General features: G+C 44.4%; 4 protein-coding genes across 6 annotated transcripts; 2 read left to right on the top strand and 2 right to left on the bottom strand.

Moving 5' to 3' along the window:
• The first annotated feature begins 48,231 nt into the window (after positions 1-48,231).
• Positions 48,232-52,758, top strand: spry2 (sprouty RTK signaling antagonist 2). Its single transcript, XM_076095065.1, has 2 exons — positions 48,232-48,673; positions 50,657-52,758. The coding sequence occupies exon 2, from the start codon at positions 50,705-50,707 to the stop codon at positions 51,764-51,766; it is 1,062 nt and encodes a 353-aa protein (XP_075951180.1). The 5' UTR covers positions 48,232-48,673; positions 50,657-50,704; the 3' UTR covers positions 51,767-52,758.
• A 17,572-nt stretch (positions 52,759-70,330) lies between these two features.
• Positions 70,331-76,729, bottom strand: ndfip2 (Nedd4 family interacting protein 2). The gene is made up of 8 exons (XM_076094308.1): positions 76,520-76,729; positions 73,613-73,832; positions 73,214-73,344; positions 72,983-73,070; positions 72,677-72,801; positions 72,517-72,583; positions 72,322-72,428; positions 70,331-72,247 (listed from the first exon to the last, which is right to left on the bottom strand). The coding sequence occupies exons 1-7, from the start codon at positions 76,544-76,546 to the stop codon at positions 72,325-72,327; spliced, it is 762 nt and encodes a 253-aa protein (XP_075950423.1). The 5' UTR covers positions 76,547-76,729; the 3' UTR covers positions 70,331-72,247; positions 72,322-72,324.
• A 13,348-nt stretch (positions 76,730-90,077) lies between these two features.
• On the bottom strand, positions 90,078-138,531 carry LOC142953019 (gamma-aminobutyric acid receptor subunit beta-3-like). Of its 3 annotated transcripts, XM_076095081.1 has the most exons (11): positions 138,380-138,531; positions 120,770-120,817; positions 119,277-119,368; positions 119,048-119,115; positions 107,649-107,869; positions 104,563-104,645; positions 103,149-103,286; positions 97,708-97,860; positions 92,903-93,150; positions 92,441-92,509; positions 90,078-90,881 (listed from the first exon to the last, which is right to left on the bottom strand). In XM_076095081.1, the coding sequence occupies exons 1-11, from the start codon at positions 138,529-138,531 to the stop codon at positions 90,510-90,512; spliced, it is 1,644 nt and encodes a 547-aa protein (XP_075951196.1). In that variant the 3' UTR covers positions 90,078-90,509. The 3 variants fall into 3 exon arrangements, with proteins under 3 accessions (XP_075951196.1, XP_075951197.1, XP_075951198.1); XM_076095082.1 differs by lacking the exons at positions 120,770-120,817; positions 138,380-138,531 and adding an exon at positions 119,487-119,566; XM_076095083.1 differs by lacking the exons at positions 92,441-92,509; positions 120,770-120,817; positions 138,380-138,531 and adding an exon at positions 119,487-119,566.
• LOC142953020 (gamma-aminobutyric acid receptor subunit alpha-5-like) lies at positions 126,373-141,352 on the top strand. Its single transcript, XM_076095084.1, has 7 exons — positions 126,373-126,390; positions 127,765-127,985; positions 132,154-132,236; positions 136,132-136,275; positions 139,903-140,055; positions 140,290-140,510; positions 140,934-141,352. The coding sequence occupies exons 1-7, from the start codon at positions 126,388-126,390 to the stop codon at positions 141,228-141,230; spliced, it is 1,122 nt and encodes a 373-aa protein (XP_075951199.1). The 5' UTR covers positions 126,373-126,387; the 3' UTR covers positions 141,231-141,352.
• The last annotated feature ends 2,827 nt before the right edge of the window (positions 141,353-144,179 follow it).

The raw sequence follows: 144,179 nt of genomic DNA, 5'->3' as shown, positions 1-144,179 counted from the left end.
TGGCTTATTTACAGATTCATTAGGTTTCAGATTGTATTCCAATTAGATTTTAGCTGTCTACATCTGTGGAAATATCATGTTCTAATTTGTTCGTGAACTTTTCTTTCTATAACAAAGATCTGTCGTTCCCTTTGCTCTAATTTAGTTGTGTTGAGTAAAACCTTCTTGTCTCTGTGTGTGCAGACAGACATTTACTTATGTTGCATGAAAGGTACAGTGAATTATTCTAATGTCTCTGACTGGTGCTAAACCAAAAAATGCATTTGTCATCGTCTAAAACTGCAAATTAACCAATTTCCACGATGTAAATATGAAAGGCAATTCTAATCTTCGGTTTCATACTTCCTACCATACCATAACAATAACAATTCATCTGATAAGAGAATTTCATGAAGTGATGTTCATGCAGGCTAAAGTGTGAGAGGATCCCCGACATGAAAACAACCCCTGCACTATACCGAGTGATCTAACGCCATCAGACTGTTAACAGTTGTCTCCCCGTCTCTGCGGTGGACGGACACGGCCGCAGTCCCGCCTTTTGAAGACTGCTTGTAGAAACTAATTAGAGCGAACACAGATCTCATTCGCCGTGGCAAGGGGTCGACCACTTTGCATGACTGATCGGATTTTCCGGCCTGTTGGAAATTCTCGCCGCACACAGACGAATCTTACTGCGCGCGGTTTGTTTTCAGTTCGCGGCGTCGGTGCTGTCACATTAGGGCAAAACCTTTTGGGGATTCAAACAGCAAACAGCCCCTGAAACCACTTATTCTTTTGTTTGTGGAGCATTTCCTCTCAAAGTTAAAATACTTTGACATATAGATTCAAATCAGCAGCGGTAAAAGCGGCTTTTCGTGCTCGCACATTGCCTGCGAGCATGCTGGACACTACATGTTTTGTTCTTTCTCAGGCTGAGTTCAATGAAAAATATGCATGACTGCTGACAAGTCCCCATGTGTGGGTTCTGCTTCGCACCGTTTTCACCATGGAAACTGCAGATGGTTGGAATTAGAATGACAATGGTTGGTATTAAAAAATCCAAGTGGTCCTTTTTGTTGTTGCAGTTAGAGAGGCATGACGGTGGTGCTTGCTCCTGCGGAAACCCCAAACGCACCATTTGACTCAGTGCCCTGCTTATTGTTTTTTTTTGCTATCCCTTAGTAGCAGTCCATTACTGCTTCAGGAGCAGCAGCAGCAGAGGCTGTTAACATTTCAAACAGTACGTTTGTGATTAAAATGTCACCCGGTCAAACCTGGTTTGGAAAATCCAGCTGAGGGTTAGCAACGGAGACACACTGTGCTCTCGCTCAACGGTTACTGTCAAGGTCTGGCCAACAGTACAAGACTGTGGCACTACTACGGGAGGTAGATTCAAGTCCGTCTAGTTGTAACACACTCTTCCCACGCAACTGCTCCCACCAGGTTTTTTTTTCTCTCACTCTACATTCAGGCGAACACTACGAGAATCATAGACGTGTGTGATTCGGTTCGGGTCAGGCACAATCGAAGCTTTTTTGTCTCCATTGAAAGTGTTCCTACAAAGGATGATTAGGGAGAGACGGACACAATCACACATCATCATCATCATGCTGAAATAACTCGCCAACACTTCCACAGCCTCCAAATGACTGTCATTATTTAGTGTATGCAGGGTGTTAATAGAATGGGTATGTCTGAGGGAAGACCACACAAGGTCAGGTAACAACTTCGAAATATATTAGACTTCTTTTTTTATTAAGGTTCAGACTGAATGTGACATTCACAGCATTATTATAGCAGAAAACACCTATTTGCTTTGCAAAGGTTGAGCGGAGTAAGTCTACCTGAGCAGAGGATGAAGTCACTCTGCCTCTGTGTGTGTTTGTAATGCCAGTACATGTTTGATCTTACTCATTAAATATAAAAAAGAAATCAACTTTAAACTGAAGTTTTTCCCACTTTCAAATCATGTCTGTGCATCAAAAGACCTATTCTGTCAAAGTTGGTCTCAGTTTTCCCCAACCTGGACATGCTCTTCCATTACATCTGAGGTATAAATACTGTGTGAGTTGACACGTGGGCCAAACAGCTTGAGAAGAAGAAGAAAAAGCGACAGACCTTGACATTCTGCATGGAGCTTTTGCAATGTGATCTTTCACCTTGTCAAACTTGACGCTCTGGGTTTTTGTCTTTACAGACGAATACCACATCCAGAGCTTTCCTTTATTCCTCTTGTTTCAGAGAGTATACAGTAGACCTCTCCACACAGTAGTTGTATTGAATGAAAACCTCTGACCAGCCCGACTCAGTCCTCTTGTAACACTTTTTCCAGTGTCGTATGTAGTGCTGTAGTGGGAGAAAACATGAGCATGAAACTGTACTGGTAGAAAAGTGCAAGTTGTTAAGGCCTTTACTCACTGTTTTCTCTTTTTGTTTTTGTGCAAATGTATTGTGACCTTTTATTGAACAAGTGTTGCAACTGTTACAAATACACATCACTGCCAGTACAACACGAAAATGCAAAAACTTGCCTCTGAATACATTTTTGTATCGTTTATTTGTCTCGCCCCCATTGTGTAAAGGCCTTAATTCTTGGAAGTACTAATTCTGGAACTTGAGACTTTGAAAAAAGGCAATTCTAGGTACTCTCAATGTGGCATATTCATTTATTTATTTGCTTACATGTTTATTTGAAATTCTTGTTTTTTTTCAGTCAATCTTTTGGTACTAGGGTACATCAAGTGAGAGGTAGTCATTTTCAGTCTCCGCCCCCCCGCTGGCCATTAGAAAGAATGAACGTATAAGACACTTAGGCATTGGCTTTACTTTTCAGAACCGGTTGGATCCAGATATCCGAATGTATTCATGTTTGAAAGCTGTTAACATAATTTTATTTATTATATAAGAGGTGTATTTGTAGTTGTAGTGTCTCCTGTGGCTGTGAAGTGTTTCAGTGGTAAAGCAGGTAAATGTGCACCTCACCGCTGAGCACCCACTTTAAAAGGATTTAAGCACCCGGTGCTATCTTGAAACCTCAAGGTTGTGCCACATACCCTGACAGGGCCACATACTGGTTCTTTACACAACATGACCCACTGTGCTGCCGCTGCATAATACATCTCCTCCTTGACACCAAACGGGAGAGACACCATTGCTGCTTACATCATCTTACGACCGGAGAAAGACAGGTCTTTGAAGCTCCACTGCGCGTTAACTCCACAGAGTGTCGGGAGCATTGTGACCTGACATTGCCTGTGGAAAAAAAGAAAGAAGGTATAGGACTTTAAATGCACAGCAGCCCTCGGCAGGCCAGACTGTTTGTTTAAAGATACATTTGCAGCTGGGATGGCGGGAGAGCGAAAAAAAAATAGTTTATCCCAAACACATTGTTGTACGCTTTGACAGGTGAATAATGACGCTTTGTTATCCGGACGAAGCCAACAAAGGCCCCTGTTTTCTACCAATCTGACGATTTAGTGTCCTTGCCATGTAGCACGAAGAGTGCAGTTACAAAATCAGGCCCGCTCTCATTTCATCGACTGCTGTCGCTGGGGAGCAAACAGGAGCATGCTAAAATGTGCTATGGTTTTGTTTAAAAGTCTAGTGCATCACACTAATTTGTCTAAAATACTTCTGAAAGGTATAACGAGTTATGACTTAAGTGTTTCATGGATTAGATTCCATTATTTGTATTCAAATGTCATCTCTCTCCAATCTGCCACTGACTGCCACGTTAACAGCGTCTGTGGTCTCCGTCTCAGTGAAATGGTTGACCAAACTTGACGGCAATTATGTGTCCATTTGACAAAAAAAAACATTCAATCAAATGTGTTATTGATTCGTGGTCGGCCTTAAATTAAGAGCATGGATCAAAAAAAGTTTTCTTCCAGCGCTTCAAACTACAATCATGCCACCCTGTCAGTGCTCTTATAGAGAGAAAAGGCAGCGATCAAGGTTGAAATGTGAGAGAACATGTAATTAAACTGGAATTGAATCGTGTGATATTCGGCAATACAAGCTCTCTCTAAATGACAGAACAAAAAGAAAAAAAAGAGACTGCGTTGTCATTAAGGCCTCCATGTGTCTGCTCCCTTTGTGGCGGAGCAATACCATTCTCAACACAACAAAACGATGGCTGCAAATCAAACGTTCACACTTTCTATAAATGGATGCTCACAGAGAAGTGTGTCTTAAGGTGTATTTACAGTGTCAAGGAATGTATTTTTTTGTCAATCAAGGGCAAAAACATGTATTTTATTTTGTCAATCAGTTTTGTTTGTTGTTGTTAATTAGGTTTGAAAACTTAATTCGTAAAAAATCATCTGACAGAACGTTTAATTGGCCAATACAGCGCGTTAACTTAGGTTTTTGCTCGACGACGTCTGAGTATCTTTTTAAAAATGTCTTTGCCAATACCAATAGCAGTTTTCTATATAAGAAAACTGAATTAAACGTTTCAAGGTGACATTTAGCATCCAAATTCACCAATCTTGAAATGCAAGTAAGTGTTGTTTGATGTGGTATAGTTGACTGGCAAAAAAAGCCTGCAAACTAATTCTTTTTATTTTTACTGACTTTATTTAAGCAGTATAGTCTCTTGAGGATGAAACTGAGCCCTGAGCAACAGAGAGCCCATTAAATTGCCGTATATCTCATTGTGAAGCAACATATAGTTGCAGACTCATTGGATGTGACTTTAAGTCAGGGTTTAGAGTGATAATAGACTTGATGCGCGCCTCGTGCCCTTTTCCACTGCCACGGCATAATGGTAAACTTTCTTCTAGACTCGCTCAGTCCGGTTTGTCCCGCAGTCGGAACGTTCCTCCTGACTCTCCAAAACGATAAATTCGACAAGTGAGAACAACGCTGCTAATTTGAACAGATTTCCTGTCCGCTGTGCTGGAACTGAGTGGTGCTTGGCATGTGTGCTTCAAATGCAGGGGATTCAATAGCAGTCAGGCAACAAAGCGAGTGGCCGACAGACCCACTATTAGCTTTTAACACACACACACACACACACACACACACAGAAATCAATTACCTGCTGTTGCCTGAAACAAAGCTTGAGTAAGCAGAAGTGTAAAAATGTAAAGGTAATTAGCAAAAAGGCGTTAAGTCGATCTGGGACCGGGTGAGAGTGTTTGTGTGTGCATTGGTGCGTATTTGTGTGAGTACATTAGCTCTGTCAAACCGCAGCCAAGGGTGCCATTGTCTCTTACATTTGCTGCCCCCACCAAATGTTATTGCCTGCCCCCAGCATCTATAGGCTACAGCAGGATAACCAACAACGGAGCAGAAACTTTCTATCTACATTACATGGCCAGAAGTATGTGGAGCCCCAAAAAAAAGGTTCTGGACACCTTAAAGTCACGCTTGCGTTTTAAAGCAATGCAGGCAATGCAGCCTGCGGAGGCTTCCGCTCATCCATTTCAGCCCGAGCCCCCCATGGGTTGTGACATTTCTCCGTTCTCTCCTGAAATGGATGGTATAGCGCAAAAAATTTGGCAAAAATAATGAATAATATTGTTTTTGACGAGCCTTTGTCAACCTATTATGGCAAATGGAGTCCAGAAACTAGACTTCGACATAGTTAACCAGTTAATTCATGAAAGTTAAGTAAAGATTATGTGAGGGAATAAGAATTACATACCATAATATGTTGGATTTATGAAAGAGTTACAGTTGCTTGTTTGATTACGTCACATCATACTTTTTTTAATTTTAGGATTTTGTTTGTGTTCATTGAAATATACATTGTGTGGGTTGAGGGAAGAAATAGAGGAAGTCTGCGTAAGATGGAGATCTATCTATCTAAATCTCCATACTACAGATATTACTATATACAGTGGGTACGGAAAGTATTCAGACCCCTTTAAATTTTTCACTCTTTGTTTCATTGCAGCCATTTGCTAGCTCAAAAGGGTGCTTCGACTCAATACTGAGCAAAGGGTCTGAATACTTATGACCATGTGATATTTCAGTTTTTCTTTTTTAATAAATTTGCAGAAATTTCTACATTTCTGTTTTTTTTCTGTCAAGATGGGGTGCTGAGTGTACATTAATGAGAAATAAAATGAACTTTTTTGGATTTTAGCAAATGGCTGCAATGAAACAAAGAGTGAAAAATGTAAAGGGGTCTGAATACTTTCCGTACCCACTGTATATATATATGCACCTTGTTGTCTGTTTGTCTGCCAGTCTATCTCTCTCAGTCTTTAACTCTCGCTCACAACGCTCAAGGTGAGTTCAGCCCTTCACAGCCCAGTGGGCTGGTAACATTTCCTATCCATTAGGATGGCTGCTATGCACACACACACACACACACACACACACTTTCACAAAGGCAGAGAAGAAAAGGGAAGGCGAGGCAACCGCCAGGCGAAATATAGGCCGGCCAGCCAAGGTTTTCCGGTACACGGGTCTCATCCCGCCACACGTCACCCTCAATTGTAGTTAAGGCTGCCGTGATCAGAGGCTCCCCGACACTCCGCTGTTGCTTCGGCACCGGAAGGCGAAGGAGGGGTAGAAAGCAAGAGGTTGGGCGGAGGAGGAGAGGAGTGACGGAGGCGACAAGAAGGCAGCGTGTGAATCGGGAAGGAGGCGGGAAAGTGTGTGCGTGGTGCGTGGGGGGGGTTGAGTTGAATATACGGAAGAAAGAGGGAAGGTGAAAAGAGTGGCGGAGGAGTGTGTGTGTGTGAGAGAGAGGGAGAGGGAGGAGGGGTGTGTTTGACAGAGCCGAGATATGTTGAAAGGAACATCAGCGCTGGTGCCCCATCCGCTGTTATTTCTGCTCCACTCTCCTGTCATTAGCCAGCATCACTGCTGTGGTAATTATCCTCACAACGTGTGTGTGTGTGTGTGTGTGTGTGTGTGTGTGTGTGTGTGTGTGTGTGTAAATTAATTAGGAGTGAGAAAATGAGGGATGAAGAGGGGGGGGAAGAGTGCTCATTCTCCTCATCAAGCACTGACAAAATACAGAACACACACAATCGCAGCCCCTCTGGAGCTGCTGTTTGTGTTCAATTCAATCAAGCTGCTAATTATCTGATGTGTCCGTTTACGGCATGTTTCCAAATGTATGTGAGCGTGTGTGTGTGCGCGCGTTTCTCTACAGCTCCCCCGTGCCTCATGCTGGACTCAGTCACGCAATCATATGTGTGAATAGGTGCGTTTCTATCTTTGTATAAGACTTTTTTTTGTGGGGGTGGGTGTGTGTGCGCTACAGAACCATTCAAGTAGCCTCCCTCAGTCCGCACTCATTCCTATTACTCTCTCTGCATGTTACTCCTGTCCTTTCCTCGGTTTTTTACTTCTCTCACTCTGCGATAACGGTGTGTGTGTGTGTGTGTGTGTTTGTGAGTGTGTCCCAATCATTGTATGTGTGTGTGTAGGTAATGCTAGACTAAGCCGAGCAGTTTTGTTGCCCCACTGTGGTCCAGTGATTCACCTTTTCTCCTCCAGGTTTCCACCTGGTCACTGGAGCGATGCGCTGATACGACCTGACACCTGTCTGCTTGGATGGCCAGCATCAGGCCTCACACACACACACACACACACACACACACACACACCTACACATGCATCAAGATTCACGCTAGAGCCCTCATTTGCACACACACACACACGAAGGTGCATTCATGCTCTTGCACACTCGGTAGATAAATGTATACACATAAAGACATATGCAACAAAGGGATGACACACACATTCCTTTGCTTCCAGTCTCATGCATAAATCTCACAACACACACACACACAATCCTGACATTATTGCGCTCACAGTGCCTCGAAAGCTGACAAAACCCCCCTGTGTTCTTTAAAAGAGCCTCACCGTGATGTACCGTAAATATGTCAGAGTTTATCTGGTGCTGTTTTCATAAGGCAACAAGGCACAGCGATTCACAGCCAGCCAACTGCATTGGTGCAACGCAGCTCTGTGCGCCTCAGAGACGTATGTGGATCGTGTTTGCGTTGATGTATCTGCAGAGGCAGAGTGAGGAGTCGTCTTGCTCGTTTTATTGGCTTCTAAATGCTTTGGAGTTTTGATTGATAAATATTCAAAATGCCCAAGTCTTCATGAAAAGATATTACTACCTCCGTCTGCTATGAAATACACTGACGAGCAGGTGAATGTGTGATTCCATATTTAAATTCAGCATTGTTAATGTTGTTAATCAATGTTCACTGCGGTCATCATATCACTTTAGCATGCTAAAATGTGCTGATTAGCACTATGCGCAAAGTACAGCTGAGGCTGATTGGCCGTCATTAGTTTTTACATCTTTGGTCGTAAACAAAAGTTAATAAAAAAAATGTAATATTTACCTAATGATGGTGCTCGATGAAAAGTCAACGATTTGTCCTGTGGGGATCATAAATGTCTGTCCTGAATTTCACAGCAATCCATCCGATAAATGTTGATAGTAAAATCTGGACCAAATGAGTGGGCGAAGCAGAGCCTCATCGCCAGCATGGCTAAAACAGAAATTGTCATTAAAATGCCTCCTGCGACCTTATTAGCGCGCGTCTTTGACTAAGAGTTCATACAGTGGGGAGAATGGGCAAGATGCAAGCATGTGAGCAATAAAAGCAAATGCAGCGTGCGTAACTCTACTCATCTTTTTTTTTTTAATTTCACGGCATTCTCCTCTCGAGCTGGCATTATCATCATCACTGGGGACAATAGCAGCGAGTGCAATCACAAGCGGGAGAGGAGCCATTGTTGAGGTACTTTAAATAGGACTGTCAAAGTGAATCGGTTGGCATTAGACAATTCCGACATGTAGGCCAGTGTCAATATGACTGTGTTCTCGGCTTTCATCACTTTCTCTGTCAGATAAATTGCGGTATTATTTTTAAAAAAGCAGGATGAAATCTAGAAAAAAGCCAACGTATTTTATATAAAAAAAAAGGGAGACAGAAATGATTTGTTGTGTGATCCACTGTCTGTCTGTCATTCACAGAAGCGCCTCTTCAAAGCATGTGGGCGTATGGGAACGTATCGAATGACAGGCGGCACTACGCATTTAAAAACGGCATTATTACAGCCTGTGTGCACGTGCGTTTTGTGTCAACAATCCATATGTAAAATCGACATAATGTTGTGACGGAGTTTAAGTAAATCATCAAAGATTCCTGTGAATTGTTACTATTTACAGCAAGTGCTGTTTCTTTGGCAAAGCTGAGATGACACCCTTTTTCATGAGTTACTCTTGTCTTCTGTCTCGATCTCCAGGTGATGATTTAGTTCACTTTTACACTGATCTGTAGGCTTTATCGTTATCTTTTTAACCGGTTTTCACTGCTGAATCAGTTTTGACATCCTGGATTTATTCTTCTGATGCGTTTTGTCGACCCTGCAGTCTGCTGCTCTCGTCTTTCCAAAAAGTACATCGTATATTTCTTCAGGGATGCGCAGTTAGTGACGGTGGGGCCTCCATGGTAGCTCTGACAGCTTGATGGAGTAGCAGCGGGGGGCGGGGCTTAGCGAAGGGTCAATTATGTGATTAGCATGAAAACGTAGTGTAACGTTCGCACAGGTAGAGAAAAGTTCAGTTGTGTTCGGTATCAGTGGCTGCGTCTTTCCGCCTGTGCCCATCCTCCATGTATTAACACATTATTTCCTTTATTTGGGTTTGAGTTAAAACAGTTGAACAGTTTGTCTGCATCCATCCCCCATGAATTCTTCTCTCTCACATTTCCTCAATTGCCACGTGACGACTCCAGTTTTCTGATTCAGAGATCTGGCAGCGGTTTCAGTGCTTTGTGTCAGTGCAGAGCACACAAGACATCCAATGTTGTGAAAAGACTTGCTCATTTGTGGTCTGGTTGTCTGCGTGTAGCCGTAAGCAAAGCGGCCCATGGAAGCGTAACCGCTCGCAAACCATCCTGCCACCAGCGCTGGTGACAAATTCTAGCGATAATGTGGTTAATGTGCAAATACACCATGAGTCAACACAGGGCGGGATGCAGGCAACAGTGCAGCAAGTTTGCCTCCTAAAATGAATAGCTCTTTTCTTCCTCAACTAGGTTTTTGCCTTCTATTCTTGCTCTGCTTGCTTCAATATGTCCAGATTGCCACACCGGGGGCCAAAAAAACACTTTATTTCACCAGCTCCTACGTATGTAACAACTGTAGATATACTACTTTTAACAACATGGGCTCCATGGCAACAGTGTACTAATGATGCGCTGTCGCTCCATCCCCCGATTCACATTGTTTGCTCCCTTTCAGCCTGAGGGAGTGTGAGGCATGATTGAAACACAAGCGCCGGGCTACAAAGTTTATATCTGGATGTCTTTTTTTTTAAACCTTTTTTTTATTCACTAAATAAGCTGAGAAAGTATTGTGAGTTCAAGATAAGGCTGAGGAACACCACATTGCACCAGTGTATTGAGGCCATCAAACGCTTTTCTGTCTGTGGAGGAGGAGGCCGCCTAATGACTGGAACCCCTCAGCTTTCATCCTGAAGACAGTCCAGCTCCCTCTCTAAGATAACAGGCCCTTAAGCCTCTCTCTGAGGCTGCGGCCACTCAGGTGTCAAGAGGTGGACCGGCCATCTGGATTTGCAGTTGACCTGTCCACACGGCCGAGTCCTGCCACATCCCCTCAACACATCCCAAGGTGTTTGGAAGTGCTGATATAGTCTTGATAGGTGCCTCGATGCAGGTGTGTGTCAGCGAGGGGGGTCACAAGTTCTTCACATCTAATGAGTCGACCTTTCTCACCCTTCCCTGCCATCTTTACTTTGATTCTTTCTAACTTCCACGCTGAGCTGACGGCTACGGGCTGATTTTGGAGTGCTAATGGCGGATAAGTTGACCTAACGGAGGACCTAAAACGTGGAGGACCTGCAGACCAGAAAAGGAAGAGTGAGATTGGAAAATGAATTGTCCTTTGTGGGCAAATGTCACAAATGAAATTGTGTGCGTTGCACTGGAACCGACAGAGCAATGTGCATGTTGCACGTCAACATGTAACATGTGTAAGTGCACATGACCGATGTAAGTTGAGATTGTGTGACATCATCAGTTTGCTTAATGATGGAAACATTACAAAGCTTTAGTCTAAATTACATAACATCTTCTAATATATGCGGTTTCCTGTAATTTCATAAAATGTGCATGAAATGAGCCATTTCATTTAATGAGCTATATATGGAAAAACAAAAACATTTTATAAACATCCTTGTTTTCTTTCTCCGCCTACAGTTTTAAAGCTGCAAGACGATTAATATGTTAAATTCATAGATGGTTGATCTTTCTCATTAGCAATGAATAAAATTGTATTTTTTAGTAAGTAAATCCCAATTGACATCCAAGGTATTTATATCTCAGCCATTCTATACCACACAAACTCCTTTGATATTTCATAATGGCCATTCTTGTACGCTCATTAACAGCAGGAGCTAACTATGATAAAGAGTAAGTTCATGAGCTGAGCTCCATATTGTACGTCTGTGGATGACCATTCACCTCATTGTATCTATATCATTTATGATTGCTTTATTGCCTCCATTACCCTCCATTAAATATGCCAATATTCTAATATGAAGTCCCACAAAAATAAATCAATGTGCACATTAATTAATCGCACATGTTTTCTCCCAGAAATGCTTCTCTAGTGTGTAGCATCCACACTTACCAACTGGTGACTGGCTGCCAGTCGCCGTTGACTGATCCCACTCATTAAGCATTTCACTGGGACACGCAGCAATGGATTGCCGTGGCTGCTGCCAGGGCTGATCAGAGGCATGAAGGAGGAGGTTCGGGAATTTGAATGCCAACAGCCAACAATATTTTTTCTCTTAAGTTCCAAATGGCTGAATAATATTCTCTCTTACATTCTCTACCCAACACCAAATGTACCACCAACTTTTTTTTATTCTTTTGGCAGCTATTAAGAATATAAAAAGACAAATTCATTCATGGTCACCTGCTTCAGATTGAAATAGTTCTGCTGCTCAGTTGTATGAAAGGTAAACCAGTGGTTTTCACTGACCCTGGCGCCTGCTCGTGGCGGCACACGCATGCCTCGTGTTTAAACATGCACCAGCCCTTAGACCGCCATCAGGCGCTCATAATTGTTACATCCCCCAAATCCTAACTCAATCCATCCCTGATAGCAATCCAACACCAATCTTGTGCCAGATCTGCAGAAGGTTGCAGTTCCCCTTCTCCATTCCACTGGCCTCCGTGGCGCCAAGCGAGATCAATCGAGCCCCGCTGAGGCATTTTGAGAGGAAGCGAAGTTGTGTTTGACCCTGTAGGTTTTGCTGCCAGACGATGATAGTAAGCAGAGCAGACAGCTTCAGCCTGCCTCCACTCTCCAGAGGACCAACCTGGACTAGACCAGACAGCCAGGGGAATAGAGATGAGCAGTGGGATGACGACTGTAGGCGAGTCTGTGTGTGTGCAGATATGTACATGAGTGCACTCTCAGGTGAGAGGATGCGCTTGTATTTGCATGTGTGCATGTGTTTTGTTGGGGAAAGTGGCTGTTGTGTGTGTGTGTGTGTGAGTGGAGTGATGCAGGGGAGGATGTGCCTCTGAGACATGGAGAGAGTAGTTGAGAGTGTAGTTGTGTGTGTGTGTGTGTTGCAGGTGGAGTGGTTGTAAATGTATTTTGAAGTCATGCCACCATAGGTTACTGCCAGTGAAGTGATCGCGTAGGAATTTAATATTCAACACTTCATATGGGGAAGTGGAATATTAAGGTTGAAGTAAATTTGCCAACAAAACCAAATCCCTCAGTTGTTTGTGTTTGACAGCGTCTCAAGAGTGTGATTGATTTGCTCAATAAATGGATTTCACAGATTACAGGTTCTGAAGCCAGGCTCCACTTCTGTCAGATTGCCATTACCTCTTTTGCCACGTTTACTTATTTTTTTCATTTTTTTTTGTATTTCAGGCAAATAGACTTATCTGTGGTACAACAGCTACCAAACAAACAAAGTCAATAACTGCAAACCTTTTTGAAATGAAGTGTGCCCAAGGACCACATATCTGTCACAGTGTCCCTCCACATGTCTCCTGTCACAGCTGTGATTGGTGTGATCGATGTATTGATTCCCAAAAATCAGGGATGGAAAATACTACTTACACACGCGAAACAAGTACTTTTATGTTCAATACTGTCTGTACATTTCACTAATAATACCACCTCTGTACTTTAAGTTTATATATCCAGGCAAATCCCTCCCAATGCGACACCCCTGCATTAATAAATAAGCATTTAACCTGTTTTTCTGTCTGTCTTGCTGGAACGTTCTGTACATCTCCACACACATAATCAATACGCTTCTCTCTCACAGCGTAAGTGCAAATGACACAACATGCTGCCTCTTTTCTAATAGGCAAATAAACGACACCACACGGGCAGGTGGAAACTGCCATCCAGAACAAACAGAGCATTGATTTACAGTCATTGTTTCTGTACGCAACCCCCGTATGCTGGGGGAGGGGGGGTCTCCATGGGTTTACATTATTGAACAGCAGTAATTGGCAGTGGTATTGTGCAATCTGTCGCATTCATCTCCAGTGAGCTGCTCTCATAATCTCAGCAGTCACCGTTGTGAGACAATAAGTGAGATATGGGTTAAATCTCACACGCAGGTGACACAATATTGTGACGGGATTGATGAAATTAATTAAGGAACATATGGCTCGGTGTCATGTCTGGTGTTTCTCACCGCCGATCCCCGGTTCTTTTGATTCCTAAAATGAAAGAAAATGTCCCCTTCCTGTCACACGGCAGCGATGACATTAGCTGTTTATAGGCACGGGGCCCATAAAACCAGCTGCACCAGGGGCCCCTATGTAGTGCACTTTAAAGGAGAGAGGCTGTAAAGAGTTGCCATCCAATGAGATACCCCACCGCTTTAAGAAAATACTGCCATCTACTCCTTACAACATGATCGCTGACATGAAAGCTGAGCTGGTTGTGGTGCCATTGACTGTTTCCTGTGTGAGCGATTACAAGCTCTGACTGTGGCCAACGTCACAGTGCAAATTAGCATTATTAACACAATTTGATTCCAAATAAAAGGAGCAAGCAAATGCGTACATGTACACCTGGCTCCACAACATGCAGTCAACAGATGGGTACACTGCAGGCCAGTTATGGGGAAGGGGAAAATGCTAATGAGCGTTCAGCGTAGGGCACAATCACCGAAAAACAGGGGGAGTGGACTCATATTTTTGGACAGAGTGCGGTCCAAGGTGACGCCGATGCCCAGAAGCGGGGCAGCAGTAAGCGGGACTCAGCAATGTTTGAGTCTCGCTTGTCGCGGCCAGCTGCTGGCTGAACCGCCGCTCTCCTCCGCCATCACCCAAACTGCAGGCTTACATGTGCAAATGTTGAAAATGTCCACTTTGTAGCCTTTTTCCCTTTGAGGGCCAGTTACACAACCAAATGCCATAACATGATCTTCATCCCAGACTTGCAATCTGGTGATAATTTCCACCGCCAGTTTACTGGCACTCCTTTTTCGAAGAGGGTAAAGCAAGGACACGGTGAACCGTACCGGGGGGGGCAAAAGGGAAGGAAAAGTTGAGACCCATGCAATTCCATGCAAATAAGCTAATACCAATTTGCAAAGCGTCATTCCGCATTTAGAATTGTTGTGGGCGGAGTGGTGAGGTCGCACTGTTCTGATCCAACAGAAGAGTGAAATAACATTTTTAAAAGCCAGGACATGAAGCAGAAGTATGAAGGTGCGTCCTCAAGCCTCCAGCACACGTGTCCCTGAGAGCCAAAAGAGAAATATGCACTCAGCATGTCGCCCACAGTTGCTTTCGGGGAAAATGGCCAACCAAATGGCATATTTAACAGCCTCCATTTGCTGTGACATGTTTTAGTCACAGACTCTTTTCTTTCTTTTTTTTCCGCAGCCCTCTCTTCCTCCCCGAGGTCACCTCTGTATTGGAGCCCTTTTCTCTCTTGCATTAATGGAATGGGATTGACGTAGAGTGTCATATTTAGCTTCTCTAAAAGTGTGGTGGATTTTTTTAGAGGGGGGAGGGGGGGGAGCTGACCTTTTAAATGCGCGAATATACTTGCCACATGGATATTAAAACGTGTGTGTGTGTGTGTGTGTGTGTGCATGTGCGAAAAGCCAAAGGATGTTTCAGTTATGCTTCCACTATCATGCCCTGATTTTGGCTTTTGATCGTGTGTCATTTACATATTTTCTGGTTCATTTTTTTTAACAAAAACTTTACCCTACCACGGTCATATAAATGCGTTACCTTTTATAATATCATTCACCTTCAATCTATGTGGATTTGCCATTTTGGAAAAGCTAAAAAGCAGCACCTGAGAACCAATTTAAAGCACAGAATTGATACAAATGAATGCACTTCTTAAGATTATACTGCATCACGACTGCATATATGAGATGACGACGACGATGATGATGTTACATCTGCAAAGTGCAATCCCTGTGGATATAATGCGTTTAGCAGAATTAACTCTCGTGATGATGATGTGCCATGTGGGGCCTCTTGCAATGTAGGAAATTGTACATTCAGGAGGGAGCAGTAAGTCATGACCTCAGATGATTTAGGGCGGGCGTATCAGCTCAGCAGTGCGGTTTCAGGTTGGACTGGCAGTGTTATGGCAGGCTGATAACGCTGCTGGATCAGAATCTCTCGCTCTGCTTGAGGATGCTGGTGCTCTCTGTGTTAATTAGGCCTCCCTCCCTCTCTCTGACAGCAGCATACAGCAGCTAGCTCTGTAAATCTGAAAACAACTCTGACCCCCCCTGCCATTCCCACACATCACTCTCTTCCTCTCTGTTTTCTTCTCTACAATAGATCATGTTGCTTTATTACAGATACTCCCAAACCCAGGGTACTTTTACTCCAGGAGCTACCTCTGCAGTATCCAGTGGGGGACGTGGACAAATCGTCAGCTAAAAACATTTGAACACTTTGGTCAGCTAACCGTTAGCTAAAATGGTGGAAATAGTGTGCTGGTGTTTTCTGAAATAGAAAGATATTAGAACGGACATTTACATTCAAATCAACATAGGATGGCGGCGGCCATTTTTAAGTGTACTGTCGCCATTGCAAAGAACCGTGTCCATTGAAGCGGGTAATTCTATATTGTGTTTCCATATCGCTTTAAAGTCATGAAGCCATCTAGTCCTCGCTGCACGCTGCTGACCATCGCTGTCTTTTCCTATCTTCTCTCACATCCAACTGTTATTGATAACTTGGGAGCACTTTCACCTTTTCTTTACATCTCCCCTCCTGATCGTGACTGAAGCCAGATTCAATTGAGGAAATCCGTAAGAGATCATAGGTTTCACTTGGATTTACGTCCGTCAGTCTCTTTCACCCGGAGCGTAAAGGCTCCCTTAGGATACTCAGAGGATTTAGCACCTTGGTTTTCATTTCCTGCCTTCTTGGCTGCTTCTTACCTTGAAAAAGAGATAGTCTTCCCCGCCACGGGTTGAATAAGTGGCTTAACTGACTTCTAACTCACACCCTTTCATTTTTTGGTCTCCAACTTTCCCTGCCCGAGCTTTCTCTCCGTCAGCAGAAAGTGATGCGGGTATCAAATTGCAGAGCAATAACATTCTGAACAGCACTTTGGTCAGACACATATTAGAAAATCAGGAGAGGAGGACCCTCCAAAGACCTTTAGAAGTTTAAAGAAAATGTACAGTACTCTTAAATACAGGCTCACAGAGGCTCATACTCTACATGCACAGACTGCACATGTGCTCGTTAATGCGCATAATAGAGACAAAACTAATTAGATGAATAAACGGATCAATATTAATAAAAATTCCGCTCTCTTTGCAAGTAGACCCCACCAAGACCCCTGACTGGCGGCCTTTGAATTATAGATGCCTGAGTGACGGACCGATCACGGGAGATTGATGTCCGTCACCAGGATATGATCCCAAAGTTCCTCTCTGTGATTACTAAAAGTGCGGGTTAAACATACGGATGCCGCTGACTACATCGCGGTCGTAAATGTACGCACACACAGAGGCACCCACGCGTACTCGTGTCAACAGCATGTCTCCGTGACTCCTTGAACCGCACGAGGTAGTCACCGTTGTGGTGGAGAATAACGATTGACTGGATGGAGCCTGATCTGCGTCAGACAGAGTCGGTTACTCTGAACTGTGCTGCAGGCAATTACTTTGTTTTAGAGGGAAAGAAGGAGGGAGGGAGAGGATGGAGAGACCGGAGGAAGAGGGATTGGCCCGGTTGGGGGGAGGGCTGCTGTGAGTTCACAGTGACACCTGGTGGTAAACGTCAGTGCCAGAATCCTATTCACTAAAGGAAATAGAAGATTATGTTTTCAGTCTCACTTACTGTACTCACTTGTTCTACATATCATTCTGCATCCCAGTAGTGGTTAATAGGGTTCAATAGTTACCGTTAATACCCCACATGTTCTGCACATGTGTTTATGTCCGTACCCTTGAGGACTGTCCATTGATTATATCGATTCCTAACCTCTAACCCCATAACCTCAAAGGTGCTGCGTGTGGCGTCTCTCTAGCAGTCTCTCACTGTCAGATTAATTACATCCTACCAATTAACTTGTGAGGACTGCATTTCTACATTGCTATGTGATGAAAGCAATTAAAGGTTTCTTACAGGCTAATAAGTGCTTTGAAAGAGTTTGTAGGGAAACAACCTTCTTTGTGTCACAACGCTGTGTAGCAGGTCAGTGCGTTGGCTTACACACTGTGTTCTTAACGAGCTTTTTGACGTTAGCGACCGCTAACTAACTAAAAGACAGATGTGAAGAGAAATTGCCATCACATGTTATTTTCAGCTGAACCTCAAACGGCAACTGTAACAAAAGAGAGAAAGTAAATTAAAGGCCGCTTCGTGATTGAAGGATGGTGCAATGTGTTGAAACGCTGTCACCTCACTATTGGCTCATACAGGTTATGTTTCATACTTTCCTTTGTTGAATGTGGTTTCTACGCTCTGATATAATTGCAAACTGCATTACTTACTTCATATATGTCTGGGCTGGTGAAATGGAAGTGAAGGTTGGCAAACATCTGTTATGTTGAATAAATGATCCCTCCAGACCAGCAGACCTTAAAACAAACTACTTCTTTCAGACTGTAAGACAGAACACAAGATGAATTGTCTGCTGTGCATTAGTGATGCTGCCGTCTCCTCTAGGTTCTATCTGTGCTGCTCTCAGACCTTAAACCTATGTTTTTAATCTTTAATGAACTGCCTTAGAGTTGATGCAGACATATAGCGTATTTAATCCCTAGTCCTGCCCAATACAAGCGCAGGTTCGTGCTGCTGGCCATCCAGCGGTTCCCCTGGAGGTGTTGGGGGTCCATGTTAAAGGGCACACACACACACACACACACAGGTTGTAAGAGAGGTGCATTACTCATTAACTTCCCCTGCCTGGATTTGCCCAAATAGTCGGCCTGAGGATTTAAAGTTGCAGTCCACAAACCGGCATCTTGTACCTAAAATAATTCAGAAGAACAGGCTTGCCTGATGCATTTTCTCAGACGTTTACTGCGTTCAACGCTGGACACGCCACTTTCAGAACAAACATTCGCAGAATGCATTCAATTACTAAATCACCTTTGTCTGGTTGCCAAGCAACATTAGTGCAAGAACCGCTGCTTCCACTTCCTTCCAGTCTCTCTGGTGATTTGTCTTGTGTTGTTTATGTACATTAGTCTGAGAGAAAAGGGGGGGGGGGGGCGGCATGAGAGAATGGATTTACAATGGGACAGGCACAATGGTAAAGACACAAACACAGCTCTGCCGCAATGCATGCAGCCGCCCACGTAACAGCACACACACAAACACTTTTTTGATTTCCGATTTGTGTTGTTGTTGTTTTGCTGCTTCCACTGCTTGTTAATTACGTCCACGGTGTCCTTGGCTTCGCTGTCAAGCGCTCTGTGAATGTTCCTCATGAATAAATTCTACATTGTCTCCCTTTTGATCTGTTGTCCAGCTGTGAGTGTGCGTGTGCGTGTGCAGGATAGCTGCAAGCACATTTACAAAACATCCAAAAACCATATTGATGCATGTCTGCACAATAAATCCTGTACTTTTTGTGCAGGTATTGCACTTGAGGCTTCTGTAACGCGTAGGCGGCTGGAGACAGGCACGCTCTGTCATCCTCAGCTTCATCCGTCACAGCAGGACAGCCGACAAACACGCGCGTACAGATGCCCGTCCAAAGGTTAACGAGCACACTGCGCTATGTGTGTTTTGCTCTAAGTGGCGTCGTGGTGTGATGTATGTGTCGCTCCGTATGCCGGCCTCCATCGCGTTTTCTTCTCGCTCGGAGTGGTAAACGAGTCAATCGCTGTTATCTGGGACACATGGGAATTTGTCTTTCCTTTCAGACGTGGAGTAACTTTATTCGCCAAGAAGGAAATAAATGGGCCGGGGATTTGTCTCGGGGACACTGATGCAGCAACATCTCGACAGATAAGATTACAGTGACAGTTTGTGTTGTTACACATGGTAGCAAGCTGTCCCAAACACGGTCTTGAGACAGCTTGGGAGTGTGTTGTGTTTATTTAAACTCTGCGTTGTCTTGATCTCAGGTCCTTTTGGAACTTTTTCCTGTCCATCTTGCAATTTCTAAGATGTGTTTGTTCTCAATAGCATAACATAACTCTGGAAACCGGAGGAAACAGCTTGCCTATAGATTTAGTGTGTCAATAAGTGAGCTTCGTGCTAAGCTAATCTAACAATATATGTAGTGTGGGATAAGAAGTGGAGGTTATATTGGGGCTCACCACTCCTTATTCAATTTCTTCTTATTGCTGAAATTTGAAAAAAATCTGTGCACGACACCCTTCATCTTCTGCGTCCACTTTTGTCTTTGTCTGTAAAAAATGATTGCCCACGAGGTCGGATACATTATACAGTACAAACCCCATTGAAAAGTTCCATTAGAAGAAGGTTATAGCCAAGCCGAAGATTCTCTCACAGCACAATTATTAGAGATGGGAGCAAATGTCAAAGCCCTCATTAAGTCCCTTTGGTGCCAGTATGTCCAGTGAATAAATCCAAATGACCTCCATTCTAAGTAGGAGGGCACTGATGTCATCCCCTCTATGGCAGCACTTAACCTATGCATTGCCATAAAATCTGCTTGAGGTCATCAAGCGTGAAGTGCATTTCCACCGACCCGGTGACGAGAGAACTCGACGGTACAGAAAGCTGCAGTTGTGTACCTTCCATCATTGATAACATAAGTGAGCTCAGTCGTTTACCTCCAACCTGAAGGAATTCTTTGAATTTGTGCCTCGGAAACAATCCCAGATAACCTAGCTGAAACTATCAGTGGTTGTGTTGCATTGTGGAAAAGGATTTATGTATGCCGTCATCTGTGCACTGTCACTGTCTGTGTGTGTGTGTGTGTCCTCCAACGCCTACACAGAGATGTTCTTAAGCAAGGCAGTGAACAAAAGGAACCGTTCCCAGCGTGCTGGCAAAAAGTATAAGCTCAAAAATATACTGCTGCATTTTTTTCTTTTCACCAACAGATGACTGCACAGCTGAACTCTGCTCAGAGCGTGATGCTGTTTTCCAAGCTACATTTTGACAATTCCACCACTAAGTCCCTCTCTGCCTCGAACAGCTGGAACCCTTCCAATTTAGTTTTGTGTGTGGGGGGGGGGGGGGGGGGTTTGTGTCACTACACTGAGTTATGTATGAGGCATGTGAATTGAGATTTGGAACATAAGATTTGCTGAGTTCTTCAGTTTTTAATAACTGTTGCATGGTTTATCACAGAATTCTGTGCAGACATTCATTGTCCCCAGATGCTGAATCCTACTGACTTTGATGATTCCCTGACTTTTCATCTAGCGCCACCATGAGTTTGACATTATTTGTATTTTAGTCAATGTGTCTCAGCATCTATTGAATGGCTTGCTATGAAATATGGTACAGCCATTCATGGTACCCAGAAGATTGCTCTTAAAGACTTTAGGGATCCCCTGACTTCTAATCTCGTGCCACCAGCAGGCTAAAACTTCAACTGGTCCCGTGAAATATCTCTACATCAGTATGGATTGGTCCAGAATTTTGTACAGAAAGTCGTGGTTCCCAGATGATGAATCCTGCTGACTTTGGTGATGCCCCTCTGTCAACCCATGTGTTTGACATTTGTGGTTTCGAATGAAATGTCTTGACAACTACTGGACGGACTGCAATGCATTTAGCTGCAGGCTTTCATGTCTCCCACAGGGGAAATTGTAATTACTGTGGAGATCCTTTAACTTTCCATCAAGCTCCATCAGGTTACAGCCTCCGCTGTACTCTGTTTTTAGTGCTAATTAGCAAATATTAGCATGCTGACAAGATTACAAGGTTCATGCGTTTGTCATTTTACAACACTTGAATGCACAATGAAGCGCCTTCACGCTACACTCACATAGAACACATATACAAGTATTTAAATTAGATTAAGATGCAATCAAATGTGCAGATGATGAATGTGAACATGGTTAACATTATATTGGTTCAACATCAGAATTAATCACCACCTGAAACAACACGCAGCCCCCTGCATTGAATCCCCACTGAGTCTTGTTCCCGTGTCAAACATAACACAGCAGTGTCATCGTCATGAGGAAAATGAATCCTCTTAATCTTTAACACAATAAAACCTGTTTAACTTGCTATTATCCACAGATGCACACGTTGGAAACATCATAGTGGGTAGTCACTACACGACACCATGCAATGTGCCTGAGCAAGACTTCAGTTTACCCACAATATCTTCATGTTTTCGTGGTTTCCCCAGACACCAACAACAATACCACCCCCGCAGTGATACTTCTGTCCTTACGTAACTTTCCCACGGGATGCGGAGGATGACGCTTCCCGCTCGTCAGGTCCCGCCCTATGCCACATCCCCCAGGAGCCACCCGGTTAAGACGGAGTGGAGGGAAGTCTAATATTAGTTCAAGTGCGACTTCTTCTCATGTCACTTCAAACTTGCAAATAGCAGAATGAAATCATGCTTCATCTCGACTCGTTGTTGCAAAAGAAGCACACTCTGCCGGCAGGTTTTGATCTCGTGGACGGTTTCTAGTTCCGCATAGGTTCGGAATTGCAGAGGCTAAAGTGAACCGCTTGGGAATACCTGCTTTTGCAAAGCGATCAATATAGGTAGGCCTTGCTTTTTCCAGAAAGACAGTGGTAGAAGAGAGAGTCGTGATTGTTGTATTAGACTAGGCCTCTAATTTCACTATGTTTTGCTTGGTGGATTAAATATTCTAATATAGTTTGTTTTTTTAAGCCATCCTGAAGGAGTTGCTCAAGGAGAAAGAGAGAGTATGGGAAGATAGCAAGGAAGGGAGGGTGAGAGGGGAGAGATGTTTCAAAAATGAATTCCTTGGGTTTATTCAACTCCTATCACTCCATCCTATCTGGGCTTATACCTGGGCTTCAGAAAGAAAGAGGAGTGAGTGAGAGGAGGCAGACAAAGGACGGGGATAAGGACGGGATCAGATGGAGGTGAGGCGGGAGGGAGGGCAGCGGGCGGCTGAATTGGGGGAAGCTTATCGGCGTGACGCACACCTGGGCCGCCGTCTTCCACCGTCTCCTATTTTTCGAGACGAAAGCGCTTATAGGCCGACGGCTGTGCAGAGGTCAGCGGTCCGGTCTCACTCACCCACATCCGTGGTATCATCCGAACCCCGCCTCTCGTTCTCGACGCTCCTCAGGTTCACGAGCTGTTTTTTTCCTCTCGTATCCACCCGAGCAGAAAATCAAATGCCTGTACAGCAGATGTTATAATTTCATCGCTGTCTGGTTTTGGAAATGAAGGAGCCCTAGTTTAAAGAAATCACACCACAAAACACAACATTCAATTTTCCTCTCATTTAGTGGGCCGTGAAGTGATCTGCGCCGAGTGTTTCACATCGCAGAGGCGATTCCGCCTTGACAGTTGATTCTATGGCAGTTTTTAGGACATGGAGGAGATAGTTTGTCATATATTATTGCATGTTTAGACTCATTAATAAAAGTGAAGTGTTGTCTCAAGCCGTGAAACATTTCCCGACCATTATTTAGGGTGGTTTTAGATGCAGGGTGTTCTAAGGATTCAGCCACTCTAACCCACAACAGTGAAATGTGGAGCGTTAAGAGGCGCAGCATCGCATCTGAAGACTGAACACATGCTTCCCGTGCCCCCTGGCTCCTACTAGTTACTGCAGCTTCCCATGATCAAAGACCACAATGTGGATGGAGGGAATGGACAGATGGGCGTGAGCTTGAATTAAGAACACAATTAGAACATTTCTTTTTTGGGTTGCTGGATGCATGAGGGAATATTTTTAGCTGCTACTGGAGCAGGAATATGAAGTGAAATGATTAATATTCAAACCACTGCTCTGGCAAAGTATAGTCACTGCAAGGGGATGGGGGGGGGGGGGGGGCTGCACATGTATAGATGTACAGCTGAGAGGTGCTAATCTTGCTAAAGGGTTTCATGACAGTGGCTAGATGTGTTGATAAATGGATCGTAAACGGATGCAGCCTCAAGGAGCTGCAAGCGTTGCCAATCCTGTTCCCGTTGTAATCACGCAAAATATCCACGTCAGATCAGAAATGAAAGAACCGCCTTTAGACGTTTACCCGCCACAGCAAAGGAGGGCTTTCAGCATAACAACAACAACAACATGTGCTTTATCGCCACTGCACTGAAACCCTCGCGGGATGCTGGGCGACAGAGATGCATTGTGCGACCGCTTGTTTTCTGCAATATGAATAGAAACTGTCCCACATAGGAAGGGTTACGGAGGTGGGCTCTATTGTATCCTGCTGAGAGAGAAAGCATCCAGTCTCAGTGGACGGGCTGCTGTTTGATTCTACCACATAACATCGACTTAGCGGATGGGACAATAGAAAAATAAAAGTGTCAAGAAAGCTTGTACGGTGCCAGCCAGAGACTTGCCAATCAATGACCCCCCTTTTGCCCTTAAAAAAGCAATTATGGGAGTTTGATGTACCTTGGTAACTAATTTCTCCACCTTATAGGCACTGAACGTCCTGGGGAGGGAGGGTGCTGGCACAATCGTGCCGCTGTACAATGAGACGGAAAGGAGAGAGAACTCATCGGGGACGAGAAACCAGGGGCCTGGACATACTGAGCATTAATATTTCATATCAGCCTCCATTTGTTTTTTTCTCAAATGTAATAGACGTCAGGGACACGAGAGCCAAGCAGAAGGAGAAAGCGGAGGGGGGTGGCGGCACATGCATGTACGTCTCCTGTGGCGCACCATCGCTTCTCCATTTAAGTGAAATAAGAAGTGAGACTCTCTAATGGCCCCTCTTATCAAGCTGAACTATTGAAATTGCATTCTGAATAACATGCACCTTATTTTCAAGGTTGTTATCTATTGTATGGGGGAAGATGTTACCTCTGCACTCCCACAGGCACAGGTTATTAAGCAAGGCAGGAGCATTAGCCGAGTGAATGCAGCAGCCTGTCAATAGCATCACTGAGACATGCTAATCGACTCCACATTATCACAGTGTGAGGTGAAGAGACAGTCAGGGACGGAAAGTGGTGCGGCCTCCAACTCGTCCACTCTTTTTTTTTTTGTTATCATTTCAAAAAGGTGTTTTTAAAAGACTGATAATGGGAAACAAGTTGGCCTGGGGGTCAACGATTGGACCTTGAGTGCTGGTGAGTGGGAGCATTACGCGTCGGCACAAATGCATTTGGTATCTCAACCAGACCTGAATCCTTTACAATACAATCACAAATCCAACCTACTTCCCAGAACTGTGCACTCATATTCGACCGAAAGCATCTGCTGGAAATTCAACAACAACAACAACTTAAGAGATGGCGATATGAGTCTATTTGTGTTCGGCTCGTTTGTTCTGCCTCCAACTCAAAAAGATGAGTTATTTCACGTTTAAAGCGAGAAACTTTTCCTAAACAGCGTACGAAAAATTGCTAAATGCTAAACAACTAAACTAAAAATTGAATTCAAATTAAATTCCGTGTTCCGTTCCGTATTCTTTTCAGTGTTCCGTTCCGTGTTGCATTTCGTGTTCCGAATTCCGTATTCTGTTCCGTGTTCCGTATTCTGTTCCGTTCCCTGTTTCGATCCGTATTCTGTTCCGTGTTCCGTTTCCCGTTTCGAATTCCGCATTCTGTTCCATGTGCTGTACCGCGTTCCGTTCCGTATTCTGTTCCCCGGGCGCCTGTCATTGGCAGCCCACTGCTCCCTATATACAGGGATGGGTCAAATGCAGAGACAAATTTCCCCTTCCGGGATCAATATAGTATAATAAATTAAATTAAATTACTGCATTTAGCTACAATGCTAAGCTATTAGCTCAAGTTTCAAAGAGCAATTATGGAAGTAAACCAATTCTGTAGTGTCAGTTATGCAGCAATAATCCTATAAAGTTTGATGTAATAGCAAAACCTCTGAGTGTGTTGAATTGAGCAATTGTTCATTATATTCCATAAGAATTTTTAATGTTCTAAAGAGCTTCTTTTTTTTTTTTTAGAGAACATTAAAACTTGAGCTAAAGAAATCTTCATCTTAAAATGTCCATAACGGACATAAATCCAATATATATTTGTTCTGAAAGGAAATGTTCTGTGGGAACATTTGAATTAAATCAGAACTGTATCAGACACCGACCAACCGTGTGGTTTCCGCTCCTCCTTAATCCCAATCTAACCCCCGGTCAATACCCCGAATAAGTTTTCTCACACAGCTACGGCCAGCTGCTATTGTAATGAGCCGGATTCCCACAGAAACGTTGGTTCACTTTGGGTCCACGCTGAAGAGGGAACAACAAATGAAAGAATCTCTCATTTACATGAGGCCCAGACCAGGTGTATGAAGGGATGGATCTCATTAGATGGTTAAGATGTTAAGCTTTTGGCCTAATGGAAATCTTAATTATCACTAATAGCCCCAAAGGAGGCTGTGACAAGCAGAATTACCAAGCAGCCGCAGAAATGTGTATACGGACAAAACACGGGCTTTTTGTTGTGGCCTCTAGAGGGTGAACAGGGGTCCACTGGTCCCCCAGTTCAGGGTGCACACATCCCGGCAATGATTTAGAATTTCTCTCCCCCAGGGCCATTCAAGTTGATTTTATTTGTCCTTGACTCGCCTCATAATTGTGCGTCCTTATGAATTCTATTCAGGAAATGTGTTGAATAATTGGACATGGCATAAAGCAAACAATATCAGAAGGAAACGAAGGGAGAGGAAGTGCTGGGCCAAAAACAGAAAGATGAAGAGGCCGGCTTCAGTTCTTAGCAACACGATTAAAAGGTTTAGAAGCAGACACATCTTCCTGACGAAAAGAGTTCCCCTCCAACAACTTTTGTCCACGCTTTCTTTTACATAAATGTCTAGGTAGATGTACAAAATGTCGCAATCACCACAGAAACAACCTTAATTATAGCAACATAGCTCTGCCAATCGTGTACACATGTTTTGGGAGAACTGTGCCACCGATTCTGTTTTCCTCTGGGAATCAAATGGCTAAATAAATAGAGCTGGCACCTGTCAATCATCTGAGGTAATCTTGAAGCGGCTTTAAAAAGGGTCGCGACTTCCTCCGCTTGAGTCTAATGCGTGATTCAAAAACGCCAGCGGCGTGAAACCTGGGCGGGGGTGGTGGGGGGGTGTATGATGAACTAAGAGAGAAATGACGCCGTTCAGTCAAAGGGTTTTCAGCTTTTAGAATCTGTCAGTAAGCCAGGATTTGGATAAAAATGATGGTGAAGTCATGCAGACAATGTTCTCCTCATTAAACCTCTACAAGGTCAAATAGGACTTAACAAACCAGACGGAGAGACGGGGGTAGTATTGTGTTCATGTAAATGCAAAAGAGAGGCCGTGGGTTTATACAGTCAGTAGATTATTTTTCTCTTTCTGTTCAGAAGACGGATGCCTTTACAGCAGCTGCAGTCTGCTCCTCTTATCTCCGTGACCTTCGTGAGCTGTGAAGTCTCGGAACAACTTTCTGTACCAACGCTGTGTCTGCTAATGCAGTGGCAGCACAATCCTGAGAATTTCTCCATTTACACGAAATATTTGTGACAAAAAAAAAAAAAAAGTTGCACTTTAGGAAAAGGCCCCACACTTAAGCTTATCAGCTTCATCGGCAGCTTTACCGCTATACTGTCACTTTACTGAGCCACAGTTGAGCTCAGTTACGCAGCAGTGAAATCCAGCGCTTTTTGTGTGCAAAAGGTGGAGCATCTGTCCTTATACCTCTGTCCTCCTCAACCGAAGACGATCGCCTCCGTTTCTTCGGGACGAGACTGTTGTTGGGGCCGTTGCCCTGCTAATAGAACTTCTATTGCTTCTGGGAAGGGGAATCGTGTTCGTTGGCACAAACAGGGAAACGGGCTGTTTGTGGAAATAAATGAAGCTGATTAGACCGCAGAGAAAAACGAGAGGACGGGGACAAGAGGGGGGGGGAGAGGAGTGAAGTAGCGAGAGATAACCATATCATAACTGAGCGAGGGGGAAGAAACCGAAACGGGGGAGACAAATAAATGGCAAGAGAACTAATGCAGCATAAAAAGCCAATTTCCTAAACCTCTGAGGACCCCCTCCTGGGTGGAAACAATTACTGCGGACGGGGAGACAGTTATGATTAAACAAGCGAGCGCCTTGACAGTGGAGATAAAGTTTGGAGAGGACGGGCTGACGGAGAGTCGTGTTTGCTGCAGAATACCAGAGCTAATTCGCCGCCTGCAGTGAGAGCAGCAACATGGCAAACCACGGTTCAGAGTCGGATGCATCGAAACACGTCCACGCAGAAGTCAAGGCTGAACTTTACATGACTTTCTCTCCCATCATGGATCACGCCGATTGCCAGTTTCTCAAAGAAATACAAATTTATTTGAAAGGCGGCACGGAATATCTTACACAAAACTGATTTCAAGAGTAGGATGAGTCTTCAAATGAAATTACAGCGGATGGTTTTTCAGAGTGGCCGAGCTGAAAAGATGCATCTTCATCATCAGATTAGACACCAAGGGACAGACAGAACAGAGTGGCTGAAATCGTCACTTGAATTAATGAATTAAAAGTGAATAAACCGCTGCGAGACGGAGAGGGAAATGACCGACAACAACGACAGCATCTGGTGAAAGCCGAGGATTGTCAAATATATAATGTTTGGCCGCGTCGCTTCACTCTTTGAAAAACACGGCTGTGAAATTGGTGCGCTTCTCCGAGGGAAATCATGAGCAGATAATGATTGCCACAAAACTGTTTTTCAGATGTGGACGGGTTCTATTTCCACAAGAATTAGTCATGCGCTGATTTAGTTCCGCCAATTCTGAGAGGACAGTGACCGAAGTCCACCTTTTCCATCACCGCGATGAATAATAATAATAACTAGAAAATGCATTTCCTGCTGAAAATGCGTTGGAATGCTGAAAGCTGAAATGAATCTCAAAAACATTGCTGAAAATAGATATCCAATGTTAAAAAAATTGCAAAAAGCTTAATAATTCAAAAAGTTGAAAGATTACAAATATGAAGTCATATGTAGCTGAAAGTATGAGAAGAAGGCTTTGAAAGTTGAAGAAGTTTAACAGGATTTGAAGATTTTCTCCATAGAGATCCCATTCAAAAGAAAATTGCAAATAGCTTAATATTTCAAAGAATTTAATGATTACAAATATGAAAATTCATATCACCCCTCTCCTGAAAGAGCTGAACATTTTGATATTCGAATGGTTTCTGTGGCTTAAAAAATGTCAGCAGTAGTGATATTTGTAGAAGTAGTACTAGAAGTTGTAGTTGTAGTAGAAGTATTATTAGTAGTAGAAGTATTAGTAGCATTATAATAAGTAGTAGCAGTAGTGATATTTGTAATAGTAGTCGTAGAAGTTGTAGTTGTAGTAGAAGTATCATTAGTAGTAGAAGTATTAGTATTTAGAAGAAGTAGTAGAAGTAGTAGTAGTAATAGCTGTAGTAGTGGTCGTAGTATATAATATAACAGTAGTAGTAGTAGTAATAGTAATGGCAGTATTTGAAAAAGTCTAATTTTGAGCTTAATGTTTACATACAGTTAATCCATGGGGCTTTTATTTTGAAAGGGTGGGGCTGGGTGGGGGGGAGAGGAGACATAATCATAATGTTTGACACATAAACAGAGGTTATTAAATGACAGGCTTCATCACAAGCATTTCAGTTATATTTCACTCTGTGGGGCTTTTATTTTGAAATGGGGTGTGGGGGGGAGAAGGGGAGAGGAGATGGACTCATATTGTTAGATTAACACAAACAGGTTATTAAATGACAGGCTTCATCACAAGCATTTCAGTTAGAATTCATTCTGTGGGGCTTTTATTTTGAAATGGGGTGTGGGGGGGGGGAGATAAGGGGAGAGGAGATGGACTCATAATGTTAGATAAACATAAACAGGTTATTAAATGTCAGGCTTCATCATAAGCATTTCAGTTAGAATTCATTCTGTGGGGCTTTTATTTTAAAATGGGGTGTGTGTGTGTGGGGGGGGATCCTCTAAAGATCTCTAAGAACCTGAATGACTGTATGAGAGAGAGACACAGAGAGAGAGAGAGAGAGAGAGAGAGAGGAGTGCGTGTGTATGTGTCTGTGAGTCTGTGTGTTTATCAACATCACTAATGAGCTTAATCAGAAACACCTGTGTCCTTGCAGCCTTTTCATGGAGATTAAACAGGGAAACACCTCTCAAACAAATCCTCAAAACTCCCATAACCGTAGCTCCTATTGCTCCGATATTAATAAATGAGAGGAAGGATGAGTTGAAGAACAGATCCTGTAAAAATTGTGTCTGTAGTGTAAAAAATGTGGCTGAACTGGCGATTTAGAAATGGGGTACCGTGTTCTGTGGAAGATGTTTTTGAAGCAAAATTTAACATTGGTCTCTATGGAGCAGAAAGTTGGTTTTCCTCTCAATTACAGGCTTCTGTGTCAAATGTGTAAATCTGTGGGATTCCACAGTCATTTGTCTACGACAAGGACAAGATTAGCTACTTCTACATCCAGAAATGATGCATGAAGAGTGAAGATTGTGGACACAGTGGCAAAAGACAAATGTTTTTTTCACAAGAATCTCAAGCTGCTCTTCACTCTAGCGGTGACATCACGCACTCTAAACTGCGCAATACACACCCATTATAAAAGCAGAAAAGGAGTGAAAAAATCATAAAAGTTAAACTGCTGCAGTTCAAAAAGTATAAAAGATATCAAAAAGCTGAATAAGGTTTTCTCAACATTTTAAAGTTGAAATGGTGTCTGTAGCTGAAAGTATGAGGAAGTAGAAGGATTTGAAAGTTGAAGAGGATTTGAACATTTTCTCCATAGAAACCCATTCAAAAAAAAAAATGCAAAAAGCTTAATAATTCATAAAGTTTAAAGGTTATGAATATGAAAAGTCATAGCACACATGAGCTGAAAGAGCTGAACATTTTGATATTTGAACGGTTTCTGTAGCTTAAAAAATGTGGAAGGAGATAGATAGCAAAATACGTACGGAAGAAATAGTTGAATAAAGAGAAACAGGATAACAATAGTTGGAATGCTTAACAGCATTCCAACAATAAAGAGAAACAGGATAACAATAGTTGGAATGCTTAACAGCATTCCAACAATTAGGGCTGGGGCGACACTACGGCCAAGTGCGTCAGTAAAAATACAGATTCTTCAGTTCAGGTGAAGGGTCGGTTCTGTCCCCATTAGGCTGAAGAGCCCAAACACACTCAAACACCCACTTTTTTAAGGTGTCAATAACACACACTGGCAAAACTGTGCTAAACCACCCTACACACACCAAGATGGCTGATCTCTCGAGGTCATCGGCTAAGGAACCAGTTGGTGTTAGAATGCAATAAATTGCAATTTTTGTGCCAACAACTTTTGTAGGAGAGGATCAAATAATTGTAAAATCAGCATAGGTCAAAAGACCATGGGTTAAAAACTCAGCAAAGCTAAGGGTTAAGTGCAATAAAAGAGCTCCTGACGTTTCGCCACTCTGTGGCTTCTTCAGAGGAATAATGAGGGGAAACTGACAAGACACACACAATATATAAGACAACCCAGGGGAGGGAGTTTAAAAGAGAGCTCCTGATTCGCTGAACACACCTGGACATAATCACCACATCATCACACCTGCATGTTATTTTCTCCAATTAGAAGGAGAGCAATGCGGACTAATGATTTTCCCTTTAAGGATCTAAGCCGCCAATCTCAGATCAAACAAATGTTTCCAGAGGTTGCAAAAAATACCTCTTAATAAGGAAAAGGGGGGTTGTACTGTTAGGGTTTACATAATATATATATATCAGTCAATCATATGTCACTCTTTATTTGTATAGTACTTTACATACAAACATGTGTAGTGCTTGACACAATAAGATATATTAAGGCTATAGAATGTGTATAAATATGACAAGTTGTACATTCTTGTCACATTATGTCACGCTGTGAATTGATTTTAAATGAAGTGTACTAGTTGTCATGAACACTGTTTTGCTCATATGAAAGCGATCATAAAATACAAAACAATGAGCAGCTGTGTCACACATCCTGTGTAAATGGCGTTGCTTTAAAATACAACTCTCGGGCGAGGATGTCCTATTCCTTAAATGTCTGTTGCCTTGACTCCTATCTCCTCACAGCAGTAAGCTCCCCTGGCATATACCACTGCAGGGACATCGACTACAAGTTTTAATCATTTAATACTTCTTTTGACGCCAAAACGTTTTCAAAATGAACTATATACTTTTTGTTTGTTACAATGGAAGAACATCAGTTCTTCCATTGTCATCAGCTCAAACCTTTTGAGCAGCTGTGTATTCATATTAAACATGAATCAGAAAGGTTTTTAATATTTATTTTGGGTAAATTCATTTAACAAAATACTCTATGGAATAAGCGATAAGTTAGTAATTACATTAAGTAATCAAAAAAAGTAACTGTTAGATTAATCAATTAAGAAATAGGGGCAACCCTAATAATAATAATACCTGTTTTGGATGTCTGAACACTGCAATCAGTTCATATTCAGTTCATAAATGGAAATGAATACGGAAGAAAATGATCCAGCATCTTAGAAATGTACTTTTAGATTTAACAGCATTTTTTAAGTAGGGTAATTTCTTAATTTGTATTTATTCAAGAGGTTACTCATATTGTGCGTGTTTCAGTTCCCTCTCACCATGATGAATCCCGCTATCAGTATCCAGCAGGCTGCCTGTCCTTCAGTTGTACATTAAGCATGAAGTGCCATATGCCAAGTGATGCATTGGCTTTGCACATGTTGTGCAATACAAGTCATTTTCCTTCTAAGATTGTGTTTCTAACAACTTCTTCAGCTGTGTTTGTTGCACTCTGCCTGGCTCTAGAACAGAGACCAGAACCCGGCCTGTTCCCAGGCCTTTAAGACCCGAACCTATTGGCAGACAACACCGGTAATAACAGACAATTCTGCGAAAGGGGACACTGGACGAATGTTAATCCAGTATTTATGCCTCAGTTTTGCTCTCCACTACCTGATGGAACCACCTGGCCACAAAGTTAGCGGTTAGCTGGTGAGCACTTAGCAGCTAAAGAGCTGCTAAGTGCTCACCAGCTAACCGCTAACTTTGTCCGTCAGAGCTTTGGTGCTGAGCAGGTAGTGTGCAGTGGAGCTTCTTCTGCTGGAAACAGCTGCTGGAAGCAACCCTGGGAGGTGGGACTAGACCAGTAAAGCAAACATTGTAGTCGCAGGTTAAACGATGCTAAAACCCTCCGTAGAGCCGTGTGTGCTGCAGAATGTTGGGTTTGTTACTTGCAACCCTGAAAATAAGTAGTTATCCCTTATTGATAAAATCAAAAGTTAAGATCAGCTTCAAGATTCAACTGAAGCAAGCAATTAAACATTTACTGAACCTTGTGCATTCCAAAGAGTTCTTTAATTTACCTCTAAAACAAAAACTGAGCAAAGAACATTGCCGTGTACCATACTTGTCACACATTATGAGGTCTATGATCCTGTATTTTGAGGACAATAATAATCAACATCACATTTAGCCTTGAGCACGGTGTAGACACCAGTTGCTATGATACACATCCCTTTTCCTTCCTTCTATCACTGGGGGTCTCCCTCTTTCTCCCCCCCCCCCCCCCCCCCCCCCCCCCCCTGTTTACAGACAGAAAATTACGAGATAAGTGTGGAGGAGGGTTCCAAAGTGAGCAGATGCTGGCATTTCAGCTCTGTAAATGGCAGTTTATGAGGAACAACAGAGGGCATGGAGAGAGAGATGGGGGGGGGGGGGGGGGGGGGGGGGGGGGGGCTTGGAAACCGTTTCTGGAGCAGGCTCGCAGCTTTTGGCTCTGATTATCGCTCAAAAATCAAAAGATTCAGTGGAAGGAGCACGCCGCTGTCACTGAAATCTCCGCCTCGCGCTCCTTATACAGCACAGCTTTTCTCTCTCCGCCACGTCATTTGGCCCCCAACCACCACCACCACCTTCCTCCCCTTCCCTCCCTCATCCAACGACGACAGGCAGCCAAACTTCACACGACCTGCTGCAAAGTGGGTCAATAACAAACCGAGGCGAGAGAGAGAGAGGGGAGCGAGCTCGTCGCTGCTCTAGTTTTTGGAGAGGCGGATAATAAGACGTAACAAAGGGGTTATCCATCACATGTGGTTTGTTTTAATTTGCCGCCCGCTCTCTGATGCCGTGTGTGTGGGAGTGTGTGTGTGTGTGTGTGTGTGTGTGTGTGGGTGGACACGACAGGGTTCGACTGCTCTTCAGCTCCGGCAGCACGCCGTGGCTCCCTCTGCTGTCGGTCGAGGCCGATTATACAGGAATTCTGTGCCCTCCTCGAGGCCGTAGCGGTGGCGTTAACGGGCACCAAGAAGTCTAGTTTCAGATGGGGGACACAGTGAACTTCAGCCAGAAGGAAAAATAAAGTGAAAGCTCTGTAAATGCGTGTACGAGCCTCGTTTCTCCCACAGGTAGCTTATAAATGGATGTAGAGACGCCCTTCAACGCCCGTATATCTATCTATATCTCATTAGACCTTTAGATGAGAAGGAGCGCAACGTTCTCCAACGTTCTCCGCCCGACCACAGCGCACGGCTGTGTCCATTTATAGCACCCGCGCCGCTAATTCATAACGTGTATCTGTTAACCACCATTGTCATCATTACTAAAGGTCGGAAGGATGATTTATGGTTCATTTGTAGAGCTCGTATTGAAACAGCCGACACGCTTTGTGAAGCCAATTTAGGATATAAATGAAAAGATCTTGAACAAATGTAAACAAAAAGAGTGAGAAAATGTTTTCACAAAGGTTGCATCTCTTCCCATATATTTAATCACTTCCTTATCATATCATGGCATATCTAAACTTTCTATATACTTAATTATAGCAAATGTATTAATAACCCCTAAAAAATGTGCAGACAAGGGTTTTTTTAAAGATATTTTTGGCATTTCTGTTTGTTGATAGAGATAGTTTTGATGGCATGCAGCAAAGGGCCCGGGCCCCTGCGGTAAGGACTCCCTCATACACACGGGGCCCGCATGCTCTAACAGGTGAGCTACCGGTGGTGCTCCAGTGAAAGGGTTCTTTCAGCCCCGAGTAGTGCCTGCAGCCCTTCTTTCGGGCTGCACGCACACCCAACAAACCTCCACCGAGAAGCTCCAGCAGCCCATATGTTGCCAGGCTGAACCTGGGGCGAAAAGCACATAATGCACTCGCTGCTGCTTGTCAAAAGAGTCGCTCTTTTTTGAGTTAATTAATGAATCCTGTGTGCCGTCACTTTATTACAACATCTAGTGATCCTTGTTCCATTTTATAGTTTGTTGCAGCAGAGGTTGTTCTCTGGCCCCTGTCTGCTGCTGCAAGTCCTGTGACACACACATCTCCCATTAAATGATTCAATGTCAGCAATCTTTTCATTTTTACTCGGCTACATTTCGAAGACTGGCTTTCTTCTCCTCCCTGTGCAAAGCCAGAAGCCAGTGCTGCATTTATGCAACGCCTGCAGCTGCAATGCCGAGTGCAGTAGAACAGCTCAATCGGTTTTTGTGATGTTCATTTCGACACAAAGGGTTTAAAAATGAGAACCAAAAAAAGGTGAAACCTGAATGAGAACAAGGGACAATGGAATGCAAAAATAAAAATAAAACGCCGACGCAGTTTAATGAACTTGTTGAGCCAAATAGTTGTAATTGTGCAAGTGAAGAGGTCGTGTGGGAGTCTGTTTATGTTTGCTGTTGTCTGCCTGGACTCTCAATGCTCAACTATCGCAGAACAAATGTCGTAGTGCACAGAAGCTTTTGACTTTAAGTCCTGCTTCGGTGACTCACTGTGAGCATTGTTGCTGCTTTCAAAGCATAGATTTAATCGGACAAACTATTCTTTTTATTGTTATTCTTTCATGAAGAACTTGCCTCAAGGTGGGAGTGTCGACGAAGGCTCCGGGGGACCAGACTCCCGCGACCTTTGGCTCCAATCAGCCTCTCGCGCCGCGCGGATGGCAGGTGCTCATCTGGCGTCTGCGTCCAGCTGTTGGAACTTCTCAGTCTTCTGGAATAAAAGCCACACAATCTTGATTTTGAAATTTCTTATTTCCGGTCACTTCCTCCACCTTGCTGTCTGCAGAAATCAGAACTCACAAAGCAACGTGGGATGTCACCTCGAGTGTGACGAGCTGTCACAACAAGGAGGATTTTCGCCCGCTGCTGCTGTGACTGCTCGTGCGAGGTGTTACTTTTAATCATGCCAAGTGATTTCTTTTTTTTTGGCTCCCTCATTTTGCCACAAAACTCACGGATTGGAAATGTTTCATGGCGTTTTGGATTTCAAGAGGATTTTTGTTTTTGCCAACTTTATAAACGTTAATCTCCAGCTGCTATAACTCCTGAGCGGTCTGAAAACTCTCCCTAAATCTGCTAGAAAACCATACAAAAGCCTTAAATCCTGCATCATCATCCTCAAAGTTAGACTTTTAAAGAATTTCAAGTAATCCACTACATCCGTGGTTGCTGTGACAATTCGCCAAACTGTAAACAAATGTAGGGGTAACACTTTATTTTAAGTCCCAGTATTCAGCACTTATGAGCACTATCTAATATACATACTTGAATACATCATTTAAGACAGCATAATGTAGTGTTCAAGGAAATCTGCTCATTGATGTATTGTATTTGCCAGCAATGACAAATGCGAGGCTATATTGTAGCGTTATAAAGCATAATAGTGCTTATGAATGGCTTTGATTCATTTCATGGCTGCACTTTTATTTCCCGAATTTTGGGCAACTAATTACTGCGCTCTAACTGTATTTATATCTTTTTATATTTGCATCAGATTGGGTTCTATTTTCATTTTTATAGTTTTTAAATGTTGTTTTAGTGTCTTTATTTGCCTCAAAGCGCTTTGAATAGCCTCTGTGCTCGAAAGGTGCAAAAACAACCAAAAAAAAAAAAAATCAAAAACAGGCTCAAGCAGACCGACCCACTCCATGGCAACATAATATGTTGTGTTAACATCACCCAAAGCGTGTTTGGAACGCTGCTGGACAAATCTCAAAATACATCCATCGCATAATAAATAAGATACAAAGAAAAGGAGTGACGTAAACAGCCTGAAAAGTTTGTTTTATACCATCAGCACATTGTCGGAGAGAAGTGTTCCAGTCAACAAAGTTCTGACATGGCACTGTGCTCTATCTGTGCACTGGAAATCTATCTATATATATATATATATATATATTCCTCCGGGCTGTTTCTGCTCTGTATTCAAAGGGTTAAAGCCAGCATACAGATATAATCAAAACCAACGTGTACATGACACAGTAACAGCTCAGTCTGCTTCTGTTACATTGTTAATCCACAGCCAGGGGGGTCTTGTCTCGGGCCCGGCTGACTTTGGACTCCGCAGCCGAGCTCCGCTGCTCTCAAGTCCGCTCACGTTGGGGCCCGACAGCAGCACCGCTATTGGCCCCGCGGGCACATCGGGTATGGCCGAGGCGTCACCGGCTTCCTGAAGACATTACGGTCCTTTCTGCCGCTCAGACGGCCCGCTATAGACCCTTTTGTGCCGCGAAGAAAGAGAATGGGGACGGATTGAAAAGCGGCGAGGAAGAGGAGGGAAAGAGTGACACATTGACGGAGGAAGAAGCCAACTGGTGCTCGCATAATTCTCAGTGATGGACATATAGTCTGAGCCAAAGAGCTTTTCTTTGAGGAAGGCGGGGGGGGGGGGGGGGATTCATATGCGCTGGGCGTCTCAAGCCTTATTCACACCAGGAACAGAAAATCACATCTTTACCCTCGTATGACCCAGAACTAATAGATTTCTGAGACAGAGAATAGATGCGATCCGAGGGTGCATTAGGCTAAAAATCAACTTGTCTTTTCCTGTGCACATCCTCAATAAGCTCTTGCTCCCGCCGTGACCTAAACATCCTATTTCAGTGCCACAACAGCTTTGGCAACAACTTCATCTTTTTCTAAACGCAGACGTATTTGGACTCAACGAAAACGCAGCACTCCAGAGCCGACGGCTCGTGATTTAAGCCTCGAATCGTGACCGCTCTCAAAGTACACTCGCCGCCGGTGCGCCCCTTTTTGCGCCCCGTTTGAAAGCGAACGCTGATATTTATGGTCGTAAACTCCTGCATTTCAATCGATGAGGCCGTGATGTATTTGAGGCTCCGAGTCAGCTTGGAGGAGCGATGCCGCTCGCTCGCCGTCGGCCCGTCCGGCCAAAGTCCCGGACGTGTTGGCTCCGAGCTGCTGGACGTTCCCCTCCACCTCATCCATCACCAGTGTGGTTGGAACACGGACTCAACCCGATTTTACACTGAGAACAAACATAACACATTTCCCTGTTTCTCTTTTTTCGCTATCGTCCCATTAACTTCATGCCGAGCTCAATATAGAATCTTCTGTTCTGCATCAAAATGCTTATTACCTCAGGTACTGAGGCCATTTCTCGGCCTCAACAAAGTACGGCTTCATCCTAATTTCCCATTCTCATGCAATAATGCTTATTTAAAAGTGTTTGTTTTATTCCTATTTCATAATTAGCTGCTAAAGCCAATGTTGGTATTAAATCACAGCACATAGAGACATTATTGATAATTTGCCTGAGTGAATTGGCAGCATAAGCTGGTTGGGGACTTTGTTTACAACGCTGTACAGTAAGAAAGTTTTGTATTTGGCCTCGTTTCAATCTGGAATATGAGCGTGTGGCTGTGGCTCAGTAATGGGATATCTCACTTTGGCTGAACATGATTGTTTTTTTTTACCGTTTTTATGTTTCACTTTTAAACATGTTAGTCTACCTAAAGGCAGCGTGAGCATAGATGTGTCCAGTCCATGTGTGAAGGAACCTTTAACAAATCATATTTCCAATATTCAGATGGTTTTCCATGTGTGCCAAATTTCGGGCCCTTTTTGTTCTGGAACAGAACCTTGTCTGTCAGAGTCAGCGCCTCAAAGTCACACATCACCTCTTTGCCAATGCTAAGCTAACTTAGTTTGCTACGGCGTCAGACTGGCTCCATTCCTTGGTATTATCCCACTTACAAAAACAATATATTGACATGTTACTTGTTGGCTTTCTTGTGGAGTGTTAGATGAGAAGATCGGTTCTGTCATGTCTGTACGCTAAATGTGAAGCTAGCCTAGCTTAGCGCAAAGACCGGAAACAATGGGAATAACAGCTATGCTAGACGTCTGATGCTGATGTTTAACAGGTATAATTTGACCATGCATCACCAACTTAGCATCGTATTGGAGAATGCTAACATTTGCTAACTAGCCCTGAACACAAAGCACAATTGCAGCTTATAGGACTGCCAGCGGTTTCTGACCAAATTGCAACAAATCTAAAGCATTGGACAGATAACTGCATGGCAGTCCACCCCATAGTTCACTGAAAAGTGAACAGATTACAGTGACTTTGATTGAATAATAATTCCCACCTCGTCTCGAGCAGATGTAAGGAATGCTTGATTTGATACGAGCTCAGCAAAGTGAAACAAATAAGTAAAGCTTTAACGGTATAGAGAACTCAGAGCTTGTAATCGGTTTCACAGCAGTAATATAACACTTTGAGTGTGAACATGGGCAATCGGAGAACTTGTATGTCATGCTGGTGCTACAGCTGTGGTGTTAATGACACAAAAGCCCCGGACCAGCTTAGAAAAGGGTGCTAACGAGAAGGTGGCATGAGAACAGCACCTCGTCCCCAGCAGGTTTGAGCAGATGATTATTTACAAAGCCGTGACTCACTCGGCTCCCCAGGCTGTTACCCGAAATACACTACTGGTTACAATTACAATTGAGGCGCTCTGCATGTGTGTTCATGAACAGTTTTAGTTGTCCTTTATTGAATTCAAACCAGCGGTTGTTGGCTGCTTTGTCTCGATGCTTTTGGCTGCTTTGACATCGCAGACTTTTCTTTACATGCTGCTTATGCGTTTATTCTCCATAGATTGCAGTGTTGAGGGTAGAATTTCTCGGTAATACATAGAGCTCACGATAACTTAATTAGAGTTACAACATAGTCAAATCCCTGAATTACAGTTACGTATCGTCAGTGCTGGAAGAATGTCATTCCAACAATCTAAAAACGCATAATTACGAATAAAAGATCGACATTCAAAGGAAATCTGAGGGCTGATTGATGGTTAACGTAAGATAAAGAAGAATTGTTTTTCTCTAGTTTTTGCTTTTGTGTGAACTATTTGATCATTTTAACTTTCCTGGCGTCAAACCAAGCAGAAGTCTTAAGGAGCATAAAATGGAAATACTCAAGTAAAGTACAGTTGATTAAATGTACTACTTTCCACTTTGTCGTGCAACACAGTCTCAATTCACATAAATCATGTCTTCCAATCTTTTCAGTATCATTGTGTCACATTCATTATTACATTTTATTGTATTAAAAGAATAAAAACAAAGCAACATGCAGAAGCCCTTGAATAATGCCTCAGATGGAGGGAAACAAAGAGAAGACATCTATCTTTGGTTTGGGTATATTCAGAGATGTACCCAGCCCGGCACAGCGAGCTACTAGAGGCTCGGCTCTTTGATACTTTGTCTAAGGTCGAGTAAACAAACGTTTATTTGAAGAGCATAATTCTCAGCCCGTGCATTATACACACACACTCAGACTTGGGGAATGACAGTGAAAGGATGCAGTTCTGCGAGCAGCACCTGGTGGAGGGATTATTCTGATTCCGCGTCCGTGCGTCTCCACTTCCTCCAGACATTTCTTTTCCCCCCCGAGCATTGATCCAAACGGCTCAGCGCCGCCGCCGAGGTGTCCGTGGCTCTGCCCGAGGGAAAATATCTATTATCCCCCCCCCCCCCCCCCCCGCTTGTTTTTCTTGCCTGGCGGAGGAATAACCACTCAACGATTCAGGGCTTTCACCTCTACTCTGATAAAGGTTATCTTGGCAATTTAGCGCCGGCGATATCGCATTATGGAGAGAGTTATGAGGCGGAAATCAAATTGTGCTCCCTCTGACTCCGAGGAGAGGGAGGATGAAAGGTATGCGGCACTGCACAGCGATGATGTGGTAGAAATTGCACTGCGTTTGCTCACGCCAGGATGTGTGAGAGTGCACAGGGGGTTTTTGGCGGCGGGTGCGTCCATTTGCACGTCTACTCTGCAATACAGTCTCCCAGGAATATTAAAAGCTGCAATTTCACTACAGCAGAAAGTACTTTTTACAAAAAATTGCTTCATCCCACTGCAGGCTCATGCCCACTGGGTAGCTTCAGCCAAGCTTCTTGATGGCCATTTTGAATCCTGCTAAGTTGCTATATGCCAAGTGTTGTGGCAGCCAGAGAGCTAGTTAGTTAGTTCTTTATTTAAGATGCATAAAGCCACATGTGATGGTTTTTAAACTCTGAGGGGGAGGACGAAGACGGCGTCAGCTGCAGTTTGCATCACAAATTCAGTTCCACTTCCACTGTCTTATCATTCTCTCCAATGTCCACTGTGGAGAAACACCCACAGACCCTCTTGGAACTCATAGAAACAAACGCACTCCTTACAACCCCAGAGCTTCAGTTTTCTCCAGTATCAAAGTGAACTAGTGGTGATTTCCTTAACATCCATGGGCACAGTACAAACAGGAAGTGCTAATGACTAGTTTGGCATATTGTTAATGGTCCCAAAATGCCAAATATAGAATATAAGATGACAGGGCTCAAGTACAAGCCCACAGCTTCAGCTGACCCCATGTTTACATCCCCCAAAGCCCCAAAATGATGGAATATGTGGATCCAATATTAAAAGCATAATTATCCAACAAATCAAAGTAAATGATGCTAATTACAAATCCATTAATATTACCTTTTTTGTTATTTTTGACAGTACTGAGGCCCATCAGCATGGTTCTTATATTCCAGAAACATCCACTTACTCAATTTACTATTCGCCATTTTGGTGAAGTATTTGCTTCCTCTCTGGAGTGTTTGGGTACGCGTTCCTGTAACGGCAGTATGAAAGTCCACACAGCACAGATAGTACATGTAAAGCTGATCTTAGTGTGCAGAGTGACGGCTCCTTCCTTCCCGTGTAAAAAGATCAGGAAATTAGAGAAACACATTACTATCAGGGCAGCCGTGGGAAACCTACAAAGCGCACCATCGCATCACACCTCCCGTATTTGTCAGATGCATTATCACATTATTATACTCACAGTTTACCCAACTCCCCGGAGAGCGAAGAAAATATGCTGTAGCGAGGCTCATCCTGCCAAAAAGGTTGCCATGACAATGAGATTTCACTCTTTTTTTCTCCCTAGTTTCAGTTTATTCAACTGTACTTCTTCATCATGTGCAATTATTGAAATATCACCGTTGTAACAGTTTGCCTGAGGATAGCATTTCAGCTGCTGCTGTTTATAAAACAGAATTATACCGTAAGAGGGCAACCTTTTGCACCTGCGAGGTGGTCGTCGGAAGCTCGGTGTCCCACAGCAAATTGGTTATGAAAATATATTTTCAGCAAAGCTGGGGGACATTTTTTCATATCATGGTGAGCTGGCACAGTCCGAAAGCACTGCGAGGAAATCATGTAACAGAGAAGTAGGACAAAACTGGTTCCGCTGTCTCAAACACATTCAGGTCAAAGCAGCAGAGGCGGAGGCAGCCTGACTGGATCCGACGTTTCCCATAATGACATGATGACATCGTCAAGGTTGTGTTCACACAGGAAGTAAAGCACTTTTTCCTCTTGCATCATTGCCGCAGATTTGAGCGCTCTCCCCAAACAGCCACTGTGCTGGCATGGACGTTCGCCGTCAGCTAGCCAGCAGCAGCGGACACTCGGAGCATGTGTGTGTTAGTGTGCTCAACACCGACACAACAGCTCTACGTCATAATGAAATCGCTCTGAAGGTCCAAAAACACATGGCTACTGCTAATTGGTGCTTCCCACTGGTGGGTTTTAGCCACGCGAGCAGCTTTGTGTATAGTGCTAATTAGCTCATGTTAGCATGCTAAAATGCTAAACTAAGATGGTGACCAATGGTAAACATTATACCTGCCAAACATCCACATTTTTCGTAGCAATAATGTGGCGTGTTGAACGCAATATGCCTTTTGTGCAATTTTAAGACCAATGCTTCTTTTCCTGCTGTTGAACACAATAGTCTTGGCAACATAAACCCCTGACAGTCAAGCACCAATATACATATTTCATATTTGTGAAAAGCCGATAACCCCATGCGAGCAGTGAATCAACGTCTCTATTCTCGCTGACACCACGCTGGCACACACCCTCCCTGCTAATGCTAATCTGTGACGTTTCTTAGAGCGTGGAAGCCTCTTTTCAATTTGGAATACATATTTATGTACCCAAGCTTTTCCTAAAAGATGATATTGTGAAAAAGAAAACAGATTTCAGTAAAAGAACTTAAGCTAACGTCTCATCCACAACTGCTAATTGTAGTTTTCACTGCAGAGGCTAATACATTCAGTTTTCTCTGGTTTCCACTGTGGTTATTGCTGCTGTATTATGTAACGGTGTTTGCATGGAATGCATGGAAATCAATGTTATTGCTAATCATTGACATACCCCACACTGTGGTAGTTCCTCCTGCCGTTTAAGATATAGAAAATAACTGTTTCCATAAAACACCAGTGGTATTAAGTCAACAAACTTTAAAATGAATGAATATTTGCCAGTTATGATTAGGACTGATATTGGTTCAAATGTTTACCTCGATGAAAGTAGAAAATATGGTTTATATATAATTTCTTGGCAGTTTTTCTTTTTTTGACGCACATCAAAGCAATTTTTTAAAGGTATCCAAAAAGTCCCATCAGTAAGATGGCTTTGTGTGTGCCGTGCATCATAATAATAATCTTAACTCTATGACCACAATCCTCTCTCTGTAGCATGGATTCTTTCTCACTATATACTACAGGACCCAAATGTCACGTCCCACATCCCCAATCATTTCCATACTATCACTAACATGAGGACGGGGTGTTATTGGGTAGAAGTCATTTAATATACTTAATAGACTTGACTTTTAATTTTCCAGCAGACGAATAAATTTGGTTTGTTAGAAATCAATACTGAGACAATATTGGAATGTACTGAAGCCAAATGAAATCCTTTGCCCAGATCGAAGGACCTTTTCTTATTTCTAATTCCGAGTATCAAATGCACCATACTAAATCACTTGTCACGCCGGACATTCGTGTGCTGCCCAGCCAAGTCAATAGCCAGGTTCTCACCCACCCGGACAAAAGCGTGGCTAGCCGAGCCCCACTCAGTACCCACATCACGACTCGTAGCGCCAACAGCAGCTATTCTGTGATTCCCTTTTCCTCTTCTCCAATCCTGCCCCGACCGAGCACCCTACAAGCATCCACTGAGACGCCTCGGCATTGCCTTTTGTGCGCCGCATGTATTCTCTGCATTGTAATGGAAAGGAGAGGGAGCGGAGAAGTCAACAACAGAGTTGGTATTCAAAGCTGTGAGCTCCGTAGGGTCACGCTATTCATATTGGCACACAGAGTGAAATACAGAAGGGTATACAATTGGATATGAGGAGTGATGCCTGTGTGCAGGACTGGGAGCTTTATTGATTATGTGCTCAAAGTTACAAGAGGTGTTCGTTCGATCAATTTAATAGCACGTCCTAAGATCCATTTCTGCTGATTTTAGTTCTGACATGTGAAGTGATAACAAAAACCAAGAGGTGTTATTGAGGTCATTGCCCCCGAGTCAGCTACAATATGATCTGAGCCAGTCAGATATTGTTCTGTGTCTGGTGGGCAATAGTCTTCCTAAAATCCTCCAGTCAGCTCTTACTTTGAACTCTAGCTCTACCAGCCAATCAGTAGCCAAATACATCTTCTACTAAGGCCCCAGTCAAACCACAACACTTGTATTAAAAGAAGTAAAGTCATTTAAAAATGTCCCTTGTCTCTGTTTTCCTATCCTGTTCATAATCTCACGACCACGAGGATCGTTCCAGTATCACAAGTTACAGGTTACGTTTTTAAAAAAGCCCTTCAAAAGCTCTTTCCTTTGGGGATGTTTGCACTCCACAACCCCAGCCCATGTTACCCAAGATAGGTAACACTTCTCATCCGAAAAGCTTCTACTGTTACACTAAACGTGATACCAAACAGGGTTGTGTCAGAGTGAAATGTCTTGATATTTCCTTATCATACCAATAATACTAAGTAGCTGCACACTGCAATGCTGTTTCTTTATTTCCATGTCAATTAGGAGGGTCATCAGCTGGTGAGGAGGCTGAGTTTTTACTTGGGGCATGTTGGCTTGCTGTGCATGCTGAGCATGTGTGTAAATATTAAAGGGGACGTATCACGATTAACACTTTTTCAGGAGCATGTAAACATGTTCTCATAGAAAGTATGAGCCTGAAGATTAACATGATTTAAGTGCATATAAATGCCATTTTACAGCATTGTTTTAAAAACAGAAATATTAAAAAGTCTGCCAGCAACAGACTTGTCGATCCATAAAGGTATATATTGTTGCACCTGTACTGTGTTGGACACAGTTCTGAATGGCTGTCGTAGAACAGTGTGACACCTGGCAGCTGTAATGGCCCTATCATCAGACTGCAGGATCATACCACAGCAATACAGCAGCTTGAGCTCCGTCTCAGCGTGCGTGAGTGTGTGTGTGTGTGTGTGTGTGTGTGTGTGTTTGATGGACTTTGAGACTCTGTCCTTTTACAAAGCTATTTCAAACAGTTTGCAGTGTCTGCTTGACACAGTTCATCTCCCGCAGCAGCAGGGGTTTTAGGTTTCATTTCAATTTTCTCCTCTTCTTTTTCCCCCCCATGAGCACGGCACTCTGCCCGGCTCAGCGGGAGGGAGGTTCACTGTTCAGGTGTTCTGGAGAAGAACAGAAAATGCCATTGCTGGTGGCGCGGGACCCCAAAAAAAACTTTGTGGAATCGCTGTAACGCAGCCGTCATTAAATATTCAATTTCCAGACCCTCGCTGGCGCCGCAGCAAATGGACATTTATCATGGTTGATTCAGCGGGCGAGTCTACGTGACGGATGAACACAGGCATGCCAGCTAAATTTAATTAAGCGGGTTTTTATTGTCAAGGTGGAACAACAAATCTTCTGGGGACGAGATAGGTGACATAATGTAATTCTCTGTCACCGAGCTATTCATTTAACGCTACAAATATGTTAATCTTTTCTATTGCTGGAGTACAGTAAGCACACTTTATAGCATATTTATCTGGTGAAAAGGTGTCTGGTAAAGGTGTCTTAATTCAATGGTCATGAAGTATTTATAACGTTGGTGGGGCTGGAGTACAGCAAATAGTGTTAGTGTGAAGGAAACAGTTCTTACTATATATATTATATAGTATGTACCCTGAGACGAAAGGGGGATGATGTTAGTTCCTCTGTGAAAAACGAGCCCGCTGTTGCATAATCAGCAAGGTGAACAAGTTGCCCTTATAGGGGCCGTGTTGGTCCTTCACTGAATCCTGTACAGCTCGTAACTTCAGCTCAGGATGGAGTTTAAAAAAAACAAACTACAAATTATTTAGGCTGAAAATGTCTCCTGCTGTGCAGAAATCCAGATTTAATTGAATTTGGCAAAAAAAAAAAAAAAAAAAGGTGAAAGATTTCACAGACATTGGTAACTATATTCTGGTCATATGCTGGTATTTTGCTAGAAATGTCTCATCAATTTGAACAAGATGTGTCTAAGAAGGAAGGGCATCAGAAGTGTTTCAGTCTCAAACGCGGGTAAAATGTCTGCATAAATATGATCATTACTTCAGTCCGTTGCTTCATTGTTCCATGACTTTCAAGCTGCTTTCCCGTTGCATGTTCAATCTGCAACCATGCAACATTTGCATGATATTTATGATCAAAAACAAAACGCTTTAAAGGTAAACCAACAGCAGCCAGCGAGGGGAAGCAAAGGAAGATACATTGTTTCAAGAAGGAGGGAAGTCTTGAAAGCTTCCTGACCAGGATCCAAGTTAATTAGCCAAGTCATGCTCTGAGTTTATTAAAGTGACTCACAATTTCATAATTACTCTGTCTGGATTTGATCAGACGCTCTGTTACTAAAACAGTGGGACTGGTGGAGAGAGATGTCTGAGCTCCTTGTTTCCATTGAAGGTCTGCTCTTTTTGTCCCTGCGTCAGACTAACTCAACACAGGCTAATTGGTCTTTTTGTTATTTCCTAAGAAAAGGTCTCTATTTCATAGCTGTGCTTCATAGCTGGGTAACGTGGAGCCTGACTTTTAAGGTGTGTGCTAGTGTGCTCTGTTGAAAAGTCAAGTCACACACACACACAGAGTACACTGACTTGAATTGAATATCAAACTCACTGATTCCCTATTTTTCTTATGTTCGTTCTTCAACTTTCGGACTCTCAACATGTTAAGGTTTCACATTCCCTATGTTTTTACGCATGCACATCCATGCACGTCACTGCATCTTAGCAGAAGAACAGACACTCAGACCATCTTTATTCAGGATTGTTAGAAAACTCTCCACATGATTGTCAAAGACATTTTAAACAGATCTGATGTATTATTTTTGGCTTGATTCTGAAGCGGTAAATCCAGCCTCTATTCATTGCACTCTGCAGTACCAGGGGGAATCCACAAGGGGGTGCTGCTACACTATTATTCCCAACAGCTGAGAGGAAACCTAATATAATGGCTTGCTAATTAGCTGTATCAGTTGCCATGGATTGCTTTTAATTAACCTTGGACCCATAGCAGCCTGGCAAAGAGCCTCAAATGGTTGAAAATCAGCAAAGTGTCCAGAGATGTCCAGTAAAATTAACATCCTGCAATATGCATATGAGAGGACAGCTCTTAAAGTACTTATTTGTATAACTCTATCTGGCTTAAAGTACTTCTGAAACAAGTTTATTTTGTCGTATATGGGTAAAACAAAAATGTAACTCTCTAATTCCAACGAAACGCTGTGATTATAGTGTTGGAAAGTTTAAAATAGCATACACTTATTGTAACAATGTACTTTGAGTACAATTTAACATTACATTGTACTTATACTTCATTACATTTCGAAGTGAAATTGTGGGAAAGGATACACTGCATCTTAAAAGTATGGAAACATTATCAGCAAAAAGGTACACTAATTATGCAATATGACCCCTTTCAAAGTTATCTACAATATATTATACTATTGGATTATTATTTTTACAGATTAACTTTAACTAAGCATTTTAATGGAGAAGCACTGGTAAGTACTTTATACTGTTAGGTAGTTTGATATATGAAAAAACATATTTTATGTTTGTATATTTAGCATATGAAGTATTAATCCATAACTAAAGTAAAGTTAAAGTACCTCAACTTTGTACTCCCCACTATGGTAGATTTATTTCTTAGAAAACTTACAGTATTATTGTATTAGTACTTTAATTATTTGATAATACTTAATACTCTATATAGGCCTACGTGTCATTTCAAAAGTCGATGTAATATTGTAGATTATTATAATGTGAAACTTTGAACTACTGTAACCAACTCATTTCAGGTCGGTGATGTGTGAAGTGCTGCTTCATCAACGGGTCACCAGCGATGAGAACCGGTGGGACTTGAGGAGGGCAGCCCTCATATTTCCTCAGCCGTTGAGCAGCACTGTTCGGCCCCTGGGGTATAATTGATAAGACAGGGTGTGAATGGCTGCTCTCGCGCAGCCAATGGCTGAGCACCGGATGCGAGATATCCGCTGCAACAACAAGCGCTCTGTTCCCCCTTCAGTTTGACGCCATTTACAGCCCAAATCTCGACCTCCTCTCCGGAAAGAGAAAAAAAAAAAACATTCACACACGAGAAAAAAAAAAGTACTCTCAAACCCTCAGAGCCTTGCGGATAAAACACACCGAATGTGTTGCTCCTTTCTCTCTGTTTCCCTTCTTCTTCTGCAGGAAAAGTGGAGTGAAGCGAAGTTTACACTCCGGCGGTGATTGTTTGAAGTTTTTCGCCTGTTTTAACGCCTCGTGCTCTTGCGCCAAACATGGGATTTACGTCTTAGCGCTGCCTTTCATGAAAATGCGCCCCGGCTGGAAACTGTCTGAATGGATTTTACCCACGGCTCTCCAGACTTGAGTTGTTCATGTGTGGAATAAACTCTCCCGCAAATTGGATTTATTTCACCTAAACGGGGGCTAAAGTGTCGAAAGCACGGTAAGTCCTTCCTTTATACACAAACTGTGAAACAATACGCATGTCTCAACTGAAGCTGTCATTAACATGCTAAAAATAAAAGTTTTTGACCTAGTTTTTTGCTAGCATTTGTAGCCTCTGTCCTCCTTTAGATTACTATGTGCGTTAACGTTACTTATGGCCTAATGTTGTGCTTTTAACGGAAAGGGCTGGCGGGTTTTTCATTTATTTTCATGCATCTTAAATGAGCTCGTGGCTTTCCCGAGGCTGAGTTTAATGTCTTATGCTGGTGTTAGCTTTACTGGGAAATAGTCGTGTCCAAGTGTGCACATGCGTTTGCTCATATGTGCATTCATGCAGCCCTGTCCTTCCCTCCCATGCAAACAGCATGTACTGTTCTTGCGATATGAATCCGCTGCACACACTGTCTGGCTTATCAGATGTGCATCATAAACAGTATGATTCACTGGGTTTCTAAATTTAACCCAACGCACTGATCCTTGTCATCAATTGTGTCTTTCATAGTCCTAACCTGTCATTTTTAAGAGCAGAAGCCACCAGTTTGCGCCAGTTTACTTCCCACCCCACCCCACCCACTGTGACCAACAAGGCTCGCACACAGGGCCCCTGTAAGTGGATGAGGGGCCCCCACGTCCCACCCACTAACAGGTTAAAATTTGAGTGTGCCTGCAAGCCCTTCATTTGGAGCAAAAGGGCTCATAAATCCTAAAGAACCCTCGTGCGTGCTCACAGGGAGCAGCGCTTCACTCCCACCACCCTTGAAGGCATCACTCACACTTTACATGGACTCTTTCATGCCCCCCCCCCCAAACGCTTTTTGTTTTAACTTGTCCCTCATCTTCTTTTGAAGAGTGTCACAATGTGAAACGCATTAGAAAGGGGAAGGTTGCTGCAGGCCGTCTGTCATGCAACAAACAAAAGCCCTTCCTGTATTGTCATTGAAAGGGGGGGGGGGACCTCACAACCCTGAAGATGCCATTTGAAAGCTAATTAGCACAAGGAAGGAGAATTAAGGCCACCACTGTCAGTTTCTTTACTTTGGTGTGATATGTTGGTGAAAACAAGACTGTGCATTTGAATATGTTAGCATATTGACCTGTCACTCTGCATATGTCTAATACTTACTCTCCCCATGCAATGAAGGGGTGAGATTATAACTGATCTGGGGACTGTGCTTACTGCTTGGCCCATATCAGTCTTCAGAAAAGAACCCCTTTGATCGTCAACGTACACAACCTCTGAGAATGGAGATATAGATACAATAATGTCGACAATTGTAAACGCACATTTGCTACCGTTTGACACTTTGTAATTGCATTTGAAGTATAAGCACATGATAATTCAGATGTCATGTTTGGTCTGAATGTTATTTGCTTTTGGGACCGTTGGTCAATTCACTGTCAGGTCTGACAAAGAGAAGCATCATTGCCGCTCTTATCAGTTTATATTCTTGATTAAAGAAGAAATCGTTGTAGTTCATGGTCGATGTCTTAAGCTACAGGAGTTCCCCGCGGATAAACCCTCTGTCGATCGACTCGTTGGTCATTTTCTCTGAATGTTCATCAGTCAATTCTCTCCGAGCTGATTTACTTTCCTCGGTTAGGTCAGTTATTGTTGTGTTGTGGGTGTGGGGAAACAGGAAGTTTGCCCAAAGCACTGGCGGCGAAGGATCTAAATTCGGTAAAATAAATCAGTTGGTAATCATGACGCCTGGGTCTGCAACTTGAATCGGCTTTTAGTGAACAAACGCTTTGAATCTCAATGCTTTTTTTTGATAGAATCCACAGACATAACTGTAGTTCCATAGACCCGCTCTGACATCAACCATGTAATCCAAAACCTCCATCTCTCTCCCCGACACTGTCGTTTGTGCGTTAGGCCTTATTTCCATAGTGGTGCTCGTACAGATATCGGTTATTATTTGCATGGCATCATTTGCATGGTTTGCCACGGATGGATATAAACTGTCTGTTTCTGTTGCAGGACTTCAGATGTGTCCCATGCCAGCCAGAGTGACCCTTCAGTCCCGAGATGGATTCCACAAGTCAGAACGACAGCGACGGGGGAGGAGGACGCCACGGGCGCTCGCCGCCATCGGCCGGCTCGCCGGTCACGCTGCATGACGAAGGGCGACCGCAACCACGGCCTGCGCTCAACTTAGACGGTCCGCCAGATCCCAGGTTGACCAACAGGCAGCTGGCCCATACTCCAGCGGTGCTATCTCTGGATCAGATCAGGATAAATGGGAGTAGTAATGAGTACACAGAAGGGCCCACAGTCGCCCAAAGGTCTCCAGCTGCTCCACATAGGCAGCAGAAGAGTGACTTGGATTCGTCACCGGTTTCAAGGACCAGCGGGCAGCACGAGACTCCCGAAGAGCGGCCTAATAATCTCCGTAACCTGAATTTATTGACTCAATATGGAAACACAAACACTTCCATCTCCTCCAGGGAGGGCGCGCTGCGGTCATCCAGCCCAGAGGACTCCCAGAGCAGCATCAGGACCAGCGCGGGGAGCACTTCTTCAGGCCAGAGGCTCCTCAGCAGCCCGGCCGGTAGCAACCAGATAATCACAACCCAGCCGAAACGCGCAGAGCTAAATTCAGAAGAGCTGAAGCCCCTGAACCGCGAGTACAGGACCGTGTTGCCCGTGCACGGCAGCGCAGGCTCTATAAATCCAGGCATACACACCAGCAAGTGCGAGGACTGCGGTCGATGCCGCTGCCCAGAGTGCAGTCGCCCGCGGGTGCTCCCCTCCTGCTGGACATGCAGCCGCCGGTGCGTGTGCTCGGTGCAGAGCGCGGTGGAGTACGGCACGTGCGTCTGCTGCGTCAAGGGGCTCTTCTACCACTGCTCCAGCGACGACGAGGACACGTGCGCCGACAAGCCCTTCTCCTGCACGCAGTCGCACTGCTGCATCCGCTGGGCCACCATATCGCTCCTCGCCCTGCTCTTCCCCTGTCTCCTGTGCTACCTCCCGGCTAAAGGATGCGTCGCCGTGTGCCAGTGCTGCTATGACAGAGTCACGCGACCCGGCTGCCGGTGCAGGAGCACGGACCCGATGCACTGTGAGGATGTTGGCAAGCCGACGTAGACGAGGCGGCGGCGTGCGTGTTGAAACGCAGAAGGACAGGAAGACTTCACCTTGACTGAACTGCTAGACGGCCCTGTAGTTGTGTAGTTGAAGGGTTTGATTAGAGAGCTAATGATGCTTGAGTTTTTGTGTTTTCCACGTAGATCCTCACACCTGACAGATCTGGGCAGCGACACGGTCACGGTTTGCCTTCAGTTGTCAACTTTTCAAGGCTGGTTGACAAAAATATGACTACAAAAGGAGGTGCAGTCACTCGCCCTAGCGTTATGAGTCTCAGTTGAAAAGGTAAACCAAAATAAGCACTTCACGTGATAAAAGGTATGAAGACACATTCAATACTGGTTTGTCCTGAAAAGTCATTTCTTCACTCAAGTGCCCAGATGTTGTGTTGTTGCTACGAGAGTCCAAATGGATAGCCTTTTTTTTTTAACATTTAATACAACTTATATGCTAAGAACAGACTCCTATTACTAACTGTATGTAAAGTAGTCAATGCAAAGGGTATGTACATTAGAAAATGAGTTTGACAGATGTTTTATTTTTGTACATATAATAATACTTCAACTGTGAAAAGTTTTCTGCCATACCAGAGGCACCTTGATAAATCCACGTCTATGAATCAGTCGACTTCAGTCACACGATGTTTGTACATTCACTGGAGTGTATATCAATCATTTAATGTCATTTACAAAGGAAAGATCTTATCCCTTCTACTTGTAAATTGTACAGTGACCATATATGAGAAATCTATTTTCTAATTCCAACATTGCTTAGTGTAAAGTTAAAAAAAATATATATTTATTTGAAGGTTTATTATTTTATAATGAAAAATATTTATTTTGAGAAAGCATTGTTCGTGTGTCGCCTCCTTGTCTGTAGTCGCTGCAGGTTTGTGAGGTGACCTGTAGGAGTGTCACAGCTGGATGAATAGTTCACAATGAATTAGAAAACAAATATATTAACGTTTGAAATTAAACAACCTTGAAGTCTGACGGAGTATTTCTTCCTGTTTTTCTTTCCTCATTGTCTTGTGTTCTCTCTAAAACGTGCTCAAGTCATATCTATATAATATGGTAGATATGACGTAGACGTATCCATGATGTGTTCTGACACCACCATCCGTGTGTGTCGCCACACTTTTTCCAGATGGTTTAAGCCAGACGTAAGCAGAGTTTTTCGACTTTGTTTTTAATTGACCCGCTGCACGAACATCTCGCGCAGAGCTATCATCAAGCCCGCTCTGCAACACAATCGCTCCGCCGTGCTCACGGAGATCAAACGAGGACGCATTACTGCTCACCTTGGGCCCTCCTTAAGAAACAGGCTCTGGTAGAGCCATGTGTGCAAAAATCCCTTTTGTTAATGATTCAGATTTGCGTTTCTTTTTTGTCTTATAAATCCAGCACCTCACCTATTTCATTTTTGCAAATATGCATTCACGTAAGCCTGCTCGCTGGCTTCTAGTTCATTTCATACACGTTCCTCCGTACCCTGCAGATACTAGGCCCTTTTGTTGTTGTTTTTTTATCAAAGGTTTGTTCAGAAATTCCTTGGTCTTGAATGTCCCTACAGGCGAAACATAAGCCTGAAACATAAGCCCCTGACACTTGTTGACAGCATACGGACGTGTTTGCAGCACGGTATGCATTCAGAGCCGTGATTGACGCGCCGAGGCCCAGCCTGCGCTCACTTGTTTGTTATTCAAACAAGTGAGCGGGGGGGGGGGGTGCTTTGCATAATTATCAACTTTCACCTATTTTTGCAGCGTCGTTGGAGGACGTGGAAACATAACGGGCGGAATCCCATTAAAGACAGAAAGGGGAGAGTTGATCATGTTTTAGTTTTTATTTAAGGCCTCCTCTCTCCCTCCATTGTCTCAGCCTGTGAATGAAGAGGGAAGGGGCGGGGGGGGGGGGTTGTTAGGAAGAGGGACCCCAAAGGGTTAAAAGCATCACTTTGAATGACAAAGACCTAACAGTTTACCCCCGTATTCAGCCCGGCATGCATTCATCCTGTTTTCAATAGTCGGGGGGGGTCATTTTGGCTCCCCAGCGCTCCTCTCAGCTACCTGCTCCTACTTGGTATTCCCATAGGGAGATGGTTGTCTTGTTGGGGTTTTTGGGGGGGGGGGGGGATCAGTTGGATGTTTTGAAGAAAAATGAGCTGTTAGAACATGCGGCATATTTTCAAAAAGACATTTTCTTCACACATTTCATCCGGAGCAGCGGTTTCCTCTTTGGTCTCTTTTCTTCAAGTCTGCATCACAGCAGGGGACAAAGTGCTCAGTGGCAAGAAGAAGTCCATACGGCCTCTCGGAGGACTTCCTCGGGTCATTTCAGTTCCTCTGTGCTTGTTTTGGATCCGAGACCGTTTATTGGCAACATTCTGTGCATCTCTCTCAGGAAAAGTGTAACTTTACATCCGAAAGAGAAAAAGGGCACCTTGGACTGATCTTAAATCAGGAATAGCTTTTATAATCTACGCGAAATAGAATGCGTGCACAGACTTATTCCACTAATAAACAGATGAGAATTAGTGCAGGAAAGGACACAAACAAGATACATGGAGAGAGATTGTTTACCCGCCCCGGCAGTGATTTGGCAGCAGAGAGTAGCAGCAGGAGGAGAGGGGGGGGAAAGGCCCCAGAACGGCCCTCTTTGTTAGTTTTAGCCGGTGTGGCCCCCGCGGCTCACGGCGGCTGTGGGGCAGAGCGGCCCATTCACCCTGCTCACCAAGGCAGATCGCAGCACAAGAAGACAGGAAGGAAGCGGGGCTATTCTTCTTCATGGACGCATTGTCTGTCTGTCTGACGGCCAGGCTTGGGCAATCAAACAGCACTGAAGGAGGGGGCAGAGCAGAGAGGAAATGCAGGGCGGTGAGGGAGATGTGTGCCACCCTGTGAAAGCATCACAACTGTTAGAAATATCCAGATTATAAAGGAAAGAAATGCGCAGCATGTAATTAGACACACTCGTCGTAATGCTTGTACCCCGTTGCCTGATTTAAGCCTCATGTACCGCTTGGTAGTTAAAGTTAATGATTCATAATTTACGTGTTCATAAATGCAAAACTTCACAACTCATAATGTACTAAAATACAATAAAAGTCTTGTAAATTCTCGACTATACTAGTGCTTGAAAAGTACTATAAATGTAGTGACTTTAAAGTCAAGCAAAGTATATCAATATTTATACCCTTTCTGTTTTTGTATTATATTTGTATATTATTTAGTTAAAGAAGAAATAAAGTTTTTTCTTCTTTTTCATCAGTGTTGTAATGGGAGCGTCGTTCTTTAGTGCAGACACACACAGTTTTGAAAAATGGCAAAATTTGCACACTAGCTGCATAAAAGTTACTTTCTCCACTTATGTGCAAGTGACTCCTAATGTAAAATACAGTAAGTTCACTTCCAGCACTGAAAAGTGTTTTATTGTCATTGATGTCAAAGACCGAGATGAGAGTGGATTCATGGTTCCACACTGTACACTTGCTTTACACTTCTTCTTCTTTCATATAGAACAATCATCAAAGTGAATGTTCTTTCTTCTTTGGTGGTAAATCATCTTCCGGGAAAGTGCATGGACTTTGCCACGGTGGCTTATCATGTCTGAGAGTGACACAGCCTTCATCACTAACTGGAGAGGATGCATTCAGTGATTTGAGAGAGAGAGAGAGAGAGAGAGAGAGAGAGAGAGAGAGAGAGAGAGAGAGAGAGAGAGAGAGCGAGAGCGAGAGCGAGAGCGAGAGCGAGAGCGAGAGCGAGAGCGAGAGCGAGAGCGAGAGAGAGAGAGAGAGAGAGAGAGCGAGAGCGAGAGCGAGAGCGAGAGCGAGAGCGAGAGAGAGAGAGAGAGAGAGAGAGAGAGAGAATGTTTCATCTCAAGCTTTTCCAATCGCTCGTATTGGTCGCAGAAGAGTCAGTAGAGCACATCAACACGGTGGTGAAGAGAACAAAACCACCACACTCTTCTCTACCGGTGAAGAACGATTTCTCAGAAGCTGAACCTTTCTTTCTGGTTTTCCGACGTGGGCGGTGAGAGATGCGCACACCTAGAGCTCGAAGCTGAAGCGCGCACCCCCCCCCCCCCCCCACCACCACCACCACCACCTTACTGTGGTTTTACTTTCCACTAACTGTGTCCTCTGCTACTCTCACTATCAATTAAGTCAAATTTAAAAAAAAAAAATTTTTTAAACACCAGTTTTATTCCAGATTATGGTAAAAGTGACAACCGACACTGCTGCGCAGACCTTAAGTGTCAAATCCCAAGCGCTTAAACGTTCTGTTATAATATAACTTTTGCCCTTTTTTGCAGTTTCGTATTCACTTCTTTATAGAAACAAGTTCACCTCTGCAGCTTGAGGAGAAGCGCGCAGCTTCGCGAGATGAATTACGGGGCCTGCAGTTAAAACATATGGTATGCAACCCCCCCCCCCCAGTTCAGTCTCAGCGACAGCCCAACTACTGTTATGCCTTAAAGGAGGAAGATTACGGCCGCCAGGAAGGCGAAGAGAGCAAACACAGGGAGCAGGAGAGACACCACAGAGTATATCCGTCATATAAGTTTAGTGAGGGTGAAGAGATGGAGGGTGTGTGTGCGTGTGTGTGCGTGTGTCATAAAAGGCTGCAGATAAGCCTTTGCACATGTTAAAAACTTCTAAAAAGTGGCCCTGTGGGCTAATGTTCATATATATGAATGTGTGTTCCTGCACACGTGTGTGTGTGTGTGTGTGTGTGTGTGTGTGTGTGTGTGTGTGTGTGTGTGTGTGTCGGCATAATGGGGTCCCTCGCCCAGACAATAAAGCCCGACTGGAGGCCTAAGTCTAATAGCAGCACTTAACTCCAATCCACCACAGGAAGTTGGCTCATCTGCACGCGTACACACACACACACACACACACGCGCGCACAGAGTCGGTCCGCCGCTGACAGCCAGTGGATATTTGTTGGCGACACCGTGGCTGCAAGGCTCTTTGCAGCTTAGCGGCCAATTGTTGTTCCCCCAGATACACACACACACACACACACACACACACTCTAAGAGCTTAGAGCTTCAGTTGTTATCCTGAAAGGCAATCCTGATCCCTCCGCTACACAGTAGGACCGACGCACATAAAAAGAGGAATTAGTGCGGTCTGACAGCTCACTATACCACATTGCATTTAGTGTGTGTGTGTGCGTGTGTCATGGTGGCAATAATGTGCGCGTGTGTGTGTGTGTTGTCGTGCACATGTGTGTAATCACCGTCAGACTGTGAATTATAAGAGTTAAAGTTCTATGACGAGAATAGAGGCTGTTGAGCTCACATAGCTTCAGCCAGTTCAGTCGATACGGCTAAAAACAAATCAATTAACCGTGAAAAGGTTGAGAGCTGGTGGTTAAATAATATATATTATAGCTTTAGCTACCGTTTACCGTTCTGTCGATACATTATTTTTACACACGCATGGCACTCACTAACATGCAACAGGCAAATATATTTCCATATTTGAGTATTTCTTGTCTTTTTCCGGCCACATTTGCAAGACCAGCTTCCCCTTTTTTCCCAGGTGCCCTGTTCACCTCGGTGACATCATGTAAACCTCCACCTGAATGGTGTCATTGAGAACCCGGATGGAGTTATTCAAATGATAGCACGAGGAAGGAGGGCGAGGACATTTGGAAGTCAAATCTACGCTGACGTAACTGGGAGCTGTGGTCTAGCAGACTACACACTCTGCTCTGAAGAAAAGGGAAGACGTCAAAGTGCTCACTGACCATGGTGTCAGCGAGCAGAGAAGGAATCACAGGGCTGATATTGCGATATACGTCTCCATTGTCGTCCTTCCAAGGGGGAGGGAGTGCGATGGCGTGGAACAAAGCTGCGGAAGAAGAAGATACGATCAACTCGTGTGCCATTCGGCTCCATTAAAAAGCGATTCGCCCTTTCTATCGCTCAAACGTAATGATGCGTCGGGTGTGTCGCGGAGGTTCACAGGCTGTGACTAAGACGGGCTGCACTCATCCGCGATGTGACGTTAAGTGTGAAACACTGAAACACAGCTGAGACCTCCAGGCATGTGTTCGTATTTAATCGTGTTTTGCCTTTAGTGTATTCTGAGAAAGGCGCGTAATTTCCTTTTTTCTTTGGATGGTTTCGTTTTGACAGCAGAAGCTGGTCGCCGCTTTTAGATTTAGTACACAATGATACGCTGCTCGCATTCTGGCCGGGATATTACCTGCTAGTCATGTCCCCATATTTTCAAAGAGTTATAAAAGTGGTCATTTGCTCCCAATGGAGCCAACTGGTCCCTGTGGTACAAACGGCATGGTTAGCATTGTGCATTCTATCCAGATGTTGGCAGCCTGCTGGTTAAATCTGAGCTCATCCAGTGTTGGATCAGCTTTACAATCAGTGAAGGTGAACTGTGGCTTCATGCTATTGCTTTTGACAACTCCAAATGACTCATTATTTACACGAGTTAACCACAGAATGCGTGCATGCACTTTGCACAGGAAATGGAGAAATGCTTGACTGAGAGACGACCCAAACACCTCTGCCCTGTTTGAAACCCACTGGTTGTTGTTTTCCGAGTATTTGCACTGATGTTCTCTTTTTTTTTAATTATTATATGAAAGCTGATTATGTTATTAAAAAAAAGGGGAAAGTATGTGCTGGTGTGCTTCTAGCGTCAAATCCAAGGCCAACCTTTTGCATTCCCCGTGCTCTCTCTGTTGCAGGAAATTGATCTCTTGAGTCTGTCAGGCAGCTATGAGAGGACCGCCAGCCCCGGGGGTCTTGTTACCATTCACAGGTGCGGCACGCTGACAAGCCCACGACGACAGCCCGGCCGAGCCACGGTGTGTGTGTGTGTGTGTGTGTGTCTATACCGTGAACATGAGAGCGCTTGTATGTGCGTTTCCCCGGCCCGAAGACAGAAATTTGTCAATGGCTGCAGAGATTGTGGCATACCTGGGATTCCTCTAGATTCCACACATTCAGTGACATGACAGAGGGGCATATATATATATACGAGAGGGCCGGAGCCATCCACTCTGAAACGGGCACAGGTGCAATATTTCACAAGATAAAGGCTCCTCTGTTTGCCTTTACAGCCATGATACATGGAGAATATTTAGAGGCAGCGGGGGAAGGGAGCTTTGGGCTTACTTAGGAGGTAGCCTACTTTTCTCATAGACTTCTACACAACCTACATTTTCAGAACCTTGTCAGTAGTTGACGGGGCATCTCCTCAAAGCCGGTCCTCAGATGTCACTCAACCTATGTCATGGGAAACATCCACCCAGTGGCTTGAAGCTCAGATGCCATTTACACTAATATGGCCGCATAAAGCGTTTTATCCTCTTTTGAGAAATGGAAAAATAGCTGCAGTGTAGTTATAACTGCAGTAAAGTGGGGAGATGTTACATTTTAGTTTGACTTTAATGTGTAATAGGTATTGGAAATGTGGACCAAATGTTCCATAATGAGTCTCTTGTAATGCTGAAGTGCATCTTGTCCTGGTAAAGTCAGTAAGTACGTGCTTACAGAACCTTACCGTGCGTTCCATCTCTGATTCGCCGGAGGCCACGAGACAGAGATTGCCTCATTGCAGGGACCCCAAAGTTAGAGAAAACATGCCGCACACTTAACATGTCATTTCACTGTGAGGCGTCTTAAGAAGGAGCGCTGCAGCTGGCCCCGAGCCAAAAACAGCAGAATTCCTTCTGCTCGGAATGCCTGCTTGATTAATATAGAAAACAGAGTCTCCCTTGAGCCCTTTTGGTGTAGAAGTGTGGCACTTTCCTGCTAGTTAAGTTGCCCATCAAAAATAACGAGGCACCTCTGCCAGGACTTGACCATTAACGAGCAAACTCGTGACTTACTATGATCCACTTTTAGATCGATTTGTCAATATTGGAGTGCCTCGATTGGGCGAAAGAGAGATGTATCAGAGGTTGCCTCGGATAAGTTCAGGAGCTGGTCTCCCTGGGATGCCTCGACCACTCGCTCTAAATCGACGGCGTGTCAAAGCAAAAGTCAAAATCAATGCTGAAGTCTCCAAGGTCTCTTGAACACACCGCCATTAACATTGATTTTCTTTGACACCAACGCTGGATGAATAACATACATGGGAGGGCTTGCCCCTTAGGAATTTTTGTGTTCGCAGGTGACTGTGCATGCATGTGTTGTGTTTGTGTGTGTGTGTGTGTGTGTGTGTGTTTGCCCAAAGAGGAAGTTCCTGTGGTGAGACGGCCCTAAGCTGAACACACACACACACACACACACACCGCTGGAAAAGCTCTGGAAAACAACTTCCTGTGGTCACCTGCGCTCAATGACCCTGAAGAAAGAGACCCTTACAAACCCAAACTCACTGTCTCTCCCCCTCTCTCTCTCTCTCTCTCTCTCTCTCTCTCACATACACACACACTGTACGACCCAGCCATGGTTGTAGCCGGGGCTTGGCTGTGACACACAGGGAGAGGAGGATGAATGGGGCCCTCAGAGAAGCCTTCAGTGTGTCGGGGCGAGAGAGGGAGGGAGACGCTGCAAAAAAAAAAAGATTCAACCCAGCAGTCCTTTAAATCTCGTTGACATCTTCAAACAAGCATTTATTTTTCACTTACTTCTTCTGCAAAAAGAAATATACATCTCTTGAGTTTGGTGATAGCCTCACCCCCGCTACAAGAGACAATGGAGGTAATTCATGAAACACAACAGTAACTGCATTCCATTGACTGAAATCTGCATGAAGTTACGACACGCGGCCGATCGCCGAGTCAGATTACATACATTTCCCTTTTTCGGCACCGGGCGCAGCCAATGAAATCATCACGCCTACTTGAGTTTTGCTTATTTTAGAGCTGTTGGGTGGACTATTAGGTGTCCGCGCATGTGGGCAGGTTCAGTGGCTGCATTCAAAGACGGAGAGCCAAAGCGGTCGTGTGATGAATTCTGCATTTCATAAGAGCAGGAGTCGGGACGTTTTCACATTCCTGGAGAAAATAATGCGCCCTTGTCGGCTTCAGACTTTGTTTTGTTTGCTTTAATCAGCTCAAACTGTAGTTGGCCAGCTTTTATATTTTATATCGGTTGTCCCCTACTTTGTCTGATTGTATTTAACACTACCGCTGACATTAAGGTGGATATTGTTTTTATTTTGTTTTATTTGAAAGTTCAGTTTGGTCAAGTTTGCATTCATTCTGCTATAACTTGGGGTTGCAGAGGCTGTGTCAACCCTTTATCCATTACTCCTCGAGCCAACCATTTCTACTGCTACATGCTAATTAATGGCGCGGTGGCAGCTGCTCCAACTTCCTCGATGTGAGATGTACCGAGCGGTATGGCGTCATATTGGGACGATCCATTTATTAAACGTCAGCATTACACACATTTGAAATGTCCCTCCTTCGCACCAATACTGTACGTGTCTGGATTTTATGATAATTATCTTAGAAACATATCTTTCCACGGGCCCCTTTACTGCGGTTGTGTATCCTGTGTATCCGTCACTCTACGGTCCTAACGTGTGACGAGCTGATTTTGACCGTTCTCTTTTCAGTCGGTCTCTGTGAAGAACAGCTGTCTGAAAAGATCTCAGTCCCGTCTGTCGTTTCATGCTTCCGAATGAACACCAAGCGAATATTTGAGTGACATTTTGGCTTTGCAAGTTAAGATTTGTAATTGTTGGCATAACCAGCGACAAACATATTTTGGCATGACCCTCGAAACATCATGTGTATATCGGCCTTCAGCCAAAGAATAAGTTCGTCGCCTATTCTTTACAGCCAGAGAAATTCTCTCTGTGATATTTGTGTTGGCCTCCTCAGAATCCCCTCTGTGCAAAAGAGGAAGTTACTTATCAAGAATCTGGTCTACCTGTGCCAAGCTAAGCTTCATGTTACACACACCCAATATGTGTGTGTGTGTGTGTGTGTGTGTGTGTGTGTGTGTGTTTTCCATGTGTTTCTTGGAAAGAGGCGGACTACAGCTCCTTCATGTTTAGCCTCAAACAGACACACACACACACACACACACACACACACACACACACAGACACTCTCCCATCACAAACAGACTGCAGCTCTTTGAGGCCGCGGAGCGAGAGCAGCAAATGATCGCCGTAAAGTTTGCTGTTGCTATCGACAAAGCAGCCTCTGTTCTTCATTTTGTGCCCCCCCACCCCCACCACAGACGCCTTCCTCCCCCTCCTCCTCCCACACATTTCATGCCTTCTCCCTCCTATATCCCCTCTCTCGCCTCTCTTTTTTGTCTCTCTGTTAACCCCCCATGCTCCATCCTCTCTCTCTCTCTCTTCATTCAGCTCGCTTCTCCTCATCTCCTCCCACTCCTCGCATTTCGGATGTAGGGCAGGAAAAAGGAAACAGCGCCAATCTCTGTTTGTCAGGGGGAGAGCAGGGGGCTGAGACTGCGGCAAAGGGACCATTTTGATGCATGTGTGTGTGTGAGTGTGTGTGTGTGTGTGTGTGAGTGTGGGCAAAGAGAAGCTGTGTGCAGGTGATGCAGCCAGGGTTTCCATAGGTCCGTCCTTTCAAACATTAGTAAAACAAAACGATAATGAACCGTCGGGTCTTCTGTGACGTGGTGGCGCGTCTCTCTAACTTTTGCCTGTAAATGATCCCAGCGTATTGAGTTAATGTCACAGCGCCGCAGCAGCGGAGTTTGCCGCAGAATTTGTCTTTGTGATGTGGAGCATGAATAGTAAATGTCAGCCTTTGACGTCACGCCCTCAGAATCCAAGAGAAAGGGGTTGCTTTTGTCCAGAAATGGACTGTAACCAAATGAAGGAAAGAGAAGTCACTACTTGTGATTTTAAAGCCAACAGCATGATTTAACTGATTGACGTGGACCGTTACTTTCTCAAATAGCCCAGTACCAAACATCATGCAGACAAAATAAGCAAAGCTATCTGGGATTTCGCACCAGAAGAGCCAGGTACTGGTAGGTGGAGACCAAACCAGAGCTAAAAGGAGAGCGGCTATTGGACTTACAACATTTAGATGACAGAAGAGATCTTTCTGAAAAATAATTGAATACTGGCTTGTAATCCGGGACTGCCTGTGATGACATTTGGCTCGGCGCAGAAGTAAAACTATATCATTTCTTTGGCCAAAATAAACGTGGCAGTGAAAGAGACGAGGACAGAGGGGGAAGTCATCTGGCTGGATGCATTAACTGATGGATCCGGGGGGGAAACAGGGGATGAGCAGGGGGGAGATTGTAGGTCAGAATGTAAAGTTGGAATTAATTAGGGCCCATCGCGGGGCAAATGAATGGCTCATTGTTGCCACGGACAGACAAGCGAGGAGGAACAATCCGGGCTTTGTGCTCCGAGTTCACCTCTCCGCCCCCCTCCTTCTCACCGAGTGTATGCATAGATGATAAAGGTTTAGCATGCACATAGAGGAGAACATCGTGAAAACAAGAAACGCTACTAATCTTAGAAAGTAGCAGGAAGTAGACTTTGTTTATTCTAACCCTGCATGATAAAAACACTATTTTCTAAACTTAAGTTGAGCAAGCAGAGCCTCATCTACAAAAAGCACTTGTACAACACATTTGATTGATCTTTACACCCTGAAGGACGCACATTGATAACATGCGTTATTTGTCAAGTTCTATGAGGGCTCTGTTTGAACTCAGCAGAGGGTGGAATGGGACAGGCAGGTGGCTCTTATCTCTGGCAGACCACAGCATGGGGGGGGGGGACACTCGCTGCATTGTATTCTCTCTCTCACACACACACACACACTCTCATGAACACACTCGAGCGCAGGCCGGCTGGCTCGTACCAACCATCTGCTGCGGAGGACAGGAGCCTTCCACTCGTCCGTGGTGATGTACGGTGTCTGGCTGCTACTTGCCACCTCACCCGGCAGTCACAAGTTCAACACTTCATCATATCGAGCCAGAAGTGGGTCAAACTCCAGCTTTGCTTTGAGGGGTTTGAGGGCATCGCTAAGAACTACTAGAGTTTGCCTTTCATGGTGGAAATGACCTTGAGTCAATATTATAACCCGGTCTTGTGATGATTTGAAGCACTTTTTTTTTCTGATTACCGGTTTCTGAGAGCAGTTCAATGGAATGTTGGTCCAAGGATATAAGAGGATTCATGAGCATGAACCCGAAAGACTTTGGTTGACATTTGTGGTTCTCCACAAGTATTGATAGATTGTCATGAAAATAGATCCGGACATTCATGGTCCCCTCAGGATGAATCATAATGAATTTGATGATCCCTGAACGTTTTCTGTCTTCATCAGGTCAAATCGTTACGACCAACCGCCGCTACACTAATGATATTCCCATCAGCTGCAGCTGTACTTTGGCTTTTGTTGCTTAGCAAATGTTGACATGCTCAACTGTGGTGGGTAAACATTCTACCTGCTAAACATAGACCCTTGTTGCACTTCCTGCGCAGCTGTCACGTCAAGAGGAAATGCTAATCTTAGCATTATCATCCTAACAAATCTGAAAGATTTACCACTTTGCTGACTCTACTGCAACCAGGTGCAGATTTATTTTGTCCTGGCCTTAAACGATTGGCCCTATTGACTCCGGTCCCGCGTTCAAGCGGATCGGAGAGGATTTAAGTGCTGTTTATTAACGGGGATCCATGCATCAGAGGGGCTGTCAGCCAACCTCTCCTCCCCATTGCCATCTTGATAAGTGGAAAATTGGGCCTGGAAATGGAGCAGGAGAAGGTTTACGCAGTCTCTCCGCCCTGCATAATTGCAGCCTCGAAACTGGCCGTAATTAATCTTTGAGAAAACTTGTCAAATTATTAATAGGGCCCTTAAGTGATGGCGCCTGAAAGGAGGCCACTGTTCGGGCAAGGAGGAGAGGGAGCGGGAGCTTTTTTTTTCAGAGGGGGCTGTTTGCTGTGAAAATACGAGGTCGCCGCTCTCCAGGAGTTCCACGACTCCACGTGTCAAGGCTCTCCACACATGACGGAGTTAAAGGGAGCGCGGGTCCCTCTGGAAACCAGAGAGCTCGGACTCGAAACTCGAAAATGTCATCGGGTATAAAGTGAGCGGCTCTGTGGAGGCTAACTGGAAGGTTCTTGTCAGCGCACCGAGCGGCCTATAGTCAACCGGAGACGCTCATGTTCGGATATACGTGAGGTTTCTTAACATCTCTGTTTTCCAGCACATAGGCCGCACTCTTTACCCTCGCTGCCCCCCCCACCCCGCTCCTGGTGAACACAACAACCATTGTTTTCACCAACTGACCACCTCACACCATCCACACACTTTTGCATCTCTACGCGTGCGAGACGGATAACTCTATTCACCTATACATCCGTCCAGTATCGTGTACATTATTCCAGGGATTTATTTTAGTTCTAACACGAAAATGAACCGCCACAGTTAGTATACTGCTCGCCTTTTATGAGTAGAGTTGATTACGTGAGTGTAAATCTGCTGCAGCTCTGATTATACTCTGTAGTCAATTTCATATCACTCTCTATTGTCAGCATGGAAACTAATTACATGCTTGAGCACAGTTCTGCTTTCATGGAGGAACAAAACGAGAGCAAAGCACTCAATGAGGGCAACGACTGCACGCTGGAAATAAGAAAGCAAGATGAAGTTCTATGCGATGCCGAATGTCATTATCCTTATTGTCAATTCCTCAGGCGTAAAACTCCAGAAGGTTCAGTGAATACTGAGAGCAGCAAATTGCATTTGTTTTTTAGTGAGCAAAAAAATGAACAATTGGTGGAGCTCTTTTTATTTGTCTATGAAGTCATTTTGGCCCTCGCTAAATAGCCGGTGTTAGTTTCTGTCTTCAGCACAAGTTCCTCGCTGCCGCTTGGGAACGAGACACAACCTGGACGTTCACTTACGCAACTTGTTTCTGCGTCATGTGACCGCTGCAGGGGTTAATGAGCGGCCGCGTCGTTGGGGATATTATTCCTCAACCGGCAGACCAGGTGGCATCCGCGGGAGAATGTCAATATTTGCTGACGTTGAGCTCGTAACAGTGTGTGTAGTATAAGTGTTCCAGAAAAGGCAGTGCTGCGTGCGAACAAGGGATAAATGGTGCAGAAGTCAAACTTCCAGCAAAGAGATGTTGAGATTGGGTGTTGGATATTCGTGAATGTCACCTGTTTGTCCTTCGTTAGCAATATTAGCGGTAAAAAAAGTTGTTTTAGGTGGACATACTTTCACAATTCCTCCCTACAAAACTGTACACACACCTCAACAGACCTCGATCACGTTCTCTGAAGACGTGAACAAAGGTGCCGTATTCAAGATTGGCTCTCAACATGGTGGCAGCTAACGGTGCTTTCAGTGCTAACGGTGCTTTCAGTGCTAACGGTGCATATGTCATTCTCTGCTCGGTTAGACATTACTCCAGTATATCTTTGCATAGCAAATCTTTTTGGACATATATTTAACATACGACAAGAGCTAAATGAACAAGTAACAGTGACGCACAAACTTGAACTTGTAACTTCTTTCACTGTGTCTTTAGAGACATGGATCTAGTTCTTGTTTTAGTGACTTTTTGAGTCTGTTTTAGAACTGAACGGGTGTGGTTTGCCTCACAGGGTTATGCAAAAGAGTTTAGACAATCCTCGTAAGGAAGTGAAGTAAACTTGCCGATGCAGGACGAACCCACCCACGGGGAATTACCCCACACATTCATGATACAATGTTTGGCTTGCGACTTTAGAGAGGTTCACATCCCATTGAGAAATCCCTCGTTCTTTTAAAGCGATAACCTTCAGGCCACTTTGGAGCTCTCACATTTGTGGGAAATTAATACAACCTGTGGCCTTTTGAAATGTCACAGTCCCACGTTTGACTTTCGACAACAGACAGGTATGTGTCCTGGAAGCCACTCCGAGCCCATTCTTCCTGTATATGTATGAAAGGAGCCCCGAGGCCCTGCTGTTTGCAGTGGCTCCTGAATGAAGGAGGCGTGTGTGCACATGCCAAAGCCAAAAAAAAAAAAAAAGGAAGCGAAACACACAGCCATTCTGTTCTTCCGCAACGCCGCACTTCGTGCCCACTTGAGAAGCAGCGCTGCCTTGTGCCAGAGAGATTACATATTTCCTCACCTCGGGCCACGGGGGTTAAGAAGCCTCGCTCTGGTGTGGGCGACTGCTGCTGCGAGTGGATGGAGGAAATGATTTGAAATCATTTTCAATACGTGAAATCAAGGAAACAATCAGCAGGAACTTTAAAGGAACAGTTCAACATGCTGGGCTTTCTTGCCGAGATCAGAGTGTTTGTATCAGACATGAAGCTGGAGCCTGGAGTCTCTGTTGGACCATAATCACTTTTATGACATCTGCAGCTCAAACACACGAGCATCTGCACATGGAAAGAGTCATTACATTCGATCGGATCACTACACTGTCTATATTTAAATGTGGTTAATTTCCATCCTGATCTTATCGTACGTGTGATTGGGTGGTTATCACACAACAAACATATTCTTTTCCAGGAAGTCGTTGGACGTGGCCCGCTGGTCGTAAAACCCCAACTTGTCCGTTTGTACATTTTGATATGTGTACGGATTAAACATACAAGATATGACGTGTTAATTAGTCAAATTTAGAGAGTGCTAGTAACTTTTTTTTATACTTTGGAGAGCCTGCTGGCTGTTTCCTCCTGTTTCCAAGCGATGCTAAGCTAAGCTAACGGTGCTATTTAAGGCACAGACATGAGAGTGGCCTCAATCTCCTCATCCAACTCTACTGCAAGAAAGAGACATGTTTGTAACAAATTGTCGGACCAAATGTGTCACTTTAAAGCGGTTTGATTGATCACTGGTGTGTCGTCTATTCTGATACTATTCTATCGAGCATGCATGCTTTTATTTTTTGTGGCTAAGGCGAGCCGTCGTCTATCAATAGAAACACCCACACACACACACACACACCAGAAAGAAGCAGACACACACTTCACCAGTTGGTTTTGAGCACACACACACACACACACACACACTGGGCAGTAGCTAGGCAGCCGAGGCCCTCAGACATGCTGTTGACAGAGATTATCGGCACAGTTCCCCCCGGCTGCCTTTCTCTCTCCCCCCTGCATGTGACAGAGTTTGCTCTGGGCCCGGACTAGACCCCGACCAGGCTCCACCTGGTCCGCCACAGAGACGGGGGAGAGGACGAGGAGAATGAGTTCGGAGACGGGAGAGGGCCTCATAAAGGGAAAACCGTTTGCAAACCGGAAGGGAGTTATGTAAATGGGTCAGTCATTAAGGCCTTCTAAAAGAGAGAGGAGGCCAGATTGGGGCCAGGGGCAGGCGGGCAGGGAACATAAACCCATTATGTGAATGGGCTTCTCTGTTCAACGTAGGCTCCGCTTTCTTTTTCCTCTTTTTTTGTTTTACACTTTTACAGTCTGTAATTAAAAGCTGATATCAGCAATAGGTGTTCACTTCCCGAAATATCTTAAAAGCTGTCAGCACAGTAGTTCACATCCTGCATCTAATGTGACACCTTTCAGAAACCTGGTGTATAATTTACACAGGAACGGAAGCGCAACACCTGAGCCCTGTCTGTCAAGGAGGCAGGAGACGGCTTGAGGCCTCAAGGGTTTCACGGCGAGCACAGAGGCTCTTCTCACAGCCGGCTTAGTGCTCAGGTCTGGTCTATAGAGCGAGGTCATCAGTCCAGACTTCTGTGCTGGATTCATGGTGTTGTTTTCTGTTCTCTCCCCTCGAGTGAAACTGCCAGGAGACGTCACCGGCGTCCATTGCTCTGAGGTGCATTGGGGCAAGGAGGTGAATTGGATCTAGATCCCTGATTTTAGATTTTTTTTTCTATAAAGATTGTTGCCCCGCAGGAGCATGAAGATCACAGGAACCTCATGCCACTCCTAATGCAAGGCCCTTAACCTGTAACATCCCCACTGGAGGCAAAGCTCAACATAAAGTCTGTGGTTTTCACTCAGCAGCTCTTATAGGTGAGCGACTGGTGCCTCCTGGTGGTAAAACACGCAATTGCAATAATCCCCCCCACCACTGTTTAGTGCTAACTAGCAAATATTAGCATGCAAAAATGAGATGGTGAGCATGATACCCATAATACCATCAATCTTGCAACCGTCCTCAGATAAATGTTTCGCGCTATGGTTCCAGATACTAATCCTGATAAAGGAACTCTGCCTTTTTTTTTTTCTTTCATATCAGATCATGTGCAACCTCAAATATTTGGCGCAATCTCGAGCTGACGGAGAGCAACTTGATTCTTCCTCCCTCCGACCAGCGTCTCCTCACAGAAAGCCGAGCTTTAAGACGTGAACATGTGCAGCCGTGGAAGCAGAGAGGGGGTCTGGCTGATAGCCCGAGGCACCGGGCTGTGTGGACTCCCAGAGCAGCGCTAAAGAGCCTCCGGCTTGTATTTGTCAAGCCCCTCCGAGCGGGGCCGCTGATTTTGGATCAGCGGTTAGGCCACACCGCCATTTAAACTTCAATAAAGCCTGGCGAGTAAAATGGGTCACAAATCTCCGCTGTAGCATAGCTTCTAGAGGGACTAGGTCATACAAATAAAATATCCTCATCCTCAGTGAAACAGGAGATAACAGGCGTTAAATCAATATTTTACAACACTTTGACTTTTAGATTTGACACGTATAATAATAATAATAAAGATGTCATCAAAGACGGTAAGAGCCGTTCAACTTGAATGATCCCACTCTGGCCCTTCTCTTCCACACTCCAACAATATCAATGATGCCTCATGCATCCAGTTGAAGGGTCACTTTGCCTCAAAACACATGAAACTTAAATTGAATATACTTTATTTTTCAGATGACAAAAACGAATCCACAAAAAAAAAAAAAAAAAAAAAAAATCTCTTGTTGGATCTTTTTGGTGGAAGATGAGCCGTGACTGTCCTGACGTGTCATCGTGAGTTAACAGGAACCCAGAGACGCGCGGAGAGAAGGACATGCTTGAGTTGGACTGAGGTTCTCCCGAGGGCTTTGACCCAAATAAAGAAAGTGTGCTGCTAAGAATAAAACGACCCCAGCACAAACTTATGTCACTCCCTAGAATGCAACAAGCAGCGTTTGGCTCCATCTAGTGGACTGAATGAATGCAACCTGCAGCACTGTGTTAGTGGCACAGGGCAAGTAAACTCGAGCCCAAATGCCATAAAGATGATGCTCACGTGAACGGATGGATTCTTTTAGGGCGTTTATTTACTTCAAGTAGTCGTCGCTTGAACATTGTATTCTCATCTTTATTGAACTGTGAAGGGAAGGCCGGGGGAGACAACGCGACAGAGAACGGGACAGTGAAGCTGCTTTAAGGTCAACTTCACACCGAGAGCGAGGCATCAGGGAACGAGCCTGATGAGTGACTGGATGACAGCCAGGAAGTGTTCGTGCGTGAGACTTAAATGTGTGAACACAGAAGCACCAGCTCGCTTGAGAGTTACGCCGGTTTAATTCAGGCTTTAAAAAAGGTACAGCATGTCTCATTCAGGGGCACTTGTTAGAAGATAATGGAACATAATATTCAGAAGTGTTTTCATGAGCGTATAATCACCTGAAAAAACCCCCAAAAAAATATAGAATCAAACGTAAAACTTCACTGACAGGCTTTTGAACTTTATTGGCATTTTTGCAAGAAATCCAAGTCATTTTAATTCCAGTTACAATAAATCCAGAACAGACGTTACGAGGATCAAACAAAAAACCAGTTTGGATGCCGTCTCATTTATTTACAAAGAAAGAAATGTCATACTAGATTAATCCTGACATTACCCCCCCCCCCCCTCATTCAGGGGGATACATCATGCAGCTGAGCTCTAATTCATTGACACACCTTGATATTGCTGAAAGAGGCTTTTTAGTTAGATATGAGCAGAGGCAAGAGAAAATAATGTTGAGCAATACTGAAGCTGTTAACAGTTTATGCTGAAAAGCGATGAAACAAGACACACAATAACCACCTTATAGTTATTGGGGAAAAAAAAGAAAAAAAAAAGTGCAAATTGTCTATTTGGGATGATTAAGAATTCCAGTTGTAAAACTCGGATGGCTAAGATAACTGTGTTTTCCTTCATTAAGCAGATTCACAAATCATACTCAACAGAAGTTCTTCAAAGTGCAAATATAATGAGTTGGCATGAGCTGGTATGTACATTTCATGTTGCGGACGACAAAAAGAAGAATCAAACAAAGCGTGTTGTTCTTTGTCCAGTCAGGCTCCGTTTACTGCCGACTCCCCATCGCTGCATTTTAAGAGCTTTTATTGCATTTCCCTCTGATTTACTGCTGATTAAAATAGCTCTGTTGGCAAGTGTGCACGGTACACACACTGTGAACTCTTATTACTGATACACCTAATCCATGATCACAGGACTTCACGACTAGTGTAGGTCGTTTCAAACAACTCGATTGCATCCGACTCTTTCATTCCAAAGAGTTTTATTTTAAAATGATGAAAATGTGCTGATTCAAAAGTTCAAAAGTCCCAAATGTCAAAGGTCATAGCTCCATTTAACTGGACTGGTTAAGAAAGTGTGTGACCGTTCATAGGTTTTTTTCTGTCCTTCGTCATGTTTTGTCTGGATACAGTCGAGCAAATAAGCTTGGGCGAGTCTGAGGGCGCGCACACAGAGCATCGGGGTCTGTGAATTGTAAAGCGATCAATACGTGTCTGTTGTTCCTCACACTTTGAGATGAAAATCGTCCACCTTCCCTCGGGGCTTCCAGACTATTCTGAGGGGTAGATAGAGAGGCTGAGACGTTAGGCCGCACGCTGTCAGCGGAAGTCGAAGTAAAGGGTGCAGAAATGCTACATCACGGCTAAAAGTAAGACTCGTTCAAAACACCCTCGACTTGCAGAATGTGGAATGGCGAAGCTAGCGCTACAAAAAAGAAACCGCTCGGAGACACATGGTGGAGTTTAACAGGTCAAACAGGATGAAAAAAATGGAGGCGAGATTTGAATACCAGAGGAGTAGGTTTCACTTCCTGCCAATTTCTTCTATTTTTAAAAATTCCAAAAATGTTTATAGATGAGATTTTCATTCATTCATGATAACACTGATGTCTTGTTGAGTATCGTTTGTGTTTCCTTCATTTTCGCTTCATTGTGCTTTCATTTAACGTTCCCGCGGCTCCTAACCGTCGGCTGAATTTGCCTCGGTTAACTCAGGTTACGTACCTCAAAAGCTTCAGAGACACGATACATACGCGGGACTGCTTCTTCAAACTGTGTTAAGAGCTTTGAATCAAAGGGAAATGAAAAGAAATGAAAACCAAAGCCAGGGAAGAGATCTGATCATCAAAGACTTAATTTTTCGGGCGCGGTTTAGAAGTTCAGAGTGAGCCGCGTTATGCTTTTAATGAGACCCGGTAACACTTTTCTCCCTACGTCTCTCCTTCGTTCCTTCCCCGTCTCCTCTGTTTTCGCTGTAAGGACTCGTCGCTGAGGTCATTCGAGGGGGGGGAGTGAGGGAACTTCACGTCGGTAAGGAATGGCGATGCAGTAGAAACCTGTGGGAAATAATCGTTTAGGGCAAGCGGCGATGTGGTGTTTGTTTCTGTTTTCAAAGGAGAGCTCACGTTACCGTTTAGTAGAGGAAGAAGAGGCGCGTTCTGTGAGACGTGGCCATAGTCTCTGACATGTTACGGACTTTGAGATAGTTCACGAAACCCCTGAGGAACAGCAGGATGCCTGTGGAAGGAAAGCACAGTTCACTTCACAACAGATCTCCACCTGAGAGTCGGCGAAGCTAATGCAAGATGAAGGAATAGAGACTCACCGAGCAACAGGAAGATCCACCACAGCCAGTATTGGCCATTGAAGTAACCAGTGAAGTAGTCGGAGAACTAAGAGACAAAGAGCAGCTCTTTCAGTATTGTTTTCTCTCCATGAACTCAATCCGGCACTGATATTATGAGAGAAAACAGCCGTGAACGTACCCTGACGATAAGAATCCACTTGATGAGGGAAAGGCCAAAGCCGCAGATGGCGCCGTAGCGTCCCGCGATGGTGTTGGTCAGACAGAAGGACAGGATGAACCCGATCCAGTTGAACAGGAAGGCCACTAGCGGGACAAGCACGAGAATGACTTTTAGAGATAGAGGCTGATTAGGACTACGTAAAAGAAGGTAAACACAAGACGATAATCATCCTATTGTTGGCCTCGTTTGACTGTTATGACGTTACACAAGAAAGAAAACAGATACTGATCCAGCCTTGAAGACGTTATCGTGGGACCGACTTACTGAAAAAGGCCAACATGAAGATTCCGTCGTTGCCAACTCGAAGCTGATCGGCGTCACTGAAATCATCTCTGGGAGGGAATTCATCATCCTGGACTCGCACAAATAAACCCCGTGTAAGTTCAAATCAAACCATGACAGACACACCCGCTACACAAATGAACAACATTTTGATAAGTGAAGGACATTGATAAAAAACGGGCCGATAAGACGGAAGAGAAATGCCGTCCTCACCCGTGGCATCACATCCACAGCGGAGGTCGCCAAGGAGGCCGCTTTGGCCTTCTCCGCTTCGTCATACGTGGGCAGCGAGGTGGCGACGCTGTAGGGCGGTGGCACCGGGAAGTCGCCGCGGTAACTCGTCTCTGTGGGGAAGCGGCGGAGGAGGAGGAGAAGAAGACTCGGGTCACAAAAGCTGAGCTGGCTGAGTACCTGCCAATAGCGTGGTTATGCTGTCATGGAAATCGCTGCTGACTCATGAGTTTAGACGGGACCACAAGTTGCCACAAAACTGCAGCTGTAGCTATTTTAGGAGGCTTGGAACCACACTTTGGAAAAATCAAGCTGGAACTAAGAAAACGTGCATTCAGGGAACGATTAGGTCGACCAATTGGAAAGTAATCTCGTGCATACCTGGCGCTGCAGCAGCTGCTCCCAGGTCGATGGAGGCGTAAGGAGGCGGAGGTGCGTCTACCTCCCCCTGAGTGCTTGACCCCGACGCCTCCCCCGCTGCCGCCTGGCTGTATTCGGCCTGGCTCTGGTCCTGGGTGGATGTACCGGCCTGGGCTGTGGCAGAAGTGCACGGCTGCTGCTCGCTGGTGGAGGCCTCCGAGGGGTCATCCTCATTGTGCAGCTGGAGGGGGTTGAGGGGGGGGGGGGGGGGGTGTTGGAGGAATCGACACAAGCAGATCAGCTGATAAGTCAGCCAAAAAGTGTGGCTGCTCGAGGGGATGTTCACGCTGTGCCGAGTATCTAAAAGTGGCATCAATCTTGTGTTTTCTGCCAGAATGGAGGGCCTTTTAAAGCTGGTCGACGTTTTATTCATTACATTCATCTATCGATCAGTTATCACATGTGAAACAATTCTAAAAATCAAACACCATTTTTGGTACGTTTTGTGATCAGCACATTTTTCTGCATTAGCCATTCGATGTATTTATATTCTGTAATCACCTCTCTATGTAGTGCTTTGTGCTGGCAGTGCCGGGGTCTGCCATCGGAAGCTTTCTTTGTGAAGCTGCCACAGAATTTACGACGCAGGATTACAACTTTAACTGCTATTTAGGAGTGTGAACTGGAATAAAGTGACCGGGGTGCATACGTGAGACCTCATCGGTATGTCAACAGAGGAAGGTCTCCGGGGGAATTGATACACATGTAATCACTTCATGAGCGTCCCAGCGACAGCTGAGAGTCAGCAACGGCCTTAAGTACATTAATTGTTGCCAGACGATGGAGTCAAGCGCCGTCTGAAATTACAGAGGGGCAACGGGAACAGGATGGGAACAGGACGGGGTGGTTGGAAATCTGGGTGAGAAAGTTAACTTGATCCCGGGCAGCGTCGTTCTTTTTTTTCTTTGCTTTTTTTATCCTTCAATATCCGGTCAAAACTCGACAGCACATAAATTGTTTTGGCTTCAAGGTTCATTCACTGGTATCTCCTCTTAAGGACCCTGAATGAACAGATAACAGGCTACTCAAGTGCTATGATATATACCAACTATTTAACAAATGCTGTCTGAATGTGGCTGAGCGAGTTGAACTCGCTCAGAGGCGTGGAACTAATTCACGAACAACAAAGTGAAGCGGATAAGTGACGGCTGTTCAGAGTTGAGTTCTAGAACACAATGTCCAAGTTAAGATGAAACGGTGTAATGTTATTCTGCTGACTTGTGTTGATACAGCAAACATCATCTTCCAGTTTGAGCCGAACACCTTCACGGATGTTTTGCAGTTTTTTTGTTTCGGTTCAAGACCTTAAGTAGGTCGAAACCTATTTATTGCCATTCTAATTTCCAAGTTCATAAATGATGCGTTTAAGAGGGAATCATTTTTCTAAGTAACATTTTCCATGAACTAATGGTAATACTCTTGTTCTGGTAAAGCACAGCCGCAAACTTGGAAACACCCTTTGTAATAACAGCTTACATCATACCGATCAAGTCTCAAGTGACTAATAAGAGCAGAGCTCAAGTAAGAAACAGACGTCATTAAAAGGAAATCTCTTCATCGCCGTGTAGATTAACTTCTCTGAAAAATCCTTGAATTCAACTCTATCGGCACAAGGCAATGAGTGAATGAGGAATGTCTGACGACTAGCTCGGAATCAAGGACGAAGCACAACGCACCCCCGCGCACAGGGGATTACATAACATGTTAACAACAGAGCCACAAGCCTCCTCGTGTGTCCAAATATACCCAAAACTCAGAGCAGCAGTGCCCCACACTTAGAAAGTATGATTGAGAGGAGAGTGAGACCACTATAGGGCAGAAAATGTGAGGTAGAAGGAAAATTGTCTAAGTGTAGGCAAAGTGATGTGAAAACCTGGCTGTCTACAAACCACAACAACTCTGTGTTGTGCTAATGTTGTTTTACAAGACCGGATTATTGTTTAGATCTGCACTTTGTTCAGGATTGAAAGGTTACCGCACACTGCTGGTTTGCTTCTGGCTCACGCTGGACCCCAGAGGGATTATCACTCGCATACCCAGAACCACAGGCAGCAAGAGCACAAGAGCCGACTTCATGTCAAAGTGCTTCCAAAAATGCCTCAGCCACTGTTCTTAATCAACATGAACAGCATGTTTAATGCCCCCTAACCCAAATATTCACCTCTTTTCTTTTTACTCAACACCCACAATGCTTTTGACTAGTATTGGGAACACTCATTTTATATATTTATTGCCATTAATAACTAATGGAGAGATATAACATACATTGGTTGTTAGTTACTTAGTTTATTGATATCATTCCCTTCACAGGACTTCCACTAGCCTTTTGGACTTGAATACTTAAAGTATCAATATGCTAAGTGGCTCATAAAGTCCCCTTCAAGCTAACATTTCATTAAACATTAGCCAGCTAATAAATCCCCATGCTAATTTCCAGCTGAGCTCGTTTACACTTCTGTTAGCTTGTTAGCAGACACGTAGCTTCACAAATATATAAAATATGTTTATATTCAGCAGGTAAATGCACCCAAGAGACGGTCTACTACGTGTGTAACGCAGTTTATTAGGAGGTTAACTTTCCAGGCCTCCGAGGTAACTCTTGGGCTGTCTAGCTAACGTTAGCCTAGCCGATGCGGAAGTGCTCGAGAGGCCAATTGTCACAACAAAACCACTCGAGGAATGAAATAAAAACAAAAAACACAACCGGTGAAAAATAAAATTAGCATATTTTGCTGTCGTGTCGACGTGATATAGCTCTTTCTAGTTGAATAGTAATAAAAAAATAGCAATGTCTTAATTCTGGCAAGGCCCTGTGACAGGCGGGCCGAGCTATGAAACGGTGTTTTGGTCTCGTCCGTCCACACTCACCACTTGGTATCGGCTTGCTGGGTCCATCCCGACGAGGTTCAGCCGAGGAAACGAGAGGGAGATCCGAGTTGTTGCTCCTCCTGAGCTCGCGTTACAGACGGGACACACTCAACCCACGCAGAATAGAACAGGATACAGACCGATGACAGAAATGGCTGCAGTCCACTGTGCACTCGCTTAGAAAAACACCGTTGTTGGTGAAAAACATTGACCAACAGAGTCAAACTACTCGCGTAATCGCGCACTTCCTTTCAAATATTTCAAAATAAAACATCTAAAAATGTTTTGTTTTTTTAATTTTGAGTAACAGAAATAATACCAAAGTAATTATCAATTAATTAGTAATAACATTTTAACTCCAGGAGCTCTGCCTGTTTAGTCAAACAGTAGTACAAACGCATTTAATTTAATTTAAATTTAATAAAGTAACTATCTATCTATCTATTTAAGCAAAATATACTTTAACTATCAACGGTAAAAGCACTCATTATGCTGAATGGCTGCTTTACAGTGTTGTGGTATAATACATATATCATATTATTACTGATTTGTTAATGCATCACTTGGTCAATATAGTCAATTTAAACTAATGCATGTATTGTTGGTAAGTTAAATGCATTTTACTGAATCACATTTTATAAGCTGATCATATCTTCTTTGCGTTTGCAGAATAAGTAGGTAATTAAAGCTGGCATTACATTTTGTGCTATAATACGTATTATTGTATATGTTATACTATATTGTACCATATATACCACAATATTTCACTCTATAATGCAGTAAAGTAGCCTAAAATAGAAATACTTAAATTATATACAAATACAAGTACAACAAGTACTTGGTTACTTTCTACCACTGCTTTTAGATGTATTAGTAGTAGCGTGTTGGGTGTTCTTGTGAATAAGATGTTAAACTCCTATAACTTGGTACATTCATAGTATGATTGTGTGTTGTCTGCAGAATAGATTTGTTTCTTAGGTGTAATAGTTTGGTGTTCCCATCTATGTGGAAAAAAATAACTGTTGCATGACAAACGGTTCCTGATTACTATTTTTTAAGTACTGCGCTAAAAAACTATTTGGACGGATTCATCTGTTTTATTTTGAAGGCCGATTCCTCTTATTTCCGTATTTTAGTTGTGACTCTGGCTGTCAACGGAATTCCACGGTTTGAGAAAGCGTGATGACGCAATCGCATTGAAAGGTTGTGACTAAAACGGGCCACTGGGTGGAGCCAAAGCCCACGACGTCACTGAACCACCACGAGCTGCTGCCCTGGCGATTCAAACCATGAAGATAATTTGACATGCCTCAGTTTTTCAAAGACATGTGGGCTGCACGTCACAATAATGACCCCTTAGTTATTGACGTTGAGTCAGATTTTAAAGCAGGTAGTTCTCCCTTTTCTTTAAAGGTGGCTTATTAAAGGTGGCAGTAGAACTAGGCCGAGGAGACTTCACAGCCATAACTCATGTTGAAGCACAGAGAAAATAAATCTGGCCTTGAATGAAAGACAAATTATCATCAAATTATATATATATATATATATATATATATATATATTATGGGGGGTTGGTGTATTTATCTCATTTTGAAGTTTACTCCGTCATGTGTTCTTGCCTCTGGGCTAATCCTGGATCAGCATTGCAGTGGATCAGTGCACAATAGGCTCTTGGTACGTTTATGAATGCGAGCACTGACAGTTTGAAGGATAAATTACAAAGAGCTTCTGGAACCACAGCGGATTGACTTTAAAGGGACAGTCCGGGTCAGGAGGAAGACCTAACCTGTAGAAAGTCTGTCTCGCCTGTGGAATGATAGAAAAGTCGTGCATGTCGGACAATTCAAAGGCAAACGTTGCAAATAATATTTTTATTTTATTATTTACCTTTACTGTTTGACTATTTTGACTATTTATTGCACTTGTTTTTTTGCTGTTGTTTTTTTCTACTGCATGTCTCTTGTTGCACCGTCCACTTTGCTGCTGTAATCCTGCACATTTCCCCACTGTGGGACTGATAAAGAATGATCTTTATTTCTAGCAAGAGGCTGATGAAGGCCTCTGCAACCAAAGAAGTGCAGATGCTTCATTTGAAGTGATGGGACGACACCCTTCCTCTCTCCTATCTGCCCGATCCATCGCATTAATACACTTAAACCAGTCCTTCGATCTGGCAAAAGCCGGGCAAAGCCACCCTAAACGGGGGAAACACGGCGAGGCATTGATAAAAGGCTCTTCTTGAATTAAATATTAATCCCATTCGCTAAGAAGGGGATTACTGTCGTACATGTATCAGTTAAGCAGCTCATCGCGGAGAGAATGAGGTTAGAACAAGGAGAGGTTAGAACAAACGTCACAAAGATGTGAGGTGCGATGCAAAATGAAGACGCAGGTGCAGAATGCTGCAACACAAAGCGCATTGCCCTCTGCAGGGCAGCGGGCATTAACGGCATTAAGGTTTAATATGTAGCAGTTATGATCGATGACTTCCTGCCTGCAACCTTTTTAAAGCAGCAGACCTGCGTGAGAGGGAAGAAGTCATTTGCACAGATGCTGTTAGAGCCCCACTTTTAGAGCCCGTAATGGCACTTAAACACATCCATCGCTGACACACACACACACACACACACACAATCAGGATGTTGTTACTTGGCAACATCATTTCAAGGTAAATAGGTGCTGCGAAAAAAGGTGTTATATAAAGACACAGTGGGTGTCTGCGGCTCTCCAGCGAGGCCGACTCATTCTTATGCCGTTTGACGGGAGGTGTTGTTTGATGGTATTTTGAGTCGATTTACATTTGATTGCATCAGACGAAGGCTATGTAGAGGACTTCAATGCGTTTCAGAAATGCTACGTGTACATTGTTGCGAAAAGGATCATAAATCAGTCTCCACAGCGTACACACTGACGTTTGGTTGGTAGGGGACTGTGTGGTGATTAGTAAGGGTGAGGAGGGGGTTTAAAAAGGGGTGAGAAAAGGGAGAGGGTTATGTATTTTTGCAGAGGACTACTCCAGATCTTTATGGATATTAGTCATTCTCACCCTCACAAAAAGGAAGAAGTCCATTTAGCAAAGGCCCCATTCATGTTAAGGTATGCCGAGTGGAAGCTAAAAAAAACATTTGCGTACATGCACATGCAAACATTTGTTGAGTGAGTCTTCTGACTTTAAAATGTATTCAATTCAATCATTTAAAATGCCTAGAACAAGACTTTATGACTCTGAATGCGTTATTCATAAATGCTTGCACTTTTTTTTCGTCATAATAACATCATTTAATATGCACAAGCAAGCAATCGTTGGGAGATATATCGACCTTTTCTTAAAGAGCACAGAATAAACTGCAAATATGTGAGCCTCTCTACCACTGGCTATACGAGGATAGGGCTGTAATTGAAAAGTGTAAATAAGCAGGAACTCTGTCCATGAAATTGGCCCCTGCACAGTGCAAACTACAAACATGGAGTAATTAAACGTGTAATTACGGCGTCTATGGCTCTATCGACACAGGCTAAATAAAATGCCTGTTTAATAACCTTCGGTATGAGATACAAGCAGCTGCTAATTAGCAAGAAATGTGAAAACGGAGAGCATTAATCACACGTACACGCCTCTCTGTGTCTGCAGACGAGTGTGTGGGCGTGTGAATCTGTGATGGGGGGGGGGGGGGGGGGGGGGGGGGGGGGGGGTTCAGCACACAGTGCACGTATGCTGTACGCACTTAAAGCCCCAGCAGAGGGCAGAAAACACAAGGTTGTCCTTTGAGCTGCTGTATTCTATTCATTATCTCACCATGCTTACAAAACACACTGAACAGCAGAGATTTTAAGGTAAGTTGTATTTTTTTACTTATCAAAATCGGGGCAAATGGCTGATAATGTCTGAAATAGTGATACCATCTTGTATTCTGTCTAAAAATCTGTTAATGTCCTCCATGCAAGATCATTCATGACACGTGAAACATTATTTGAGATGCAGATGAGTCAAGAAGAAGTGGAGTCGAGAGATTTAAATTATTCCACCACATCTGGCATCTTTTTTTTTTCAGATGGTCATTTTCGTTCAAAGTTCAAAGTTCGCATCGGCCGACTGGTGAAGTGCACTAATTACATTTAATGTTGGGGAACTTTGGAATAAATGAGGCTGTCTGTATCATCACCGCCCAAAAACCTACAGCTAAACCTCTTGGCCAGTGACTAAATGCGTTAGTTGACAAAAAAACCATCACCTGACCGGTCACATGTCTACACACCTTCTCCTCATTACTCATCAGTCAAGTACAGACTCATCTCCAAACCAAAAAGTCACGCATTTATCAGATCACGTGTGATTTCAGGCCATTTTCACACGTCGTCCTGCGGTTCTGTAGAACTATCCGATCGCTGCAGTGTAGCTCCTGAATGTCGTGAAATATCAATCATCGTTTACACAATCATAATGCTAAATAGAAAGAACAAACACAATTGCCTCAGGGCATTATAAGGTGAATAAAGTTCCAATAGCTAACATGAACAAGAACGAGATTTTCCTCTGATATAGTCTCGCAAAATAGGGACGTTTCCCAAGTACCACTATGTTATCAGCTGTGTTTTTGAATTCAATACTGGACATTTTGACCTATATTTGTAGTGAGGTATTAAAAGTTGATAATCACGCATTTACGCCGATGATCTGATTGGGCCCGCTGACATTTAGAGATTGTTTTCCAGACGCTTCCTGTGGGATAAGTGGAGAGGCGTCGAGCCTCCTGTCAATAACAGCCAATTAACGCATTTCATTCTCCTCGGATGATGTCGTCTAGTAAATCAAATAGCCTGACACTACTGTATTCTCTGCAGAGACAAAGTACAGATGCAGAGACGCAATCGCGTTCAATTAAACATTGGCATTAATCTGGTGTTTTATGTTACTGCAGCAAACGTGAGGCTCCACTGTACAATATGTTCCTCTGCAGCTTTACCAAGCAAAACAGTGGTCAGTATTCTCTTTAATCCGTCTCCAAAGAGCCTGTTTTTTTTCTTAATGATTATTGCAGTGAGCAGATGTGACTCAAGATATGAGTGAGTTGTTTCTGGGTCATACATAATAGGACATGTTATTCTCTGTAGTATTCAACACTTGAGGGAATGGTCCTTTTAAATGTTTAATGATTCGGGGATACGCAGTTCCCTCTTGAAGAAAACTTTGTCGTCAGGGGACTCGAAAGGTTTCCGCCGTAGGAAGCATGAGCATGAGCCATCAAAATATTGTCTTGTACAGTCCGCGCTTGCTTACCAGCTGATGCCAGGAAGCGTGTCTTCCAAAATAAAAGACAGGTTATAATGAGAGACTGAGTGAAGAGCGTTGATGACGGAAAGGGAGCAGTGTGAGAACAGTAAAGGGAGAAGTAGGCTAATACACTGCTACTGTTGTGTATGTAAAGCAGAGAGGATTCATCAAAAAGCACATGGAAGAGTCAATGTATTCCCCCTAGTCCCCGAGACGGTCTTTTGATGCAGAAACACACTTTCTTTCTCTCTCCATCCTCCCATTCTCCCTCCCACCATCGCTCGCCGTGCTGCTGGTGAATTAAAAGAAAGTATGTCAGCTGGCAGGCGGGGAGCGGAGAAGGGAAAGAAAGAAGACATCACAAAGAATTCATTCAGCGAGTTCTCTCAACAAGAAACACGGGCTGAACCCATCGCCGCCTCGTGAGTTTGTTCGGGGGCTCGGAGAGCGCTTTATTTGGGTCATCCATCGGGGTTGAGAAGCCACCTCCATCCGTCCACGCTGCACTTCAGACACAAAGGCGGCAAAAAAACGGGACGGATGCATTGATTCCCATCACAACAACTCGGCCCCGGTTTCCATGGGGCGCCTCGCTATGAACAAGCTGCACTAAACACCTCCACTGTATGTCAGGGGCCCCGGCCGTTTGGATGCTGCTGTTGCTATGCGACCGCTGAGGCCTTGTTTGGAGTGCTGCGTAGCACCAAGTTGAAATGTTTTTAAAAAAAATCTCACAGCAGTTGATGTTCTGAATGCTACAAGCTCTCAGCGCTGCACGATGGTGAGCGTGCGGCGGGAGGAAGTGGATGTTGTGAAGTAGGTTAATGTTCCCAGCGTGAACGCAGCCTGTCTTTGGATGAACAGATTCTGGTCCCAAAAAGTTCAGAGTTTCTATAAGAACCCTCGCTGAACTTTTGCTGAACAGCAAAAACGAGTGATGATCACGGGACGATGATGAATGCGAAAACATAATGTGGTTGTAGCGTGAGTGAAGAAGAAACGAGCTTTAGCCACGCAGCAGCATCCATCTAAAGTAAGCTAATGTTAGCTACTGTTAGACACGATAAGCTACTGACCATGAAGAGCTAAAGTTTCTGTTTTTAGCGGCCCTTAAATACCATTTTCCATTTGCTTGAGGCTATTGCAGGCTCAGCGATCTCTGCTCAATAGACGAGGCAAATAAAGGACGAAGAGGACTGAACGTTGTAGACGTTTTAGGGTCCCTTTCACACCAACATTGTTTGGTCCGGATTTTGGGATTTTTCAGTGTGTTCCAAACCAAAGTTACAGGGGTGAAACCTCCCCCGGACCACGTTCTGTACATAACAGCCCAACCTTGGTCCAACGAAAAGAGGTGCCTTGCGTTCAATTAGCCAACATCTACTTGGTCGATTTCAGCCAGTTTATCTCGCGCCACTAGCAGGTTAGCATTTTGTTGTTTTGTTCGAGTGAAATGTCTCAACAATAACAATTGAATGGATTTTCTTGAAATGTGGTTGACATTTCTGTTCCCCACAGTATTTATAGTAATATCTTTGTTGACCCATGACCTTTTAGCCAACGACATCGTCAGGTCAAAATGTCAATTTAGTCAATACTTGGGTTTATACTTGCAAAAGTACTGAAATTCCCATCAGCCACAGCTGTACATCGAGATCTATGCTATTAATGAACATTAGCATGCTAACGCAGCAAACTAACTTTAAATACCCACTAAACACCAGCATGTTAGCACTTTCACTGTTACCGCGCTGTTAGCATCTAGCTCAAAGCACCACAGGTGCGTTAGGTCTTGAGTAACCACTTCATATTGCTCTTCGTCTTGCTTGTTGGAAGAACATTTCACAATGTAAACCTATTTCTGTCCTGCTGTCACGGGGCATGGTGAGGACTCAAACGCAGACAGTCAGCTGTAGTGAAAAGGGTTTTAATGATAACCAAAAACAAACAGGGAATCCAGGGACAAGACAAAAGACGAGGGGGAAAATCCGGCAGGAAAAGGCAGACTGGAAAACCGGGAACAGGACGAGCAAAACGGGCGGGTAGGTAGGAAAACAAACAATGATCTGGCAGTGGGTGTGTGTGCGGCAGGGGTTTAAATAGTGAAGGAGGCAGAGTGAGCAGGTGAGAGTCATGAGCTGATGAGGTGAGTGTGACTGGCAGGTGCACTGAATGAACTGATTAGGTGAGTGAGGAGCTACAGAAAGAAACACAGACACAGAACACACAGGGCAAAGCCTGATCGTGACACCTGCGTGTTCTTTTAGTGCATTTGTCTTTGTTGCGTTTGATTATTTGCTGCTGTTGCGACCCTATTTCCCCCATCGGAGCGATAGTAATTCTGAAACAAAAATAATAACACCAATTAAATATTCATATTCTTTTCGCTGCTCTTTTATGAAAGCAATAAGTATATACCACAGCGCCTCGGCTCAGCTCACAGGCTCCAGGTCACGCCGAACAATGCATCCATTAAGCCTTTTGAGGCTCATTGCCTGTAAGTGAAGAACTATGATTCGTGGACAGTTTTGACAATCTTCATCACCATGTGCCCTTCATTACAACTCTTTGAGCAGTTCTACAGATCCAGATCCTTTGCACTGCCAGATAACGATGTCACGGCCCGAGGCTGTGCCCTTTATCCATCTCGTTATCACTTGCTATATTTTTACTTTTCCACGTGTGAACAGCTCGCTCGTTTCTTAAGCTCCAGCATCAGGATGCAGACCGAGTCGGCGAGATCAAAATGAGTGATAGCGAGGCAGAGGGAGCGGATGCTGCTCGTGAAAAAAACACTGTTGTCTTTTTTTGTTTCCGATAACCTTTGGTTGACTTTTGCTTTACGGCCCTCTCGAGTGCTTTTTATTGGTGACTTGGCATCTTGTTTGACCGAGGTCATCCATCAATATCTCTGCCAGCCTCCGGACGACCTCCTGAGAAACGGGCAGGGCCGTACGGTTTCATATCAACCCAAAACCAACATTCATTTATTCATTATTTACCTGTTTGGATGTTCTAAAATTAGACCTGGCAGAGGTTGTTTCCAACACAGCAAAAGAACCTGACAAAGTTGAAGAGAGTTTGTATTTTTATTTTATTTTCCTCTCAAAACTGAGTGCAGAGATGATCTGGGGACCTGATGTGCTAGAAACAGTTTGACAGCAAATCTGTTCTTTGGTGCCTTTGAATGTGGTACAGAGGAAAGAACTCTCTGTGCTGTGAGTTGGAAGTTCTGCAGGTAAACACGTATATTGACTGGCTGTGCTGTTTCAAACCCGAGCTTCCAACATGCCATTGCCTTTCTCCCGTTTTCTACAACATCGCCTTGATCTAACCCTCCCACTGGCCTGATCATCCAATAATTGGCCGTGTGTTCCCCTTTAGCACTCGTGATTGGCCGGGCCTAATTTTAGCATATTCAAACTGCCAAAACAGTTTGAGCTGCTCCTCTATGTGGGCTTGAGTGTGTCCTAGAGACTAAGTAAGTTACTCACATGCCCCCCTTTAAACTGCTGAACTATGATATTCTTTAATGATTAGTTTAATGATAAACTGCGCAATATATCTTGGGGTTAGAACCCCCATATACATTATAAAGGGAAGAGATTAAAAATCTATCACGGGTACCCCAAGGGCCTCATACAGCCTACTGTAGAGAGGCAGGGCTGGGACTGGAAAGCCAGGCTCAGCATTTTCTAAAGTCATTATGCATAAATAGTGTGTGATACGGCTGGTTTATAAATTTCCTTTACCTGAGATGGAGGGGAGGAGGTGTTAGAGTGCCGAACATGAGTCAAATGGGGTTTGAAAGGTAATGCATCTATTCTGGAATGGGGCAAACAGAGATATTTGCAAATACTTCTTTTTGGCTGGCTGGCTCGATGTCCCTCCAGCATTTCAGTACTTCTTTTACATAACGGTCGGAGACTCGTAAGAGACTGATGGAAACACAAAAAGAATGGCAAAGAATCGTTGCATCGGAGGCCGAGATATCCCAATTTTTCGTTCCTCGAGCTCCAACAACCCTTGATACTACTCTTCCCACAATGCAACCTGATGCCCTAAAGAACCACAGCAGGTTTGACTTGTTAAATGAACTGCTGCAAACACGTGACGCCACAAGAAGGTTTTGACATTAGGCATTAGAAAACATTTTACTTTCCCCTTGATAAACAACATTTGTTTCGCTAGCACAGCTTCATGCTAGTTGTCAGCTAACCAGTGCAACTGCAGACCTTTTGTCGGCTCGTGCTTCTTCTTCAGCGGGACTTTGCTGACGGAAGCACCATCGCAATTTGCTGTTAGATTCATCGCCTCTGCTTCGAACTCCCGCTTCAGTAGGCGTTGAGTTTAAGATGTCTCAAGCAATGTTTTACTGCTGTCACCCAAATTCTTGAGTAAATACTGTGTCCCTTTGGGTGACTCTGGCCTCTTTCTAATGGCCTAATTATAATCTTTAGCTTCAAAGCAGGAAACCCTCTTTGTAAATACACATTACGCTCTATAGTTGTGGGGTTCTAGTGGAGCTTCCTCTCATTGATGCTGCGTGAATGAAGCGGCTTCTCCGCTGATCTTTCATGGGTTCTTCCAGAAGGAATGTCCAAAAAATCTGATACGTAGGATCGGGACTATACGGCTTTTCCTTCGTGTCCTCACCTGTTTATATGTTCATAGACAGCATTGCTATTCTTCCAATATGGTCACTCTAAAATATGATTCATGTGGAAGCTAACGATTGCAGTTTTTGAAAATAGGCTATTTACGGGTAAAACAGATGCCAAAAAGATGGTACCAGACAGAAATAATCAGATTAGTTGAATGTAAGACATTTTAAGTACAAGCTGATGTTGTGAAGACTTGAACTCTTGGTATCAACCGAGAAAAAACTAAAACTTTCTTTATATAGACAAGTCACTCAATGAATCATGAACTTTGTGGCTCTTGAGTAGGGTGATAAAATTGGCAACAATTGCTGAATAACAACCTCCGACCCCACACAGTTGTTTTGTTTTTTAATCTTTATTTATGCAGGGAACTACTGTACTCGTATTCACCAACACTCTGGCACACATTCATAAAGTTCACTTCATACACAAAAGATGTCCAGCTGGGAGTTGCAATGAAACGTCTTCAACTGTCACTGTGTAGTTGCACGGGAACAGGTGGGGGTTAAGTGCCTTGCTCAAGGGCACCTGGATAGTTGAAGAGGAGACACTCCCAAGAAGTGTTGGGATACGTACAGGCGACATTTTGTCAAAGTTCTATTGTATGTGCGAAATGGCCGTTCATTGCATGAGCGTGCTCTACATGTATAGTATATGCAGATTCTTCACGGGGTGTCATGCATGCTCGCAATACCAAATACACAGGTACAATGTATATAATTTATTCGATGGTTTAACATGATAACCTACTGTAAAAGGAAGAGAAACATACAGAGATATACAGTATAAATCTAAGCCTAAATACATTTTGTGGCAGCACAGAACATTTCACATTCCATTATGGGACCAAGGCCATACAACACCTGAAGTCTTTGATGACTTTTTTTTTTTCATTTATTATTTTTAAACTTTTTTTTCTTTTTATTTTAGGCTCACATGGCATATTGTCATCTCTAAGATGAGCAGTTGGCAGTTCCCGCGAGTGAGTTTTTGCAAAATATCTCTCTCTCTCTTTTTTATTATTTTTTTTGATCTACCCAAGTTACGAATTGTAGTCGCATGCATGATAAACAAGTATCGAGTTTCTGTCTCATTCGCTTTTCGACTGCACTACGTAGTCCGGTACTTCAAATAATGACTCAAAACTGCAAAAACGTACCCGAAGGTAATCGTTTAAATCAAAGTGAACCACTCAGCCAAGAAGTAAAAAAGTTATTTTCTTCTCGCTTTAGTGTTCCAGAAATCTGCCTCATTATATCTTATTTACACAACACCGAAGCTTCACAAATTTTTTTTTTGGAGATTTATTTCGTACGAATTTCCTCCTTTCGAAACTACGCGAAGCAGCTTGAAACGTCTTTGGACAAACTGGTTTCAATGCCTGAACAACCTTGAGATCACGAAACAACGCTTTGTGCTTTAAGTCCGGACATCTTCTCTCACTGTGTCTTCGGACAGAACGCCGAGCGACTCTTAGCTGGCGGCGCGATTGCATACAAAAAAATGTACGGAGCGACGCGAAAACCGCATCCGTACGAGTTGAAAATGTCTCGACTTCCAGGAAAAGAATTACGCTCATCCCATGGTTTTATGAATCCACTTCATAAAAACGTACAGAGAGGGAAGTAACAGAAAGAACCGGTGAGTCCGTTGCTAGCTAATGTGCCGCTAACGTACAGTTGGTACATTGCTGTCCGGGGCGGGAAAAAAAACAACAAATTAAAACAAATGACGCAAGGTGAAAAGGAATTTCTTCTGAACACACCTTTCGTAAGATGTTTTGGCTTATCATATGCGATATTGTTTCATCTACAAATGGAGCTTTGGACCCGGGTCATAATGTGCACTGCGCCCCGTCTACACAGTAGAAAACAGGACAAGAAACTTGTATGTGGAATCAACTAGAGCCCTAATTAAACGGGGTTGAGGTCAATCCTGGTTCCAGACAGAAAATTGCATTTGTGCGACAACAATCCAAGTACAATACATTCAGTTCTTAGTCACATATCAATCGGTCTGTATACATAAAACTTTACTTTTTTCTTTGTTAATTAAATTGATCCCAACTTTGAACTCAATGTTACCAAGTAGCATAACGTGTATTCTTGTACATGCACAGTACGTCATGTATCCGTGACAAATTAACGCCATCGTCCATGAGTAGTAACTGCTTGATTGCTCTGCGACCTTAAGGTGGAATGGCACACAGTTTATCAAGAGTGGGACAAGGAGAGCTATTTTTATCCACACAACTATTACACGTTGACATTTGTCCATGGTCCAGCAAGCGGCACAGAAAATAAATGGTCTGCCCACGCCCGTCCTATCTCCAGCTCTCCTTATCCACATCTCTCTCACACACACACACATGCACACGCTCTTAAAACATCGTCGCCTCCCTCTCTCCCTCTCCCTCTTCCTCGTAAGAATGGGCGTGTTACATTCTGATGGGGAAATGATGACCATGGCTCATTATCCTCTCCCTGAAGATTGGATCTGGTACATTCAGCGCTCGTGTGTGCTTATTAATCAGACAGAGCGGAAATCGATGAAAACCCATTTTGCGTCCGCTGCTGCATGGCGAGTCGTAGGGTAACTCTAACAAACGCAGGGTGAACATACGCACAGTGTCTGGAGTGGATTCCAACATGGTCGGATGTTTGAGAAGATATGTTTGAGAAGATATTCGGAGTGCCCCATAAATGCTCAAAAACTAAACCGATGCTTGTAGCTGACCTGTTAATTTGTTTGTTTTTTTAAACTTTTTTTGCACTAAATATTCTGGCAATTAATAGCCAGTATGACAATCACAAAATGCTTCGATCATTTTCATTTGGGGTTGCACACACAGTATATATATATATATATGTGTATATATACATTTATGTATGTACACACCTATGTACTTATGTACAAAAAATGGGTTTCATTCCTCCACTCTATCACCACAACAGAGATAGTGTTGAGCAAAAACAAAAACAAAAAGAACACGGGTTAGGAAAATCAAATGAATACCTGAAGACACACAGAGTACAAAAATATCATAATATTTCATGGATTGAGTAACCGTGTCGCCCAAAAAGGCCCTTGGCAGTTGTTTTAAATTAAATAAGACAGTTTGTTTCTTTTAGAGGAAGTTTGATAAATTTGAGTGCAATTCTGTCATGCTATCACTTGAAGCGCTGTTGCTGAAAAAATGGCAGTTTTATTCATATTTGTGCTTTCTTTTTTTCCCCTTATCAAATTACCAAAAAAAAAAAGAATATTTCAGCGACACTTTTTCTTTGTCGAGAACTAGTTTTCAAATAGCAAAAGATTCAGAACCTGAGTCTCAGTCATCCTGAACAGAGGAGAAAGTCCTCAACTTTAAAATGATTGTGTTTGGGTAAACGTTCACCAGATCAATGCATGACATGGTTAATAGCAAGTATTCTGTATATTATCAATGCGACACATCGACAGAGTCTTCTGTAAAGTTGTGACATAATCCAAGGCAAAAGAGAAGTCATTGTTTTTTCCATTATGGTTGATCATTACATGCATTAATAGTGCATAGGATACCAGTCAAACATACATTAGTTTGTTTCATGGACTTTTAGGAATTGCCTGCATTTATCTGACCACCTGTGTTGTAGAAAGGTTTCTTAATTATTTTTTTTGATTAGAAAAATCATTGCGTTTTGTGTCGTTTTTTTTTTGTTGCAAATACTTATTTACTTATTCAATTGCTGGCTTTCGTGTCTCTCTCTATTTACACATTACTGAGAGGGCAAATGTTGGGAAATGACTGTCACAAGTCCCAATTACAGTACATACTTTAGAAAATAAAAAGACATTGGTACTAAGGATTCAAAGACTGCAAATATAAAAACAATTTTGACAAGAACTTGGTCCAAAACTCAGTAGTCTTTTCTCAGTCTGTTTTTTTTTTCCCGTCTCAAAGTGTTGCAGTCTTTAACAGATTCTATATATAAAAGCAACCAAAAAAAAGGAAGAAAAGAAGAAGAAAAAAAATCAAACAAACAACAACAAACATCTCAACAAAACAGTCCAATCAGACATAGTAGAGCCAGTAGATGAGGTTGAACAGTGAGAACACGGAGGGGAAGATGATCCGTGACCAGCGGTCGATGGCGTTCACATCCGTCAGGTCGGGGATTTTGATTTTGAGCTGCGAGGACCGCCTCCGCAGGCGGCTGCGCTTCATCTGGGCGGACCGGTCCAGGGAGTGCCGGCTGGTGGAGCGCGGGCCGATCCCGCCGCTCTGCTTGCGGTACTGGATGTGCGACGAGGCCGTGCTGTCCAACTGCACCATGGACTGAGAGTTCCTAATGTCCGCCAAGCTGGTGGTGATCTCGCCTCCCCCCACCTCGTTGTGGATCTCCAGGGTGGTCAGCAGGATGTTCCCGTGGCCGTGCGGTTCCGCCTGGGTGGACAACGAAACGAGAAAGCTAATTAGCGACACTGTGTGCGAACGAATGGAGCAGCCAGTGAGGATTCTACCGAGAAAGCGCTCTCCCTCAGTGCACAGCGCATTCAAGACCATGAAATGTGGATGTCATCATGGAAGGATTACTCAACGGGCCAACCGGGCACAGGCCCAGGGGCCCAGAGACTCCAAACCACCACAAAGACTAGCAACCGGTTACAGAGAGACACACATCTACAAAGAGACGCAAAACGACTACAAGGGGATGCAAAATGGCAACAAAAAGATGCAAAATGACTATTAAGGGATGCAAAACGAGCAGTCATTTTGCATGTGGGTGTTTTGCTCCTATGTAGGAGGGGTGGGGGGCCCAATTTCTCATAATCTCATTGCTCTTTGGAACTTTGGGGCGTTTTCATCGCCGTGCTTTGCCTTTGCTCCCGACTAGACAGGTGTTTGTAATGATCGTGTTGTATAACGCTTTGCCCGTCTGCATTGACACATTAAGTGCACTTATCATCATTTTGTGCATCGCAAGAAACCTTTTTGTTTCTTGTGCATGGAAAAGTGATCGAGTGAAGGAGGGAGCAGTTTGACGCGCCCGCCACTCAGTCCGATGAATGCAGCTTCTCTGCATGACTGAAGAACAAGAGGAACGTTTCCATTGATAAATGATCAAAAGAAATATTGTTGGTCTTCTTGGGTGTCATGCTACAACCTTTGCCACGTTCAACAATTGAATCAAGCATATAGGACACGTCACACTCCATGCCTATGATGTGTGCACCACAAAAACAAATCAACAATAATGGGAAATGGCAATCATTCATGCAAATGTAGCAACTGTGGAAGTCCCACCTTTCCCTTTTTCTATATTTTAGTGTTTGCATATTTCAAAAGGGTTTTTAGGCCCATTTAAGGCATGTTCACCGACTTCCACTGACTTTATATGAACTTGCACCGCGTCTTGTATTTGCTTCCCATTCAACTGTTTTAAAAGCAGTGGGCTTACAATGCATATTCTACTATTTACTTCAAACAAATGTTTCCAGAATTGAATACACTTTTTCAAAAAAACTTCCATTTCTAAAAGCATCCTGGCGCTAAGTCAGCAAAGATGCATGATTGGGGGGGGGGGGGGACCTCTGCAGTAACTACTGATGTCACTCCGTGGGAGCCGTGTGACAGACGTGGCTTTTGATGATGATTTCAGTAGAATACAAAAAGATACACAGACGGCATGCATTCAAGGGTGACCTCTGAAAGGAGAAAACCGGCTTCATAATCTGAAAACACTTTTACGATGCGATCGAGCATGAGCATCATTTCAACGTGGAAAGAACTGCAATGAAGAAGTCAAAGTCAAAATGAATACTCCTGAGAGTATGGCAATGTCATGAAGATGTCTGTTGCTGCTTGACTCATTCCATGGATGGGGAGATATTTTTTGCATTACGGCAAAAGAAATAAAATAAATAAAAGCATCCATGTCAGCTGATGGCAATGGCAGAGTTGACTCAGGGATATTGAAGAGTCTCGCTGAACGAACAACTCACCGAGCGTGAGTGGCGAAGACCTCTAACCTGATTGGACCGCTTTAGGGACGCGGTCCTACTACCTGCCTCCTGAGGAGATGAAAATATTCAGCCATATGTGGGGAACAAAAACCTGGAAATTGAGTTTTTTTTAAGGCAACATATTTTGCCTACTGAAGCCTCCGTGTGGGATACAGATGATAATGTAAAACAGTTCAGTTATGCAGAACATTTTCCTTTTGCTGCTTCTGCTATCGAGAGCTGACAAAACAGTCAAGGCTGTTTTATCATTCAAGTCCTGTTAGGAGGAAGAAAAGCGAAGGAATTTGAGAGTCCACTCAAGACGTTTTCCTGCAGCATTTTCTGTGGAAATAACCAAATATTCACAGCCATGCAGTCATTTATTGATTTACTTATACTTTAATTCAACCCCTTCATCCGCTGATAGTTTGGGTCTAGAAATCACGTCAAATTTGAGCTCACCCTCGCGGCGTCGTATTTGGCCGCCCTCTCGTTGTTGACCTTCTCCGCCTTCTCCGCCAGCTTCTTTTGCATCTGAGGACCCCTCCCGAAAAAGATGTAGTTGACGAAGGCGTACTCCAGCAGGGCCAGGAAGACCATGACGAAGCAGCCCATCAGGTACATGTCGATGGCCTTGACGTACGGGATCTTGGGCAGCGTCTCCCTCAAGTGGGTGTTGATCGTGGTCATGGTCAGCACCGTGGTGATCCCTTAAATGACGAAAAAGGGAAAATGTATTACCAAAGCAGCATGGAACAACACATTTTAAACAAATGCACAGTAAATTCGACCTGCTAAGATCATCCAGCAAAATTTAAAAGATGTTTCTTTTTCTTTCTAAGGCTTTCTCATTACCAATCCTGGCAATAAATCTGGGACGGTACATTGGATGCCTAATTAGTCCAAACCTGTCGCAGCATAAGCGCCCCGTCATTCTAAGCAGATGCTTCAATCTCGTCGGTAACCTTAAGGTCACGCTGGAGAAAAACTCCAACCGATATCTCAGGTGTTACTATAGAAACACATTTTTTTTTTATAGAAAACGTTTGTTTTGTGGCTATTTCCTCTGCTAGTTAGGACCCAGTGGGAAAAAAGAAAGAGACACACACACACACACAGGTAGGTGAGGGCATAACATCTGTCTCATTGAAATTCAAAAAAGGTCTGCCTTGAAACCCCCAACTGGCCCTTGGTCATCGAGCAGAAATAACTCATGAGAATAGCGCTGCATGTATCTAGCCTGCAGCTCTTATTAACCTCCACCACAAGGGATACACAGCAGCGGTTGTTTGATGTCCCCTAGTAAAGGCACCTTCGCACCTTGCATGTTTCAGCACGACAGAAAGAGATAGACACTAAGTGAGATTCATATGAAATTACAGACAAATAGATGAGGGGAAATCAAATTGGCTGAGGTATGATACATTTCTAAAGTGGCCCTGAGAGCTCAATGTTCTGCAGGTTAAGAAAACCCATGCTTATAGACCAAACAAGACAGAGACGGAGAGCACGGCCAAATGCAGAAACGTGCTGCAAAAACAGAAAAACCAACCAACGAACAGAAAACGATTTAAAAATGTTTTGTAATTCATATCTACTGTTTTTTTGCCGCACACGCGTCTCCCAGTGCTGCCGTGCGTTTCAGAAGTCGCAGCAAATCAACACACGCCTTACTCATGATCACGCAAAACCCTGACCCCCTGCAATGCAATAATGCTATATCTTATCTCATAATAGAGATGTGGCAGATACGTATATCTCTGCTACTTTATCCACCCCGTGCTGGAAATAAATGGAGCCTATCAGTGGCCGGGCCGCTCATTCAACCCGGCGAACGAGGCTTTTCGGAGTGTTTGTGTGTACGCATATGTGTGTCGTAAAGTGAAGAGACAAGGAACAGTCAGGGGGTTGGGAGGAGCAAGATGGCTAAGGTCAATCTAGCCCGTAGTGTGATTTATTGGCACATTACAAGGCTAACACCACTCATGCGTGTGTGTGTGTTTCGTCACGAGCTCACACGTGCACATGCTTCGTGTCTCTGCCCCATTGGATGGTGCGATCTCTAGTTTTTTTGTTTTTTTGCTTAACGACAGCCTTGCTCTTTATAGGTGTTCTCTCGGCTGTGCCATTACTCTCCGTCCTTCACTCCCTCCCTCCATCCCTCCCTCTGCTCCTTCGCTCCCCGTTCGGACAATTTAATCAAGGGGCCATGCGCCCATGGGCCTCCCTCCTTTTTCATCACGCCGCCACGCTCTCCGGGGAGAGATTGTGTTTTTATGGGGTCTCTCTCACTCTCTGTCTCCCTCCGTCTCTCTCACCCCCCCTCTGTCTCGTCCCATTGTTGTCGGCTATCCCTCTGCCTCTGCTTCCACCTCTCCCTTTTTTCCCCACGATCTCACCATCATTTAGTGGTGCTTTCCCTCTTTCCATCCTCCCCCTCCCTTTTTCTCTTGTTATATGTCCCATAGTCTCTTCCTCACCTCCACAGCTGGAACAAAGGCACGCCACAATCACATCTCAAATTGGCAGCTATCTAGTTAGCATGCGCAGTGTTTGAGTCTGCAGTCGAGGAGAAAAGAAATGAGGTTTTAACCCACTGGAACAGCATAGGGTGAACAGAAACTTGTGTCTGCCATTACACTTGAAGTGCTCCTGCACCAATTACAGCTATTGACCACACCTTGACTGTTCACATAATATGATTTGTAAGTGAGCGGGGAGGACTGCAGGAAATGGTTTGCAACCAGATTAGCGAGCGAGGCAGGTCGTCTGTAACTTTGCGATCCTTCGGAATTGCTCAGGAAAATGAGATTTGTCCTTCAAACAATTCAATTGTTTGCCTGCTGCCTCCTTGAATTGATTCCTCCCTGATCATTACACTGCTCTTACTGGCAGGTTTGCGCACAGAAACGAGGAGCAGACGCACACACACACACACACACACACACACACACACACGCGCATGCCCACACACGCACTTGCACAATGCACCTGCTGAAAGCTTGTAATGACCCATCAGGAGAAGTGAATGGACCTCCGGTTGCCTCTGAGCTGCGGAGGCACACACCGGATATTGCAGCTAGCAGGACTTCGCACATCCACTGCCCCCCCCCCCCCCCCCCCCCCACACACACACGTACACATAACACAAACATAAAAGCACACATACACTCCGAGGTAATGACCAGATATTGCATGCGTGCCATCACAAGAAAACCAGTTCAAGCTGGCAAATAACATGGATGTAAAGCAGATAAATGTATGTGCAGACACACGCACGCAATTATCTCCACTTCACTCTACATGGCCTTTCTTCTAGAGCCAAAATGTCACATTGCTCTCCAGATTCCAGTCTCTAACGAGCTGTATGTGCATGTGGATAACAAATAATGGATCAAAGCATGTTTTCCAAAAGGCATTATGGTGTGTTATACTGTTCCATTATCCGTCCATATAAAGATGATTTAAGGGCCAAAGCAGCAGTCAATTGGTATGGCCAGATTGAAGTGTTAGGCGGCCCCGGGCAGAGATTTAATGCTGGGCCCCTATTGGCCCCCCCAGTCTTAAGCATGTCCTCACAGCAAACGTGGAAGCTTCATTGTACGACCACATTCAAATGAACCACAAACTAACTGACACACAGTGAATCTGGGGCTTTTAAATCCCCCTGGGAGGTTACCTAATTTGTCTGGTTTGTATTCCAGTCAATTCCAGTGAGCCACTTTTGCTTTGACAGGAAATTACTTCTTAAACTGCATAAATGCCTCTGAGTGGAGAAACATCTACATGGTGGCAGATTGAACACTGAATCATTTTTTCTTCTTTACATCATTTGTTTTGGCATGTATTGGATAGTTGATAGTGAAGAGGCAGACAGGAGAAAAAGGGAGAGAGAGGGGTATGACTTGCAACAAAGGTTCTTTGTCGTATCTGCTGCAACCATTATGCTACCGGGGCTAACGGGTAGACAAATGCAGACTTCGCAATTTCTAGCTGGTGACCGTCAATTTTGCCAACTGTTGCTGGCAGATTTGATCAACTGTAGCTGCCTAGCTTATTAAGCTAGGCAGTTGAAAACACTGCGTCCAGCTGTGGGTGGATGAGGGCTCAACAATGCGCAAACTGGATGCGCTAATCATTCATTTAGCTCTTGTTTTTATGTAGTCATGGCCTTGACAGTAACGTTTGCTTACTACCAGGCAGCAACCTTCCCTTCTGAAACATGAAGCCAATGCGGAAACTTGCATTCTTACTAATGGCCATTAACTGGAGTCCACAAACCAATGGATGATGTCACCAATGGACGATGTCATGGTGACTACATCCACTGATATACTTTTATTATACGTTAGTATTATTATGTCTATGGTTACTACTGTGGGTAGTAAGCTTACATTAGATCAGATAAACTGTTTAGTCCATTATTTACACGTTTGTTATTGTGTTTTATAAAAGATGCAACTCCCCAAACAGTAGGTGTTGAAATCCTCGTTGCTGTTGCTAAGCTATGATCGGACCATTGCTGATCAGGAGAGGCATTTAACGAATGGTCAACAACCAATTTACCGTGGTACTAATTATGCAGCTGTGGGGAGTCTGTTGTTAAAATTGCATCTTTTATCTATTGTCTTGACGACCTGCTTATTACATTTCTTGGTCCCCCATATGCCGTCTAAAACTACAAAGACACAACTGTGCTGCAGCCTCCTGTGAAGATTCACAATGATTACAAACCAGCGACCCGCTGCTTCCTTCTCTGCCTTGTTTACTGCTCACAGGAGCCCCACAGTGTCTGGGCCTTTGCACCCACACAAGCGCTCCTCAATAAGAAGTGAGATTATGCTCATTAGGGACGTGATGTAGTTATATCTCCTGGAGGCCTCTCAGTGACCACAGCAGAAAAAAGGTATGACCCAGTTTGGTCCGAGTCAAGGTTGTGTGTTTCTGCTTTTGCCCTACGGAAAGACACAGTGGACATTTTTTTTACCAGCTTGTTCCAGCATTTCAGCTGCAAAATACTTTCAAGTAAAACCAATTAGTCGATGTACATAGAAGAGGGGGACCTAATTTCTCTTTTTTCCCACATAATTGACATATTCTTCAAATCTATTTCCATTTACTCCACCAATATCCAAGCCATTCCCTAAAGCTCCCACGAATACCACCACAGTATGAGGAGTCAAGCCAGGGAGGTTCTGGCTCATTCTGGTCCCTGATCTCATCTTAGAAATCCAAATACCGGCTCCCTAACAGCCGCTGCCTCTTACCTAGAGCCACTCTGGCCGCCGACGCGTCATAGTTTATCCAGAAGGAGACCCAGGAGAGGATGGTAATCAGGATCGATGGCATGTACGTCTGCAGGATGAAGTAGCCGATGTTCCTCTTTAGCTTGAAGCTCAGAGACAGTCGAGGGTAGGCACCTGAGGACGGGGCGAGACAAAGACCGAACCAGTGTGTTTTAGTCTTTTGGTTCATAAATAAAAATGTAACGGTAGTATTAAGAATCACAGTACATACATTGTAACTTTAGAAACACATTTGGTTCCATATATTTAAAAACATGTCATTGTTGACAGTAAAAACATCCAACTTATATTATTCACAGGAGCACACAGGGATACCTTGTGTTTTTGTTTCAGTTTCCATGACAACCCCGACAGCATGGGTTGGATTTATCGCCATGGTAACAAGCATCCCCGTCACGGGCGCAGACACACACCAACTCTCTTACACACACACACACACACACGCACACACACACACACACACACACACACACACACACACGCACAAGACTGCATGCAACCCTGTTTTTCGCGATGATGCGACACAATATTTAAGATGGCGATAAAGATTTCGGCGCATTTTGCCTCATCAATTCTCAGCCGTTTACATAATTCATGTGGTGATTCTGAGAGATTCAGCACCACTGCAGGAATAATAGCTTTCCAAATGCACGAAGCCGTGCCTCTGATGCTTCATAAGTCAGGGTAATAATATTCCCCTCCACGACCTGCTATGACGGAGCATTTCTGTCATTACTTTTCCATGACCTGGAATATAAACAGTACACAGTACGTGTGCTTGAATATAGTGTGACGCTTGATTTGTCTCCCAGCATATCTTTTCATGGATTGAATCTATGGCTCGTTACTTCCACTATTCCAAGCTATTGTCCCGTTTTCTCTGTATATTGGAGGAGAACTGGGGGGCCATTACAGTGCAATTTCCAGTCCGTGGGTTTCAGCCAAAGCTACTTGTGGCGAGCGTGGGTCCAATCAACTGCACCCTCGTGTGCAGAGTTGGATAGAGAGTCACTCTGAAGAGGCACACGATCCCATTAAGATTCTGCGCCGACTGTAAGTTAGATTGCAATAAAATCCTGACACGTTATTTTAAAGGGCCGGGCCGTTCCTCAAATGTTGTCTTAAACTTAAACCGACCGATATAATTGACATTCGAAGGCAGTCGGCAAACACAAGTGCCCCGCCCACAAGACACCAGACAAGACACCAGAACTATTGTTGGAATGGTGAAACTTTTGTTACACAGAAATTGACTAACATTTAACATAATATTGAAGACTTTGGCGAACAATTGACTTTTCATGTCAAGTCAATGAGAGATGGTCACCGTCTTTTAGAAGTAAAAAGCACTTAAAGCTTCATCTGCATGATTAAAGGACTATTAAAGGAACCTTAACAAGAACCACCATAGTGCTTCTATTCTTTTACCCCTATCTGTGATTTAATTGAAAAATGAAGATCCTTTCAAAGCTATAAATTAAGTGCTACCTGTGATGTTATCTTGTACATTGTTGCAAGCTTTGTCCTCTGAAATCCCCTTTAGTTCATGCAAAAACAGTAAAAACCCTTTTATGTTACAACCAAGTTAAATATTTAATGAATTGTTTAGTCGATATTGTCTAAATGCCTGAGCCCACTTTTTCAAATGTCTTGGTTTTCCCGACCAACAGTCCAAGACCCAAATAGGTCGATTCGCAACGATATTAAACAAAGAAAAGCAGTAAATCCTCACATTTGAAAAGCAATACTCAAATACTTGCAATTTCTGCTTGATATGCAACTTAAACAATTTTGCTGTTACAAAAAAATATATTGTAAGTGCTTCAACCAATTGATGAAAGAACTGCAGACTTTGTCTAAAACCAAAGATCAGCTCATTGCATAAAGCATATATAAATGCAAACTTTTCCTTATTCACCACATCAGATGATCGTCCTGTATTTTGGCTCGTGGTTAACAGTTTGGCAGACGAGAACAAACTCAACACATGCTAAACATACACTTCATTATATTGCGAATGCGGGAACAGACTGTCACAGGTCTTAAAATATCCCATTCACTTCTTTTGATGCGTACTTAATGGCAGCTCCTGCAGCCCGAAGTGGGAGCCGAGAATGTTCGCAGTATAGCGCACGCAGAAGTGGTTTCAGAAAACGAGTGGGCTTGAGGTTCACTCGCGCGTGGGTGTGGAGAGCTGCACTGGCTGTAACTGCTACACCAAACAACATCCGCGAGTGGGAGGGACACCATGTGTGAGGCCGAGGCGGAGAGCGAGAAAAGGGAGAGGAGATGGAATTGAGGGGGGGGGGGGGGGGGGGGTATGAAAGTTGAGTGGATGATGACAGAACAACGATGGAGTCTGGGAGACGGTGGCGCTGAGGTGTAGGAGGCCTGCTGTCTGTCTCTTTTTGTCTCTTTTGTCACCCTCATGGCGGGGGCGCTGCAGTCGAACAGCATCTTTGTTTGCTCCAAGTCCGGCTAACTAGCTTACTATACCTAAATAGCAACCTAGCTGAGCTCCAAGGCCAAGGAGCTAATTACACTTCCTGGGGTTTAACGTTTACGTTAGCATCCACCAATATATTTCCCCACTGAGCCCATGGATACTACTATATCGGAGCTTGTAAGCTAACGTTAGCGGCCAGGTCCGACTTTGTATCTTTTTAGTGAAGTCTACACTCCAGCAACCGCAAACGCCATATCCAAGATAGCTTTACGTTTGGCAGAAACACTGCTTAGTCCTCTTCCTTAAAGCCTTTTTTCTTGTAGTTGATGCAGACTTTTTGCCTGGAACATGTAGCTTCAGCCTCAGTATTTTAGATGTAGCCATTGAGTGCATATCTAAGACCTCTTTTACAAGATTTAAAATGAGTCAGAAACACCAGAAAGTCAGCAGGCCACCGTGTTTTTTTCAACTAACTCATGGTGACAACGTTAGCTTTGCTAGCTACGTCAATGTTTCCTTACTTTTTAAAGCGAATGATGAATGAATTTTGATTAATCAGCCACTTATTGTAAACTGCATATATGCCATTTGAGAATGGAAAGCTTGACAGGCAACAGTAACTCAGGGCTAGAGCTGTAGTCGTCCATGTATGCAGAGAGGAAAGTGCTCAGATATGGGCCCACTAATGAACGTCAATGCTACATTAATTAAAGAGCTGTTTTTCAAAAGCTGTTTTGGAAGCATTTCATGTTTTCTAAAACCTTCATATGTGAAGGAATATTCAAGGGCTTTACTGTCAAATTACAGCAAAAAACATGAAATATAGATGCTTTTGAATATTTAAAGCTGTTATTATTGCAGCTATCTTAACGAAGATGTCGGAGAAGGATGAAGACAGAAAAGGTGGCGACGGACACTGATGAATGCACACAACGCGCAAAACAACACTTAAATGTCACCCAACACAGCAATTATCCAGTCACGCGTGCGTTTTGCATATGGACTTGCTTACTGTACGTACACGCACACACACGGGCAGTATTGTGTGTGTGCTTCGAGGAGAATAATTGATGTTGTGGGTCGCATTCCGCATGAATGTGCGATGCCCTGAATCCCGGGCTGCTTTTCAGTCAGAGAGCCGGGTAATTGGCATCCAACCACACCTCTTACAAGAGAGAAGAAAATATATACTAAAGAAGCAACAGAGGGTGAGAGAGATGCCAAGACGGGGCAGAAACCCGGGGATAGAAGAGGGAAAAAGGTGGGAGGAAATTAAAGGCTGTCCAGTGGCACTTTTAATGGAGGGAACCTGGTCATTAGCCAGTCTTGCGGGGGAGCCTTTGATGTGCTTCACACAACCTGCCAAGAGCACGGGAGCAGGACCGCTGGACACTAAACTTTAATTGTCGCCACCTGCGGGGGACGTGCCACTTCTCTGAAACAAGTGCACTCTGGCGCACTCACCTCGCGCACACTCGCACGCGATTCACACACCAGGGCAGAGGCACACGCGCCGCGTACACGGCTAACGCAATGCAGCACATGCACAGGACAAAGACGCAGTGAGGACGAGGGCGACTCAAAGTGAGGCACTTGTTGGAAGACTGAGAGTAAAAAAAAAGATAGTGTGCAGCCTCAAAAGAAATGTTAAAAATACCCCAAAAGGCAAACAAAAGAATGATCTGCTCTTTGTGTCCTGTTTTTCTTCAGACTGGGTGTGGCTCCTCCTCACGAGCATAACTTCTGTGAGAAATTCTGTTATTAATAGACGTCAAACAGCTTTTATTTTCCTCGCTACGGCTGCGGAGAAGCTGCCTCTCTGAATAAGTCTCCACTGACCAGATTATATGGCAGTTGGTTAGGGAGCGTCAATAAAGTTTCTGCGTCTGGGACTTAATTTACACATCATAACCAGATTAATTCAGCACCTCAGTGTGTGACAAATGAAAATCCAAAGTTCACTGCATATATCAGAACACCCCTGAGAGCAATGAGGACCGTTAAATCACTCTTCTGTACTTCTCCAAGTGAGCAACTCAAATCAATCACATGAAATACGACATTGCGAATGATTTCTAACTTGACATTTTGCTCCGTGTCGCCATGTCTTCCAATTAATTGCTCTGCGAGATGACAATCTCGTGAGAAAATGGCCATCGCGAACCTATAGATAACACGCGATTAATGTGTTTCACAACACCAGTTGACACCAAAATATTTACGCGTCGTATAAACCATCTGTCATGTGTTGGCATTTCCTTTTCCTGAGCATCCATGTTTCGTTTTTTGTTCCCGTCAATATTCATTCGGGTTTTGGAGGATTGCTTGGGTTTGCTGCCGGCCATTGATATACTACTTGTTGGCTTTGTTCTCTAGAGGTTTACGGCATTGGATTTATTTGATCTCACCATGAAATGTGAGGGCTAAACACAACACGTACCGTCACTTTGAGGGTGTAAAAGCTTTCATATTATCTGCGACTGTCACGCTGATTGATTGTATTGACTGATTTAATTGATTGGAGCTACATTTTGTTAGCATCAGCACGACAACCAAACCATTAATTCCAGCGTCACCTCTCAGGGTCAAGGGCCACCCGACATGAACACGATTTGCTCTGTAAATCACAGCGTTTACATCATGTTTTGGATAAGTACCATTCCAACATCCTTGCATCAGCCGCTGTTACTTAAGGGATACTTCAAAGGCGGCTTCAACCTCACTTCAACCCAATTAGAAGCACTGACAAACACAACTTTGGCTCTGAGGATTTTGGATCAACAGATCAAGCTTTGGCACGGATTTCTTTGCTACAGAAATTGATTAAATAATCAGCTTGAAAATAGGCCAATGCTGGATATGAACAATATCATCGAAGACGTAACATCCACTTGTTGTGTATTATTCCCCAAAGTAAATCCAGTGTGTACACAAGGCATTATAGTAGAGCATTTACCTGTGGAAAAGACTACGTTTCTGGACACCAGCTTGTAATCGACTATGGAGAACTGAGGCAACTCGATCCGCGTCACCCCCGTTACAGCCGACTCGCCTCCTTTCCAGTAGAACTCGATGTCGTCTGTGGTGTAGCCATCTGCACAAGTAGAAACGCGCGCACACACACACACACACACACACACACACACACACACACACACACACGCACACACACACACACACACACCAAGGTGTAACCATCTGTCTAACCATCACAGGAGACCAAGATATGCAGTGTTGCTGATCCTCCAACTGGGCTGTCAATTGGGAGGAAGCATGTTTGAAGTTGTTTTCCAAGAAAACGTTGCTTTGAAAGCAAGCGAGTCAATAGGTTTACTTGAGTTCACAAAAATGTCAAAAGATTTACAAAAATAGCTGACATTTCCTGTCTTTTCATTTTTTTTTTATTCTAATACAGACACTATTTGCAACAAATCTGAAAAAAACCTCTTGAAAGTGCTCCAATCTTAAAACTGTATTTAAGAAACATTCAATTTAACCTACAAGGACGCCAACGGGATCCTCTGATTATCTTAAGCCTTGTTTTTCATGTTATCTTAAGACATTCTTGGATCCCGACCAATACACCCCCCGAGTGTGAAGTACATCGGACGCAATATGCGAAGGACATACACACACACACGTATAAAGAGAGATTCCTTGCATATAGTCCATCTATTAGCCAAATATCACCAAATTTGTCATGGTCACTCAAACATCATATCAACACATGTGCAACAAATTTGGTTGTAGCACAAAGCGTTTTGGTGGTATCAATTATTTTGTAATATGAGCCCTTTGAGGGCCAGCTGTAGAAAAAGTGAATGGAACATCAAAAATCCCCCAAAAATCTTTTTTTTCGGCTTGGCCAACAGATGTTCTGTACCAAATTTAGCAACTCAAAAGCTAAAAATTTGTAGGAGGAGAAACAAAAATCGTAATGTGAATTGGGCGTATATGGATAGATTCGTCTGGGCCCACAGATGCGAGGAAGAAAATAATGTTTTTGAGACTTACGGTTCAAAAGCCAAATGTTTGTTATTATAGCGCCACCATTTGGCCAAATAACATCGTATTCGACAGAACACTCCCTTGGGTCTCTGGCAATACATCCACCTAGTGTGAAGTAGATCGGACGAATAGCTTCCAGCGTTATTAGAGCTTGACTGGTTAAAGTAAATCCGTTGAAAACCCATTTAAGGTGAGCTCATGAATTCCACCATCAGTCACAATTGCCGTATCGGGTAAACCCCGTCCTTCTACTTTAGTACCTGAGACGGATTTACAACTAATACGAGACCATGTTGGTGTTCTCGTCAGCTTGCATATTGTGCTGACAGTCGGTCCTGACGGCGTTTGGTCTTTGTACTCACAGCTCTCTATCTCCAGAGTGCAGTTCTGTTCGTCCAGGGGATACCTCCTGAGATCCATCATGCATGCTGCTGTTGTAGTTATCCTGAACAAAGAGACACATAGGAGGAATGAGAGGGCGCAGGAGAGAATATGTTAGATACTGTATGCGATTTACACAAGTTGTAGCGGAAGGAAGATGGATAGGAAGGAATAAAGAAGGAAAGGGTGACTATCGCACTTTATTTCCCATTTGAATTGTTGTTATAAAAATAGCAAAGCAGGCAAGTAGTTACTTAACAAGGATACGGGACTGCGGGAATATAATGACATTAAAGCATTAAGATGATAGCACTTGACTTTGTCCTATCATCTTTAAAGGAAACCAAATGTCCATTTGTCTTGACACTAACTTCCTCGGTTGGCGTCATATTACCGGCGAGTATTGGCATTGGCATCTTAAAATACGATTAAGGCACGTCCTCTGAGGTAAAATGCTGACTGCGTAACTGCACACATAATTATGCTATAGATCACAGACGGAAAAGCAGTCCTCACTCTTGTGTTTTAAATCCGCCCAGATCCCCCAAAACAAACTGGCTACCCTCCATCCAGTGATTACGTGAAAATGTGTGCAAATAAAGATGATATTAACGCAGCACATGTTGGCAGAGTTTAGTGCCTGCTCATCTGAACTGGGTCATGAGGAGGTATCCCTTTGTTTATTAGACGTATGAGCTCACACAGTTAAAATAAGCAGCAAAGTGAAAAATGCAAATTGAGAATGATTTTAGGCTAAGTCTGCCCTGATTAACTGCTTGGCAGTTAGCCACTCGATGTCTTCATTCAGTTAAGACTCATGAGGCTGCGGAAAAAAACACATTAGGTGTTATTATTATCCAGCTAAAATTTGCAACATATACATGGTGTCTGCAAGATAGAGATGTATTGTTATTATTGTGACTTCCAATATATGTCTCAGTTTGATACCATTTATAATATCGATGCTCTTTGAAGCTTGTCTGTTGTTATCACATGAATACATTGTATAAAACATATAAATGAAAAAATGAATTGGGAAGTGATTTAATACATTTCTAAAACATAAGTCATGATTCTTATTTTCAAAATAATTGTTTTTTTCTTAATGTTATTTCCTGAGTTACCTTTTATTTCATAATGCCTCTTTTCATGACAGTGGTGTTGTCAGCAGTCACCACCCCTACCTCTCTCTCTTAAGCTTCACAAATGCTACAAAATGTAGCCAGTTAGCTCCTGTTAGCCAGAGCAACAATGTCAAAGTAATTCTGAATACACCAAGTAGTACTGTTACTGTAAATAAACACAGTACTAACTAACTTATCCTTTTATTTAGCTTAAAAAGGTTGAAAATGCTACCTACCCAGCCTGCTAACTAGCTATGTGGCCCATCAAAGCAAAGAGCTAGTGTTACCGGTTGCAGCTAACGTTAGCTGGTTAATTCAGAGTTATTGAAAGGTGTGCTCTTTCATGAATACACCTCTACTTGGTTGCTCTAGCCAACCAGAGCTAGCTGGCAATTAGCGAGCTAACTAGCCGCTCACATGTAGCAGCAAGGTGACAACTCCACTGTGATGAAGAGTGACATATAATCAAAATGGCCATTAGAGTATGTGAAGTAATACATATGCTGTGATGTTGATAGAGTTTATAAAGTAAATGATTAATGTATTGATAATAATCGGTAGTCGCAGCCCTAACAAATCTTGGATACCATGATGTGACTCTGTATTCAGCATGTTACTCAGCCTTACCTGGCATCCATTTATTGAACAGCTCATATCACAAACACCACGTCACACATCTCCCTCTGCCTTTGATGTCTTGAAAAGCATTGACAGGCCTATAAGTAGCCCACCAGGCTAAGTGCTATGAACTCCACTTGCATAATCAAGCACGACTGTATGACTGTAAAGTATGAACACTGACGGATGCAAACGCAAGCATGCAAGTATGCGTGCAAACACACACACACACACACTTTTTGTCTCTGTACTCTAATAATTCAAAGCAGGCATCCATATTCATAGGTCTCACTAACTCGTCTGAACCTGCCTGTCGAAAAGATCAATGGAAATTCAAAACAAGGGCTTTATGAAACAAATATCAAACAACAGCTGCAAGCTTCACATTGCATTAGGGCACCGTCCAACCTGTTCAGACTTCATTTCATGGGTGATCTCCGGCTGCACCCTCCCTCCCTTAAACATCTAATGCCGGGGTGCCCTTGAGCACGACACGTAATCCTCTGGCTGCTCAGCGGCCAGCAGCAGACAACTGCCAAGTTCTCAACAGGGGCAACTGTGGTGCCGTAACAGGGCTTTAAACACATAGAATGAACTTGACACTGGGAAACGTCAGAGAACGTTCTTGGCCCCGAGCTTCACTTTGTTGCCTGTTGTGGGGAGTGTTGCTCGATTGCATGGCCCAGAAATCGCACATTATATATTATAGATTACATAAACTCACTTCCGGCACTACACTGAAAAACACAACAAATAGTTACATGTCGAGTCAGTTAGGTTCTTTCTGTTTTTCTTATTGTACACAAGCGTGTTTTTGCGCCCCCCAATACCTTCTTACTTCCCTTCTCTGACTGTGACCCACAGCCCCAAAGCCATCGGTGAAACCGATCACAAGTATAAAGTTTTATTTGTAAAGAAGGCTGAGATATTTTCTAAAACACTATCTTTTAGCAGATGTTACTCAAACTGGAGGAAATAGTGTATTTGTTGGGGACTATTTTCAGTTGTGGATTAATACACGTTTGGAGAATCTCCGGCAGCAGTAGAGTGTGTGTGGAATTCAAAATAAACTGCAGTGCCAAGGTTCATGGTAATGAAGTGATGATGTGTTTTTAATAGTTTTGGGGCAAAAATGGAGCTCTATAGCACTGAGGACTAACATATGGTCGGATCAGTTCTTTTTTGGTTTTGGTCTTTGCACCGTCTTAGGATTTGTTGACGATTAAAGAAATATAGAGAATTTCGCCACCCTTTTTCTTACTTTTTCCAATTCTAAATTTGGGCAAATAGGGGGAGGCCCGTGCAGATGGCAAAGCAGAACCCACCTGAGCCCGTAGAGAACGGTTCCGTCCGGATGCAGGCGGATCATGCGGTTTTTGACGGTGACTCCGTGGACGAACGACTTCTTGTCGTTGAGGAAGTAGGTGTCGGGGACCCAGAGCTGGTCGGCGACCCTGTTGTCCAGGGTCAAGTTGAGGGGGATTCCTATGTAGGCCAGACGCTTGTCCCTCCAGTACTGTTGGAAATACATGGTCAACGTGTAGTCCTGTGGAGACAAACACGGGAAGAGACAATAAGAGTAGGTCACAGCTGATACATACGTTTATTTAAATTATACAGACACTGCAGACCTCCAAAGCAAATATTAACCGCTCTGAAATATTAACTCTGCCCATTCCCTGCTGTTAGTGCTCCTAATATTTATATGATGTCCCACAGCCTCCTACAAGCTGGACAGAGTGTGGGCCAAGTGGTCCACACGCTGCAGCCAAACCCCCCCCCCATACAGTAATGTGCCATTGTACAACAAGCGTGGACATGCTGACTGACTCATGTAGCTGCAGCCTTAGTGGAAAATTTCACCTATTCTATCAACAGTAGCATATTCCCAGTATAAGCAGTGATTCACAGAGCCTGAGAGCTGAACTGTAATGGAGCCCAACAGATTTTTAAACATATGTTGCCTTTCATTTAATCAAATAGGCGGACTCCAGAGATTTGTTTTCCTCACAAATACATTAAAATATTGTCAACTATTAATATCCAATGCCTTCTTTACTTTGATTTTTGTTCATGCAGTTTTGCTAAATGCTAAGCTACTGTTATTTCCACTCCTTATGGGACCCAAATGGAAATGCGTAGCTTCAGTGACACTTTATTGTTCTATCCTCTGAGATCATCTCTGATTTCTTAAGCTAATAGGGATTTCCACAACCCCCAAAATGGTCATCAGTCAATGACTATTCTCCTATAAGTCACCTCAAACTACATTCTACAAACGGTCTTCATAGCAGAGTTAATTATTGGTTTGGTCTGAAAATCACTTACGTGTTTGCAAACATGTACGCTTTGGAGAGTCTTTGTATCGGTCTCTGTGACAAACCCTCGCTATCTGGCACCTAAACCACATAAGCATTGGCAAGACGCACATCCAGCCATGGAGATACTATCAGTTCTGGGATATCGAGCATTTTTTTAGGACGGTTGTGTAAGAAAAATAGGGCGGTAAGAAATATGTTTGTGTTTTTGCCTTGATTCAAGTAGTATTTGAGCAGAACGGAAGCAGCAGCGGCGATAGAGGACAGAGCCCCTCCCTTCTTCCCTCCACATCACATAATCCACTTACCCAAGCTAACAGTCTCTCTTCTCTATTTCTGTATTTCTCAGTCTGTCTGCACCTCTCTCTCTTTCTCTCTCCCTCTCTCCCCCTCTCCCCCTCCCTCTCTCTGGGCCGTGCCATGATCTTGCCCGCTGTGGCGTTGAAATGAAACCAGCTGAGCTGGCACCGGCAAAGGCACACATGTCCGTCGGTGCTGCAGATTTCAGGTTCGCCCCAAACAAAAACAATTTAAATAAAACAAGGATTAAAACGGCCACTGCTACGAGCACGGCTTCCCAAAACAAAAAATGCAGATTACGTAACCGTGGTAGTTATTTGTCTCAACACTGTGTTATTACCAGAGCCGAGAAAACACTTGAGGTTTTTGCATTTGCAGGAGAGAAGAGAATGAAACACGATTATGGCTGCGTGTTAATTATTTATTCCTTTTATTATTCTTCTTTTTCTTCATACTCGATGAGCATGTTTTCCAGGATTGGTGAGTGCACAGAGTGAACAGGGAAGCTCTTAGTCAGCACAGGATCCAGATTGGTCCCCCAGCATGAGGAGGAAAGCTCACTGGCACTGAGCCATAAATGTACCGTGGTGGAACCAGGACCTGTTTGGTGTCCGCAGCCAAAGCCATAGTGATGGAGCCATTCTGCTTGTGGCCAGTTATTACCAATCATGTGGGAATATACTAATATTCCAAAAAATGTGGTATTACGATAGCAATTACATTTTGTGATTTGAGGATTTGCTGCTTCTCTCTCTTTTATATCATTATATAAAACAAGCAATCTTAAGACGTCATCATGGGCACTGGGAACCATTTTTCACGATATTCTGTTGTTTTTTAAAATCAAAATGCTTTATCAATCGAACAATAAAGTTGATTGATTAATGGATCCATCAATGATGAAAATGATCAGAAGTTGCGGCCCCAGAGGTATGTGTGGCAGACAGTGTCTTTCCTTAAAAATCCCACTGGTCATTTTACCAATTAATGAGTAAAGACACCTCAAATATTACAGTACAGTACTGTAACTGCAGCAGACAGGGCTGGATTGCTTTATCATGACCTCCATTGGTTTACAGTAAAAAGATTAACTGCAAACTTTTTCGGGAATGTGCACCTTAAACTCATAGCTCCTGAAACTATATGAGACTTCAAGGGGCACGCCACCAATTTAGCTTATGAAGTTACGTTTACTTGTCATCAGGAGTACCAGTCAGCTTGTTAAAACAGCTGTAATAGAGCGTCCTAAACCCCTGGAATTCGTCAACATATTTGCTCCTCCTGTTCCTTCATTTTAGCGTCAATGGGTTTTTTGAATGGGTTTTTGGTTTTGATGCCTGCAATAAGGTCTGTGGTTAAGACATTTCTAACATTTTTTTTCTGAGACATAAAATACGTCAGAAAATAGGCCTCTTGTGAATTTGAAGCTTTTACGTGTCCTAAAAACCTCCTCTCGGTTTAGGTTTGACACCAAAACATATCCTACAAGAAGCTTGGGTGTGGGGTTTAAGAGGCAGGGGGCCTAATAAAGGATGCTATTGAGTTGCATTATAGGAAATGTCGGAGGCTGCTTTGGAGCTGGACCAATTCCAGGGACTAAAAGTCAGGACGTCTCCGCTTCAATTATGACAATTCTTTCTCAAATCTGTCCCTCTTGAACTTTATGGTCCTTTACAGTCCTGGTTGGGGCTGTGGGGGAAATACAATGAAGCTGCTGAGGTAGTCTGTTGTGTAAACTGCACTTAATAGGTTCTTGAAAGTGACAAAATGCACACTGAGTGGGAGGAAGCGGGGGAACAGGTGCCCAACAGCTCTTTTTGTGGCTGCAGAGGCCCCAGGCAGGTTAATCCAGCCATTATACAACAGGGACTACTTTCTCTTGATTCCATAGTAGCAGAGGACCTAAGGCCCCTACTATTGAGATCCTCCTACCCAAGGTGGAACCGAGCACAAGTTAGTTCAGTCATACCAGAACTTCAGAGTACGGTACTGAAGGCTTTTTTGCAACAGAAAGATGTTTTCAACTCATTTCGGCAAGAGTTTGATAGACAGATGGTTCATCCAATCATCTGCCACATCATATTTTTTTTTAAAGTGCCCGCTTTTCCCCAAACGGTTTCCAATGACGGCTTCTCAGATGGTTCTGTTCAACAAACCATCTGGCTGGTCAGGTTAGTTTGGATGTCGCCTCACCCCAATTTGGACCGGACGATCACAGACAGTCACTGCAGTAAAGCAATATATACACTGTACAGCTCTGGCCGATGAAGACATGGAGTCAACCATTCCTCTGTTCCTTTAAGTGAATAAATCCATGTCAATTTCCAGGATTTTATGACATAAAGGGCAACAATGTCAGTCACAGCCTCATTAAGGGGGTCAATGTGGATTGATCACAGCCCATCTCCTCCATCACCACCATAGCTTTACCCCCCATCAATCCTTACAAATGACTAATGTCACTTTCACATTGCCTCGTTTTGACCCCTTATCACATCACTCTTCCCAGCCCCTAGAGCGGTGTCCCACTCTCGGTGTGCATTTCAGTGTCAGCATGTGGGCAGCGCAGCGAGTGAGCGGCAACAGCGCACACATGGGGCATAAATGATTCAGATTAACCGTTTAGCCTGTACAAACACGCGCCGAAGGAGCCCTCGTCAATGTTGCATGGAGACAATCGAATCGAATTTCAGATGATGGGTGCAGCTTTGCAGTACCTGCTCTGCGACTAGGGGGACTCTGGTTTTCTATGAACTAGGTCTGTGGATTATGAATTATTGACAACCCCTCCCAACAGCACATGAATTCCCACAGCTGCGCCACTGCCGGTGGGGTTATTAGCATATGTTTTTCAGCAAGAGATAACGAGAGTGACCAGTGGAGATGATTTCCAGCAAGCCCCAATTATTCAATTAAGTCAACTGGGTAATCGCTTTTCATTCAGGCTGTGTGAGAATTCAGATAAGCAGGGTCTTGGCTGCGAACTGACCCATATTCAATTTAATCTCTCTCCCCCTCTCTCTCTCTCTCTCTGCGGTGCCGGTGCACCGACTGCCGCGCCATGATACCGCCGCTATGAGGAAACATCCCGCTCACATTGTTTGTCCGTTTATTGCCAATGTATGTAACATACAAGGAATTTGTCATGGCAGGTGGCGCATAACATTAGACAATAACATTGAACAATGAACAACAATCAACAGTGCAAGAAATAGACATATTAAAATTTACAATCAAATTTAAAAGAATATAAAATAAAGTGCACGACAAACAGATAACAGGACTGTAAACAAGTGTAATGTAAAAGTGACAAGTGTATGTAAATATGAAGGAATGTGCAGGGGAGTAGTAGGGAGGGAAGGAATTTGTCCTGGGGATGACAGAGTCAGTGGGGGACCTGGGCTCTGTTAATGAGCCCGACTGCGGAAGGGAAGAAGCTGTTCGTGTGGCGTGAGGTCTTGGTCCTGATGGACCTCAGCCTCCTACCAGATGGAAGGGGCACAAACTGTTTTTGTCCAGGGTGAGAGGGGTCGGCTACAATCCTTCTTGCTCGCTTCAGGGTCCTTGCAGCCAATCACCCTCTCGGCAGAGCGAATGATGCGCTGCAGCCTGCCCTTGTCCTTGGTGGTGATTGTGATGGAGGAGCAGAGGATGGACTCAATGATGGCTCTGTAGAAGTGCACCATCATTGTCTTTGGCAGGTTGAATTTCTTCAGCTGCCTCAGGAAGTACATCCTCTGCTGAGCCTTTTTAGTGATGGAGCTGATGTTCAGCTCCCACTTGAGGTCCTGGGATATGATGGAGCCCAGGAAGCGGAAGGACTCCACCGCGTCGACGGGGGAGTCACACAGGGTGATAGGGGCTGGTGGGGCTGCATTCTTCCTGAAATCCACAACCATCTCCACTGTCTTTAGAGCGTTGAGCTCTAGGTTGTTCAGACCGCACCAGGTCACCAGATGGTCAATCTCCCACCTGTAGGCGGACTCATCCCCACCAGAGATGAGTTCAATGAGGGTGGTGTCATCCGTGAACTTCAGAAGCTTGACGGACTGGTGACTGGAAGTGCAGCTGTTGGTGTACAGGGAGAAGAGAAGAGGGGAAAGAACGCAGCTTTGGGGGGAGCCGGTGCTGATGGTCCGAGAGGCTGAGACGTGTTTTCCTAGCTTCACGTGCTGCTTCCTGTCAGACAGGAAGTCTGTGATCCACTTGCAGGTGGAATCGGGCATGTGCAGCTGGGAGAGCTGGTCATGCAGCAGAGACGGGATGATAGTGTTGAAGGCAGAGCTGAAGTCCACAAACAGGATCCTGGCGTAGGTTCCTGGGGAGTCCAGATGCTGGAGGATGAAGTGAAGGGCCATGTTGACTGAGTCATCTACAGACCTGTTGGCTCTGTAGGCAAACTGCAGGGGGTCCAGGAGTGGGTCAGTGAGGGTTTTTAGGTGGGACAGGACTAGGCGTTCAAATGACTTCATGACCACAGAGGTCAGGGCGACGGGCCTGTAGTCGCTAAGTCCTGTGATCCTTGGTTTTTTGGGGACGGGGATAATGGTGGAGGCCTTGAAGCAGGCTGGTACGTGGCATGTCTCCAGGGAGGTGTTGAAGATGTCTTTGAACACCGGAGACAGCTGATCAGCACAATGCTTCAGGGTGGAGGGGGAGACAGAGTCCGGGCCGGCTGCTTTGCGGGGGTTCTGTTTTTTAAAAAGCCTGTTGACGTCACTCTCCAGAATAGAGAGAGTCGACACTGGGGAGGGGACACTGGGATGGGTGATACAGAGGCATGGGCCCCTGCTGGGCTGGGGGAGGGGGACCTGGTGGTCTGGGGCTGGTTGATGGAGCTGTGGGGGATGGAGTCAGGACTGTCCCATTGTCTTTCGAATCTGCAGTAGAACTCGTTCAGCTCGTCTGCCAGGCAGAGGTCATTCATGGAGTGGGGGGTTTTAGGCTTGTAGTTGGTGATCTGTCTGAGGCCTCTCCAGACAGAAGCAGAGTCACTTGCTGAGAGCTGGTGTTGCAGTTTCTCAGAGTACAGACGTTTAGCATCTCTCACCGCCTCATAATTAGGCGACACGTGTCGAAGCCGCTTTCCGTGAGAAATAATAAACGGCCGAACTTCACATCTCGGTGTGGGAGAGGAACGAAAACCAGTGATATATGTAATCACCATCTACTCCGCATGAACCCCACGTTCATGTAAAGCAATTTGAGTCACTTCAGTGTAATTTTGGAGCCCTCCCTCGGGATGGACCCCGAGGCGGTATATCACTGCAGTGCGGGGGAATCCCTCAGCGACTTCCTTTTACCCCTCCTGCTGCCGCTATAGAATGGTAAAAATAGCTCTGCCCCTTATTGAGCTGGGCTTTTGTTTTTTTGTCTCCAAATGACAGCGTTGGTCTTCAATATAAAGGATCATTTCCTCACTGTCTAATATGTTATGATATGTGAATATGTGACACTGAAGTACACAATCATTTTTTTATTGGTATATATCACATACATTCCCTTGAAGATTTTCTTTCACTTACACTAAAATATATTTTTAAGAATTTTATTTTTTCATGTGACATGACATTTGCCCAATTTTTTTGCGTTGGCCCTTATCTTTGGATTTTAGGAAAATGCAAAGTGTGAGTGCAGGATGCTTTATTTATTTATTTTAGATTAGATATCATCCGACACAGGCCTCAGAAGAAAAAAGGAATATCTCTCCACCTATTTGAGTGCAGAAAACAACAGACACAACGTACAATAAACAAAGCTATAGATGGATTCAACTGGTACACTTAGATTTTTTTGATTTTCCACATATACTGCGCAAACATCGCTATAATGAACTCTTTTGTCCATGATAATTGTGTAGTGGACATCTGATACCACTTCGTGTAGTGCTCCCTCTTCATAGAGCTGCCCTATCCGTTACAGCGTAGAGCTAGAGCCGGCAGATTGGCGGCGAATCGCGCGTCCTCTCGGCCGGCCGGTCGGGCAGCGCAAACCAGGAAGTGCCAGCTCCGCTTACTCTGAAACTCCCGTGCTCATCACTTCACCCTGCAGCGCGCTCTCTCCTGAGGCCAATTACATTCCATCAGGCAGGAAGCCGGATGCCGGATAAAAGACACGGGGGTATATTAAGCCACACTCAGAGCCCACAGAAGAAAAAAAAAAGATCTGCTCTTTTTTTTGCATGGCTGGAAGACCATATACAAATAATTAGGGTCAACGTTTGTGCATAGGCAATGTCTGATTCCAAGATGTATGTAATGCAGCGGACAGTCTGTGGACACCTTGGTGACTGCATTGTACTTTATGGACTTGTTTTCTTACTGGTGCAAATGATGAAAAATTAAAAAAAACAGGCAGCGGGAACATTTGGAGAGAGAGAGAGAGAGAGAGAGAGAGAGAGAGAGAGAGAGAGAGAGAGATCCTTTCACCTCTCCATAATGACAGATTTTTTTTTCTTCTTCTTTTTGACACCCACACGCAGCCGTGGGTGTACGGATGACTAGCTTGTTCAGCCTGTTGCTGCAAACTACATTCACAGCAACCGACTCTGACCTTTTCCCCACGCGAGGAGCGCCAACCGTCTTTAATGCCCCCCCCCCCACCCCCCACCCATAATTCTGATCATGAGGTGCGGATCACGGGCTGGTGTGAACAGCCAAAACAGCCTTTTTTTTTAAAAAGCTCCCCACACATCTTTCAAAGGGATCCATTTGCGAAAGTACAGCACACAGATCTATTTCGCCTCGCTCTGATCTCGTCCTAGCATGCGTCGGAGGGCCCCCGGCGCGCAACCACAAACAAACCTCAGAGGTAATTAGTGCGCCTTTCTCAGACGCTTCAGCATCTGCCAGCGCAGGAGGCCCCCAGCGCCCCGCGAAAAGGCGCCGGAGTGAGCGGACTCTGGGTCGACCTGCCCCGCCAGGTGGATTCCTCAGGGCCGGAGCCAGATGTCGCATTCGCGAGCTCTCGCGGGGTGTTTCGATTGGCTCCCGCCTCCCCTCTCTGCCTCTCCCCCATCCTCCCCCCTCGCTCTCTCTCTGCTCTTTTGTGTTTCGCTCAGGCGCTCAATAAATCTTTAGATCTTACAGTCCTCCGCTTCCCTTTACGTCTCCGGTCTGGTGTGTTACGTCCAGTTGAATTCCCAGGGCTGCAGAGATCGTTTTCGACTCGGTCTGCATGGGTTAATGAAATTAACTCGCAGGGTCAGGTGAATGTCAGCAAAACTTTGCTCATAATCAGCAATATTGAGATTAAGAGGCAATTATCGGGGCGATGAGGGGGGGTTGGGTCTAATATTTCACGTTTTAAAAAGCATGGCTCGCCCCAGCGTTATCAGGATTCCCTTTGGACCCTCCGTCTAAGATCTCAAAATATAGTACTGAGCGGGCACAACTATTATTAGTAACTAAAGGAGATTTACCTTCTGTTACAATGCAGATTAAAGTGAAGAAGCGGTGACTATCAGTAGCGATATCATTTAATTGCTTATATCCATAAAGATCCGGTGAGATTCTGTGCTTGATTTGTGTACAGTCCCTAATGTAGTACTTCTTTGACCCGCATAGACTAAGCATCTGTTTCTATGTTTGATTCCGACCCATAACAAGGGTCAATCACTCTTCTCTCTGTTCCACATTGTCACATTCACATGCACGAATGCACGCATATATTACCTTGTAATAATAATAGTTCTGTCATTGACTCACACTCATTTTCTACCCGTTCACCTCGGCCTTAGCCACCGCATTCGATGCCTAAACGTGGCCCCTTTACGCCGCAACTTTTTTATCACTCCACGCGCTTGTGATTCACCATAAAGTGCTGTACTATTCTGTTTTTCCTTCTTTGTGTGAGAGAGAAAGCGTCACATCAGGTCTAAAATGTTGGCAGCGTTGTTCTGCAAATCTGCGCTCCTTGTGGAACAGGCTGCATTGGATCCGGGCCTCCTTTCAGCAAAGCAAGCAGTACTTGTCAACTTTTCAAAACACGTTTTCCCAGTTATGCCCGTGGGCGAAGTGGATTCGGCAGCTGAAGTTTTACAGAGATTAATGCACGATGGAGCCGGACAAAATAAAGAAGTAGAGAGAGAGAGAGGGAGCAGCATTTGTCGGGGGCTGTGCTGTTTAGTGTCGCTCGGTGGATAAACCACGGCGCTGTCACAGTCGGGACAAAATCGCTCATTATCCGTTTCCCGCTGGAGAAATCCCTCATGCTAAAGTCGCAGACGGGCCCCGGCGTCGGATGAAAAAGCGTCCACCAAATGTCAAAAAGCTGGTGCGAAAAAAACAACAACAAACAGCTTGACCGGTCTTGTTTTGGCTGCAACACTGGATCACAACCGGGGAGGGGGGTTGTTCATCTAACGGGCACAGACGCACGTGCGTGCTCCCCCGGCGCACTGCTTGGCGATGAGAAACAGACCTAATTAATTATCTATTTATTTACGTGTGATCTCCTCCGTCTGATTGCCTGGCCTTCGTGTGCTCTGCGGAGAATCGCAATCTTGGCTTGCAAGCTAATGTTAGCGACTGAACTGTTGGCAAACTAAGCTTTCATTCATGAAACAATAGGGTTTATTGTAAAATATAAGATATTGTTTTAAACATTTGTTTATTTACTTACTACTAATTTGCAACTGACATAGGTGACAAAACATAAAGCACAGACGGAGATGAAGTAGGAAGATTAAGGGTAGTAACAAGATCAAAAGTGTGAAGAAATAACGATGAATATACCAATTAATACGCCATAATAAATGTCAGAAAGGAATGACAATGCCAAGTCGATGTCTTCAACTTGCTCAGTTTACTATCGTATAAGACAATAAAAACAGCAAATCCTCACAACGGAGTCGCTGTAAATTGGTAATATGTTGTCTTTGCTTGAAAAATATATAACCCGGGCAGCAATTATGTCCCCCCCCCCCCCCCAAAACTAACTACCAGTATATAAATGTAAATTCTATGAGTTGCTTTGGTTGAAGTTGAAATACAAAAGAACAGCGAGCTCTTGTTTCAAAGCCCTGAGCGCTGGAGAGAGACTGGAAAGTCAAAGCCAGGAGTCACCGGGTGAAGAAACCATTGAGTCATTACTATTGATCAACACCCGCCCACACACACACACACACACACACACACACACACACACACACACACACACACACACACACACACACACACACACACACACACACACACACACACCTCCCACCAGATGAATAGTGATCCTTTTCCATGGTGCAGTAAAAATCTAGCGTTTTGTTTTCCCTCTTCAGTAGATCCGGTCAATAAGGAACTGGCGCTGTGTGGAATGATGCTCCCCGCACCGTGGTGGCGTGCACGTACAGAGGTCGAGGTGCAAAACAACTGCACCCCTGACTGGCCTGAATTGAACTCGACTGTATTGTTGTAAAAGCACGCAGGCAATGGCCCGTGAAACGCGTGGTCACGTCCAGCTTGCAAATTAGCAAATCCAATCAGAGTGCCCTGATAGCTCTCTGCTCAGTGGGGGCCTCATGGGAGGACACGCCTGAAACACACTGTGGCTCCAGAGGTTAACAAGCAGAGCTTTCTTCTTGCTACAACAAAAAAACATTTCAACAGAGAGTGAGGAGTCCATGTTGTCCTCACTCCATGTCCCGCATATGCATTTGCATGTGGGCTGTATTGATTGCAAAAAGAAAAAAAAACACCGTTGCAGCTCTAATCTACCCTCTGTAAGCGAGCCGCTGTCTGAGCATTGTTGGAAGCTGTATTGTGTTTCTTCCTTTCTCTCTTTTTTACACCCGGCCCGAGCGGTTCTGCTCGTGTAAGCCAACACAGTGTTGGCAGTGTGTGTGTGTGTGAGATAAAGACGTTTTTTTATTGCTTACAGGAAACCCAGCCCATCCATCTGGGCATCACATAATGGCCCGCCAGGGAAAAACGACGGGATTTACATCAGGACTTCCCTATTACAAGCTGGCCTGTAGGAAATCACACTCTGTGAGCGCCAATGTACAGAAGCAGCGGGACCGTGTGTGCAAGTGTGTGTTTGTGTGTGTGTGTGTGTGTTATGCGGCTGAGTAAACACATGAGAAACAGTGTTCAATGTGCAGATTCACTCACCATGTTGACTTCTGACACCATGTCTATGCTGGCCACGTCTATGCTCATCCCGACTGCAACAGGGGCCCCTGGAACAGATTAAACATGTGTATATATATATATATATATATTTATTTATATAGGCCTACACCTCTGCACCTGACCACAACACTGTGAATGGCGGCAAAAAATAAAGCCGCCTATAAGGCGTGGAGGGACATTTGATGGAGGCAAACGCAGCAACACATACCTCCAAAGTCCGGCCTCAGTCTGATGTCGTATCCCTTCAGTAGTTTGTCCACCGTCTCCTTCACGAAAGACATGTTGCCCGGTTCATTGACTCTGGAATGACAGCAGGAACAAGGGGGGAAGAGGGGGGAGAGAGGACATCACCTTGACTCCCGTGTCAATCAACCCGGGCAAATAACCTTGACTTCACAGAAAAGACGAAAGCACTCACCTCTTCGCGCAGCACACAATCGAACCGACGACCAGCGCGGACAAGACGCGGAATTGACGGACCCTGTGCAGAGCAAACATCACCCCTTCCTGTTTTTGTTTTTTATTCCCTCCCTCTCTCTCTCTCTCCCTTTCTTTTCCCCCGTTGTTTATAACAGCAGCAACAGTCGAGACGGTTCCCGGCGCTCTTGAAAATCAGAGTAAATCCATTGATTGCCCGAGAGGAGAAAGTCGACTGAGAAAAGGGGGGGGGGGGGGGGGGGGGGTGGAGGTGAGGGGGGTAAAAGTCAGCAGCCCGCCGCGGATGGAGTCAGATATGAAATGTGGGCAGACATCGCCTCCACCGGCATTGAAAACCCCCCGGCTCCGCGTTTCTCTTTGCCGTCTCCGGCGGTGCGAGATGAAGAGGCTCTTACGTTGGGGAGCTGAAGCGCATATTGATGAGGCGGGTGCGCGGCGCTGCTGCTGCTGCTGGTGGCGGTGAAGGCACTCGGCTTGTTCAAATGAGAGACGAAGCTCAACGCTTACACTGTAAAAAAAAAAAAAAGTACCCACCAGTAGCTGCAGTACAGTCTGTTTACTCAGGGTGGTTCTTTTTCTTTTTTTTTCCCGGTAAAGCTTATTATTTCTAATGCAAATGAACCCCAATCTGTGACCTGTTCCTAAATTATCTTAAAAAAAAACAAAAAAAAACTGCTACCCATTTAAATATTTTAGTTTTATTTTAATTTGTGAGATTTTGTTTCACTTTCATTTAGGACACATTTTATTTCAGGATTCTATTCCATTTTTTGCATTATTATTATTATTTTAATAATTTGACCTGTTCCAGCTTTATTACTTTTTTTAGGCTATAAAATGACTGAAACAGGCAAACAAATAAGAAGAAAAATAAAGTTGAATCAATTCATTTTTCCGACACCAAATTGCCTTGTTAAAATGGACATTTTTTAGAGTGCTCCTCACACCATCTGCGCCAATTCCCTTCCCATGAGTTCTCTGTAAAAATGGCGGGACCCGAACGATATCGATGAGGGACAGGTGGCATTTATCAACCAATTAGTCGATGCTTGCAATTAATTAGCCTGTTAGTCGCCTGTAATAGTCTCTATTCCTTCTCTAAAATGTGGGGCTCTGCCATCGATTATTTAGGCTGAGGAATATTGAAGTCGCCGGACATTCTGCGGATAATTAGGACCGCTTGCGTGTGCGCGCATCCTTCACAGCTGCAGAACCTCATTAATACATAATGTGTGTCTGTGTAGTTGTGGCGACATTTCCTACCTCGTGTCATAGATGGCGAACAACTTCTTGTTTCCGTCAACAGCGTTCCTGGAAGAAAAGGATGATGACATCATTAATGATAGAATAGCGTTTAGCCAATGGAAACGCGTTAAAGGCGGGTGATTAGTCACTTCAGTCGCAACTAATAACACAAACAAATATCTATTATAAATGAATATTTAATTTAGCTGTAAAATGCCCGTTTTAGGTCAAGCTTCCATTGCTTTTAATTTGCATTCATTTATTCAATGAACCCTCCCTGTGTGTGTTATTTGTTCTGTGTAATTCAGTTTCTATCCGCAGTATAAAGCAGGCATCGAAAACAGCCTGATGCCTGCAGGGCCAATATTGAAAGGCAGTCTATTTACCTGTGGGAGAGCCCCCCACCCCCCACACACGCACTCCTCCAACCGGTCGGCACGTGAGAGAAGTTTGCCCTCGGGGCTTTCTGCCAGAGAGGGTTTATTTGAACCCAAACCACGCTCTTTTCCTAAAAACCTAACCATGTGGGGGGAAAGCCCCTCAAGGCAACACTTCTCCCACGTGCGACCGGTCACGAGCTGTCCGTGGTACTGAAAGTCAGCCTCCTCGTGCCGCTGGTGTTTCTCACGCGCCCCGTCCACAGAGCGGACCTCCAGGCGGATTAAGAGAGGTATGCATCAGAAGCTAATGATCCGTCTACGAAACATGGAACTCGGCTACCCTCTTATGGCAACCGTCAGGATGATAACGACTTTGGGTTGAGACTTCATTGAGGAGGGCTTAACTGGTGTGTTAACGGGACCCACAGTATGCTAATTCATGATAAATAAATAAAAACAAAGAATACTGAGTTGAATTAAACCAAATAAATGCTGTTTCTTTCCCCTCTCGTTCTTCTTCCTCCGTGACACCGTAATAACAGCAGCGCTGCTTTTTGTGCGCGTCAGATCTCACTTTCTTTTTTTGGTTATTGTGGTAATCTTATTTTAGTCTGACGTTCTGTCGTTGTATGTCCCAGTGATTCTCAACCAGGCTTCTGGTTGGTATAAATGTGTAGTTACTGTTTGCTCGGCTTATTAGAGTAGATAGAAATAATAGACCTAACTCGCGCGTGACAACAAGCCAGCGGAGAGGTCTAAACTGTTTGATAAAAAGGACGTGTTTGGAATAGTTAACATTAGGCAAAAGTAATGAGTAAATGGCTGAAATATTAAGCTAAAAAGTAAAGAATAAACAGTTAAAATAGTTATCTGAAAGTAATGGATAAACAGCTGAATGCTTATCAGATAAATGGTTGAAATGAATAAGCTTTAACTATTAAACGGTTGGAAAACGTAGCTAAAAGTCATGCAAAACGGCTAAAATGTCACTAAACCACGTGGATAAATGGTTAACATATACCTAAAGTCGTGGGTAAATGGTTGCAATGACCGACCTAAATAGGTTGAAAACGTTATATCTTTATATAATTGATGGTGTTAGATAACGGCCAATTGTTTTCAAATGAACACATTTGGAACATGGCAGGTGGTGTAAAAGGGTTGACAAAAAAAGTTTAGGAAGCACCAATATACCCTTATAGAAAGAGCGTCATTTCTCTCCGTTGAATTCAGCGACAGGGTTTCAAAACCCGCACCTGATTTTGTTAACATCTGACATCTCCCCCCCCCCTCCTCCTCCCCAGTCGCGCCGCGAGTGCGCCTCCTCCTCCCAGCCCGCCAATGGGCAGCACCTATTATCAAATGATTAGCCTTTGTTGCAGCACTCCATTCTCTCGCACCGACAGTAGGCGGCACATAGCGAGAGACAGACGCGGAGAAGATGTGGAGTGAACCCAGTCTCCTCCGGGGCTCGCGGATACGACCGGGGAGGCAGCCCGTGTGATGCCGCCGCTGCTGCAACACCTCTGGGGGCGATGCAGGAGACGCGGTGCAGCAGGCACTAGAGAAAGGGAGGCGGTGTAGCCTATTGGAGGAGAAGACCAGACCGACTACTACAACAACGCCAGATGGGGAGCCGCTGACTGAGAGAGAAAGCGAGAGAGAAAGAGAGAGAGAGAGAGAGAGAGAGAGAGAGAGAGAGAAAGAGAGAGAGAAAGAGAGAGAGAGCAGAAACAGCGCATGGTGGAGAAGAAGAAAGCGGGGAGACAGCCGACAAGCAGGGGATTAGGTGATTGAACCCGTGATCGCTCAGTTTCAACACCTCCGACAGAGACCCCCAGCCTCCAGTCGCTGTTTGGGGGGGAGAGAGAAAGCCACAAAAAATATTATAGTGGTGATGGATCGGCATTCAGGTACCCCCCCCCTATTTTCCTCTCTTTTTTTCTAATTAGACACAGCATGGCGAATAGGAATGAGATTCATGTTTTTGGTGATGGTGAGTGTGGAAAAAGGTGATGGTGGAGGAGAGGATTGGGGAAAGGTGGTGGGGGGGGGGGGGGCAGTATGAATTGTAATGCGCTGGATTCAAACGCAGTTGGAGCTCACACAATGGGGATCACACTGCAGGAAATATCACCCATATTTGAATGTCCTTTTCTCTACCATCTCCCATTCCGTACAGTGTCTGCTGAGGTTGTGAGGTTCGATGTTTCGGATGTGAAAGAGTTACAGCCTCGTTTGAGCAGAGATTGTCCCGCCGCTTGATTTAGTGCTTTCTGTAATGGTCTGCCTCTCTCTCTGTGTGTGTGTGTGTGTGTGTGTGTGTGTGTGTGTGTGTGTGCAGCGGGGTTTCTTTGTGTGAGTTGTGTGGGGCGCCTTATTGAGATTGCTAGACCTTTTGAGTTTATCACATTAAGAGGATAACGTAACTGTTATTTGTGTTGCGGCTATGGAATGTGGTGCTTTTCTGATGCTATCTTGTTCTTTTGTGTGTGTGTGTGTGTGTGTGTGTGTGTCTGTCTCTCTCTCTCTGTATGTGGATGTGTTCCAGCTCTGAACAACAAAGTGAGCAGAATTTCAGTCATGGCGAGGCTCGTCCTTTCCCTCCTGCTCCTGTTTGGATGCCAAAATAGGTAAACTAGGAGCTAAACAAATTGGGAAACGGCATCTTTAAAGTGGAATGCTATTTATCCCCTAAATAAAGCTGCTTAAAGAATATGGCTTTGGTGCTTTTATTATAAAAGCAAAATGTGTTAAAGTTGCCATTTGCTCGAGAATGTTCAGTCAGCAGTTTCTGTTGCAAACCACAAATCCTGATTTGTGGTTCTGTAAAAGCCTCTCTTATATGTTTTCATATATATTTCCTGCCAGCTCTGCCCTCCTCTCTTGATCGCATATCCGATCTGCACTCTCTCCTACATCGTTGCTTAAGTGGCGGTCCTGCACTCAAGAGAAGCGAAGCAGATCTTTGCGGCGACGCTGTCAGTAAATCACTGGAATAGTCCACTCTCGAAGATCAATGGCTTTTAGATCCCATGCTCAAAATCCAGCTTGTAACCTTCTTCTGTGTCACTCCCTGCTCGTCCCTGTGCATGGACACAATGTTCTTTGTGAGAAAAATAAGATTTTGATTTCCCTTCATTTTCTAGCGACACATGAAGCCTCGCTTCTTGCCATATTTAGCGGGGGGGGGGGGGGGGGGGGGGGGGGACTCATTTGTTTATATTTGGATCACATGTCAAAGCCTTAATTATCTCTACTGGTAAGCAGTACTTATGTTCAATAATTAATCACAACAAGCCCGTCCTTAATGCGGCGAGCTAATCAATCACAATAGCCGTGTCGCGTTTCGACGTCCTGCAGTGTAACCAACGCCAGGATGTCCCTCCTCCCTGGAGTCTCTTTCACACTTGCTCCCTTGTGTCCTCTCCTCTCCTAGTCGCTGCCTGTCCTCCACGGAGGCCCAGAAGGAGGCGGCGGCCAACGACAACAGCACCGTTTTCACCAGGATCCTGGACGGGCTCCTGGACGGCTACGACAACAGGCTCCGGCCGGGGCTTGGAGGTTTGCTGGCGATCTTATGTGTCGTGGAGGCACCACTCAGAGCCTTTTATTTGAAAGCAACACAGTGATCTTACGTTCTAAAATCACAATGTCACAGTCGAGCCTCCCAGCATGCTAACATAACCCGCTGACCTGAATGCTACTAATAGGCCTCTACATCCCGCTGCGGTTTCATGGGAACTTGCTGCGATACTGGCAGATACAAGGGTAGAAACTGTGAGAGCAGATGTGGAATTTCCACACACCCGTCGGCTCAGGTGAGCGCACACACGTGTCCTCAGGTGCGGCGTGTTTCCTTCTCGGCCGTGGCCCGGGATCATGAGTGCACGCGGCCTTTTGTCTTGTACGCCGCCATGGTCGGGAGAATGAATCCATCAGGCCTGAATCCAGCACGCTGTGGTGTTTTATTCACGCCTCTTCACCCTGGCAACAGGAGATAACCTTGAGAGCTGACAAATTGCCATTCAAAGATGGAGAGTTCTTTTTTCTAAGGGGCCACTGACATAAAAGTGTTTCTTTTTATCCATCCCCACCTCCACGGTCTCTATTGACTGTATCCCAGCTCTTTCTTTTGTCCTCATTTCAATTTGTTTCCCATGTACATACCTGTCCCATAATTCATTACTCCCCCCCGTAGGAAACGAGGCTTTTTCATGTTGAATGCCTGGTGTGTCATGGCAAAAGCCTGCTCTCACATCCTGGTAACGGTTGCTACCCTTCACAAGAGGGCCTATAAATACATTCCAGAAAAGAAGAAAAAAAATTCAGGCCTTTCCTTCAGCGTTCAACAAGCTGCTCTCCACCAGCACGGCCAATCCCGGCTCGCCAGGACCGCATTTATATGCATAGCGGAGATTCAGTTGGCTTTGCGGGTACAAGTGGCAGATATGATGTGTTACCTTTTTCACATCATCTCCAGAAGGAGCGCATGGCACGAGAACATCACGGAAATGTGTGGATTCACAGGAATACTGAGACAGGGTTTATTCTGTAGCTGCCATTCAACTGATGCAGGTTTTGAAATGCCAATATTGCTTTTATTGCTCAATATCAAATTAATAGCTTTAGATTTGACTATTTGCAACCCCCCTCAGTTATAAGCACACAGCTTTTCTTCAAAACTTAATTTTTGTTAAGATCTTAACAAAAACTATTAGTCAATTGGTGGATTGACAGAAAATGAACTGTTAATTATTTTTTAATCAATTAAATGTTTAAGTCATTTAAAAAATAATAATAATTCTCTGATTCCAGCTTCTTTCGTATAAAATGTGGGTGTTTTATTTTTGTTAATATCACAGTAAATTGAATATCTTTAGGTTTTTGGACTGTTGGTCAGACAAGAGACATTTTTACAGTGTTCTTTTACATTTAAAGACTGAACATTAGATTAAAAAAAGTAATCGGTGGATGAATCAACGAAACTTATTGTTAGTTGCGCCAGTGAGCCGTTTTTTGTGGCTGTGGTCAGGGAAGAACGTCCCACATATCAGGGGAAGATATCGTCTTGCAGATATCTAATAAACCAGATTATCAGTCCTATTGCCCAATTAAAATTCAGTAAACTGATCCTTTTCACTGCCTTTTTAATGACTTCAACGTTTTGTCACCTGCGCTCTCTCAACAGAGAACGTCACAGAGATCAAGACGAATATTTTCGTCACCAGCTTCGGCCCAGTGTCGGATACGGAGATGGTGAGTTCATCTGCGGCAAACACCGCAGAAACACACACACACACACACAAAGCCCACCCAGGCTACTGTGGGTATTTTTAGATGGAAACTTATATTTACATTTCATGAGACTGTTGCCGATGCTCATGCTGATCCCTGGAAGTACACTTTCGTTGCGTCTTTGAAGATTGGGTTTTTTCGGTTCCTTGTAAACGAGACCAAATGAATGTGTGATAAATGAAACATTTGAGATTTAATGCAACGTGGCTGGCCCATTCCAACTCGTTCCAAATGACTCTTCCCTTTATTAATCCATTCTCTTATGAACTATATAAGGTTCCCCTTGGATAGCGAAATGCATTAAATCTCCTCTTTCATTAAATCCTCTATTACACCCGGCAATATCCCTGGCACACTCTTGACACAGCAGTTGCCACTTTCCTATAATTGACTGGAAGACGGTATTGACAAGGGCGCACGATTGATTAATGAAATGTGGCAAGAGACCCTGAATGGTTCTGCGGTCCATAAAAGCCTCTATGTCAGCCTGCTAACAGCAGTTTTCTCGTCTCATTCGTCTGTTTGTTTCCCCGGCTCGAAGCGGGGTCGATATTTCGCATACGAGCAGATTTATGACGGAGTTCTGCACCGCAGATGTTTGATCACCTGCAAATTGTCGGTGGATTTATGAAGGCATAAAGGAGGATCAGTTAATGCCGATTGACAAAGGAGCAAGTTTTTCCTGTCTCAATGTACTTATTCTAAGCTCTGATATGTGACGAGGAAATAGCAAAGAAGCCCCATTACCCCAAAGAAACCCCATTACCCCAAAGAAGCCCCATTACCCCAAATAAACCCCATTACCCCCAAAGAAACCCCATTACCCCAAAGAAGCCCCATTACCCCAAAGAAACCCCATTACCCCAAAGAAAACCCATTACTCCAAAGAAGCCCCATTACCCCAAAGAAGCCCCATTACCCCAAAGAAACCCCATTACCCCAAAGAAGCCCCATTACCTCAAAGAAACCCCATTACCCCAAAGAAACCCCATTACCCCAAAGAAAACCCATTACTCCAAAGAAGCCCCATTACCCCAAAGAAGCCCCATTACCCCAAAGAAACCCCATTACCCCAAAGAAGCCCCATTACCTCAAAGAAACCCCATTACCCCAAAGAAACCCCATTACCCCAAAGAAGCCCCATTACCCCAAAGAAGCCCCATTACCCCAAAGAAAACCCATTACTCCAAAGAAGCCCCATTACCCCAAAGAAACCCCATTACCCCAAAGAAGCCCCATTACCCCAAAGAAACCCATTACCCCAAAGAAGCCCCATTACCCCAAAGAAACCCCATTACCCCAAAGAAACCTCTCTTTTTTTATCTCCCGCCTCAGGAATACACCATAGACGTCTTCTTCCGTCAGAGCTGGAAGGACGAGCGTCTGTGCTTCAAAGGGCCGATGGAGATGCTGCCGCTGAACAACCTGCTGGCCAGCAACATCTGGACCCCCGACACCTTCTTCCTCAACGGCAAGAAGTCCATCGCTCACAACATGACAACGCCCAACAAGCTGCTGAGGCTGAAGGACGACGGCACTTTGCTCTACACCATGAGGTAGGTTCTCACACTCTGGGGGGGATTTATTCACACGTGTAATCCTTTGACATTTTAAAACACACATAATAATGAGCTATGAATAGTTGTAAACCCACTTGGTGACCAAGGTTGATGGCACTTCAGACGCGTCGCTACCCATACAGAAGTACACTTGCCGGCACAGCGCTGAGCTTCTTTGCCGGTATTCTTAAACTAATGGAGGACACCTCCCATTTATGTGCCCTACGGCTTTTATTAGAGGTTAGTGAAGGTTTTTAAGAGAACATCAAAATGAAAATAAAATAAAAACAGCTAGCAAGGCCAACATAATACACAATACAGCCCTGCACTCAGGGAGAAAACACAATGATAAAACCCCTCAGTATGTGACCCACACTGTAGGGAAATAGTGTCACCCAGTGGCCAATCACTGGTATTTGATTTGTAGTACAGTAAGAGCAAAGTCAGTGGCAAATAATGCAAGTATTTCTTTAAATTATTCTTTCTCCTTTAAATTGAGTTTTTTTTAAATTCATATTAAGATATTCATGAGAATTGTGAATACCAGAAGGAGGTGTCTCTTTAACTGAAGAGGTTTGAGAAGAAACTGCAGAGGGAGATCATCCATTATGAAGAGCAGCCTCATTGTGAACTATAGTTTTTGGCAGCGCTGCATTGAACTATAGTTGGCAGTAATGTGGTGGTGAAGAAAGAAACAGGACATCAACCAGATGGTGATCACTCTGAATTCAAAGATATTTACAACTCAAAAAGCTAAAAAAATTGAGGACAAATTGATGTTAAATTGAGATGCAAATAGCTTTTTTTGTTTAGTGGAACGGCAGCGTAACCACCGGGGCTCCCTGTGACCTTTTGCACCATAGAATTAGGATAATTCTGTGCTTATCCTCAGGAGTTACTGCAGCTGCAGGACTTAAGAGTGACGGCATCACGGATGAGAGCACTCTATCTGATACCGGTGCCACAATGCTGGATGGATAACAGATTATCCATATGCAACCGCACTGACATATATATACAAAGAAGTACAGCACTTACAGTCACCTCTTTGTCACACGAGTCCAACGCTCGCACACACACACACACACACACACACACACACACGTGTCAAGCACGCCGTCTGCACTAATCAACTTTGACCTCGAGGCTTAACGAGCGAGGCGTTGCGTCAACGTGCGCGCGTTCCATTTCCATATGCGTCATTTTGTGGAAATCTATGCACGTATTTGTGTCTGTATGCAAGGAAAATGCACACACGAGTGTGCACGAGAGACAGAGGGGGCTCGCGCTTCCGTAGTCTAAAAATGGCTTCAGATTCGCTGCCACAGTTGAAACGAAGCCGCAGTAGGTTGCTTTTAATCGTCTTAATTGTTACGGCGCTGTGCTCGTCATTACCAGCGGAGCTCAACCACAGGCAACGCTTCATTTTGTTTCCTGCATAAAACACACACCGACACACACACACACACACACACACACACACACACACACACACACACAAACAATACATCCAACACGGAAGCTCCACTCAGGCGCTGACACGCCGTCATGTCACATTACAAACATGGCGTCCTCCCTCACACCGTTTCCGCACCACGTACGGGCGTCAATGAAAGCGCCTCATCCCTCATTTGAAAAGCACCACAGGAGGAGCGGGTTCCGATGCATTTGTCTCCGCGGATCGTTCGTAAAACGCCGCTTTTCACGCGGAGCTTGATGGCGGTCCATTACAGCAGATGGGCTGCAGCGTATACGGCTCCATCAGCTGGTTGAATCCTCTGTATCGCCACAGAGTGAGTGCATTACGCATCATTATCATTAGGTACAGTTGAGTCGCCATTCTCATTGATGCTCCCAGTGTTGCCTTTAGGCCGGTTGGCTTTTATGCAGTCATTTGACAATTTGTATTGAGTTATAATGACATTCATGTTCATGTTCTGGTACATTTATTTATTAATTTTTTCTTCACACCTTGGGTATATTGTATAACCCCGGCTCCCATGAGACCGACTGCATGCGAGACAAGTTTGGAGATTGTAAAAAGAAAAAAAAAAAAAGTGGTCAATACGGCATAAAGCCCCTGAACTCAAAACTCAGCCCTTTCCCGCTCCGTCCCGACGTCCAAGTTCTTCGACTTTTCTGCAAGGTGAGGCGTATCGGAAACTTTTAGATTTCCCACAGGGGCCAAAGGTGCATACGCGGGTCTGTTTCTGCCCGTGTTGCCGCTGTGATGTACCGCTTTCCAGTCAGTCCACACTGGCCTGAACAGAAACACGGGGCTTACTCTAAGCTGATATTTTACCCCCGATACTTGAATTATAACTGCAATGGGGATGCATCGTCTTCTTTTAGAGGGACACATTGTCTAGCACTAATCACACCCCAAATTAAAAGCGAGCATCTTTACAGCCATCCCTGCTAATGGGGCAAGGCCACATGAATAACTAGAACATGGCATAATAGCCCACAGCCATGTTCTCATTTATTTCTCCCAAAGACACCCTTCCCTCTCCTCCAATCACAGTCCCTCAGCTGTGTTAGATGCAACGATGCAGTTGGATAATCCGCCGCTGATGTGGAAAGCAAGCTGCGGCCCCAAAACAGTCGGCTCTGCAGGGACCAGAGGTGGCCTCTTATCCCACTTTGCTACGCTTCGTTGGCTTTCATGATACATGAGGGAAACCTCCTGCGGTGGATACGTACATGCTGGAGGTCTTTGGAGCATAAAAAAAACATGACCCAGGAGGATTCTGCCACATCTCGGTGACACAGTTTATCATTCAAATTATGATACAGATCAGTGAAGGAAAAGTGATTAACATGATACTGTAGCTAACGTGGAGGTTGCTTGTATGCCTGAATGGTTAAAGCAGAACACGAAATGCTGGAGGAACCTTCCAGGCCGGAGTCTCCAACCTTTTTTATCCTCTGAGAGCTAATTTGAGGGAATGGAAAGTGGCCGGGAGCTACTCGAGCTGTACATCGCCAAAGAGCAGACGTAATTCCTGTCTTACTTTTATGGTCCTTTAATAACGATCCAGCCGCAGCAGTCATTGCCTCTATTACAACGCCGCCATGGGCGAAGGGCTCTTTGTGTTTCATTAGGACGTGGGCCACTAAACGAGGCCTCGGCTGCTGCCTCGGCCTTCTTCCCCACTGTTGTCTTTTAGGCGTCGTTTTCGACTCCATTACCGTCTCCGTCTGTTGGCTGCCACCAGCCGGAAAGCCCCATAAAAAGTTGCAGAGGACTTCGGCGAAGTGGCGCCCGGCGTTACATCTTCTACCGACTGACACCGCAAATGAGACACACAAAAAATACACCCACTCCTCATGAAAACAGTATGTTTGAATGGATAGCAATTTAAACAGACTTTGAAAACCCTCCTTTAACGTAATAAACAGGTGTTTTTGTGCTCTGCTTCCCCGTCATCAAGCCCCGTTAAGTTCAGTGAATCCACATCATCATATCACTGTATTACTGGTCATCATCATGCAATGAGCAATAATACACAGAGGGACTTGATTCAATCTGGAGCAGGTAGCTGAAAAACAAAAAAAAAAGGAGGAATTATGATGTATGCTTGATTCGTACGCTTGATTCACTTAATCCTGTGGTTCTTTCAGGACAGTGAGAGAGTGAGGTACCATCGTAGAAGCTAAAATGACAACAACATGGCGTGAGTGACTGGTAAAGAATTCGATTTGTAAAGCCCATTAGGAGACATAGCTACGTATTTATATTCATATGTGAAGAAAATGAAAAAAGACCAGTGTGAGAGGTTGTCCCAAGGGTCATTTAAAGAGTTTGCCCGCAGTATATTCAATGGAGAGACAAATAACACAGAAGCTGTGTGACCACCAGGTGGTAGCATTGCCACTGTAATACTGGTGTGGCGAGTGTCTTGCATGAAACCGTGAAGTTCATTCCACCTCTCTCCTTAGCTCAGATTGTTTAATGGTTGTGGTTTAAAAGATGGCAGCGCTGCGACCTCCCTCCTAATTGCTTTTGGTGCCCTGTCATTTGAGCAAGTGTAGCTCTTCCTGTAATCACAGAGTGCTCTGTATCAGAGATCTACATGCCCAGTTAAATAGTCAAAGGTGGACGACGGCTAAAGTAAGACTTTGCCACGTGGTGAATGGGTGTATTGTGTGTGTTTCACCTCAGACTGACCATATCGGCGGAGTGCCCCATGCAGCTGGAGGACTTCCCCATGGACGCACACGCCTGCCCTCTCAAGTTTGGCAGCTGTGAGTATAATCCCGTCTCCCGAATGTCTACTTTTCTTTACGCTTATCTCGCTCTTCCCTAGACGCTAATCCCAGTTTCGCCGAGTCCGACGCAATGAGTTTCACAAAGGTTTAATCTCAATTTGGAGCGATTCATTTAGAACAATTAGGAATCATTTTTTGGCTAATTGATAGAATGCTGCCGCAGGGATTCCGTCGACGGGTCGTTATCTGCTGGAGAGTGCAGAGTTTGCTTTCCTCACATTAAATTGTCAAGTTGAAGAGCTTAGTGGAAATGCTAAGCTATTGTAACAGTAGCACAAGAGAAGTAAAGTCTACGGCGTGCATATGAATTGTGCTAATGAATTAAACTCATAATACATAAATGCATAAACTAATATGTATGTATATAATTGAAGTTTGATAAATCAAAGCCTCGAGTTTGAGGAGGTGCACATGCACTAACTAAGATGAGCATACAGTAAGGCCGCTCCAGGACCCTCCTCAGGTCAGACCTACCAGAGAGGATTATGAACAGACCTGGTTCAAATCACTTGTGTGTTTTACAGTACCAGTCACAGTCAATTTGAGTCAACCCGCATGCTTCGTAAAGGGACTTCACCCGAGCTGCATGCTCCTGGGTCACAGTTCACAGTGTGGGCCTCTGCTTCCAGCCACTTTCTTTGATGGGAATTCTTTCGTCTATTCGAAAATAAAGGTAGAAGCCGCTGATACAAGAGAAGATTCGCGCTCGTTCTCCAAACGCTCAATTAGGTCGGATCGGAAAGGGATCTCCCCGACGCCCTCTTCGCAGGAACGGCTTGTCTGCCTGTCCTAGCAGCAAGGACATGTATATAAACTTGAGTGGCCCAGAGGATATTTAAAGACAGAGCTGGCCACATGCCACACTTCGGGAGCCTCTTGGGCTAAAAGGATGAGGCTCTTATCCCCAGAGTCCTGTGTGACGCCGTCCACCCACACCCACTATGTAAAGGAAGCACATTCGAACCGCAATCCGATTACAGCGCAAGGCGGCTGTCAGGCCTTCCCATGGCAAACTCTTAACATAATCGACCGGGCTGTGAAGCCCCGCAGGTGAAAGGTGTAAGTGTATAATGGGAATAATGTGTCGGTGGTGACACTGCAGTTTTCACAAGGTGAAGTTTCCCGGTGGAGAGAAGATCTTTTCTTTCGTCGTTCGTTAGCGCCGAGTCCTCTAACCACCACCCGGTTTAGCCTCTGTCCTCAGGTGGCATTGCGTCGAATATGCTAAACCTCCACCACACACTGCAGCAAATGTGCTGGAGCTGCACAATCATGTGATGACACAAAAGACGACAATGTCGTTTCCTAAAAAAACAAAAACAAAATGGATACAAACATTGCTTTAGTCCAGTAATCTGACTGTATCCACTGTTTACTGTTGCACATCCGTGGGGGGATGAAAGGAGAAAACATCCGGTGTGATGAAAAATGGGCAAAATTAATCCCTCAAGCCACCAAATCTCTCCATCCCCTCCTCCTTTTATTTCCTACGCAGACGAGGCTGTGGTTTCAGTTCTGTTTGTTTGTACGTTTGTCCGCATGATTTCTCAGGAAAGTCGGTGGAAAGATGTACAGGAGCGTGAGCCGAGTAAGAACCCATTCCATTCTGGAGGGGACTGGGCCTCGGCGGAGGTCTGGACTCCCCGAGTGTCTTTCTACTTCAGAATGTCATGATTTGATAATTCAGTACCCACAGAAGCCATTAAGGTCCGAGGAGTTAAAGGCCTTTTCAGGCTGGACAGCAAACTGCTTAAACACTTAAAGTTATAATGTCTTCATTTTAAGCCCTTTCTGGCGTACAGTACCTGTGTCCTAATTTAGTTGCTGCCCTGGCCTCCAGCCACACAGCCCTCACATGCATGCACACTGAGGAGTGCGAGTGATACTGTGTGGTACTCGGTTAATGGTGAGCCAAGTGAAAGCGGCTGCTCTTTCTTACTTTACCATAGATATCTATGGGCGTTAGACGCATTAGAAACTGCACTCGTTTTAACAGCGAGCGTCGGAGACCTCTGTGACGATGAGCACGACTTTCTCCGAAATAACCGCATGATCACCATAATCGACAGCTCTTAGATGTAAAAAAAAAAAAAAAAGACGAGTCATGCGGAACTTTGCAGAGCTGTTGTTTACGGCACGGCGGATGTTTAGAAACTGCTTGTTCCCCCGAATGCCGATGACGATGCGAGGCGCACAGAACCTGCGAGCGCGAGCCGAGGGAAAACAATAATGAGTCATCTTGTCTCGGCCCTCAAACCCACAATGGTCCCCGCTGAACACATGTAGCAGTGAATCGCTTCATGATTGCTCTCCTCCTCGGAGCCGCTCGCAGCCTCAGATTGCGGCCTGTGTGAATGGCTCGCATCAATAAACCTGAGCTTTCATGAACAGCAGAGAGAAGCCTGCGATCCCGGCGTGGACGCATTTTCAGGATGAGGATTTCCGCTTTAACGAAAGGCCGACATCAGTTTAGGACTTGGAGGGTCAAAGGGAGGACCGAGGCTGTTCCAAAGCCAAAGCGTGGCCCAAATTCTTGCCTCCCACCTGCAGATGAAGTTGGCTTTCTGAAGACTGTTCTCATCACAAAGAAAATGACAGCAACAAACATGTGTTATACTCTCCTGACAAGTTGAGACATTAGCTGAGATTGCTTTTTGTTTTGTTGGCTTGTATACTTGTTTGTATGTTCAGACGGTATGGTTCATTTTTATGTTACTTAAGGTTTATCTCACGATTGTTTGAACTGTCACAACATTAACAAAGTAAGTCGTTTTAGTTGCCTGGATTTGGAAGATGTAGAAGTGCTTTTGTTGTTTAGCTATGAGGATCTCAGCACACCAGTCACCTTCACGTCTGATTGTCCAGCTCTCGTTGCATCGCGTCAAAAGCGACCCCCCGTGGCAGTGCTTTGCCGACACCGACACGCGTGACGCGCTGAATATTCATTTGTCGGTAACTGTATGAAAAAAACAAAACACATTTTGGGTTTGTGAAATCCTCGGTATTTCCGGCGGGCCGCGCTCGGAGCGCGTGGAGCTGCTGCAGAGTCGCTGATGAGTTTGGCTGAGTTGTCGCTCCCCCTTGCCGAGCACACAAGACGGGAGCAGCGAAGCATTAAAGCGTGGCCTGTAGAGAAGTTGGCACAGGTGCACCGGCTCGCCTGCCAAGGTCTTTAGCTCCTACCCTGCGTACTAAAATTCCCCTATAATCCCTTATTGCAATCCAACTACCCGACAATCAAGGCCCTGGCGTTTGGCCTGACAGTGGCCACATTTAAACACTATATTGTCCCGCAGCATGCAGCCGCCAAGGCAGCGCCCAGAATGGAAACGCTCAAGTTAAGATGCTATCCGCTGGACGGATAAACAGCCGCGTTACACAAGGCCAGCTGGTAGATCGATGTCCAGTGTTTGTGCAGGATTCATCATGAATAAATGAAATAGCAGGGGAGGCTACGGCGTTTGAGCTCTGCTTTTCATCAGGCTGATGCGACACATGATGGTTAATCTGACTCGGTCTGGTTCCTGCCGACGGGGGAGCTCACTTCTGACCCAGAAGTGTGGTTTAAACAAAAATACACTCAAATATCCGCACACACACACACACACACACACACACACACACAGGCATGCATGCAAGGGGAATTCAGTTTTTTGTTTTTTTTAAGCCTGCAGTCTAATCAAAAAGTGCTGGAAAGATTCTGCACCAGCACATGAGCGGCTGCACATAATATGAGCCATTGCAGGGTTGGGAACAAACTGTAGTTTCTTGGTCTAACACACATTTTGGATGTTTGCATGTTAAAAATGAACACGTCGAGTTCTATATTCACAAGCTCGTTTCTAGACATCCTTCTCTCTGTGTCTCTCAGATGCCTATCCGGTGTCAGAGGTGGTCTACACGTGGACTCAGGGAGCCGCCAAGTCCGTGGTGGTGGCAGAGGACGGCTCCAGACTCAACCAGTACCACCTCATTGGGCAAAACGCCGGCACAGAGGACATACACACAAGCAGAGGTGGGTGTGTCTGTGTGTGTCTATAGATAAAGAAACAAAAAATACACATCTATAGCTCTAACAAAGAAAGAAAAGAAACAGAAATGTAATACTGGAAGGGTAGTCGAAGTAGTAGGAGGGTCAGTATAATGAATCCACTCTGTGAAGGAAAGTATAACTGCATGGATTCTGAATAATATGAATATTCATGCAATTTCATTTGATGGAGGGAGCAGTTGCTAGGAGACGTCTGTAGCGCCGTCCACTCAAAAGCAATGCATGATGTTCTGTACAGTCACTGCAGCTGTGGCATAATATCACAGCTGTAGATGCATCCAACAACCAATCCTTGGTTTGTCTTATTCATGTCTGCATACGGGGGGAAATATCATTTCATTTGACTTTTTACTGTCAATCAAAATGTTCCCAATTTCACGCAATATCAAACAGCATTTTCATCTGATGTCAGGTCAGACGTGTCGCCCACTTTTCATATCACAGGCTGGTTTCTCATACTGTATGTGGCGCCCGATAAGTGTAATACCGAATATAACGTGATGTAACTAATTCGAGATTAGAAGAAGATAAACGCCCGCGAGGGGAGATGGCCGTGCGGGGCCCGAGAGTAAATGTGGGAGATCAGAGTCAATGAGTGGAGGCTAGTGGAGGAGAGTAGCCTATCCCTCACACAACCAGCTGTCTACAGGCCCGGACAGCCCTGTCAAACAACACTTATCCCCGCTTGAGCCCATGCGCGCGCACACACACACACACACACACACATAGAGTTAGAGAGAGACCTGAGACCTCGGGTTAATCCCTCCATCCCAACCACCCATCAGCTTTTGCATAAGAAGATGACATCACAGATCAGTGAGGGATTGGTTGGTTGGCTGTCGCTGAGTGTGTCTGTGTGTTTGTGGGCATGCGAGTACCGAATGTCCTCACAATGGTGGCGAAAGACCAGGACATTTTGACGGTAGCTTGGTTCATTCAGCTGTGGGTTCGATTTCGGGACAATTTTAAATAAGGTGGATTTCATGAGGTATGGTTGGAGGCTTTCAATTTAGAAGTTGAGCGTAATGGAAACAGTTTGACTTCAGATGCAAGCTTGGTCCTCGCAAAGATAGAAAAATATATCTGTGTGTGTCCGTTTGTATGTTGGGATTGGACAGCCTCGCTCTGACGCGTAGGGTTGCATGGGGGTGGGGTGCGTTGAAAGGCATCTGCTTAATACTCTTATGTAAAACGGAACTGTAATACACTCTCCCCCCCCTCCCCCCCCCCCAGTTTCTAGTAGAATAATTATTAAAAGTGTGGATTTCCCCCTGTTTTTTTTTTTTTTTTTTAGCGCCACAACTGGAACCTTGCTTATGGTTTTAAGCAAAGGGTTAAAGGGTTGGTTGGTATTGCTGGTTCACCTGCTGGATGGTTGGTCGGTTAACACGTTTCACCAGTTTGATTAAAAAGTTGGCTGAATGTCTTCTGGTGACTGTGAATGAAAATCATACAATACTTGGGATTCCTGTATGCAAGTTAAAGAGGAACCTAGACAATAAAACAATTGAAGAAGCACTTGTCCCCAGAATCAGTGCGTTTTGCCGCGAGCACGTGCGGCGTTCTCTTTGCCCTGATAAAAGTCACCCGGAGTTAACGGTTCCTTCCCTCGCTTGATTAAAGCGAGTCTGACAGCCACCTGCTGCCTTATTGGGTCGAGACAAAGTAATGAAGCACTCGTAAACCTGAAATCAGCAAACAGACAGCAGTCCCTTAGCGGTTGCCCGGCCTTTCTCCTGTTCGTCCGGCCCCCAATGGAAACCTTTTGTTTGTTGATAATGAGCGTAGATCTTTTTGAAACCTCACGTTTCCCGAATATTGCTCGGATGAGATGTTGTGAGCCTTTAATTAGCACGTCTAATCTTAGACAACACTCCCGTTTGAGGACACGAGGGAGGAGATTAGCCCCACGGGTTTCTAGACATCGTTGAGGATGTGACTTCCACCGCCTCAGAAAGGGATATCTTTCCCGAAATAACTCTAAAAGTAGAAGATGGCAGCATCTCTACGTGCAGCTTGTAGAGCTTTTAAAGAATAAAGGGTAAAAAGACATTCATTTCCCACTCACCAGTTGACCAGCATGGCAGCGTTGTTCCCCGAGATAAAAGGAAGTTCCCCTTGGACGTTGCGAAATACAAATCCTTGGGAGAAAAGCAGTAAGATCCACCAGAGGAACATGTTCCTCCTCATTCCTCTGCCCCCAGTCCTGTCGGGATCCATGCATCAAGGGCAAAGGTGGGCCCGGGGCGTCCCAGGTCGGCAGCGCCGGGTTGTGTCCGGATGTTTCCGACAGATGCAGAGGTTCACGGGGTTGCTGTGAGCCAGACGGCCTGGAGTCATGAGGGCGTCAGAGGGCCCAGGTGATGGGGTCGCGGTGAGAAACTTAGCGGCGTCGTGGATCTCCTGATCGAGGCATGGCCGGAGGCCCACAAGTGTCGTATTTAGCTGCTTGCCCCCCTTCGGCACGGAGCGGCCTGTGAAACAAACTAAAGTCTGCCTCACTTTTCCTGTCGGTGGACGCCGGGACACCCGCACTGCATTTCTCCGCCAGTCCCGTCAAGAACGTTTGGTCATTATTCCACAGACGGCTGTCGGACGACCAAAAGACAACGCAAAAGACAGAAAATGTCCACACGGTTGGCCCCCCTCCATCCCACCAGTGATTAGCAGACAAGCAGAGTGTCCCTCTCCGTGGCTTCAGGGTGTGTGTCAGCAGTTAGAAAATCATGCTTCATGCGTGTTTCAGGTTGTGTATGTGCGGTCATCGGTGCCTGGATTGGCAGGGCGGAGCTTAGGGCTCTGCGAGGATCCCAGGACAGGAAGCCTCACCCCCCCCCCCCCCCCCCCCCCCTTCTCTTCTCTTCTCCTCCACACTCCCTCTCTTTCCCTCACTGATGGCAGAATGCAGATTGTAACCGGGGATTAGGGAGGTTCAAAAATCCGATTTTGCCCGGAGAAAGCCTCATGTATTACTCTGCTCGCGCGTGCGTGTGTGTGCGTGCGTGTGTGTGTGTGTGTGTTGGAGAGAGAGCCTGTGTACTTTGTGCCCTAGTGTGTGGAATATAGTCATTGGGTTTTTTCATAGTTTACCAGCGCCTGCGGTCACAAACCGCTGCTGGCGAGAGGATTTTTTAAAGCCTCAAATGCAATCTTCAGTTGTTTAACTGAATATCGTGTCTCTCTCTCTCTCTCTCTCTCTCTCTCTCTCTCTCTCTCTCTCTCTCTCTCTCTCTCTCTCTCTCTCTCTCTCTCTCACAAAATTCACCTCTGACTGTCTTGTCCCAGACATTGACCACATGATAGTCTGTTGTCATGTCCTCGCAATAATTAACACAGCTTTTTGCTAATGGAATTGAAGTTGGGTTCATATATATATATATATATATATATATATATATATTCCCTCACCGGTGACGATTATGTCATCCTGTGTGCTAACCCACTACCTGTGGTGCTGTAAGGAGGTCAAATCACATATTCATAATTCCGCTGTGCGTGGACAATATTTGCTGTGGTTGGGCTTGAAGCAGACGTGGTGTTTGTTGTTTGTTTCTAACTTGATATCCTTTTTAAACCTCTGCCTCCCCTCAGGGCAGTACACAGTGATGATGGCCCACTTCTACCTGAAGAGGAAGATTGGATATTTTGTCATCCAGACGTATATGCCCTGCTTCATGACCGTAATCCTGTCCCAGGTGTCATTTTGGCTCAACCGAGAATCGGTTCCCGCGAGGACCGTCTTTGGTGAGTGAAGCCGCTCATTTACCGATTTACTTCTTAACAATTTATTTATCTGGTCCATTACATTATGGTCGTGCACATGTCACACGAGGGAGAATAATAACCACCGCCTTGGCTGGCAGTTAAGAGTTATTAAAGCGCCCACCTTTGTTGTGCGAGGAGGAGACCGTAACTCGTTCCCAGGCGGCACTGTGAAAACTCAATTTAAAACTTGTCCCGGCCTTTGTTTGCACCCAGGGGTCACCACTGTGCTGACCATGACCACCCTCAGCATCAGCGCCCGGAACTCGCTCCCTAAAGTGGCCTACGCCACGGCCATGGACTGGTTCATCGCCGTCTGCTACGCCTTCGTCTTCTCCGCCCTCATCGAGTTCGCCACGGTGAACTACTTCACCAAGAGGAGCTGGGCCTGGGACGGAAAGAAGGCTCTGGAGGCGCAGCACCCGAAGGTACGGCCCGTGGACACTACGTGACTATATTTAGTACAAGTGTACTTTAAATTAGATTAGAAGATCAATAACCCTATCATGTCTGTATGCTAAATACGTAGCAAGAGCCAGGAGATGGTTAGCCTAGCTTAGCATAAATGCGGAGGGAAACAGCCGGCCGAGCTCTGTCCAAAAAATGTCTCTTCTAAAGCTCACAGTAGGAAGGCATACTTTGTTACCTTTGAACAGAGCTAGACTAGCTATTGACCCCTGTTTGCAGTCGTTATGCTAAGCTAAGCTAACTGTCTCTGTAACTGTCCTGCACAGACATGAAAGTGGTATCAAGCTTCTTGTCTTAATAAGAGAGACTAAATATATCTGTTTACTGTTTACATATCCTGATTATTATATGCGTTTCTTGCTTTAATCGATGTGCGATCTGTCCCACTGCAGAAGCGAGACCCCATGGTGCTGTCCAAGAAGCCCAACAACGTCTGCTCGGCGGGCGTCAACTACACCCCCAACCTCACCAAGGACGTGTCCATCTCCACCATCTCCAACACGACGTCGGTGCAGCTCCGGGCCTCCGAGACCAAGATGGTGGACCCGAAGAAGACCTACAACAGCGTCAGCAAGATCGACAAGATGTCGCGGATAGTGTTCCCCGTGCTGTTCGGAACCTTCAACCTCGTCTACTGGGCCACGTACCTGAACAGAGAACCGGTGGTGAAAGGTGTGACCTCAACGTAATCTCTCTTTTTGTTTTGTTTTGTTTTTCTGAGACAGAGAGTTTGTGTAAGGGATTAAGTTTGAGCCTCATGTGCGAGACTAAAAGGACAAGGAGTTGTTGAAAAAATTAAATAAAACACAAATATCTGCGCTTGAAGAACAAAAACAAACTATACTCAACTATCTAATTCAAGCACTTTGAATGGATGCAAGGCTGCAACCGATCCCTTTTCCTGTTTTTCATGGCCTAAAAAAAACTGCTCGATCACAAACGAAGCTGCTCCCGAGACTATGTCGACGAGAGGGCGGCTGTTTTTGCTTTTTTCTCATCTGTCCTGCTGCAGTTTGCATGACGCTGTCCTCAAAAGGAAACCACGGACTCCTCTTTGTCTTGAATACCGGCCATGTACATGTCAGCCACTGCTTAAAGGGTGGGAGCGCGCTTCATTGCTACTACTCGAGGTTTTAAATGAAACAAACGTAGGCATTTTTGATTGATTTTTTGCGTAAATTTATTTATTGCCTAATAAATATTCTTATCTCGGAGGCTCGTGCTATTGAGACAGCTTGCAATATAGAATGCATTTTGAGAAGTTGATTTAGAAAAATGTACTTAATTCCACACTGTGTGGAAGAAACATCTCTTGAGAATAATGCTGCAAGCGCATTAATTATTAAGTTTTATGTCTCTTTAAAAAAAAACGAAAAAACGTTGCCATTTTTTCTTCCTATTGCAGCGGGTGTTTGTGTCTCTTTGTACGTATTTACTTGAAGATTGCAAAGCCTTCTGCTGCAGGCCCGGTTACGAAAAAAGATTGAGTGCTACCTGAAGGTGAAGAAGAAAAAAAAATGTATTCGGAAAATTATTATCGCAGGTTTTTTTTTTTTTTTTTGAAAGGAAGAGACAATTCTTCATTCATAAAAAAAAATCTAAAAGTCTTCATTTACTTCTTTGGCCCACTTCCACTGGGCGCCTGGTCAGCTGTGGGCGGTGTGTTCAGGACAAATTTAGGATTGGATATATGTGCTTCGACTGAATTTTGAGCCCCGGGTCACTCAGCTAGGAAACTAATATTCACAGTTGAGAGACCAGCGCTCCAAACGCAGAGTGTGTCACATACATATCAGCGGAGGGAGAGTTGGGGGACCGAGAGTTGGGGGTCATTCAGGCTGCAAGCACCCGTCCTGCTCATACTCGGGTCTTTACAACTTAAGTGGGGCTGATTTTCTATGAATTCTGGCTCAATTAAAAGTATTTTCGAACTGAAAAACACGACTGATTAATCTCCGTCCACTACGAGTCAGCAAAAATAGACCAAAACAATCCCCAAGAGAGAGAGAGAGGAGAACACGCATCAGCAAACTTACAGTAAAGGCCTGTGGAACGTGTGAAGCTAGTTGGTGAACGTTGGTTGAAACGATTAAGCTGCAAAGATTCGCGTCTCATAAGGGAATTGTGTAAATAAACTTTTAATTTCCAGACTTTTGCTTTGACACACAAAAAAAAAAAAGACAACGTTGAGACTCCCGTGTTTGCGTTTTACGCCCTTTGGACAAAAAGAAACGCCAAAGTCTAATGTTGACTTTCGATTGTTTGCACCTGATATCTTTTCCTCAATGTTTGCGTGCACACATTGCTTGTAGAGGAGCTTACATCTGGCTTTTGATCTTTTGAATCGCGTCTTTTTTCCCCCTCGTCTCTTTCTACTCTGACTTAATTCAACTGGAAGCAATGAGCACACGTTGTGGCGTTTTGGCTGGAGCCCACCATCGTGTGGACTCGTTGGACTATGGTGAGACATACTCAGGAACAAAAAGGACCCACGCTCCCAGCAGAAGAGTGGCCTCAGAGTCACTGTTTCTTTGATCTCATATGTGTTGAACAGCGCAGTTAAGAGCATCGTCAATGAAACAGTGCTTTGTGAAACCGGGACCTACGGTAAATGTCGTCATGATATCGGCTTCAAATCAATCATTTCTAATGTTTGGGCCATCGTTTCCTGTAGTGTTTTCTTTGTAGTGCTGGTTTGGATTGATGTTGAATCTGCATTTTGATGTGAATCTACGGTGTCTGTCAAATGCTCGGTGGGCGTCCACCAGCAGAGCTGCTGTACATTTCAGTGCTTGTCGAGGCGCAGCAGCAAAGGAGGTCCATACATCTGTCTGCGAAGGGGGTCGCCATGGCAGCAAGTCCAGATGAACAGACCAGACAAGATCCTTTTCCCCCCGGTAAAGACCTCCGCCCTCTGTATCTCTGCTGCGTTGTACGCATTATCCAGAAACACATGCTGACTTTCCTTTTTTTCTTTCTGATTCCTGCAGCAGTTTGGGGTCATTTGTTTGTTTCGTCGGAGCTGTGATGCGCCAGCGCGGCTTGATTTCAGCTGACTAAAGCCTTATTATGAGTTATATTGCCAAAGGAAATGAAACTGTAACTAGCAATTTGGTCCCTAATCATGTAAGTGTATTTCGCCTCCATCATTTTCTCTGTGGATGGCGATGTCGGCCCGTCTGTCCTCCGCTGGAACATTCCCATCAGCCTTAGCTGGGGGGGCGGGGGGGGGCGATCTCTGTTCCCAGGGTTCTATGTTCCCCAGCTCAATATCCTCTTAGTATGGCTCATTAGGGAGATCTTTCAAAGGTCAGATGTACAATGTATGTTTCCCTGGTTAAATATGATGACATCACCCACCTACAGCTGAAAACCTTCTGTTGTACACCTCCAAACCTACACCTTCAAATGTGTAGTTTACACATACACGTAACAGTGTACCACAACATAGGACCCTGGGAATGTAGGGATGACCCCACCCCCTTTATATGCTAATTGAGCTATTGTTGGCATGCGAACACGCACCAATCTGTCCCCTTGGACGAAACGTTTTGGCCCCATGAGGAAAGCCGAAGCTTCCCCCTTTTTATAGTTAACAAAACGTTGACATTATCGTCATGAATGGACTACTATTCTGT

Source organism: Anarhichas minor, unplaced genomic scaffold (genome assembly GCF_050575085.1).
Source record: "Anarhichas minor isolate MPS153535 unplaced genomic scaffold, ASM5057508v1 ptg000018l, whole genome shotgun sequence".
NCBI classification, from domain to species: domain Eukaryota; kingdom Metazoa; phylum Chordata; class Actinopteri; order Perciformes; family Anarhichadidae; genus Anarhichas; species Anarhichas minor.
This window is presented reverse-complemented; position numbering and strand designations above follow the sequence as displayed.

Excerpts from the sequence above, each read along its gene's own strand:
- spry2 (XM_076095065.1), top strand. The coding sequence starts at position 50,705 with ATGGATTCCACAAGTCAGAACGACAGCGACGGGGGAGGAGGACGCCAC.
- ndfip2 (XM_076094308.1), bottom strand. The coding sequence starts at position 76,546 with ATGGACCCAGCAAGCCGATACCAAGTG. Across the intron at positions 73,071-73,213 it reads CTGTGGATGTGATGCCACGG|GATGATGAATTCCCTCCCAG; the intron begins GTGAGGACGGCA and ends GTGCGAGTCCAG. Across the intron at positions 72,802-72,982 it reads CTTCATGTTGGCCTTTTTCA|TGGCCTTCCTGTTCAACTGG; the intron begins GTAAGTCGGTCC and ends TTGTCCCGCTAG.
- LOC142953020 (XM_076095084.1), top strand. Across the intron at positions 132,237-136,131 it reads CCCTCTCAAGTTTGGCAGCT|ATGCCTATCCGGTGTCAGAG; the intron begins GTGAGTATAATC and ends TGTGTCTCTCAG. Across the intron at positions 140,056-140,289 it reads TCCCGCGAGGACCGTCTTTG|GGGTCACCACTGTGCTGACC; the intron begins GTGAGTGAAGCC and ends GTTTGCACCCAG.
- LOC142953019 (XM_076095081.1), bottom strand. The coding sequence starts at position 138,531 with ATGGATCCCGACAGGACTGGGGGCAGAGGAATGAGGAGGAACATGTTC. Across the intron at positions 120,818-138,379 it reads GCTGCCATGCTGGTCAACTG|GAACGCTGTTGACGGAAACA; the intron begins GTGAGTGGGAAA and ends CTTTTCTTCCAG. Across the intron at positions 119,369-120,769 it reads TTCGCCATCTATGACACGAG|AGTCAATGAACCGGGCAACA; the intron begins GTAGGAAATGTC and ends CTGTCATTCCAG.